Raw genomic sequence first — 138,928 nt, 5'->3', positions numbered from 1 at the left:
AAAGTGGAAGAATCATGAACAATGCTTGGAAAGAGGAAAAGAAGATGCAGGAAATCTCAGCGAATTCTTTAAGTAGATTAAACTCAAAAGTGAAGAGAGAGTGATAGAAAGTTCAGGGTTCAGGAGTCAGAAAGCAAACAGCCGTGCATGTGTATGTCCACACCCATCAGTAAAGCTCTCTGCAGACAGATGAAATATCACTGAGAGGGCTTGTCCATCTGAGCACTACAAAGAGATTCAGGCTTGGTCTTGAAGAAATTTATGCCTATAGTGATGTAAGGCTACCCTGTCACTCAGTGGCCCCCAGCACTGAATTAACGTAATTGGGTTTTTTCTAGGTGTGGAGCAATTGTTGCTTGAAGTGCTGTGTTTGATTTGAATCATTGCTGCTTATATGTGTGGGAAAAACAATATTCTGTGTCAAGTGAGAGAGCACATTTAAAGCAGAATGGAAGTGGGACTTCCCTTAATCTTATTCTCCCATCTGATATTCTGCCCAGAAGCTATGCTATAAGAGATACGGCATTTTCTTGAGTTGCTGAGCATCTTCACTCCTTCTTGGGACAGATCCATTCTCATTTAGACCAGTTTTCCACTGGTCCGACTTAACTGGCTTCAGCAGAGTTACACTATAATGACATTGTATAAGAGCAGAGAATTTAGCTCATTGACCTCAGTATCTGCTAAAATCATTCAGCTCCTTGTATGCTGAGTCCGTTATAAGGAAGAAATGCAGTATCAGGGGAGGGGTTTTTTTCCTGTTGAGACCAGTCCTCTGCCCCTGCCTTGGATGCAATTAATTTGTTCATCGCAATAAAATGTTACCTGTGAAATCTGATGACCTTCTGTTTTGCTGCTGATCGGTTAGATAAAATATGTAGCTACAGAAAAAACTGGAAATGGAGTTGGAGTACCATCTCTTTGTTTTCCAGACCTATCCCTGAATCCATTATGATTTGTGCAATTGTTTTTCTTACTCTGGTCTGCATACTAGGGAAGAAAATCCTGACCCCATAAAGCCCATGGCAGGACAGTCATTAATTTCAGCGCTGATGGCTTCTTTTGTTTCCAATTACTAGCCAAACACTTGATAGAAATCTTCCTTGTAATTCTTTCATTCTATCCCTTTAAATACACAGATAGTGTCTCATCCCTCATCACTTAACATAGTGCACAGTAGAAAAAGTCATGTAAACATGAACAGATATTTTTTGAGCTTATGGATAAACAAGATCAGTAAGCAGAAATGCATATATTAGTTCAGTTTTCCTTCCTGATCTTTACAGCAAAAAAAACAAAAAACAAACAAACAAAAAATCTAGGAGATACACTATGAATATGTTAACATTAAATAATAAAGGTGGAAGAGGGGCTTCTCCTTTGAGTTTCACGTGGATGATGGATGACGCTTTTACTATATTTCCAAGTTAATTCTAAAATATCTTCTGGTCTTTTAAATAGGAAACTACATCTATTGCTTGCACTTTCGATCATTAAAGGCTTATAATGTAGAATTTTATTCTTTCCTCTTGCCTGTAAAAGAGGTTTTCCAAATTAGACACTGAAGACTTCAACATATCTGGAAAGATATGGCAGCTTTTATGCCAAAAGAGGTATAAATCTTTCAACTCTGAGCACATTTGTTTATACCATGTCCAGTTGTAGCCATTTTGCTTCAAATTTATTGATACAACCTGCTAAGTTACTAATTTATTACCTTTGGCCATCAAAAACACAATAAAATCAATTTGTGAGGTCATCCATCTGTGATTCTCACTGTTGTAAATTTTTTGTTGGAATGTTGCCATTCTTCTACTGTCCGCTTCTGTTGTGATGGTAATTATAAACGAAAATTACATTATGCTTGGGCAAAGAATATAGAACAATAGGACTTCAGTCCATCACAGAGCTTATATACACCACAATATTCTAAATAATAGTTCCAGATTTGTTTATTTACTGACAAATGAGACTGTACAGCTACTTATGCCAGAATTCTGTAAGGCCTTCATAAAATCTGAACACCTGTAATATATATCTTAAAACTCAGCCTGAGTTTGAAGATGCTGATTATTGATCTAATTGCTATGTCTCATTACCTTCCATTCAACCTCTTCAATTTTTTCAACAAAGGAGAGGATACCTAAATGTGTTGAAAACAGGTCTGTCTTCTAGTAACCTTTTATAGGCACTTTAGTAGTCGTCCAGAAACCTCCAGAGGCCAGTGGGCAAGAGAATGAAATCCACTTGTCTAATCTAGCCTTTTCCAAACATCTGCAGTCTAAGATGCACATGCCTTCTAGACTGTGAGTAAGCTAGTTTAGTCTTGGGTGTAGATGATGATTAAATTGTTGACTTCCATAGAGCTACATATATTTTTATTTGTGGCAAAGATAATTTCATGCCTTTCATTGCATCTCTGTATATAAATGCAAAGTCTTTTAAATTACATGGTAGGTATATCAATCAGTTTGGCTTCGGCACAGACTACAAGGGCTCTTAAAGTGCCTTCAACAAGTATGCTCATAATCCAAAGAAAACTCTTCTAAAATCTCATACAAGATACAACCCTGAGCTGTAATAGCTTGAGGAAGGAGAAGAGTCTAATGAAGTGATTATACTTTGTCATCTCAGTTTAGTCATAAGGACACCTGCAAGTTCTGCACACACTTCTTAGTAGCTTCAAGCAGCCATTATGACTACATCTGAATCAGTCAATCAATGTTCTTGAGACAACAGCCACTGAACATGACCATACCACGGGCCTTCTAACAATTTAGCAGTAGCGCTAACAGACATCCAGTGCTGGGAACATACTCAGCAATGTTTACACATTTAGCAATACTTCATCTCTAAAAACTCACCCATGGGAAAACAACACAATTCCAATAGGATTTCAGTATTGTCCAGAGGTGCTACATTACTGAGTTCCAGTGTTGAGGTTCACTGGAGAGATGGAAGAGAGCTTTCTTTGCTTGCTGTCCACTTTCAGCCGTTATTAAATCTTCTTATGTTATTTAGTCTATTTATATCAATCCATACAAGCACAATTCCTATCCATAAAAAGCCCGTATATTATCTAAAACAATTTCAAACTGGAAAGCTTTAGTCTTCGTAATATTTGTTTGAAAGTATTACATAAACTGTGATTATTTTAGTATCTGATTTTTCTTAACATCCATTTAGTCATCTTACAGGGCTTCTTGCTTCAATTAATAGCAAGAGGTTTTTTTATTATTGATTAAGGTAGTTGTGAATTCATCAACAGAGGACAGACTGTACAGTTATGCCCTAAAGGAAAGCTTTAAAGTAGTGGGATTATATTATGCAAATAATTCAAAAATATTTTTAAACAGGCATTACTTCAGCATTTAGATATTGGCTAAAGCAGCTTTAATATGCAAGACAGGCTGTTAGGTGCTTAGCTGATCCAAATGCCAGTCTATAGATTTGAAAGACTAAAGATCACATCACTGGGAGGTTGACAGAAGTGACGCTTTGCAAAGTGCCAATGATTTATGCCAATGTCTTTCTTGATGATACTGTTATAGACAGCACTGTCATTACAAAGCCCCTAACGACTTCAGTCTACATTTATGGTGCACAAATTATAGGTGAGCCCAAAGATCGAAACCTTCCTGACTTTTAGATTTCAATGACCAAGTAATTCTCCCTAGGTTCGCTTCTTGTGTGTTCCCTGATACTTTACACTCACTTTTCTATTTCTATTTCAGCATTGTAATTAAATCACATCAACAAGGGCAAAATATACATTATATGTTACCAAGCCTTTTTTAGCAAACACCATGCAAAATACACTAAACTTTGTACTCCAGAACTGAGCAGTAACACAGCTCTGGCTTTTTCATCAACAGAAATGCTGCAGCCAGTTCTGCAAGGTACCAAGGGCCTCATGCAAGCTGCTTGGGTCCTCTGCTTCCCAGTTACGTTAGTGCTGGGGAAAAGGGATGCTCAAGATCAGGAAGGACTACACCTCCTTCTAAAGAGTGCCTCTTGGGCTGGACTCTACAGTAAGCTTTCCATGCTGTTAGAGACTGACAACCTATGATCCTGTGATGTGTATAACGTTCTGATTTTGTATATTTAAAACAGTATTCCCGTGCAACATTATTCGCCCCTTAGTCAGGCCTGAAATGGTTGTTGATACTAAAGCAAATTACAATGTTTGGGGTTTTTATTCTCTTCAGTAATTCTGTCACCTTAAGAAGACAGAAATAGAGGAATTAATTACATGAAGTATATCGAGGTTCCCAAGTAACATTGATAATATCAGAGGATATTAGTTTAAATCAGGAGAGAAATTAGTTTCCCATCACCATTTAAAATGAAGGAGTAAACGTTCCCGGGCTAGGACTTCTTTTGCTCTAGCACTGACAAAGCCAACCACAAAGGAAAAGAGGAACAGCTGGGACTCTTGATAGATCTAGAAATAGTGGGATGGTAGGACATGGAGGTAGGCTCCAGAAGCAAAGCTACAATTAGTTGAGCCATAAGATTCCACACCTCCCAAATAAAGTCGTCTCTGTTATTCCCAATCAGACATGTAATCTTCCTGAGGGAATAATCATTTAAAAACATTCAGTGAAATTCTGCAGGTTATTTTAAAGTCAGTCAGTCCTTTCAGTGTCCATCAAGCAACCTACTTCAGTGTCTAAGAGCTGCCTTAGAGCTGAACTGGAGCATGTATGTCCTACTGTAGAAGCCATTCAGTCTAAACATGCTAGAAAGCATCCAATTGCTTTGGTCTTGTGGTTTGCTTTGTAACCACAAATCCTCCAGAAAAATACAGCGTCATATTACACAATAGGATATATTCATGTCTGAGCTAGGACTTCCTTCAGTTTCCATCCCAGTCACTGCAATTCCCTGCTGGCTCTGAGGACGCAAGTGTAACACACAAAACCAGCCAAGCAAACATGCAAATGATGAATGTCTAGATAGAAACAATGTCCTTCTCAGTGAATTTTTGTGGTGCAGCTGGCAGTATTCTGCAAATTGTTCACTCAAACAACATGTCAACCCAAGGTCAGATTACAGCATAACCAGAAAGTTATGTGTCCAAAAACATGTTTTCTTGACTGCCCTGAATAAAGCTTGTGTGTGTCAAGCTTATTGCTATCCATAGCAATGTTAAATACAGGGTATGATAGGCCTGTTTAATCTGCAAGAGAAATGGATTCCCTAGGAAAAACAGTATAAAACCAAGTGCACTGGTGTCTTTAGATCCAATTCAGAAAAGGTAGATAAAAAAGTAGTCATTTAGTCAGGGAAAGAGGATCACTGATACCTAAAGGCTGCTCTGGCAGACCCTGAGAGACATATAACTTCATAAAAGCTTTGATTTGACAACCGTCCCTTATACAGAACTCCTCTTCTGTTCAGACTGGAGTCTCAAGCACTGTGTTGCAAGCATGCTGTGCTAATACAGTTAATAACATAATTTATATGAAAAGAAATATCAAAACCTGTTAATTAGCAATTCTTGCTATAGTAAATATATATCAGTTTAATGCTGCTATTCAGTCAGATGAATGAGTACTTACAGCATCTGTAATGTTTGTATTTTTTTTAATTTCTGAAACATATAAAGTTACTATTTGAAATTCTTTATTCTCATATTCTGGTAACTTCATAAAAGGAAGTTCTAGGCAGTTAAGTTAATCTTTGCAAGACTAAAAGCTTAAAAGAAGGCTGAAAAGACCATTGAAGGTCAGAATTTACATATTGATCAAACTGTAAGTTTATACTCTTGCAAACGTGTAATTAACTTTGCTGTTATTGAATTTTGGTTCACAACCAATTTTATTAGTCATAGTTTCACCAGTAATTCCACTGGCCTGAAGCATGAGTGACAGACGTCCGTAATAAGGTCGAGTGCATACTAAGGTGTTATGTTTAAAAATAGATATAAATCACCTGAAACATTTGTTATTTTGAAGAAAATGCCCTTCATAAAAACACAATGCTTGGCAATAAAATGAAACCATTTTCTGAGAATTATTGATGAGAAATTGAAATGAAGTCTTGTATAAAAGTTATGTTTCAAAGTTCCAAACCATGGGACCTTTCTCTATGCAATTTAATTTTGTAAGCTAATAATCATAAATTCAGTGATAAAACAGCTAACAGGTTCTTTTAACCCTTTCTTTTCTGATCACAGAATAGCTAGAAGCTGGTAAAAAAGTTATCTAGGAGGTTCAACCTCAAGTGTATTGAAGGGGTGGTTCCCGTCCAGGCAGCGAGCAAGAGCACATGGGTGAACACATGTTGCTACATTTCAGAATTGCTCTGTAACAGTTGATGAACCTGGGATCTGTCCTGGTTTGTGCATCAGCAGCAGAAATGGTCATTTATATTCCAGCTGGATGAGCAAATGCAAGATTTGCTCTGTGACACATGAAGAGAATACAGAGGAACCAACCATGTCATCTCAAAGGACTATTCCTTTGCATCCTATCCCCAAAACTGCACCACAGCCAGGGATATTACAGTCATGTAAATGATGACAAAGGTCTCACATTCTTAAAGTTAATCATAATGGATAGTAACAATGATCAATCATAAGTCACTGATCTCAGTGGTCCTTTCACCTTAGGATGAAGAAAGAGCAGAGGGCAAGGTTTGCTTTTCAGTGTCTTTCTGAACTGACAGCCTTCTGCACAATCAGGGTTTCTGTGTCGTGTTCCTGCTAGCAGACACATAATGAATCTGCATCCTTCTTATCAGATCTTATTTATCCTTCTTATCTGTGTATCCTGGGAGCTGCGTACCCAGAAGAAGCAGTATGTTCTCCCTTCTTGAAGACTAATGAAGCCTTTTAGATAATGGGAGAGCTGAGTTTGGACTTTGCTGCGGACTTGCATGCAGGGGACTCGCATGCAGGGGACTCACATGCAGGTGGACTGGCACTGCTAAGAACAGAAATCCCACACAGCCTGCAGCCAAATATAAAGATGACTGTGATGTCTTTTCCACTTATTTTGCCAAGTAAGAGGACCTGGATACAAGGAAGAACTTCAGGAGTCTGCACATGTGCTGTCACGTCTAAAAGAGGTATAAAACAAAGCTAGGTTCAGACCTGAACTCTTGAAATTATGATACCTTCCAACCAAGCGTGTCTTTGCTTGACAAAATAGTAAAAAAAATTAAGATTATATTAAGCATTTCAGAAATTACTATCACCAATCTCAGCAGGCTGCTGTGCCTTCAATACACATTACCCTCAGCCATCATCTCCATGTCAATACAGCTATCAGCAATGAAGGCTTCATTCTAAGAAGGGAATTCCTGACTTCACTTGTTATAGCAGGACCCAGAAGCACAATATCATACAACACTCTGGAAAAAAATGACAGGATCATTGACAGTATAAGCAGAGCAATGTTATGTCTAGTGGCAAAATGTAGCTGGTTGAAATATGGTTTATTTCTGTTGAAGACAGATAAATTTACACTGCAAGAGAGTGTGTTGCTGGATAAATGTCTACTGAAAGCAGAATAAAAACATAAAAGTGTTATGGCCTATCATTAGGCAGAGCTAACCAGAACTGGCAATATTGCTCAGCGTTCATCTGGCCACATGCTCTCTAGATGCAGAGAGGCAGTCTGTTTAGTTAGACTTCAGTTCCAAGATATGAGCTGTTTGCTTGTGGCTCCAGTGGTGGCAGCAGCAGTAGGCTTCTTGTTGTTTTAGCATTTGGTTTGAACAAATTACTGTGTCCACAAGCAGCTGTCAAAGAATCTCTCTTTTTTTTTTTTTTTTACTACAGAGAAAATATGGTATCAGGTTACATCAGCTACCATGTTCATCAACCATCACATCTGAAATCACTGCGTTTCATTACAGTCTCAGACTAGAACCTTTTATTTAAACTTCCCCTAACCTAAACACATGAAGCAAGCCAGCAAAATGAGAAGGTATGGTAGAGAGGACAGTCAAGGTTGCCTCTTTTCACCATGTCTGAGTTCCATCTCATCGTCTTTCAGAAGTTACTTGGTGTGATAGCTGTGAAAATTCAGTGACTGCCCCAGCTATTATTCTGAACAAACTCCTGGTAAAAACTAGGTTGCTGCTGCAGCATGTATGTACTCTCCCAAAGTGATCTACCAGCCTAGAGCTGTATCAAGCAGTTTTCTTAATTATGTGCTAGCTGTAAACATTTTATTAGTTATAACTATAAGGTGTTTAAAATTATTTAGTAGCTATTATACATTTCATAACTCATCCTATAACTTTAGAGTACCCAGAAATTGAAATTCAGAGCACAGTGTAAGATGACCTTTTGTATGCAAGCTAAATCAATTTTATACTCCTTAGAATTTGGCCCACTGAATATAAAAGAGTCCAAGCTGTCAAAAAGAGAAAGCTGTATTAAAAAAAAAGAAAATCAGGAGGGGTCATCTCAGCAGTGCCTTGTAAATAGGTAGTTCAAGAAGTGTCTGTGAGGTTATAGCATAGACCTTCCTGCCTTCCAGCAGTTCCCAGCCAGTACGTGGTGCCTGGCTCATGAAGTGAGAGCACTTTATGGGTGAAGAGCAGGACCCAGTCTAACAAGCTCTGCTGAACCTCTCTGGAGAGGGAAGGAAGGCAGTGGAGGTGACTGGTGGCAGGCTGGCAGCAGGGAAGGAGCGGGACCTAGTCCAGCAAAAAAACTTTTCTCAAGTGAGGCTTAGGTGTGGTAAATTAAGGAAAGACTGTTTTAACTCCCGTACTTCATGGTCACCCCAGTGGTTCACACTACTCCAGTGGGAACTGGTTTATATTGGGAATGTTGCGAAATGGCTCAATGAGCATCTGATGCTGTGGCATGCTTTCTGATGGCACAGCTCAGCTCCTGCAATTGAACCTCTGGCTGCTGGGGGAAAGCGGCTTTACATCTGCCACCCTAGAAGCCGTTTGTATCACTGAGGATGCTAGAAGGGATCAGGCCCTTCACTTGCCTGGCAGAGTGTGTGTAACGGGTAAAAAAAGCCCTGGAAGGAACTTGCCTTATGCTTATGCCCCTGGCACAAAAGCCAGATCCACAGGGTTGTGCTGTGTCTTTTAAGCTTCCTTTTCTCTTTTTAGTAGAATCAACAATAGATGGCAGGAGCCGGAGGGGATGGTTTTATTTAAAAGTTCTATGAAGTTGGAAGAGCTGCGATTTTTATCACTTCATTTTTACAGAATTCATGATTAAATTCTGCGTTTGGTAACAATCGGGTGACTTCAGAGGAGTCAGCAGGCATATCAGAGGGCTAAATCTGGTTCTTAATCATTAAAATATTATGTAAAGGAACATGAATAGAAACAAAGGCAAGAGAGTCTCCACTTCCATATCAATGTTCCAGATACTTTGCATTCATACAGAGCAGAGTTCATGAACTCTCTCTAACCATGTTAACAATCCTCTGGGTTTCTAAAGGAGCAGCAGGGGTTGGAATGAGAAGTCTCCCCATATACATCAATAACATCAGTCTTGACACACTGATGGGATTTCCAGGGGGTTCTTTGCTAACTGTGCCTGTTAAATCCTCTGCACCACTCGGCAGTGGTAGCTCAGTATGCCTCGCAGGGAGAAAAAAAGTCTGAAGTTTGTAGTTGAAAACAAAATGTGCATCTGCGGCATGTGGTTTCTTGTGCAAAACAAGTCAGAGCATAGACATTTTAAATGCATTTTTCTCAGTGACTGATGTCAGTTGGGGTGTCTTAAATGGATATTTTTACAGAAATTAAGTACAGCAGTGTTTTGCACCACAGTTTGTATTTCACAAGATATATGTAAATACAGTTAAGCATGGCTTCATTTGAAAATCAGAGAAGTACAGTAGTGTCTACTATATAAAGGAGAACTGTGTGACTGATAGCTGGCATGTTGTTAGTTTTGAGGAAGTAAAAAAAAAAAATCAGAGTGACAGAACTGTGCCAGACAATCCACGTAGCTCAGTCCAGTCTTGCTCAGTGTCTGGCACCTAATGACTGGAGAACATTATCAGAACATGACAAGCATATTTTTATTCAGTAAATCCTTTTAGTACCCAGCAATCCATAGTATAAGGACACCCTATGCACCTACATCTTTTTTATGGAATTGTTCTTGATGGCCTTTTCACCATGATTTTTTTCCAATTACTTTTGTAATGCATTTATACTTTCTGAGCTGGGAGATTGCATTCAAGATCAGACTGTCAGCTGCAGTTGGTGGCATGTTGGCATGCCAGTTTGTATCAAATAAGAAACCATCCTTTAGAAAAATCAACGTTAATATAACAACTGCTTCAGCTTCATAAACTCTTGAACTGACTCATCTTTCAATGTAAGCATTTTTTCCATAATGGAAACTGTGTGCTGAAATCTGGCATTTTGATAGAGTTTTCCACAGTGATTCAACAAATTTTTGCAAAAATAAATCTTCATCTTGAAGATAAATTTGAAGCTTTCTAATTCTGAATTTTAAAAAAAAACTTAACCAAATGGTAGGTTTTGTAGATCTATATATTGCAAATCTGACTGATACAAAGGAAAATGTTTCAAAATAGCAGTAGTACTCTATATGTTTTATATAGTGCTTTCAAACTACATATATGGAGTTTCTAATTCTGTATATATCTTAAAAAAAACCCAACTAGTATTACCAAAATCCAAAAGATAGTAACAAACTGACATTTGCTATAAGCACATCCATTAAAGTTTTCTTTGTGACATTTTCACAAAGCTGAAAGTGAAGTAAACTTCACTGTGCCTGTGATCAGGCATAAAATAAAACCCAATGCAGGTGGTGCTATTGTAGCTGATGTTTTTCTGTCTTCATCCCAGAGACATGAAGTTCCATGCTGGACCACCTAATACAAGAAAGACATCAATAAGCTAGAGCGAGCTCAGCAGAGGACCACTGTGGTGGTAAGAGCTGGAACACTTACCCAGTGAGAACTGGGTTTGTTCAGCCTGGGGAAGAGGTGGCTTTGGGAGGACATAAGGGCAGCCCCTCAGTACCTACAGGGAAGTTGTTGAGAAAATGGAGGCAGGATCTTCACAGAGGTGCATGGCAGCAGACGAGGAGCAATGGTTATGAATTGAAACAAGAGGTTCAAAATGGATATCAGAAAAAAACTTTTTCACAATGGGTACAGTTGAATATTGGAAGCCGCTGCCCAGAGAGTTTGTGCTATCACCATTCTGGGAGGTTTTCAAGACTCAGCTGGATAAAGCCTTGAGCCACCTGATCTGCTCTCATAGTTGACCTTGCTGTGAGCAGGAGGTTGGACTGGAGCCTACCTGTGGTCCCTTTCAGCCTCAGGTTTCCTGTAATTCTGTGATTCTGCATGTATCTGTGGTACCAATGGGATTTTACACAACATAGCTGCTCCATCAGCTTGCTCTACTAAGCACAGGCTGCCTCCCACACATACATGGCAGCATCATGGAGAGCGAGTGGGTTGAGCTGTGAGGGGAAGCTCCCTTGTTGTGTCTTCCACACCTTCAGTGGCAGTCCCCAAGAAAGTGGGACCACTGATTGCACCCACATGTCCAAGGTCTCCTGGCCCTTTTGGGGTGTAACAGTTGCATCAGGCCCACGTGTGCAGGCAGGAGGTGGCTTGCCCACCAGCACCTTCTCCACCCTCCATCCTTCCCCTGAAAAAGCTGGCTTCCATGCATCAGAGCCAAGCTGGAGGAGGCTGTGACATGGTTAGAGAGGACAAACAGAGGCCGCTGGGGTTCAACTATGGTCAGGAGCACAGTGGCGTGACAGTGCAGACACAGCTCGGCCTGCTGAGGGGGACGGACCTACAAAGGGGGACCTTGAAGCACTCCAGCATGTCAGCAGCTCTGCCCTTTCCTCCCAGGCTTTTCACAAGCTCTGGAGCTTCGAGTTTTGAGCCTGCAAGAAGCACCTTATTTGCTCAATTCCTGCAATCATAGGGACAGCTAAGGACATCGGGGTGGTCCTGGATAGCCCCCTAAGAGCTCACCTGCTTCAAAGTCTTTGCAAGATCACGGCTTAAGCACTGCTCTATTCTTTCACCTTCATTTTAATCATCCTCATTTCTCTAAGCATGCCAGTGATGGGGTAGAAATGCACCTCTGCAGTCTTCTCCTTGGCTTGCCGTGCAACTCTCTGAGCTACTTGCCGGAACCTGATCAAATGCCTGTACTTCCACTTTGCTTTGCCTTAAATGCTTATTTAAACAAACAAAAACAAACCTTAAGTAAAAAGTGAAGTAAGTCCTCAGGCTCTGGGTGACTACAGTGGATTGATTGTACATATGGGAAATGTTGTCATAACAAAACAGGTGTTATATGGTAATTGTGCTAAGTATCCTAACAAACAAGGTTCATCTGGCACAATTCACCCAAAGCCTTCAGGGAACTTACAAAATTTGTTTATAGGTGAGAGAGAAAAAATATTCTCCTTAAGCTAAGGCAGCCATACGCATATGCAGGGAAAAAGGGAAGCCAGCCATAGGCATCCTTCTTGTGATGGCAAGCAAGACTGTTTAAACAGAGGGTGATCCTCCTAGGCACTTCTGCAGAATGGCCTCCATTCCCTACCAGGTCTCCTGCCCACACAGCCTGGCTGGAAGCTAGTTCTCTTAAACTTAAACAACAGGGGAGGAGAGGAAGAAGTGGGAAAAAAATTATAAACCTAACGGGCAGATGTTGTGTTGTGTAGATTTGGGGCAACTCAGTAATGGGGTGTATGAAAGAGGTGATCAAGGGAAATGTTATGAAGCAACTTTGCAAGTAGGTATGGAATAAAACATTTGCAAGCAAAATATGTAAAAGGCAAAAGGAGGAATAAAGAAATTCACGATCTCAGGGGCAAAGGTCAGTGATGTAGATAGATGCATTCATATTTGTATGTTTTCTTATGGTTAAAACCCAAAATGTACTCAGCAGTATATCATCATAAATCCTGACTGGATCAGACAAGTGTTTTTCATTGTTCGATCACCCGTCCACCAAAGAGAGTGCTGACAGCTTTTGTAACAGGTGGCACTTGCTCTATTATGTGCTACTAAAGAGTGAAATGGTACGGGCTGTCATCCTATTCCCAAGTATCATGCCTTAAATGTGAAAGGGCTTTCAGCATCTGACTCAACTTAAACTGGCAGTGTGATCTTCCATCTTATATCATAAACCTACAAAGACTACAAAAATGTTTTGGACTAAGTTTAAGTAGGTGGATTTTTATAGATGATTTGTGGGTCTGTATGTCCAAGGTAAAATTCTAGCTCTGCTGAAATCAATCATAAAATTCATACCAACTGTAATAAAGCCAAGTTTTACTGAACTTTTATAAAACCAGGCATTTTTAAATGTCAGAAATAATGCATTCAGGAAACATTAGTGCATTTGCTCAGCTGAAAGTGGGAACCCCACTCACAAAAGGTTTGGCTGTTCTTCCAGCTTAGCTGGTTTCTGGACATGCTTTGCTGCCTCCTACACATCACACAGCAGTGTTGAAACTGGCAGAGAACAGGATCTGTCTTTCCCTCCTGAAAGCTTCGCATGCCAGTCCTCCTGGTGAGCCCAGGGTAACAGCTGGGATCTCAAAAAACACATTGCTGATGGTAGATTCAATCAGCAGCGCTCAGGTTGTTGGGCACTCAGAAACGGGTTGCTGGAGCATGGTTAGACTAGCATTGGATCTGTTCCTAGGTATGGGTTTGGATTTGCTCTCCCCGGGTAATGAACCTTTACCCTGTCATGCAAGAAATGCTGACGTTGCCAACAGTGTCTGTGGGTAAAATGCCATCTGAATTAGAGTCATTAAACCCAGACATATCTCTTTAGGGTCAAGGAGACAAGGAATTGCGATTCATGCTTATGGGTGAGTGAGCACATAAATTATAGCTATTTAACTAATTCCTTACTTTACAAAGATGAATTGGACAAGGCTTTCCCAGAAACCAGAGACATTTTGGACGTGTTTGTATATGGGAACACTTTCCCAGTCCTCACTCAAAATGCTACCACAAGGTCATTTCTCATTACCTAAAATTTCTGAACTATTTCAAACTGTTTAATGGACCCAGTATATCCAATGCCTCTCTCTATAGCAAGGATAGTACAACTCCCTGCAGTTGCCTCAGAGGTGCAGCAGGCTCTCAACAGCAAAGGCAACAGCTTTGTGGACTGGCATAGGAACAGTTAAGGAGCACATGCATGAACTCTGGTCTGACCTCCAGTAAGTGAAACTGGGTGTTCCCCATCCAGTCCAACCCTGGGGACAAACTGTGAGACACTGAGCCAGCTTTCTGTGGCTGTATTTCCCTAAAACATTTGTATTTTTCCAAACCTAGCGAATTACCATAAAAATAGGACCTGCCCCAGATGACAGGAGTCAGGAGCTTGTATTTTATTTTCACAGGAACAGAGCATCAGAAGTTATTTACTTTAAAAGGTGATGTGCCATAACGGGTATGAACCAGCACTACTTAGCCCCAGGAAGAAAGTATGAAGTCATAAGTTCTGCATTTAAAAGAAGAAAAAAAGCTACAGGAATCAAAGACTTTATTTGTGAACAGAGGACGCCTGCCAGAACCAGAAATAGTTCTGTTGCCTGACGCTTTCTTTACTCAGGCTCACAAACCCCAGAGGTGTCTTGGGGAGTGGGTGGAGCTGCAATGTTTTAATAAAGTACTCTGGAATTTTATTAATGTGAAGGGTTGCAAATGCCTGCAGTTCTGGTCATGTGAGCATCTACATTCAGCTGTCCTGGATTTTAATGAGGTGGTGAAGAACATTAGCTATGTAATTCATGTGACTGTTCTTTTGGCCTATAACAGGGTTTAGCAAGGTTAACGTTATGTTCACGTTCAGATTTTAGCATTTGGCTTCCCGGAAAGAAAAAATAAGCAAAAAAAAAATCCTATGCAGGATAAGGGGATCAGAAGGACACTTGGAAATGAAAGGAGTGGTTTGCAACTGTGGAGCTCATGGAGTGCAGAGGAAGGTTAGCCAGGAGAGACAAGGGACAGAGTGTTAGAGTTTCATACCCAGAGACTTCATTGCAGGTCTCAGACTCACAGAAAGCACGGAGTGTCCTACTTCATCCCCAGTTAGGAAGAGACAAAAGCTGAAGTGAGTTTTTAAAACCTTTTCCCTTTCAAAAGTAAATCAGGTCAATCATACTTCTTAGAAAGAACAAATGCTTACTGTCTGGGGGCTTCTTTATTAGGGCATATAGTTGGCTCTTGGTCCCAGTCCAGCTCTGACTGGAGCTCAGTCCTTACAAAAAGGCTGCCTGCACATTGCTGCCTCCCTTAGAGAAGCACTGTGTCAGCCCAGGAGCAGAGCACTGCTACAGAGGTACCACCTGCAGCCCAAACACAGCAGCTCCCTCCCAGGAAGCAAACTGAATTCCTCTGTGTGCCATTGTTCGGATTCCTGGCCGTAAATACTGGGCAGCTTTCTGAGCATGGACTGGTAGGTTGTCCCATATCCTGAACTTATATTTAGTGCTCCTTCAGCATGTGTAGAAGCGGGAAGAGAGCAATTCCATATGTGAATCCTACTCTGAACATCAGCTTCCTCTATCAAGGATCAAGTTACGTGGCTTTTCCACCCCAGTTTTCTTCCTCCCCCAAAACACTCCCTGGTCATTGGCTGTGGTATAGTGCTCCTTTCCTGCACCCAGAGGAGGACTTGATGTTCAAAAGGAAGTACACTGTGAAATCAATCAGCACACAAGCACCCATCCAATGTGTACAGCACTTTCTCTGGTCAGTTATCTGTTCTCAGTGTTCTGAGGTGGAGAGAGGGCCTAGCCCCAGCTCTGCCACTGCTTGCTGAAGAGTCATCACCTCTCTGGGCTTATCTTTCCCCTTCTCCTGATGGCAGTCTGAACAACTCAGTCACAACATATGACATTCTAGCAGACGTGCCAGGGACTCCCTCTCTGTGGCAAGACCATTAGAAGGGTTTGGTCAGACCTTCAAGATCAGGCAGGGGTCTTTGATGAATGCTCCTCAGAAACTGTCTTTCCAGCTCCTCCCCAGCTCCTCAGGAACTGGGGTGTCACAGCTGGGGAGAAAGATGAGGCATGCCAGGCTAGGGCTGTTGTGCAGTCCCTCTCCTGTAAATGCAAAGGCCAGCTTGCCTGTGAAGATATTTGAATAACATTTTTCCCCTGTGCCAGATTGCGAGCTGTATGTCATGCTGTCAAGGCTAGCAATCAGCCTGATTGTTGCAGACTTGACAAACATGCTTATTTTTAGAACTGCTAGATATTACACATTGCACTAGATCTCTCTTTCATGTTAAAGACTTTAATCTTCTGCTGGAGTTTCTTATTGGACATCTGCCCAGAATATAAAGACTGATCTTTCTTCCCCCCCCCCCCCCGGTCTTTGATAAAGTGTCAGAGCCTCACTGAAAGGTGTAGATGGCAGTCAAAGGATCTCAGCTGAAGTCATGCCTCTCCCACCTCTCATCCAAATTATATGTAGGGGTTATTGGCAGTATGTTGAAATAACTTTACCTTGGGATAATAGCCTTTTGCTTATCTCCCATCTATCTGTCACACTGTCTAACTTCTGTATTAACAGAGTCTACCTTTGGGCAGCTCACACAGTACAGTAGCTGTCATTCTGTCCTCACTCCTGGGTATTTAATGTAAACTGAACTAAAGTATGTTAAAGGTGTACCAGGAAAGACAGTCATTTTTCCATCTCTCTCCCCAGAAAAGTGAGAAGTAGCCAAAAGAGCGGCCCTGCAGCACTCCAGATGTGAAGTAGCACAGTACATATCATTAGAGAAGAAACATTTTCTGCCTCAGGGGTCTATTAGTAATTTTGACAGCAGAGGCACTCTAATCCCACGCAGAAGACAAGAAGGCTGAAATAAGCTGGGACCTAGTGAGTTCCCAAAATTAAGCCCCAACTGAGATACCCTGGCCCTGCCATCAGACCAGAGATTGCTGCAGACTATATTCCGGAGTGTAGGACTCAATATTGCCTGACTGTGATGGCTGGGAATAAAGTGACAGTTGAAAAGACAGGAAAGTTCAGTTCAAAGGCTCATTTCTTTCATCCCAAATGTAAGGCTAGGTGACAAATGGCCCACAAGGACAATGTACTCTGAGAAGCTGAGGCCACAGGAGGCATGTGAGCACCTCCTTGACCAGCACGCTTCCCCCTCACTGCAGGAGGTGCGATCCAAACACAACAATAAGAGGAGGCAGAAAGGAGCTGACACAACAAGAGGAGGCAGAAAGGAGCTGGCACAACAAGAGGAGGCAGAAAGGGGCTGGCACAACAACAAAACCTGACTGGAGCACAAAGATTAGCCATTTCTGAGAAGCAGGGATCCCAGCAGCTCAGCGTCCTCCTACACAGGCTCAGCTCTCCTTTGCACTGTGCCATGAGCTCGATCTTTGTCTTCCTTGAAAGTTAAGAAAAAGGTATCGAAAAAGAAGAAGTGGTTCACATAAGAATAAGTCAAGATGCTTATCATTAGCTTCCATAAATTACTTTTTCTCTATACTTTCCCCTATTATTTCTGTTCTATTTTTTGCTACATGCCCTCATTCGATGAGGGTGCAGGTGTAGACTTTTGATCCCTCTTTACTGAGGGATCCCATGTTCAAGGGAGTCTAAAAATCAAGGCAAAAACTGTCAAAACATGGCATAGCCTTTCCACAGGATAGAATATGTCCAGTTCTTCAAAGAGGAAATACTTGGAAATCTCCTTAAGGAGGAATCACTATACCTTTACAAGTTATATGATCTTTAGAGCTACAAAGCTAAAACCACCTAAGCCTTTGTGCATTTAATCGTATTCAAAACTCACCACAACTGTATCTGTCCCTCATAGCCTGCTGTCCAGCTGATCCAGCTCATGACATGAGTTGCTAAGGACATGCTTGGCAGCCAAGCTCCACACAGAATAAATATCAGTGCGTTGCCTCATGAGCAAGTGTGAGAAAAGGTAGGAGAGCCACAAACAACAGGGAACTGGCCTGAGGCAGTTCAGCTTGTTAGCAGAGAGTGGAGCAGCCCTGAAACAGATGTAACCAACACCCTTCATCTGTAATCACTGTACAGTTCTCATGTCAGGAGAGTCTGGGCAATATGAGAATCGCAATTGCTGTCAACGTCCAGTCCATGAGAAAACAGAAGATGTGGCAAACCTCCAAGCATAGCTTGGCTTGATGGTCCAGCAAGTTAGTGTTATACTGGAGAGACACTTGCTTTCCAGCTACTGATCTCAGTTCCGCTTTTTTTTTTTTTTTAGTGACAGATGGGGATTAGTGTAGCTAGCCAATATGCTTAACCTCTGGAGAGCAGGAAACATTTTATGCCACTCAACAGGAGGCTTTACGGATGCTAGAGGTCAAATTCACAATGACATCTGAAAACCTAAATCCTATAGGGTACTTGACTTCCCTCTGGCCTTGGTGGGAATTTAGCCACTGGAGAGTTAGACCTTAAATACCTTTGGGAAACTGAGCCTAGACAGCTGAAGTTTAAACTATTTCTTGGGGAGTTACTTCTTGAGCTGTTCCCAAGTTTCAAGGATCCCTACTTCAGTTATAAAGCTGGAGCGGGGGGTCACAGATTATAACAGCATTCACATAGTGAGTCAATAATCCTGCAAGTAGCAAGACAGCTATCTGCTGTAGAAAAAGTACTGGCAAGCTTATACTTTTAATCATAACATTGGCCTTTCCCCCTTAACTGCATAGCTGGGAAGCTGTTTAGTGAGTGATATACCTGCAGTCACAGACCCTGAGAGTCTAATACCCCATTCATTCTATTTAGCTGGAATCGTATTGGAGAAACTGAATTTTATATCAGACCTGTCAATAATTCCACAACACTGGCATTTTTCCACATTTATTAGTACAGTGCCTCTCATATACCACAGATATTACTTTAAAACGTGTGCTATGTCATCTCGCCTGCAGGAAAAAAATGAGCCCTGGATTTCTCTTTGAAATAAGGATGTCCAATATGTGTCAAAACATGTTGCCTCTTTTATTAATTCCTTCCCATAAACATTTCAACGACCATGGTTTAAAATTCAAGAGCGAAACAACTTAGAATAAGGTTTCACCAGTACCTGCAAGGACACTGTCCCTTTAAGGCCTTGCAGTCGGCCCCAATTAACATTCCAGTTTTATTGCACGTACCTGGTCTGAAGAGAGTCGGTAGCCACTGGGTATAGCATAAATTGTTGGCCTTCAGCAAAATGAACAGCTGAAATGCATGCAGTACCTGACCATGCTTGTTAGGCTATTTGCTCCTTTAATCACCCGCTGCACTCGTGAATGCCTGCCATTCAATTATCTTCAAAACCTTCATCATGTCGCTAGACAATAAAACGTGACAAGACAGGTATTACTGTGTTAAGGTCATCTGATATCTAGAAGTGTCTCATTATTCCCTTCAGTGATTAGCTACAATTACTGCTTTAACCAAAGTATTTAAGGCCATAACTAAGTGTTTCAAATATTCATCATAGGATACCTTATGAGCTGGAGAAGTGTTCTTAGAGGAAGGACCAGCAGTTCCCAGCTGACTGTCCCCAGAGCAGCAGCAACCCCAGAGAGGGTGCTTCCAAAAACATTTTGACCCCCAGTTTGCTTTTAAGACACAGCACTCGCTAGCCTAAGGGTAGGCAGCCTACATCTTGCCTCTGCTGATTGCAAGTGATATCAGACCTTTTAGTAGGGATCCATGTGCAAGACCGACCTTGAGTCATCTTTGTTGCCTTAAATCACTCCAGACAGGGCTGATGGGATATTTGGAGGCCAGAGATTAATCTGAAGCACTCAAAACATCTCCCGCAGGAGGTGCCACAGAAGCCACCAGAAGGTTGCACCTGTGTATGCAGGCTATGTTGGCCCCAAGGAAGTAATGTTACCCCTCTCTGATAATACAGGCACACCTGGCCCCAAAGTTACTGCAGTTTCTGTATTTCAATTGAGAAATTGTAATTAGATTTAAGATTAGGCCATCTTGTTTGTTAAGCCACCGCAGTCCTATCCTAACAAAACTCCTTCAAACCAATTTAGCACCAGGACAGGTTTTTGTTCCTGACACCTGAAAACAGCGAGTTGCGAGAGTTAGAACAAATAACAGATTATACAATCCCATGTTCCTTGGGTTTGGGTAAATTAGGTAACTCCCTGGATTCAAATTCTTTGTTTCCATCAGGCCACACCATTTATGCTGAGCAATGGGCAATGGAGAGTTCCCTCCAAGAAGGGAGAGTCCTACAGGCAAGCAGAGATGAAGGAGGCAGGGCTGGCCTTGGTGCAGTAGCAATGCAAGGAGAAGGCAGGACAGACCCAGGGTTTAACATTTCTCAATACATCTAAATTACATCCAGGATCAAACTAAGGCTGCCTCTCTCCCTTTCACCCTGCCCAACCTAAGTCAAACTCTGGTGAAGGGGAGAATTTATCCTGATCTTTGAGTTCAAAGGCAAGACACACATTTCACAGCGGTGCTGCGGGAGGTGGAAATAATACCTGCATAAAGTAGTAAACAAGAACAGCCAGCCTTTCACTGGGGGAAAGGCAGTTTTACAGGCACATTGCCAATTGAAACCTCTCTCCCACTGTGGCTCAGAGTGGCCCCAGTATTCGCTCTGCCTTCCACATTGCGTTCAACATGACAAACTAATAACCACAGCTGGCACTGCCGCTGGCAAAGTCAGCAGTTACCTCAAGCAGATGACTGGTAGGAATGGCAAAATAGCTTTTGCGTTACCTACCAGCAGAGCCTGGAAAGTCAAGTAAGGGGATGTGGCAGATGTCCCACCCCAGTGGCGCGGGAGTAGCAAGCCTGGCTCTCCAGGACTCGCCTCCATTCCAGCCCTTCCTTCGTCCTTCCCCATCCAGCAGCAGGATGAGCCCAGTCCTCCAACCTTAGGGCTGCAAAATTCAATCCTGCCAACACTGCTGAGAAGCTTTGAGCTGGCCCTGCAGACAATGTGTCTCATTGCAAGAGAATGAGTTGCCAATTTTGTTTCTTCTGGTACAATGAAACTTATTTAAATAAAATCCTGATTAAGAGAGGAAGCCATGGACTTGATTCACAGCAGGGAAAGCTGAAAACTGCTTGCTACATGCCGTCAAATTACCGATTTCTACCATTTTATTTTTAAAGCAGAGTGCTGTTTCTTTGAACTGGGAACAACACGGCATGCACATCATTTTGGATAATGTGTATGCAAGGTCACTTTGTTCATTTGATGTGATTGAGCCCAAAGTAAGAAACATGGGGAATTTTTTCCTCTCCAGTTGAGGAGTGTCTTTTGATAGGTGGAAGTCAATGACCCTATGGCAGCAGCAGATCTGTCCCCATGTGCAAATGGTAAAGCAAGGTGGTCCACCCCACCATAAGGATCATGCAGCTTTCACCAGTCATTGTCCTATGCCAGGGATGCATCAATGAGGTAGAACAAACTTTGTAGCTCTCTCCTCTATTCCTCTCATTTAAGTCATAACTGCTACAGGGCACAGTTAGTAGTTGCAGATCATTGCTTTCTGTCTCAGTTACAGAGGACCTGTTACACATACCAGGCACAGCTGGCAAAAGTTCAATTAGACACACATTAAGATAGCCTATAACAATGCACCAAAAATTTAATATAATGCTAACTGTGAATAATTTTGCTCATTTTGGCCATATGTCGTTCTAAATCTTATTCAGCTAATCACTTATGAACTTTTCCATTGCCTGGCTATGACTATTCTCATGTTAGTCCATGCAGCTTTGTTGTAGCTGATCATTTCGGATCATTTCCATTTCCTATTGGGATAAACATGTGAGCAATCCTGAAGCATACTTCATATGGATAGTTGTATCTAGAGACAGGAACACAAGAACTTCCATGGAAAATGGCTATAAATAGAGCCTGATCATGACAAAGAAAATGCAGTTTACTGGAATTCATATTTGTTCATCCTTTCAGGTCTTTTCCCAGATCTTCCTGAAAGAAACATTTTATCTCCCACCAGCTAGCCTAGCTGTGAGTTTGGGGCACTATATCAGCTTACACTACCTGAGAATCTGGTCCTTTTTGTGCTGTTTGTATTCAGCTATGGCAGAAAGTCACAGAAAACATGACCAATACTTAACTGCTTTGTGTTCATCTGCAGATCAGAGGAATCTGTCATATATATTAACCACCATAACTGTTGTGTTTGTTTTCAGTACCCAGACAGAGAATTAATGGCATTGATTTTTAGGTATCTACATTTTAGATGAGGGTGCACTGCACAACATAAATGAGTTTGCATCATTGTGAGAATGAGCACTCAGCCATTTTAGAGCATCCCTTTGAAACTAATCCCTGACCTTCTATAATGACAAAAGCTTATATATGTAGCTGTATCCTATAATAACAATTTTCAGTGAAAACAACTTCCTTCAGCAATGCCCTGTCTTAAGGGATCCAGCTATGTTAGCGACATTCCCTTCCTCTGCAGAGCTACGAGGGGGCAGTGATAGCCCACTGTCACTATCCAGCTAAAATTCCACTTTAGGCTGTGATGGAGAACAGTCAGCCCTGGCAGCTGCCGCCTGGATAAGCTTTCATGTTTGAATCATGTTAGATCTTTCAGCAGCTATACCCAGGGTGGCCTGAACAGCAGTGATAACATGCCAGAGAAATCTAAGGCAGGTAAATTAAGAAGCACTGTGCTGAAACTGTTCCCACTTACCAGGGGTTTTTTACTGGATTTTGGAGAGTATCTGTATATCCCTTCTCTGGTGCGTGGCATTGTTACCTGCCTGCCCCTCCAGCCCTTATCTCCAAGCAATCTTACATAGCTGTTAGTGCAAAATACCATTTATTCCACACCATGAGTGCTCAGGCAGCATGCAGCGATGTGTCCATCACTACCTAGAAGACCCTCTCTTCCTCACCAAAATGTCCCTCCTCGTGTGTGAGAGAAGCAGACAGATGGAGGGATGAGAACAAAAAGTTGATCTGGGAAAGCAGAGACGGTGAAGTAAAGACGACAGGTGAACGTGCCAATGCATTGGTCTATTAGCCCAGAGGCCAATAGCGCATCGCAAAGCCTCCAGGTCCTACTAGACACCTGGATGCAGCTCACTACTTAACGAGAAAAGTTGTTTTCAGCTGACTGCACTGTGGCTTCTTCTCTTCACCATAAGAATCAGTATAGTAGCAGCAGTAGATATGAGTGGATTATTTCAAGTTCAGTTATTTAGTTTATGTGGCCAGCTGTTTGGCCATGATGAAGCTTGTGCTTGCTGTACCTGGACTTTCTATATGGTCATCCGAGTCCCCTGGACAGGCTAGAGGCTGCTTATTTTCCAAAGCAGGCTACAGTCAAATTCATTCAACTCAATATGGGTAAGGCTTTCTGAATTCTTTATTATAGCAGTCCTTCAGTGGGACTCTGAAGCTCGAAGTGACTCCCAGCTATGGACTCTGCTTATATGCTGCTACTGAGACTTGTATTACAATAATAAGCCATTGAAGAGATTATTCATTATATATAATTAAGATGTTGGTTAACCATGACACCCAGAATGAGCGTTAGAGCAAAGACACTTTGCTAAATCTGTAGCAGTATTCCAAGCCATCAAGATATCAGTTTGATTGACAGATCAGATAATCTCTTTAGTAATCCTCTGAATTCTAAACACAGAAACCCGTAACTCATAATCAGATAAGAATATGCTGCGGTTATACTCTACAGTATTGGAGAACAGAGTTTCAATTGGCTGGGTTTATCCCCTGACTGTTTGCATAAGGTTCTTAGAGCACCACTGTTTCAAAATAAAGTTTATCTTTAACTTTACTAACATCAGGCATGTTCATTATTGTCAATGACACGTTCTTGCAGAGGTTCTGCTTTTTTTTTTTACAAGGCACTAATGATGTAATAAAGATTAATTAGTGTAAGTTATAGTGTCTAAGTGTATACCTTCAAGCTGTTAAATGTGTCAGTGGAGATCCATCATGACAACAACGGGCATATTATTCTCAATAGGGATTGCTCTATTTGGCAGTATGAGATGTGTGCTCTTTATTAAGACAAAACCAGTGAGAAGAGCCCAAATCTGAATGCAGCTGAAATAAGTGCCTTGCTATACACAGTGTGATAAGCCTTGATTTTGTAAACACTATTACTTTGCTTTCATTACATATTCCTGCTGATACTATTTCACGGCATCAGCTATTTTACAGGCTTTTATTGTCATCATACAAAATCAGGCCAACAGAACATGCTTAGCACTTCGCAGCTTAAAAAATAAATCAACTTGTTGATTTATGATGGATAAATACTTGAATTTCAAATAGAATCTGTGTATCCATATCAATATCTGCCCAGTTCTAGATGGCCCATCAGATGAAAAAGGTTAAAGCTCACCGAGTTTCTACAGCCAATAGCACACAAGGGAGTGTTATGGTTAACAGCACGTCTATATGCTTGGACATCCCATAGTCCAGTTAAGCAGGCATCTACTCACTACTGGATCGGAGAGGGGTGATTACCACTGCAAAGCCTAAATCCATCTGTGTCTATGGATCCTTATTGACAATTGAGATACTCCCACCACCTCTTCATTCAACCATCTCTTTAACTTGTTAGAAGATTTAAATCGATTTTAAGGCCATTATCGACATATTTTAAAATAAACATGAAATGCAACAGTAGGATATTTGCTGCAAACTTACTGTTTAAATGCTACAAACACCATCAGCAAGTGCGTTGCTTGGAATATTTTGAGTGCATAAGCCAGTTATTAAAATTCAGTGCTTGAACTGGTTTTCAAAAAGGCCGGTAGTTGCATGGGATGGGCAATTCCTCACTGTGCTGAGATGGGTACATCTGAAGGCATTTCCAAATCCCACACAGCAGCCTGGCCACAGTGTGGTATTCCAGCCAAATAGACAGCTCTTCACTTCCCAGGTTGTCACGCTAGAGAGTTTTCCTTTGTATTTCTCAAAAGAATATTTTTCCCATGCACACTTAGAAATTGTTTCTCAACACTCTGTTTTCCAAACTTGAGATTTTACCCAGGAGTCTTCTGTACATGGCATCCCTTGAATTTTGTGGGACTGCAGCTGGGCTAGGACATTGGCCTTTACAGAACATCCAGACATCAAAATTAGATATAATTTTCTCTGGGATATTTTTGTTCGTTTGTTTGTTTGCTTGCTTGCTTGCTTGTTTTTAGTCATAGCCTGTAAGAAGATTCATTGTCTCACTCTTCTGTGACTCAAAGTTGGATCAAAGAATTTTCTTCCAAATTTCAGTAGAAAAAAGGGTCTTTTATGAGCTGAGATCAAGCATGAAAGCTTTCAGCCCTGGAGAAGCTTGGGAGGGATTTACAAGTATTTGAAATTGAGGAAAAAAACCAAACATGCCAAGAGTACCTTCCCTGACACATGGGGAAATGAAGTTCCTGCCTCTCTTCCTGCCGTGGCCTCCGGTTAAATCAAACTTCAACTTTTTCAGAGCAACATGAATAGGGCTCAAGGCTAGATCTTCCACTCACTTTTTGCTGGCTTTCTGCTAGCTGCCTCATTCAGGTTCACCTTAATACAAGAGAAGGAAAGCGAGGAGGGAGACATAGAAAAAGGAAAAATCTCTCCTTCCTCTCCTAAATGTAAGTGAATGACTGTGCTGAACCTCCAACCCAGAAATGCTCTCCTCATGCACTCTGATGGACAGCTCATAGTCCAAGGGGACTTTTCAAGAAACTTGAGGGGTTCACAACACCCCATGCACACAGTCTCTGTCTGAAAACTTTTTCTCTTGCAGTTGTGCTGGCCTGGAGCTGAGCTCAGCTGCCACCTGAGGACTCAGCTGGCACTGAAGCAGCAGGATGACTGTTCATAGCTTTGCTCTGATCCTAGAAATCCAGAGTAATGCCTATGCTTAGCTTTATACATCTGGGACAGAATCACAAGTGCATGCAATGTCAGAGCCTAAGCAAATCAGTAATATTGGGTAGCACACCAAAAGCCGCTTCCCAGTGCTGTCAGGGATTAAAATATTAGTGGACTGTGCCTCAAGAGAGCCATGAAAACCCAAAACACTGTCCGTACATCACTGACTGTGATCTGCTTGTTTGATTAAGATCTCAAGATCAAAGCTGGATAAGGGAGAAAACCCTTTCCACAAAACCTTCACTTTCTCAGAAACAAAGAGATTATTCTGCCCAGTACGAAATGAAATCACAACTTCCTGAAATAACATAAAGTGCCAGAGCAACCCACCCTACAGGAGCACAGACAGCTACACTGAGAGAATGGGCAGCTTTTGTAGACAAGGTAAGGATTCACGTGAATCTGGCCAGTTCTGGGCCTTCAGTCACAGCTCCTGCTGACGACGCGTATACCACAGATCAGGAATACTAAGTGCCAGTGTCTGGTTTTACTTTCTGTAAATGAAAAACAATAACAATTATTACTGTGCTGTTGATCAGCATCCCATTTGTGGAAGCTGTTGAAAAAAGAACTAAAGAACCTTTGCTTTATAGATTGAATTCAGAAATAAGACTAAGCTATCATAAGGTTTCCTGCCTTGGAATCCAAAATCTGGAACTTAACACATCTAAACTACAGCTCATGTTACTTTCCACATGTTAGTCATTCCTAGAGTTCAAAATATGTTGATTTGCTTAATATGAATCCATTAATGTGCTGTATGAACATGTATTTACTGAAGATCACATCTGTGCTTTGGCATATTTATAATTAGATGCATGGTTTATCAAGCAGTTACAGAAGACGTGTATCTGGCTGTGACCCACTTAAGGATTCCAGCCATGTAACTTCCTTTTTTTGTGTGTGTGTGTAAACTAATCTACTATTATACCACTATTTGGAATGCTATATTAAAAATTATGTGTGTTTCACTATGAATGAACCTTTTTCTAATAATAGCATTGCACCTGAAGTAATTAAATAGCTGTAGAGCTTATAATCACAACAGAAATTGGATTCTCAGTTAGCATTTTCAAAGTCCTATTGATGAAGATTCTTACTGATTACGATTCCTATTGATTGAAAGTGATTTTAATCAGTTCAGTTGTTTTTTTAGAGGATTGACCACAAAATAAATACTCTTTTCCCGTATGAGAATATTTGCATTACTAGGACCCATACAGGGATGAAGCTTAAAATTCAGTGTTGGTTTACTTTGCCTAGCTGTCTTCCCTGAAAAGAGAAAAACAACTCTTATTTTAAGACACTCAGCACCATAATTCTAAATGCATGGGCATATCCATCTCCTATGGATAAGACATCAGAAAATTTTTTACATTCCATTTCTGAGACTGCCATACAGCTCAGCCTGTTCAAACATCTACTTGCTTGAGTTCTTAAGCACTGAGCAAGCATGGGAATCAACAGTAAAAAATGAAAGCTAATGATTTATCAAATGTAAAACCCAAATGCATAATTTCACTACATAACAAGTTAGCTTTCTAAAAGACTATTGATTTGTTTATATTATGCACCTGTAGTATTTTCCATTGTTCTTTTTTTCTGAGATGTATAAACCTTATACTTATGGCAAAATTAAGCAGTGGTGTGGAATAACTAATGAGCCATTCAGATTACTTCAGCCTTCACAGGGGTTGTGGTCCAGGATTTCTCAAACCTCGTATCAGTGACACCCTCAGCCAGATCAGCTGTCTCAATCCATGATTCCACCCCATAGTGGTTATTGGTATTTTACCACAGATTTTAGTGACCTAGAGGAGAATTTCAGTGGGGAGAGCATGAGCTAGTGGCTCTGAAGGCATTGCCATAGCATTGCACAAACCAAACAGCTGCCTGGATGGGGGCTGTGAGAAAACCCAGTGACTGGCTCCATTTCGGAGGCATGAATTTCACCCCAGGAGTGGAAGTTCTGCCACCAGTCTGCTTATTCAGGGATGCATGGCAATGAGCTTCATTCAAATCATTAAAGAACCAGCACTGACATCTCCATCCAAAAAAAAATTCAGTTGCAAGTCAGTCAGGTCTGGCCTATGGACTACAAGACCATAATACATGGTAACATATCTGAGTCAATATTGTCCTAAACCACAACACCTTCCTAATTTTTACATGATCCATAAAAGCATAGCCAAGTCAAAAATTCCATCACAGCAGGGAGTACTCACTTTCTCTCACTCTCATGCATGGTATAGACAGGCTTACAAAAAATGACTGTAACTGGAGCCCTGAACACCTAAACTTCAATAAAGGGCAATTGTCAAAATACTGTAGATTGTAGATCTAATATCTTAAATATCCTACTGTAGATCTAATATCCTAAATGGTTCCTTTGCACAGTAAAATATCTTTGTTTAGGCATTATAGTGCACAAGTCTTCCTAGAAGGATCTTGGTTAAGATGAGCTGATGTTCTTTCTTTTAATCTTTTAGCACCCTGACTCTGTATGTTGCTATTTACTGTCAACTCTAGAATCCTGCAATATTGTGACTTCATCTTAGCGTCTAATATCAGGTGGGGGATGTGCTTTGCTCCCCTGGCATTGTAATGCTATAGCTGAGGACAAAAGGTATAACATCTGCAAGTGTTTTGATAAATCAGATTGGCTAAAGATTTTTTTTATTAAAAAAAATCAAGTGAATTAAAACCATTTGGATAGTGTGATAGATAAATTATCAGAGAAACTGCAACATACAGAAAAGATTCAGGACTCAGAGTCTGGCAATTTCTTTAAAATTTCACACAAGTCGAGATGATAAACAGATGGCACAGTTAGGAAAATCTAGAAGGCAAAATATAGCCCCCATGTCACTTTAATGATGCCTCTGCTTATCACAGCCTATATTTTAGATCAACTTATAAAGTATTTTTCTAAATCATAAAACTCTCTTGAGCTCTATTTGCTAAAGACAAACTGGTCTGTAAAGATGCATCAGTCAAGCAGAAGATTAATTCCTGTTGTACCAAGTTGTTGTTTTTGGCACAGAAGTCAATATTTATAAGACAGAAAGCAGCTGTAGTACGCAAGTTAGCATAGTGCATAAATCTTTGCAGCAGGTTATAGCGAGATGATGATACTATCCACAGGTAACACGATGGAAGCACTGCCACAACAGAGCCTTCCTAATGGTGGTCATCCATTTACCAGTGTGAGCCACGCTAATGAGGTCACACTGATTCACTTTGTGTCATTTCCCCTTTGGAAGCAATCAGCCCAAATATAAACCAGTAATACATTAGAAGAGGTCACCCAGCGCAGTAGCTCTGTAAAGAGTGAGCTGTTTGTATAGGACTCCGAGCCAGATCCAAGCCTGCCTGGAGCAATAGGGCATGCAGCTACTGACAACAGGGCCTGGGAAGCAGATTAACCCCCTGTCCCCTCAAAAGCTGGCTGAGGTAAAGCGCTGCTCTTGGCTTTGCCTGTGGTGCAGTACTTCATCCCACCTCTCTCATCACCCCGGCACATCGGCCGTGGGGCCAGCAGGCAAAGCAGGGGGTTAACTCTCAATTTTCCTTCTGCTGATTGAAGATTTTGCCTCCCGCCTGGTGGTGCCAGACCCCATGGCAGCTTTGGGGCAGCAGAGGGATCGGGGCATGGCACTGCCAGGAGCTGTGGCAGATGTGGTCCTGCCTTCCTCACAGGGGGACAAGAGACTTGTCCTCTGACAAACATGCAGCCCCCCCTTCCCCATCTCTCCACCTCTCTCGCCTACTACACCAGCAGCTTAACTGCTGGAGGCTGGGGGGAGTGTTACTAACCACTCTTCCTTTCGTTTGTTTTTTTTTTCAGGTGACGAGACATGATGTGAAGCCCATTGAGGCCAACAGGACCATTCCCTTGCTTGCAACGGGTTTCTCACCATTGCCAGAGCTCCTGGGTCCAACCAAGGGGCTTGGTGGGGACCGTGCAGCACTGCACTCCCCCTCAGTGCTGCGCGTTGTCTCTGGGGCAATGGGACACCCATCCTCCCTTTCCTCACCATCAGAGACCTGGTGTGGTCAGCAGCAGGGTCAGGGCACAGTGGCTGGTGACTGACCAGCCAAGTGGCCCAGGCAAGCCCCTTCCTTCCCCAGCCTCAGCTTCCACGTCTTCAGCCTGGCAATCGTTCCCTTCCGTGGCATACGATGAGCTCTGCGGAGGAGAGGCTAGAGCTGATCTAATTTTGAATACCCAAGGTTGTAGAGATTATCTGTATCTTTATCAGCCTTTTTCCCTGTGCTGAAGTTGAGGATATCAGATCCCTTGGACAGTGTTATCCCTAAGACTAGATGGGAAGGAAGTTCAGCCTGGAAGGGTACCAAGGTATTTGCCTCCCTTCTTGAGAATCCTGTCATGCCAAATTTTGGTCTCCTGGTGCTGTTCACGTCAGTCAGTGCAGTTACTCACATACAAGGCCGTATGCAGTTTCAAGCCCATGGCTTTCTCTCTAACCACTGCTGCGCTCGTTCTGACATTTCCAGCCTCACTTGACCAAATTATATGTGGTTTTAGGCGAAGATGTTCGAAATTTAATGTTGAATAGATGCAGATTGAGCCCACATGGGAAGCAGGAAATACAATAGGAATGTGCAACTCCATTATATGAATTCATCAGTGTACATTCTGCATGCTTTATAAATTTCACTAGCATAATCATCTCTTTCATTCCTAGAAGAGAAAAAGCTAGCAAATATGAATTTCTTTAAATAGGCGGCAGAAAGAGATTGACTTGAAATAAACAAAATAGTTGAAATTAAATTTTCTTGGCAAGATTTGCTTGTGTTGTTCATCAAATAAATGTACATTATGTCTTGCACTGTTACTCAGCTGTGATCCTATAATGTGTTCTCTGCATCCTGTCAGACATATGATCCTTTGTCCCATAATAGACCCAACTATCTCACAACCAGCTGAGCTCAGGGTCATCCCAGGGTCAGGCTGGTTAAAGATGGCTGTCAGTTCACTGCCTGACTCACAGACGCACTTTAAATCACCTTTATCTTACTTGTGCTGATGCTTTCCAGCCATCACTGTAGCAGGAGCTGTAGCGTCTATGTACAATGTAGTGAAATGTCTTGTAGCATCCCTGAAAATTTCTCAGTGGATATGCAATGTGCAATGTACCCAATATAAAGAAAGTGCAGCTTGATGTATAATGTGAAATGAGAACTATTTCAAATACCTTTATGCAAGGTAGCTAAACAATACGGTTCTCATCCATCCTGCAAATGAAAACAAAAATTCAGAGGGTGAAATATCACCTTTCAGATCAGAAATATAATTACTACTTTGCCTGAAATTTCCAGCAAAAAGAGTATTTGCATAAGAAGGACAGATAATCTGGGAAATGCATCACCTGATGTTTTTATTGTGATAAATACCTCCCTTCAGCTCCTGATGCTATACAACTTCTTAATGTTTGTCACTAGTCTCCAAGGTATAGAAGAAAAGCAGGCCTTAATTGTAAATTTACACATGCTTTATTGCCAGTGCAATGGCATGAACACATTTAACAGGATTGTCATTCCAGTTAATTATGCTGATTCTGACATGTACCTATCACATCTAAAATTGATAGTGCCTTTCGACCAGTTAGTATCATCAAAATATGTTGTGTCTTTCTCTCTAAGGTTAAGCGTGTTAGGGGCCAGAGAATGGCAGGAGAAAAGAGTCCCTGCATACTAAGTAAGCGCCTCTAGCTCAACAGCCAAACCTCCTTTTAAGAGAACTGGAGGTAGCTCAACCCCAGCACATGTTCTGCATTTCTATGTGTGCTCCAGCCCCAGCCCACCTGCCCCAGGCAAAGACAACGATCTTCATTATGCCTAATAGTAAACAACACCATCCCAGCCCCTCGAAACTCTTGGCCTTGTTCACAATGTGTAATACCAGGCACCCAAGCAGATGGTAACACTTATTAAAGATATTAAAGCAGAAGAAAAGACGGCAGCAAAGGAGGCAACTATTAGAAAAAACTTTGTGGCAAGGGAAAAAATAATTTCCATGTTTTCCCTGCAGCAGAAGTCTGAGTCTGTGAATTCCAGACTGAAGAAATTGGGGGAAGACTTGAAATCAACAGCAAACCACAAATGATTATCAAATGAGAGTAAAACACCATCCTTACCCTCAGCAAGGATGATCAGATCAAAGCCTCAGTTTACAACTTCACACTGAAAAGGCAGATAAGAAATCTTGGGAAACCGTACATCCTCCTTTCCTTCCCACATACCCCAGTATAAATCTTGTGGGGCACTCCAGAAGGAAAATGGAGGTACATATATCTTACCGTCACACCTGGCTGACAAGGGTAATATTTTCAGATTGTCTAAATTAGAGGAAGGAAGGAAGAAAGGAAGGAAGGAAGGACAGACATGTTTGCTTTTGTAAAAAATTGATAAAAAAATTTTCAACTCATTCATTTTCTATCACGTGACCCACATATATTTTAAAGAAAAGCAAGCTTTTGTGCTACACCCAAAAGCACAAAACTGTGGGTGATAGGATCCAAGCTAGAGTAAACAGTGCAGAAACCTGGAAGAAAGAACCTAGAGGAATTAAAAAATACATCAAGGAACAGCAGCCCTGTTGGGTGGTCATATGAAGTGCAACTTGGAATACCTCTCCATGCATTATAGCGATTTCACATAGTGCCTGGGAAAGGAAGAGATACCACCACCAAAGCCTCTCTGCTCTATGCTGTCCCCCTGCTCCTGCTCAGCCTGGGCAGCAGTTTCTCCCTCCGACCACTCCACTGCCCTACGCCAATATCCTTGGGGACAGTAGCAACAATGGCCAGCAGAGCCCCTGCACGGTTGTCCCTCTTCTTTCTTCACATCAGCCTTGCCCTTTTGACCACCCTCATCCTAACCTGGATTAAAGCAATGGCAGTGCTGCACCAAGGGCTGGAGAACATTAGCTCATGAGGTCTGGAAAACTGGAAAGGCTTGGAGCAACAGTGAACAGATCTTGAAGAGCTTGTCTCATAGGTGTGGATAAGCACCTGGGAAACATCTAGATAAAGCTTTACTTTTAAAATTCTTTTAAATAAGAGAGTAAGCTCTCTTCCCTGTTTTCCTAATAAGAACTTTTGCAGCTCTTCACTTTTTGAGTGCACCCAGAATTCATTTTGCTGGTCAAGAAAAAGCAGTATATTCAGCAGTGGTGTTGTGGCTAAGCACACGTACTCCTACTCACAATTAAAGGGATGTTCACACGTGACAGCTCAAGGAATGTCCTTCAGATCGAGCTGACAGGAATTCTGGAGCAGACTGTGGTGCCTGCCTTCGGACAAATGCACATCAAGCAGGTATGTCTCAAGGCAAGGCTGCTGACAGACTTCATTCCTTTCTCCCTCTTCTCTTTGAGCTGAGATAGTGTTGACCACAACAACTTTCAGGGCTACTTCCACAGTCCTTTTTCTGATAAACTCGCCATTGAAACGGCTAGGCCGTTTTATATAGCACAAATATAGCAGGAGTTAACCTTTTGTGATGAAAGGGAATTTTCTATTTGATGCCTGCTGGCATTTTTTTACTTTAAACATTTTACTACAATAAAAAAAAGTCCTACCCTCTGAGATGTGAACCATAAATCTTAGATTATTTAATCTTCACTTAAATGCAGATTGCTTTTTTTCCAAAGGCTGATATATATTCCTTGCCCTGGAGTATACTTAGAGACAAACAAACCTAATTTTAAGGCTCAGGCTGGACTCCATCACCTTTAGTGCTGCTGCTCCGAACTGATATGGAATTGCACAAAACAAAAGACCTGCTTTAAGGATTAAAAGCATGAAAAAACGTGCCTTATTCTCATGAATCCTAAGGGACACACCCATGCACCCGTAGATCACTCTCTTCCTTCAACATGGACACTTCAGACATGTTAGCACGCAAGGCAGCTCTCAAAGGTGCTTCACCGAGGAAAACGGCTATTTGAATTTCCTCTGTGAAGCAAGAGCACCCTTCTCGCTCTGGGGTTATGCGCGGAGTGCAGGCACCAGGGGTGCGGGGGACCCTGTACAGCTGCGCGGCGACGACTGCCGTCCCCCATGGCTGAACACACACGCTGCCCTCAAGGAAGGGGCCGGGCTCCTTTCGTCTCCTCTCAGCCAACACACACCTGAATGCAGTTAATATTGCTCAGCTCTTCCGTTCATCTCCTGGCCAGTTTTTCAGTCTCTAAGAGGAAAGGAATTTTATGAAATAAAGATCTAAGGGTTGAAAATGTGTGTGCAGAGGAGGGGGGGAAGTGTGACAAACCTTGCAGCCCATGTGAAAGGTTGTTTTGCTTCTAGGCCAAAGGGGAGGAGGCCTGATCCTGCTCCCGTGCTAGATAAGCAGATATCCTGCAGGCAAGCAAAGCTGGCAACAGGCTGAAATCATGGTGAGAGTTGAAAAGCTTGTTTTTCTATATCCACAACAAACCAGAAATGTTGACAGAAAAGCAAAAGAACATCTGCTCGTGCTGATCTATGAACGCTTTCCCTGGCTCCATTAACCTCCCTTCTTTCTCTGTCTCTCTTTTTTTCCTAAACTGAAAATCATCATTTTAAATGTTCAAGGCTTTCATTTCTCTATTAATCAGATCAAATCTCCTTAGCCACAGTTAAAGTACTCTGTGAGGTGCTTCGACCAAAGATCATTTGCCTTGCAATTGGAACTCATTTTTAATACAACAGGGGGGAAATAGAGAACCACAGCTTTAGAATCAATATAACTATAAATTACATGGAAAAGGAAACGGTAGCATCCTAGCTTGAAACAACAGATTTATTATCAAAGAGGGTAGTATTGTATTGACAGAGTACATAAGTTTTATAAAGAAAGAGAGGAGACACACAGAGAGAAATCAATGTTAACATGGGCTCACTGTTGCTTTAAATGCTGCATTTGTAGTAACTAATTTTCACTTATTATTTTAAATTGTAAAATGTCACATTGAAAAATAGTTAGTGGCTCAAAAAATCCAGTCTGCAGTATTTTCTAAGGCAAAACTCCAGTGATTTTAATGAAAAAGGTCTGCAGAAGAGGGTCCCATTATGTGTTCTGTATTTAATCCTGGTTAAGACGAGTTACTAAAGGGTCTTCCCCATTCCTGTATTTTGAACAGGATCATAGTTGAGGTTGCAGCTAAGATCTGTATTTAAACCTCAGTGATTTGCATTTATTTTGATTCACACCTACTGGATAGGGTGAGCAAAATTGTTCATCATGATAGCAGCAAATATCTTAAATGCATCGTCTTCCCCCTCCACAAGCAGAATTGCCCTGTGGTTGTTCACATATACGATACAAAAAAACCTTGAACGTCTGACCAGATTTCTTGTTAGGTTTCCACTGCTTTCAGTGCACAGTCTGCCCTGCGTCTTCTCAGTGAAAAGGAGAGGGGAAATTTTTGCCCATTGTTGAATACGGAGTTTGCAGTTAGGGCCTGATCCAGAGCCCAGGGTAATGGGTGTGTCGTCTTCTGTTTCAGCTCCAGTGAAAGTGGGAGTCAACCTGTATGGTTGACTGGTCTCGAAACTCATCACCATGTTCAAAAAGGGGATTACATGGAGATTATCTGGATTTCTAGAGTCTCTCGTCTGATTTGCAATCAAACCGTTTTGTTAGAGGAGCCTCAGCAGAATTTTCAGTGGTTTTTGTCTATGTTCCTTAAATGCTTCATGATGCCATTGAAACCCTGGGGTGAGAAAAGTGTGATCTGAAGAGAGAAAAGTTATCTTTACTGGTGGATTACCAGGTTCAATGAGCCTAATCTTTTGATTTGCAGACCTGTGGGTCTCAGATCAGCTGAATCTCGCTGGGCAATGAGCCACAGCAAGTCCCACTCAAAGCCGATGTATGCATGGAGTCGGGTACAAGCTTCTCTGCTAACATTCAAATCTTTCAGTTTGTGAGCTGACTTGAAAGAAGCTCGGTGAATGCCTCTTTAAATGAATCTAAGCTCTCGGGGAACATACATGTTCTTATGGGTAAAGACATTGCATGTTTCCTGTGCAGTGTGAGCTGAGGTGTGTCACTGAGGCTAGGTCTTTTCAGACCCTTTTTGCTTCACCCTCTATTTTCATGATCATTGCCTTGCCTCCTAGCACTGTCAGAAATACAAAAAATAAAATGGGGGGGGGGGGGATGTAATAAACTGCAAAGCTCCATGGGGTCCTGCCTGGCTGCAATACCCACTTCCATGTCTAAACATATTGTTCATGCTAATACTGTTTGCTGGAAGGAGTGTTCCTACAAGATAGCATTTTTGTACAGTGAAATATGCGTGGCTTTTCAATGGCTCAGCTCAGATGGGATGACCTTTCAGTTTCTAGACAGTGTTATTTTTTTTTACTTTCTTTTTTTTTCCCAGCACAGCATGAGGAACACAACACTACCCCAACCAATGCATTTTGTTTTATGATCCATCTGTCATCAGAACCATGCATGGATGTTAAATCCACTAATACACAGAGCAGTGCTGCAGGGATTTTATTTCTTGCAAAATAGACTAGTCCGGTTAAAGTCTCCACCTTTGCTGGGTGCTAGCAGGAATATTTTACAACTACACTAAGAAAATAAATTGAGGCTTGGATGGCATTTCCACTGCAATGGATGTTTTGCACAGGAGTTAGTTGCGGTAGTAGACCTGTTGCAAAAGTCAAGAAAAAGCTTTGTTTTATTGGTACAGAAGAGTTTCAATTAAAAGTGTAGAAATCCCCACCCCTGTGGCTTAGCCCCTTCCATAACCTTCACCTTCTTATGAAGGCAGTGAGAAGTCTGGACAAGGGGTTATTCTCTGAGACTCCTCCGATGTGCTCCCCCCAGTCTGTCCCCAGATGGATTCTGTGATTTACAGATGTGCTTTGCACCTGAAGGCTCACTGGTGTGCAGTGGAGGAGAGATTCCCACTCCCCCCTGCCCCCCATTTCCACCGCCAGCCTCATCCTCACCCCCATCTCTTTTCATTACTTAATGAACCTGGTCTCCTGTGTTTTCTCTGCTCTTTATTCCATGTCACAGGGGCTGAGTGACTGCTGAAGATGAGAGGGGATGAGGAGTGTGAAGAGGGAAGCTTCTGCCTTTGGTCTGAGCCTGACGGGGAATGATGAAAACCACATGGGCTATGAAGAAGTCCAGTCCAACTTTCTGTTTACCGAACTCCCTAAAAACGTCAACATCTGTCACCAAGTTACCCCTAAAAGGGGCACCCCCTTGCTACAGGGCCCCGATGGCAGGTCCCATCCCTCTTCCCCCAGCACGGGCTGGAGGGGTGTTGACAGAGGGAAAGGGAGGTCATCCGGGATTTGGTGATGGCTGTATTAATAGACAAAGGAGATCAGAAGCCATACCCCCGGCTCAGCGCGGCGGCGATGCCACCCCAGGAGCGGCCAGCCGGCCCGCAGCCTCCCACCCAGCAGCCAGCCGGCAGGGACGGGACGGGACGGGACGGGACGGGGGCTGCCGGGGCACGCCTCGGCTGAGCTCGGTGTTTGCTCTCCCTGCAGCCGGGGGCCCTCAGGAGGGACCCGCGGAGCTGGGTGCGGGAGAGCGCGGCCGCCCGGCACGGCGACCCCCCCGCCCCCCCGCCGCCCCGGGCGAGGCGCGGAGTAGCGCGGAGAGGCGCGGAGCGGCCCGGCGGCCACGGCCCCGCTTCCTCGTTATTACAATGCACACAACGAATTTTCCTCGTATTAGTCATTTCCCGAAGATCAAACCCGAAGACAGCTGCGAATGCAATCGATCCCTAGAAAATGCGTTAGCGAACCGTTCAGTCAAAGTAGATATTTCCTTGGATTTATTTCTTTTTTATTTTTTAATACTCGATAGCGTATTGCTTTCTTTTTTATTTTTTTTCTTCCCTGGGGGCCCGCCGAATTAAAACCCGCGTAGGTTGGAATTAGAAAACGTATAAATACTTATGAGCAAAGCTAAGCGTATCGGATGGAAAGAGCAAGCGCTGCGCAGCGCCGGGAACCCGGGCGGGCACCGGGGCAGGCACCGGGGCAGGGCGGGCGAGTCCCCCGGCTCCCGACCGCTCGGACACTTCCTACAACTGTTGCGAGCGAAACGCTCCATGAGTCCCTGTACTTGTCCTAATCCCTCCGCTTCCCGCTGGCTACACCGCATCTTAGACCGGTGTGAACATCGGCAAAAGAGTCTGTGGTGAGATTGGCTTCCTGTCCTCTCGCCGTCCCTCGATTGGGCTTGTATTTGGTTTTATTTGATTTTTTTTCTTTTTGCTACTTCTCCTTTCTTGAACGGGGAGAATTTTTGCAATACGTTGAGTTTGTATTTATAAACTGAGCACCCGGAAAAGTCATGACCTGGCTATTGGGTTCATCGTAATCGAGGCTGATGATTCATTATTCGGCCACATTTTTATAAGAGTCAATAGTCCCGATTTAACTTTACGAGATACACGCTTTCAAGGAAAGTAGATCGGAAAAGCCAAAATAATTGTAAAAGTAATGGCTGAAACATTCCCCGTGTGGAACAGATGCTTGAAATATGTCACTGCCCTATAAAAAATAGCGCGGAAGCATTGTCGGGGCCAATTTCTGCTCGTATTACTGAAATGTGTAATCCTTTTGAAGTTATATGGCAAAAAGGACTCCTCCCATGATCAAAATCAACAAAGTTTGCCCCCAAATCCTTAGGCACAAGGGAAGACTTCTTTTCCCCAGAGGTCACATTGATTTCAATGGTCTTTCTGAGCTTGAAACAGGAGTAACTGTGACCTGTAATATTTTATGACACATAAACCATAAAAGAATAATGTTAACAGTGAAAGTCGGCCAAGTAGCGTGCCTGGGGGAGAAAAGGAATGTTTGCCTTGGAAAAGGAGAAAGGGAAAAGGGAGAGAGAAAGAGGGAGAGAAAGAGAGGACAAGTGAGAGAGGACGAAAGAAAGAGAAAAAGACAGAAAGAAGGAAAGAAGAAGGAAAGAAGAAGGAAAGGAAAGGAAAGGTGAAAGGAAAGGAAAGGAAAGGAAAGGAAAGGAAAGGAAAGGAAAGGAAAGGAAAGGAAAGGAAGGAAAGGAAAGGAAAGGAAAGGAAAGGAAAGGAAAGGAAAGGAAAGGAAAGGAAAGGAAAGGAAAGGAAAGGAAAGGAAAGGAAAGGAAAGGAAAGGAAAGGAAAGGAAAGGAAAGGAAAGGAAAGGAAAGGAAAGGAAAGGAGGAAAGATTTTTTTTTAAAGATACGATGTTGCTATTTATTCATTTAATTATTTATGTATTCCCTTTTTGTAGTTACCAGTTTACTGCGATCTCACAGAACTAATCACTAAGAGAAAACAAACAAGAGATCCTACTCCTAAGCTTACGCGGAAAAACATTCCGAAAGGATCCTTTTCCCCCCCAAAAATTACAGACACCCTCCCCGCCGCGTCCAGGGCCCCCCGCCGTGCCGCGGGCGGGGAGCGGCCTCCCCCGGGCGCCCTCCCCGTCGCGGCGCTGCCGCCCGGGCTCCCCGGCGGGCGGCCCGGGGGCCCGGCCGGGAGCTCATCGCCGTTCGTGCCCGGGCCCCCCGGCAATGCCTCGGTGGGAGGGGGGTAGCTCCTGAGAAGCAATTTGCCGGTGAAAACCCGCTCGAGTCTATAGCCCAAACGTGAGCTGCCATTAGAGAGGTACTAATAAATCCCTATTAAGCATGCATTTATGCAGTGATTACGTGAACTTTGGCCTCTGAAGAGTCCCTGCAATTAGCAGCGACGTCCATCGCGTTTCGCCAGATTTCTCTCTACTCTTTTCCCATAAAGGATGGAGAGGGGAGTACAGCCCCGCGGCTCCGCCAGCGCCTCCAGCTGCCGGGCGCGTCCTCCAGCCGCCCCCCGTCGCTGCCGGGGAGAAAGCCCCAAGCATCCCCCCCTCCCCTTTTACCCCCGGACCCCACCCCACCCCCCCGCTTGAAAATGCCGGATCCCTTGCGGGAGGGTTTATTTCCCGCACCCCCGGTACCTCTCGCCGGGGGTACCCGCCTTTACGCCAGCTGCAGCGCGGGGGAGATGCTGGGGGGTTGCTGTCCGCAAAAGAACGGAAAACGGTTAAGATTTAGTAAAACTGCGGGGCAAAAATGAGAGCAAAGTTGCCGCTGCCGAGGAGACAGCGAGAGGGAGAGAAGGAGAGGGGATGACTCTGTAATTGTTGCCCTTACCAAGGCTGTGAGATTAACCACTGGGACTTATTCTAAAGTGACCCATCACCGAATTCATTTCTGCTTGAACTTTCGGTGAACCTGAGATTAAAGCGGGGAGAGCAGCTAAGCAGTTTGTTGTTAGCTGCCTTTTCAACAGCCCTTTCAGACTGAGTAAATATTGATCGGTTTCAATCTGATTGCCCCAGAGGAAAACACCAAAGCATCTCAATAGCCTCCAAAAGTAAACTTTAAAGGTGAACAGCAGAAATGGCCTTAAGTATGATAGGAAGATGCTAAACTCCGTTTGACGTTTGGGATGCGGTTTTTTGACGGTGGGTTTGGTTTTCTTGTTTCCTTCATTTTTTTCCCCTGAGAGTCTAGGGAGAAAAATTAAAATAAATTTTAAAAGATGTAAAAACAAAAGAATTCCTATGACCTGAAGGGCAAATTAGTGTCTTCTCAGGCCAAAGCGCGCTGTGATTTTTTTAGCGATATTTCTGTGGTAGAAACTCTAAGCTAGAGATTTTCATTTCTCTTCCCCACGCCCCCTGACCCGAAAGGCTGATCGTATCGAAATAATAATAACGCTAACAAAATGAGCCAGGATCGGGAGTTTTGGGGTGTCTTTGCTTGAAATCGATCAGGTCTGGGGGGGGATAAAAAAAAAAAAGATAACCCGGGGTTTGGGCTTGGAAGGATATGGGATTCTTTGCCGATGAATCGCTCACCGCAGATTGACACACTGACAAGTGTCTTGTCTCTCGCATTTAGGCTATAATTTATGGCCGCTCTTTCTAACACATTAAGTCAACACCGGGGGAGCCGGGTTGCAGATCCGGATTCCAGCAACGTTTAGATCCAGATTTCGATATTGAAATGCCCTCATTGGCATGCAAATGCCACTTTAACACATCCAAGTCTCTGGAAAAAGGCCATCTGTTTTGCTTTGTGGCTTTACACTAATAAACAAAAGGTAAAGTATATGGCAGGCGGGGAAATGAAAGAAATAGAGGCATCGGCGGGAGCCTTTGGAGACAGCCCTGCTCCCTTGCAGATAGCTCGGCTCTTGATATGGCCGCCGCGCCTTGCAAATCAGGGCTTGTCTCTTTTGACACCGAAGTGAAGAAAGTTTCCCTGACTCTCTGCGGATCCCGCAAAGCAAAGCCTGCGTGGGCAGTCCGGCCCCAGGAGAAGCCCGGAAGCGCTCCCCCGCAGCTGGGCCAGGTGAAGGAGATGTTACGCGTGTTTGCTCTGAAATTCAAGAGGCATCAGTGACTTGAGACAGCCTCCGTCCCGCTGAGCATGTCTCTGCTCCGTCCTGCCACCCGGTTTCTCCCCACGCACGCCCCCCCTCCCCGCTCCCTCCCCGACCCGCTGTTCATTTGACACCTCTTGGAAATCTTACGATATTTACCTGTGAGGACTTGCTCTTTTTCCCGAAAATAAAAAAAAGGTGGTGGTGGTGGCGGGGAATGGGCTGGGGTTAATGGCAGAAGCACACTGTCGAGCACCTGGGAGCCATCTCCCACCTTGGCACCCATCAGCCACTGGGGATGGCAGCCTGGGGTGGGAGAAGGGGGGAGACAGAACCCGGACCAGCTTAGTGCCCGGGCTAATTAAATGTGCAGCCCTTGGCGAGGGGCCTGCGGCGTGAGGAAAGACTGGCTGAAGACGGTTTCTGCTTTTGAAGGGTGCTCTGTTTATGTAAGTGTCAGCATCCATCCCAAGGTGAAAAGGTTAGCACTTGACCCAGGAAGTTCTTGTGTTTGCGCTTCAGAAATAGATCGGGATCATAAATTCCTCCCAGTTATGGAGGAGGGAAGGGAGGGCCTTCTATTTTCTAAAAATAGTATTATTTGAGCAGAGGAAAGGAAGAAGCTTAGTGTTATGAGTCAGGCCGGGCAGCCAGAGCTCTGACCCCGGCAAAACAACGCATGAGGAGTAATGTTGGGAGACTCTTCCTCCCTTTCCCTCTTGGCAAGGCCCCAGCAGCAGAAAATAAGGGAAACCAAAGTGCTGAGCCCAGCCTGTGACTCAGCGCTGACGTCACACAGAGGTAGGCACACGAGGGCTACCTGAAAGTGGAATATATTTATTACAGACATTATAAGGACCCGTAAATCCTGCCCTGGCTTCCATCACCGGCGGAATCCCAGAGCCTTTCATGATTGTACAGAAAATCAGGAGGACATTTCGCTCACACACGACAACTGATAGAACTCAGTGTACCCGCAGTACAGCAAAGCACAGTGCGTCATGCAATGGTCCAGACACCAACCACAGAAATTATACATTCATTTGGCCATTCATCACATTCACGAGTAGGTTGAAAAGACATCGAGTCTAAAGGAAGGTTAATATGAAAATAGGAAGAGGTGAGGTCTTTTGGATGGTTATACCCTTCGGTTGAGTACAATCCAGCACAGCTTGGGGGGGAGGGGGGCAAGCACACGGGGTAAGGTTTACAAAACCTAGTGCAATTGAAGCCTTGTTTGTCACATTTAAAGAAATAGCGCTACTTTTTTGAGGTATCTGCTTGAGCTTAAGACGTTTACTTGACACGGTCATCGGCTTTACCAATATAAAAGTGGATCCAGTTTGGCGAATGCGCTCACCCTGCTTAACCTGATAATCGAAACGTCATTTCTAGAAAAATCTGTAAAAAGATAAATCTCTCGGACAAAGTATTTACAAGCAACAAACTCATAGACACGAACAAAGAATACATTAAATTAAGGGGATGAAAGTCCTAGAAGTCGTGTAAACACTTGCAATAGTGCATCTCTTCATGAGGTTATGTACCCTAGATAACCTGTCTTTCATGCAGGGAAACTCGGAGGAGCGTCCTTGCAGAGAAGGAGGGAGACCCTTACGCGTGTGCCAACACAGCTCCTCCAGCAGAAAGGGGGCGGGGGGGACGGGGGTGGACGAAAGAAGATCCCCTGGCACTAAGGCGCCGGGACCTGGCAGCTGGGAGGCGAGCGGGCGGCGGAGCCAGCACCCCCGGGGCCGGGCGGTGGCGGCGGGGGTGGGGGGGCTCCGGCGCGCCGGGACCTCTCGGGGAGACCGAGCGAGCGGGGGACCGAGCGAGGGACCGACATAACCGCGGTGAATGGACGGGAGCTGCGCTGGCCGTCGGGGTGCGACGGGTCTCAGTTGGAGGCAGCGAGCGTGTCCGAGGCGGAGGAGGCGGGCGAGGCGCTGCAGGGCGAGGAGCAGGACTTCTCCGAGGACTCCTCCGCCTTCTCCTCGCAGCCCGTGGGGGTGGCAGGGGAGATGGGCAGCAGCCCCTCTTTCTCCCGTTTCTTCTGCTTCATCCGCCTGTTCTGGAACCAGATCTTCACCTGTGTCTCGTTGAGCTGGAGGGAGGCGGCGATTTCCACCCGCCTGGCCCTGGTCAGGTACTTGTTGAAATGAAACTCCTTCTCCAGCTCGGTGAGCTGCTTGGTGGTGAAGTTAGTTCTGACGGTGTTGGGCTGCCCCACGAAGCCGTACTCGCCAGCCTTGCCTGCGAGGGGACACGCAGCGGTTAAGTAAGCGCAAATGATTTATAGGCGACGTAATCAATATGTCCACACCGGCCAAGCGATAGGGAGCAAGAACTTCTTAGGATAAGAGGGAAGCCCCGGCAGCGTGAGTGATGGAGTGCGAGGTGTTAAACCGGAGTCAGCCTCTAGTGTCGGAGGAAACTTGATAAGTGGTTTATGAATTACAAGAAATATGACCGCGGGAGAGGCGGAGAGGGGGGGTCAGGAATAAGCGGCGCTGGCTTTCAGCGCCGCGGGCAGATGGCTGCGGCTGCTCCCAGAGGTGCGGGCCGCCCTACCTGCCCAGCGCCCCGCGGGGCACCGCGCCGCTTCCCCCGCACCCACGACAGAGAGAGAGAGAGAGAGAGAGAGGAGCGGCCCCGGCCCTGCCCTCCCGCCGGCCACTGACCTGTTTTGGGTGGGTTTCTTTTCACTTTCATCCAGTCGAAGGTTTGCGCCGGCGGCGAGGTCTCGGCGGAGGGGGAGCGGGCGTTTTCCCGGTGGCCGGCGTGGAGGGGAGACAGGGCATGGTTGTAGGTGCCCAAGGGCAGGCTCTGCTGCTCCTGCCCGTAGGGGGGAGGCACGTACTGAGCGGGACCCCCCGCGTAGCCCTGGTGCGGGTGCTGCGCGGCGGCGGCGGCGGAGATGCTCCCCGAGTACACGGCGGGGGCGCAGGGGGGGAAGCCGCCGCCCAGCTCCGCGTCCTGCCCGAGGGGGTAGGGGCCGTACGCCGGTCCGAAGCCCTGCGCGCCGTAGGTCGGGCCGCAGCCGGGGTGCGCGTAGGACACCCCCAGGCCGCCGTGGTGCTGGTAGGCGGCGGGCTGGGCCGGGGGGTGGTGGTGGTGGCGGTGGGGGCTGATGGGCACCCCGCGGCCCGCGAGGAAGCGGTCCTCCCCGCTGCAGCTGCCGGCGCTGACGGCGCAGGGCTGGAAAGTTGTAATCCCGTGGTCGGGGTGGTAGGCGCGGGCGGCGCAGCCCCCCGCCTCGCCGCCGAGGACGGGGTACTCGAGGAAGGAGCTCATCCTCGCCGCGTCCCTCTGTCACGCCGCCACCGGGTCTTCAGCGTCCGGCGGGGCCGCGCCAACTTTCCCACTTCCTCCATGGGGCCGGCAGGAAAATGACACGAAGGTACAGGCAGCAGGCAGGCACGTGGGGGGCGGCAGCCAATGGCTGCGGCGCCTGCGGGACTTTCCCGGCTCCTGCCGCTGATAGATCGCCGCGTCGGGGGCATTTAAACGCCGAGCGCTCCGACGGCGCGGCACGGCGCGGCGCGGCGCGGCACCGCGGGGCAGGGCGGCGGCGGCGGCCCCCCGGGGGGGCGGGAAGGGGGGGGCCGGGCCGGGCCGGGCTGTCGCCCCGCCGCCGCTGCTGCCGCCGCCGCCGCCGCCGGCGGGGTCCCGCCTGCCGGCTGAGAGGGGAAGACAGGAGAGACCCGGCGGCTGCGCCCAGCCCGCGGAGCCCACCGGCCGTCCCCTCTAGGGTGAGTGCTGCCGCAGCGAGGGTGCCCCGGCACCTCCCCTGCTGTCGGCGCTGTCAGGCCGGCGCTGGGCACCTCCGCCGCCGGCCCCCCTCCCCCCATCCCCCGGCCGGGGCCGCGGGGGGGCGGGCTGGATCCGCGGTACGGGGCGGGGGCTGGGGGGGGAGGGCGGCGGGGGGCAGCGCTGAGGGCATCAGCCCTGGGAACGGGGATGAGGATGGGACCGTGAATGTGGTTGGGGACTGCTGTGGTTGGGGACGGGGATGGAGATAGGGACGGGGATGAGGGTAAGGCGCAGAATAGGGATGGGGCCGAGGGGATGGATGGGGATGGGCATGGGGATGGGGATGGGATGGGGATGGGGCCGAGGGATCTTGCTGCTCCTGCCCCGCCGCAGTCCCAGCGCGACGCGACGCCAAGAGTTAAAGGGGCTTGTCCAGCCGCATCACCAGGCGGCCGCGGACATTAGCATGGAAATGAGCCGCTTTTGGGACTGACGGCCATTGTGCGCTCTATGGCCCACCGGCCTCCCCCTGGTCCGCATCCCTGCTCCTCCCGCACCTCCGCCGGGCTCACCCGCGCCAGCCCGGGGCTGGGGTAGGGGAGGAGGACCCGGGGGCAGGGGGACGGGTGATTGGGCGGGGGCCCGCGGGCTCCGCAGCCCATCTGCTCGGTCCCCGCGGCGCCGCTACCGCCCGCCCGCCCTGGGACCGGGCGGGGGGAAGGCTGCCCGGGGTGCCGCGGGTCGCAGCCCGGCGGCCCGGGGCAGGGGCAGAGGAGCGGCGGGAGGCGCAGGGCCCGCCGCCCCGGCCCCTTTGTCCCTGTGCTCCGCCACCCGGGCCGGCAGTGGCGGGAGGTGGCAGATGGCCAGTGGCAGAGGCGGCCCCAGGACCCTTGGGAACCGCGCTGAGCATCGACTCAAACCTACCCCTCCCCACCCCCAACGGAAAAAAAGAAGGTCCGTGGATAGAGAAGGAGGGAGGGCGGTGGGATGTGGGTTGCGACCTCATACTCAGTTTACGTATGCGGAAAAGGAAAGGGGAGGCAAAGGCCGGGCATCCGTCCGTCCCGGGGCACCCAGCCGTCTGCAGGGAAAGGGGACGGCACCAACACCCTTCAAAGGGACGTCCTGCGAAACGTTGACCTCGGGATAGATGGATGGAAAGTCATGTCCCTGCCACCAGCCCCAGGAGGGGCTGCCCCCTCTATTTCTGCAGGTGCATTTCCAGCCGGCGCCTACGCCCCTCCGTTCTCACGCTCGGTTCTTGCTTGTTTTGAAATCCAAAAGGTTCTTCTACCCCGCCACCTCTCCCTGCTCGCAAACGCACACACACACAAACCCTCAAGCTCCTCCCTCCCACATGAACTACAACATCCTCTCCTAGGTGCAAAGCTCTCCTACTGCTATTAGGTCAGCCCTTATCCCATACCACCTCCATGGCCTCTCTAACAACCAAAACTGAAGGGCTGCTCTCTCTGCCACGCGTCTATCTGTATGCCCTCAGTACTTCTATTTGTTCTGATTTACTATGCAGGCACGGATGGTTAAGGCCCTCTGGAAAGGTTCAGTTTCTTAAACTCCAGGGGGGCGGGGTGGAGGACAAGAGCAACAACACTCCAGAGGCATTTATGGCATTAAACTGCACCAATTTTGGCTATGGTTACAGCTGTAAACACATTTATTTCATTCTTGTAAACCAGTTGTGATAAATACTGCATAAGATAGAGAAAAAAGGCAGGCCACTGGGACTGTTTACTAATAAAAGGGCTGGCATCTTTTCAGTGCTTTTTCAGCCAGCCAAGAAAAAACCCGTATGTTTTACTATAAATAGATCCGTTTTACCCGTAAATTCCTCCAAATCACAGCACCTCTCTTACAGCCTCCAGCATCCTGAAATCCTTTTTTCTCTCCCTTTTTCGTGCCATTGTCTCTTTTGTTGCATTGTCTCTCTGGCGGGGCTTTGGGGGTTTGCTGCCTGTACTGTGCGTGGGGGCAACATCATGAGAAGGGCCGGAGCAGAGGGGAACCCGCCCCCTCCGCGGCCCGGCGAGAGGGAGCTGCCGCCCCTTCCCTCTGCCCGCAGGCCGGCCCGGCCCCTCCGCGCCCCTCCGCGGCTCCGCTCCGCGTTTCCTGCCCCAGGACTGGGGCCGAGGGGGCGATCCCGGCGCTTTAGGCTTTTCCGTGGGAGTGTGCCCCCGCCGTGGCCCCAGGGCTCACCGGGAGGCCCGGAGGCCACTTCTGCTCGCTGAATCCCCGCATTTATTTAAATGGAGTTCGAAAGAAGTTTAAATCTTGTAGCATATTTTCCTTTCCTTTCTTTTTTTTTTTTTTAAGCGTTGCCAGCATCCAGAAATCAGGGCACAAAAGAAACCCCAGCCCATAGGTGCACGTTGCGGTCCAATTTAACCCAGTGGCAGAGGAGTTAAAATGCCAGTGAGGCTGCTCGCTTTCCGCGGGGACAGGGCTGGAGCGGAGGGAAGGAGAAGAAGCAGGGCCGAGGTTTCGTCGTGTCCGCAGCTCAGCCAAGCTGTTGTTTTAAAAGAGCAATAAAAATGAATTATGACTAAACGCCTTCTCACTTAATGGTTTTAGACGGGGATCCCCAGCCCCGGCAAATACGTAAGAGGATTTTTATTTGTGCATGTGTTCCTGCAATTGATCTCTTTGATGACATTCTCATTCATAGAAAGAGTTTGATTTATGACTTTCGGAAGAATTGCGTTCAGCCCTTCCAGCTATAACCCGCGCATCCCAGCTCCACAACGTGTTGCAGGGCTGGGAGACAACACTCCTCGCATGGACGGGCGGTAGCAGAGCCCCGTCCACAAACCCCCGCTCAAGACCTACTCGCCTGTGTACTGTAACCACACGCACTCACGCGCGTTCACACGCATTCACATGCACTCACACGCACAGAGGGAGCCGCGATCGCACCCGCCCGGGATCCCCTGGCCCGGAGCGGCAGAGCCCCGCTGGCATCTGTTGCTCGGTTTTAGCCCGAAGGACGGGGCTCACCCTCCTTCTCTTTGGCGCCCGGCAACGCCGCTAGCCGGGTGGCAGGCAATTTGGTGGAGATTTCCGAAAGCCCATCTTTACTGCCGCCAGCAGAGAGTGGGGAGCCCCGAGGAAATTGTAACTTGAAAGTCAGAGTTTCCCCTTTTCGTTATCAGTCCTTCGCCCCGCAAGAATGTTTAAACAGAAAAATATCTTCGGCTGTGCTCCCTGCACCGCCCCTCAAAAGGACCGAGCGGAGGGGCTGATTCCTCTCTGAATGCTTTTTTGTCCCCCTGCGTTTCTGCCACCCTTTTGATTTTACACGCACTAACTTCTCCATTTCCTCTCCTTCTAGGGCTGATTTCTTGGACGGCTCAGCACATGAGAAGTAACCAAGCGCATTCTCTGTGGGCTCTCATATTTTTTAAGATACGTTTCCTGAAACAGCTTGCTGGGTGCTAAGCACTACTTTCTAGAAAAACAGGATTATTTCCCAAAAAACGCCTTTCGTGTACGTAACAGGCTAGTTTCTGCAGGAGACACTTATCCTACTGAGCCTCTCTTACATTTTGCCTGTAGCAGAGAAAGTGCTCGTTCACGCTTTTGTTACAGCTCAGCATTTCCAAGCTTTGTATCCTCACAGAGATAAGATGCTACATTTATACATTCAAAGGAAGAGGTCTCCATCAAAGCTGTGAATGGTTTTAGTTTCTTTGGTTTGTTTTTTTTTTTTTTTTAACTTGTGAGAACCCTTGCAATAAAGAATTTGAACGTGTTTTTCCTCTCTAATAAATGTCCTAAATTGCCAAAAGGGGAGAGCTTGTAGTCAGAATGTTGGATTTGGATTATTAGTAAATTAAAAGTAGAAGGGAGGGGGAGAAATACCCGTCATGTTATCAGTCTTGAAAGGAGAGAGAGAGGGAGAAAGAGAAAGAAAAAAGAGAAAGCTCCTTGTAGCAAACAAGAATTTATTCTACCAAAAATACTTATGACAACGCATCCTAATGCAATACAAAAATAAAAAGAAAGTGAAGATACAATTCCTATATGATCACTTTCTTACAGACCTCATATATTGCTTTCATAGAAGGACCTAGAATGTGGCTAGATTAAAATTGAACACAACTAAAACTTCGTAAGAAACGGCAAAATGGCACAGCAGAGGGAGGGAATAAACAGAAAATACTGACCAGGAAAAGGGAGGGGGGAGAATAAAATTAATTCACGGGAAAAACAAAGAAGAAGAATAAGGAGGAGAAAGCAGGACCCTTGGGGAGGACGTCTTTAATTTCTCAGTAATTCAGATGCTGCAAGTCAATTGTAGTGAGTGTGTCTGTAAAAAAGTCAAAACTGTCAGCAGAAATATCTACGGGACTGTCCAGAGATCCTGGCAAACTGGGGGAAACTGCATCTGAAAGCTGTAGGCAGGAATCTGTGGAGAAAACGTTAAAGTCCTGTAAAGAAGGGACATCTAGGGCCTCAGGACTGTCATTGTTCAGGCCAGCTGCACAGTTCTGGGCCATTGTTGAGAGGCAGTTTTGAACAGTGGGTGACTGATGTTGAAAATGTTTCAGATTTTTCTCATTGCTCGTTAAAGGCGAAACGGGGAAAGTTTGGGACTCGCCATTGTGCGCATTCTGCGCCTGCTGCTGGGAGAGGGCATTCTGCTGGAAAGCGTAGCCTTCCCGCTCCAACAGAGCGCCGGAGACGTTGCTGAGGGCTTGCTCGAAGAGGGATTTCTCCTCCTCCTCCTCCTCCTCCGCTGCTTTCTCGGGGTCCTCTAGGCTCTTAAATTTCCCCTCGCTGTTTTGGTTCTCCTTGCACTGGGTCTGTCTCTTGTGCTTCATCCTTCTGTTCTGGAACCAGACTTTGACTTGTCTCTCAGTCAGATCCAACAAGGCTGCAATCTCAACCCTCCTTGGTCTACAGAGATACTTGTTGAAATGAAATTCTTTCTCTAGCTCCAGAAGCTGGGTGTTGGTGTAAGCCGTCCTCAGCCGCCTAGATCCACCGCTACCGCTATCGGGGATTTCAAGGGGGTCTGTTAAAAAAGAAAAAAAGAAAAAGAAAAACACCACCACCACACGCACACGCACCCCAAAGCACCACCGCCAGAAGAGCGAAAGCAAAAACACACGCACGCACACACAAAACAGATAAATGCACGGATTGAATTTCAGCACCCGAGCACACCGCATCCCGGGGGGGGGGGCAGTGCTCGCTCTGCACATATGTGTCTATATCTATATGTCCATATAGCATAAAATAGCAACTGCAACAAAATGGCCGCCTTTGGATGCAGTAAACCCATTGTGTTGCACTGCTGAGCGCCCGGTGCTGCGTGCCTCTCGGCCACCTTCGCAAAATTAGCGCCTCCAGCTCCCCAACCTCCCCACACCAGAGCAAACTTTATATTAGCCATACCGCAATTTATAATTAATGCATCAGCTGCTTAGCTGAGCGGGAGCAATCTATCACTCTTCATTACTGTCAAATATCCTAACTCTAGGACGGCGAGACAAGAGAGGTCAGCTCCAACTCAAATAAATCATCCCGCATTAAGCAAGTTCGGGGAAAGTTTGGGTTTCCAGAGAGCCCGGCCAGCTCCGTCCACCCCGCCCGCCCGCCCCTCCGCGTCGTCCCCCCGCGAAGCCGGGGGGATGCGGGGAGCCAAAAAAAGCGGGGCCGGCGGCAAATCTTTGGACTGACCTTTGTGGCTGAGGCAGGCAGGTCCAGCGGCTGAGGCGGAGGCCGAGGCGGGCGGCAGCGCGGATCGCTTGGACGCCTTTTTCTCTTTCATCCAGGGGTACTCCGGGGGCGGCGGGGCTCCGGCGGGGCCCGGGCTGCCGCTGCGGCCGCGGGGGCTCGCCTTGGGGCGACCGCCGCCGCTATGGCGAGGGTGGCTGCCGGGGTTCAGGCTGGGGATGGTCTGCTCGAAAGGAGGAGGAATCAGTGTCGAGTGTGAAAGCGTCGAGTTCTTGATTGATGAACTTTGAAATGTATCACCGACAGGGGGAAAAGATGTCAGGCACTCAGCAAGCGATGGCTGGCTATTGATAAAACCGATCTCTCGCTCAAATGCGAAATTCATGGCCTTCAACTGGCAGCCCCCGCGGAGAAAAAGTTCCCTCGAATTCAGGGGGCTCGGGGGGGGGAAGGCCCAGGAAAAAGGCGAGAGAGGAGAAAAAAATATAGCATAGAAGATCGCTGGTGGGGTGTTTTTTTTCTAATTCACTGATTACAGCCGTATGGGGACCGTGCTACTATTAAACTATTGAATTCATGGAGACAAGGTTGAAATTGGACCGAATTGGCTGTCACATGATTGCCTCTGCCCAATGACAATTTGGGCTTTAATCAAAAGAAGCCACTGTCTGTTTGATTGATCCAAAAAAGTCGGGAAGGAACGCCTCATTGGGGGCCAGAAAGGCTTTATTTACACTTTTTTTAAAGAGGGAAATGATATCTCGAGTATCTATCCCCTTGGCGTCCTAATCTGAAATGATCGGCGGTGGGGGGGGAGGGTGCGTGTGCGTGGATATGTTTGTGTGAGAGGCTGCGAGTGTGTGTGTGTGTGTGTGCGAGAGTGTGTGTGTGTGTGGCTGCTTGTCCTGCAGCCTGCTGCCTCCGTCGCCTCCACCCGCACACTCTCCTCTCATTGTTTGGGACTGTCAGGAAAACGCTTTGCACCTCACAAATCATTTAAGCACCTCAATCTGACGCCTTGAGTCATTAACAAAGTAATCCATTAATCTTCAAAGTTTTGACACCGCCAGGCCCCCGCATAAGAAGTTGCACCCAGGCAGGAGTCTGAAGCAGAGGGTCTTGATTTTTTCCTAGGGAATAACACTTCCTCCAAAACTACTTTCTCCTTCCCGACTCAGCCTCCATGGCTCCTTTTTCTTTCCCTTTTTTTTTTCTTGTTTGTTTCTTTTTTTTCTTTTCTTTTTTCCTTTTTTTTTCTCCCCCTTTTTTTTTTTCCTGGTGTACAGTACGGAGAACAATTGGCCGCCGGTGCCGAGCCATTGTTTAACAGGATCTTCCTCAGCAACCTTGCTTCTAGGGGAAGAGTCACATAGGCATCAGCCCTTGTGCTTCACGACTTCCCTCTCCAGTTGGCTTCCCGGGATTGGACCGTAAAACATAACCCTAGGAGTACCTCTCTGGGCGAGCCAAATCGTGAGGCTGCAAACGCTTCTGGCTGTTGCCTCTTTAAAAAAAAACCCAAATCCTGTGCCTTAGCTTGCAAACGATACTCCCGTCTGCTGGCATAATTTGCTTAATAACCGTAGTAGGCTGGGTCTGGTGAGTATTTTCGATTACCAGGAAATATATGGGCTGGTAGCGGGTTTGTTTTCACGGGGCCAGGCAGAGCGAAAATGCTGCGGGTTTATGACTTGAGAGACGGCACTCGCCTCCGACGCTTGGCTCTCGCCGCCGCCGCCTCCAGTCGCCTCTGCTAGGTCGAGGCAAGTCCCGAATTTGGATGCTTTGGGCACAATTTTCCAACCAGGCTGAGGCGAGAGGGAGAGCGATGACAATGATGGCCACAGTCACCAGCCTGATGAATCCTATGGTCGCAGCCGCCCCGGGCAGCCCGGACGGGGCTTGCCTTCCCGCGGAGCCCGGGGTGCCCGGCGGGGTGGGGTGCGCCGGGGGGCCGGGGGGAGGAAAGGCGCTTCCGAGCCTCTCTCCGCGTCCTCCAGGAGCCAGGGACCAGCGCCAGCGCGATGCGGTGCCCTCTCGCTTTATTTTCGGAGTTGCCAAAAGGAGGTCGGCAAGCGTCTTCGTAATTAAAAACAAAAAAAAAGAAGAAGAAGAAGAAAAAGAAGGGGGCGGGGGGGGGGGGAGAAAACAAGACCCCAAACACTCAGCGGATCAGTCTGCGTCCAGACTGCACGAAGTGCATTTTAAAAATCGGTTTTAAGTTAATGCACCCACAAGATGTAGCATATCTGCGAAGGCATTGGAGAGAGGGGGAGGGGAGGGGCCGGGAGGCTTTAAATGGGCTTTTTGGTGGTTGCTTGTTTAAATAAAATATAGAACGGGACTTGTCATTTAATCCCTCAAAAGGGATGCCTTACAAATATCGATGCTGTTGGAAAATGCAAGGGGTTTAATTTTCTTGCTTTTAGTCCAAACAAAGCTCTGGTGGTGTCTGCGCGCGATCAATCTTGGCCGCCAAAAGGTTTGACAGCTACTGGCCCTTAAGAACACATTTAAAGCTTCTTGCTCTTTCCAAGATCAAATGTGGCCGAGAAAAGAGGCAGAGCAAGAAACGCAAGTAAACAAGGAAAAAACTGCTTTTAAAATATGCTGGCAGAGGACTGGGCTGCTTGTGGGAAAAGTCGGTTTTTATTTTGCTTCTCAGTGCCTACCTTGGGGTCGGGCTTTTCTTTTTCTTTTCTTCAATTTTTTTTTTTTTCCCTCTCTGGAAAATATTGGGATTAACAGCAGGATGACAAATAATAAAGAGAGAGGTTTGGACTTTAACCAGGCTTTGTGAGTAAAACCTGTGTGGGTGTCTCTATTCTGCACATTTGTTTCTTGTGGTCAGTCTAATACAAAAACCACCTGGAACAAAACCTTTGGAGAGAGGACGCGAAATTCTTGGGCAAATCAATTACTTCTGCTTCCAGGGGGAACTTTTAATCGGGCGAATCTTAAATGCAAAAATACAAATTCTTATTTGCAACCTACAGGCTCCGAAGAAGGGGTTGAGTACGGTTTCTGGAAAGAAGGGGGCAAAATCGCCTGTATTTTTCTTTCTTCGGAGTGGGAGGGGGGTGAAACGCCAAATTCCTTCTCTTTGAACATTTTCCTAAATGTAATTCGTGGTGCTAAAGGAGCCACGCAGTAAGAACCACCGACTGTACCGTTACCTTTTGTTGTATCTAACCTAACTGCTTCGAGGAGTGGGGGGCTGTCTTGAATTTTATACGGGCGCTCATTTGAAACGAGCAATGTCTTGCAATGTTGCAAAAATGCTTCCTTCGCCTACAAAATAATAATCAGTCGTTGGTCCGTATTGGGTAATAATCAGGTTTCAATGAAAAATATCAGACTACATAACATTTCCTTCCACGGGTACATATCTATATATACAATAAATAGCACGGTGTAAATATATTTGCAATCCCTTTCTTTGACTGAACATGCTTTATCTATTTATGCAGAAAAGCTCTATATAGATTCATGGATGCATGACAATGTTTCAGCATCAGGCAAGGATGGTTCTGGGAACAAGATAAAGCCTAAAGATTAATAATATTTCAGCATGAGACCAAAATGGCGACATTTTTTTTTTTGTGCTCTAAAAGATACAGATGGTGAACAGCGTGCGTTATTATCTACACAGCATAGGAATATGTCTTTATAAACGTGCAGGGGTATATTTTACCCAGTTTATTAAGGTCCATTTTGATTTATCTTTCAAGTTTCAATCTAAAAATTACGGACATTTCACCTGAAAGGAAAAAAAATCGGATTTAAGCACACGCTTGTGGGTTTCTGCCTTCCACCTCGAGCCTATTCGGACTGGAGACCCCCGCGAGTGCCCGTTTGGGGCCGGGACAGTCACCCTTCTGCAGTACGGTGTGCCCCCCCCCCCCCCCAACAAACAAACACACACGCACACACGCACACACATCCACACCCCCGCGGGAAGAGAGGAACACACGGCTCCCCTCCCCCACAGCTTCGGGCTGCAGTGGGGAGGGAAGGCGGCTCAGCAAAAATGGAACAACAGCAAAAGAAAATAAAAAAAAATAATTAAAAAAAAAAAAAAGGTAAAATCCACTTCTTGAAGGCAAAAAACGGCGGCGGGGGTGGCGGGGGGAAGGAACCGTGCCCAGAGGCAGCAGTACTCGGCATCCACCCCCCAGCCGCGTTTGGGGTTTGGCCGGGGGCCCGCTCTACCAGCCTTGCTCCCAAGGGCCGGCGGGGCTCCACCGCCCGGCTCTCCCCAGCTTGCCCAGCGGGCGAGCCAGGGGACGAGGAGGCCCCTCCACGCCCACGCGTGCCTTTATCCTGAGCTCTGCTCCCATGTGCTCCACGCACACACTCGTACACACACTCCCCCACACACACACCCGGCTGGCCTGCCCGGGAGGCAGGGGACCCTCCCCGCGCTGCTCCGCGGCCGGTCCCCCAGCGGACCCCCGGGGCGGGGAGGGGGCGATCCGCGCCCGCCTGCCCTCGGCGCCGGGCGGCCACCGCGCAGCGGGCGCGGGAGGAGGCGGCCGCAGCCGCCGAGGGCCCTAAAACCCCGCTGGGGGAAAAGAAAAAGAAAAAAAAAAAAAAGTGAAAAATCCCTCTCCCTGCCTATGAAACGCTGAAAAGGCGTCGCGGGGCCCTCGGGTGGGCGAGTGGATCCTCGTGTGAGTTTACAGATGAGTTTCCCAACTCCCCACGTCATGAAGGGCTCTCCTTTCCCTTGTGCTGCGAAGAACATGTTCTTAACTCTTTATTATTCAGAATAAAAACTTTATTTTTTTCTTTTTTTTCAGAACGTGAGCAGCAAGGAATGTATAACTTTCAAAACAAATCTAGCCTTTTCAGCTTCACACGCTTTCTGCCTAGCTGGATGTTACAAGCATAAAGTATTCAAACCGTGATCTTTTTCCCAGATTTTATTGCATCGTCATCATCATCGTTATCACCATTTTTAATAAAAGGAGTTATAGTTTCCTTTCAAATGATATCTCCTATGCGTGCCAATGTGCCATCTAACATATGGCCAGGTAAATACTTCCTGAATATTCAGGGTACAGATTTTTTATATATATATAAATATGAACAAATGGGGATAAATAAAATTTTAAACACTTAGATTATTCAATGTTTGCAAAAAAAAATATAAATAAATCTGAATGTTCACCAGCATACACACATTGAAAGACTTACACGTATTAATAATTGTCCAGGGAGTCCCTGTCCAAGCGCTTTTGATGTCTTTCTCGCTATTTAAAAGAAGTGCAATAAAAAAAATTGCTTCCCCGTGGGATCAATCATGTACGAACAAATTCACATTTAAGAATTCCTTTTATAGAAAATTTGTTCATATACCCTGTTTTGATAAAAGTGTAGAAGGTAAAGTATAAAGCCTCTGCATACTCCCAAAGTGAGACACAAGGCTACAGTTCAAGAAGATAAATATCCACTAGTGAAACTATAGAGCAATTCAAGCAACAAATATTGCTACGTCACATAAACTAGAAAACGCTTTTACCAAAGGAAACAAAACAAACCAAAACAAACAAAAGAAATGAGAAGGGGAGGGGAGGGCATATGGTGGGGGGAGGAAAGAGAGAAGGGAAGGTATGAGTACTTTCCAAAAGCTGGGGGCTTGGTGTTCCACTTAGTGACTCCTGTCTCTTACAGATGGGTGAGTTTGGGCGCTTCCTGAATTCTTCCCTGAGAAGGATGGTGAGCGGTAAGGTCTGTGTATGTTGGGTGCGGATCGCAAGGTCCATGGTGGTGATTGTTGGCCATTGGCCCAGCCCCGCTGTAGTCCATGTTGGCAGAGGGAGGATGAGGGAGATGAGTTAGACCAAAGATGGAAGGCCCGGAATTGGTCATGGTCTCCACATAGTTGCCCCCTACATAGACGGGGCTTCCCTGTATATGTGGATTCCCATAACCGTTGCCTTGAAGAGGATGAGTATCATATTCAGGTGTCACAGCTGCCGTCCCCGTGTATCTCTTTTGAGGAGGTGGGCAATTATTAAGAGGAGCGGTATACGATGCAGGGATGCCATAGGTGTTTTGATGAGGCTTGTTAAATGGCGGAGGCGACTGGGGCTCGTAGGGGACACTGTTTACTAAAGAATGCATAGAGTTTAGATATCCCCCAGCAGCTGGAGGGACAGGGCTTCTGCTTGGGGACTGTCCTCCTGAAGAGGTCATCATGCCCTTGCCCTTTTGATCCTTTTTGTATTTCATTCTGCGGTTCTGAAACCAGATTTTGATCTGTCTTTCTGTGAGATTGAGCAAATTAGCCATCTCTACCCTTCGTGGCCTGCAAAGGTACCTATTGAAGTGGAACTCCTTTTCCAGTTCTACCAGCTGGGCACTTGTGTAAGCTGTACGGGCTCGCTTAGAGGAGGCTTGCCCTGGAGGGCTTTTATCACCAGCACAACTCTCACCTATGTAAATCACACAAAGAACACAATCAGCATGGCGAACCCAGACACGGCAACCAGAGACAACGGCCAACAACACCAGCACTTGGAGACTCCAGCTCTCGGACGCGAGATGGACGCCCACATGTGCAACGAGTACTCGCCCCTGGCATAAGCTCAGCCGTGCCAAGCTACAAGCCTCGATAGACTTCCTTCACCTCATTAGCGTCACTATAGGACTACACTTGCTTCCTTTAAGAATGACCGCATACAACATATCTTGAGCTTTGCATAAAGAAGGAAGAAACATTCAGGGAAACATGGTGTGGTTTAGAAACTCTGAAGGTGAACCTATGGCTCCGCTAACGTAGTGGGGTCAGGGTCTTCAAGAGCTAGCAGTTCTCCATTGCTGTAGAGACCTGCAGCCCTCTTTTTCTGAAAACCCTGATATAATACACATCAGCTAGAGATGCCTGAAAGTTAGGTATCTACAATAAAACATTATAACATATAAGCATAGAATTGACAGTATAGTGTTTCTGTCATGTCTAGCATATAGCATAAATATACGGTAGTGATTGGGAAGTATCATATACATAAGAAGAACATACGGTGGCTAGGCTTGCATATAGGCATACAGGCATATTTAAATGTTACTGCTTTTTAATAAAACAAATACACGTTATGGAAGACTGTAAACAGCAATGTTACCAGGGCTTTAAAAAGCAGACCGGTGAAGACATTTGCTAAAGTTTTGGACTCTATTTCCAAGGCACATTTAAAAGAAAAAGAGGAAGAGGTTAATATAAGCCCAAATCCTGGGCACTGGAGCTAGCACTGGTGTTATCGACTCAAGTTTCCTCAAGTAGTAAAAGCGTTAATATACACTTCCACCCCCCAAATAATATTTTATGGGCTGAAGTTTATGGCACTCCAGAATGATTTTTGTTTACTGGGCTTGTAACTTTGCCAATCAGCTTGTTAAAATAGGAAGAGGTTCTGCCTGCATGCAGGGCATTGATCCTGCCTGCACGTGATTATGAGCTATTTTATTCCTGTTACACTTCAGCAGAGATAGGTCACTGTCTTATTAATCTAACAGCACTGTGCCAACAAAGTACTCGGGACAGGCTTCTGGCTTAAGGCCTGGGCTGCTCCACACTGACATGATTTACTGGAGGGGGGATTACCTAGGAAATGTGACAGATGCAGGAGGGCACGAGTGGTTTAGCCACTAGGAAACAAAATCACTTCAGACGCATCCTGCAAGGCTGGGAAAGTTCTGCAGGGGGTGGTTCATTCACTGAGCTCCCCTTGTGAGTGGTGGCAACCCCTTTCCAAAAGCTCAAGGGGGTCAGCTGGGAGAGGAAAAAAAGCCCCCTTCCGCCCCTCCCTGAAGTGAAGGTGGGCAAGGCTGCCCTCCTCCCCGCCGGATGCGTGGCCAGCCCAGGGGTACCCAGGGAGAGAGGGGAGCATGTTTCATACCTGAACTGGAACTGCTGTTTTTCTGCTTTGTGTTTTGCCGAGATTCTTTCATCCACGGGAATATCTGTTTGGACATGGTGGGCGAGTTAAGAGCCGGGCTCTTGGTGGGATTGGCTGGGGCAGGGTTGCTGCTGGCATTTTGAGATGGTGACGCGGAGGACGGAGGTGGAGGTTGTGCCTGCTGGGCCGGAGGCGGCTGTGGCGGGGCCTGCGGGTCAGCGAGGCCAGGGGGCTGGAGAGGCTGGCTGGGGAGGGTCCTCATGCAACTCTCACTGATGTCATTGGCCTTGTGGTGGGACACGGAGCTGCCGGGGGACTGGAGGGAGCACGCGGGGCGGTGGTACTCAGTTTCCACAAGTGATGAAGATGGAGGATATTGCTGCTGACTCGCATTATAAGTGAAACCATTTGCTCCTTGGTAGGGGTAGGCACCATAGATTGCAGAGCTGTCGTAGTAGGTCGCTTTTTGCATTTCGTTGTTTCCCAATATTTATTTCGCAAACTGACAGGGTCTTGACACCCTTGGAGAATAACATTGGCACCCCTCTGTCACGTGGCGCTCTTCCTCCAATGGCCTCTCCGGGCAGACCTGGGGTGTGGGGAGAGCAGAGCAGGGTGAAGAAATGGTACAAATCCATCTTACTTTCAATAGCTAAGTGACATGAAAGCCATAAAAGAAAAAGTGGTCAGCAATATTTAGCAGCATGACTTGGCCTCAGGCGCAGAGCATTTCGATATAAAAGCTGCCTGGATTTACTGGCAGCTACAAATATGTGCTTTGCTGCACCGGGATAGGGGCTTTCTAGGTTTTTTTCTTTCTTTCTTCTTAAGAAACAGAGCAGGGCACCACATGGCGAGGGGGTTGATCGTTTATCACCGAGACGCTGTTTTAATACCAGTCTCTGAGATAAGGGTGATCGAGGAATCAGTAATGCGAAGGGGCTGGGCTGTTCCTTCATTCCAGCTCTAGGATCAAACCCTCTCCTGTAACTGGCGTTGTTTTATTTTTAGCTTTTCTCCCCAGGTTACAGCTCTCCATACAACTTCAAAGAAATACACGAGATTGTTCCTGCCTACGTGTGGCAGGGGGCAGGAGCGGGGTGGAAAGGTTTCCTAGTCAGGGATATTTACACACCCCGATCCCCAGTGACGGATTTTGGCTTGTCTATGAAATGCTCGATAGGAAAATAAACAAAGCCAGTGCCTTCTCTCCTCCGTGCTCGCACACCACCCCCAGCCACCCCAGTCACGCACCCCGGCAGCAGCCGTTTCTGCCCGGGCGAGCCCCGGCCGCCGCCCGCCGCGGCTCCCGCTCGGCCCCCGGAGCGGGGCTGGGGCCGCCCACGCAGCCCCCGCACCCGCCTCCCACCCGCGAGTGGGTCTGGAGCCTCAGCTGCCCCCGGCGCCGCGTGAAGCCCCGTCAGCGAGGCCAGGAGGGGCAAGCTGGGCGCTCTGGCCATTGTTGGTTTGGTTTTTCCAGCAGTTATTTTCAAGACACTAACTTTTCGTGGAATCAGCCAGATCCTACCTGTTAAAACATGATGGATTGGGGGAAAAAACCACACCAGCAACCTGAAAAACCAGCGTTCATCTCCATGACCACGGCTTGAACTTTCCTTCCAACTTAGCGATAATAGGTTCTGTCTTGGAAACTGCTATGTAATTTGATGTATGAGGGTCACTTGGCTGCGGAGAGGGTGGACACAAACCCAGAGAATGTTTCTCCTGCCCGGGCGAATCCCTTTCTCCCCTCCACCTTTTTGTCCCCCGTCCTTCTTTCTTTCTGGGATTTCCCCCCCCCCCCGCCCCAGATTAAAGTCTACTGGTCACCTGCCCGAAAATAACCAGTTAAGGAATTGTCCGCATTAACGAGAGGAGACCTGTGCGTGATCTCTGATCTGGGAGCTCTTTCCACACGCATTCACATTGTTCTCAGAAATTAAAGCGTGTTCCTCACCGTCCCCCTACCCCCTTGCTGACAAACAACCACGTCTTTTCGGATCAGAAGAGCTCTCGTTTCTTTTGCCTCTTTCCCTGTACTTAAGCAGCTGGATATTTTCCCCCAAAACATCTAATGAGGACAAATGCTTAGGGGCAAAAAGCCTTACACAACACATGCACCAAACGAGCTCATTCTACGCCTTTCAAGTTATACAAGTTCTTAGAAAACAGTATTCCCTTTGTTAGATCGTAACAAAATGAAGGTAACACACCTACAGCAGGGCGGCTACCCTGTTATTGCACTAATCAAGCTCTTTTGGATGTTATTAAGCTAATAAGCCGATGGAGATCTGAAGCGCGCACACAGTTTCCAGCTCCTCGCCTCTCCTTCCTGATGCTATCGAGGCCTGGTGTGATTTTTCTCAATTCCTTTGAAAGAGAGAATATAGACACCACTACCAGAGGAGAAAAAGGAAATAATGAGCCAGCGGTAATTTTACAAAGGCACCCGCCTTTCATGATCGCGACATCAAATATTTCGCCTTCCCCTGGCCGCTGGGAAGTTTGCTGGCGCAGGCAGGGCGGGCAGCGCCGAGCGGGGATGCGGACCGCGCTGCTCCCGCAGCCGACTGCCCGCAGACAATAGGCAACTTTAGTCGGAAGGCAAAATATTATTGAAGCTTCGGCCGCCTGCCAGCAAGGGAAGGAAAAAAAAAAAAATCAGCTCCCGCCTTTGGCTTCGCCAAGTTAATCACTTCCTACAAAGTTATAGAGACGCGGGGGTAACCTGAGGAGCGCCCGGCCATTCCTGGCGAAAGCGGGAATAGCGGGATTAAGAGCGACAACGATCACGATAATAACAGCTCCCTAACGAGAGAGGGGGGGAGAAAGTTTGCGACCCCAGCCGGTGCCTGGCATGGGAAGAGCTCTCCTCTCCCCCTCGGAGACAAAAGGCCAGGTCTCACAAACACAGATGGGCCCCCCATTTTTCCAGCGCCCATTTCATCGGCTCCATCTCCATTTGTGCAATACACCTCTCTGCCCTTTACCAACTTCTCTCCCCGCACCCAGACAGCCCGGAGACAGCAAATGAAAGCTGCTTGGGGGAGGCTAGTCCCCCCCGTTTCCCCCAGTCCCCACTTCAGCTCTCCCCTACCCTCTCCTTCCCTCCGCCTCCCCCCTTCCCAAGCACACCAGATCTTTGCCCCGCCGAGCCGCAAACTCTGACTCTAGGACGAAAGACCAGGCAGCCCCCCTGAAAGATTTCCTGAAAGATAAAGACAAAGTTGAGAGAAGGGGAGGGGGAGAGAGGAGAGAGAGCTGCCTGAACACGAAGTGTAAGGGTATCAGTCACTGCCTGGAAGGAAGCCCCAGCTTGTGAACTCTTCTTGAACCGACATTTAAGTCTACGGTCATAAATCACTGGGACATAAACTCCGCCATTCACGACTGATAGCAGCGTATTTGTGGCCTGCTTACCTTAACTTCTGACGACTGAGGCGGAAGCCAGCATGCTCGCGCTCTCTCTCTCTTTTTTTTTTTTTTTTTTTTTTTTGGAGGCGACACAACCCAGGGAGCAGGGGCTGTCTGCCCCAGCCCGGTCCCTGCGGCCGCGGGTGGGCACCGGCTCAGCTCCTCCGCACACGGCACCCCCCGGCCGGGAGAGGCGAGCCCTGCCCCGCACGGGATGGGGACGGTAGCTCCGGACACCCGCCTCCCCCGGTCCCCTCCCGCTTCAGGCTGCCCACCCTGTCCCGAGACGGTCCCCGGCGTGCCAGGCTCCCCCTGCGCGGGGCACGGAGGACGGGGATGTTTCCCAGGGCTGCTCTGGGAAGGGAAGGGAAGGAGAGAGAGGAGAAGAGAAAGGGGGTTGGGGGGAGTGGAGGGGGGGGGGAAGAAGGAAAAACGAAAAAAAAAAAGGAAGGAAGAAAGAAAGGCGGCCGCCTGGGGAAGCCTGGGGCAGGGTGGGGGCTGGGGAGGGAGCGGAGGAGCGCGGCAGTGAAGGAGTGCACCCCCCCCCCCCCGCACCCGGGCGTCACCAAAGTCCAGGAAAATTATGCTAATGAAGACAAACGGCGCTCACAAAGGGTCGCTCTCACCAGCCTCCGGGGATGCTGCTGGGGGGGGCTTGGGTTTGTCCCTCTTACCGGTGGGCTCGGGGGGCGGCTGCGGAATAGCCCCTCTGCTGCTCCCCGCCGCCGGGAGCCCCGCAAAGCCCCGGCTGAGTCCCGGGGAGGGGAGCAAAGCCCGGAGAGCCGGGGCTGGGTCCGGAGAGCCAGCCGAAGCCCACCAGGATCCCCGCTCTGGGCAATGCTTTCAGAGCCACGCTGGAAATCATTAGAGTTACTAATTATTAACTCATGCATGCGTGAGCGCACACACACACACAGATGTACACACAGACACCCCCGCCGGCCCCCAAATATCCCCAGCGCCCGGGACGGGCACAGAGGTTCTCACTCACACACACACAGACACATGTGCTACACAGGCGGGTCGGGGTGCCCGCCGCGCCCCGTGGGGACGCGTGGGCGGCAGTCCCGCGTGGACGGGGGCCCGCACAGCCCGCCTTCGCCTCCCGCTCCTCGGCAGCGCTGGGGAGGGCGCTCGCCTTTTTCTCCAGCGCCCCGGGTTTTGGGGTGGGGGTGTCCCCCCCCTTTCCCTGCAACAGAAACACGGCGGCGACCGTGCAAACGAGAACTTAAATAAAGTTGCAGCCCCTGCCCCTCTGGCAGACGGTAGCTGGACTATGGGCTCCGTGCATTAAGCGGAGGCTCCGAATAATGCCTAGGTGTAAATCTGACTTTACGTCATTAATTAAGGCATTAAAAATATAACTAGTCCGTTTAAAGCACGAGGGAGCCCAGCGTCATCTTAAAGCACAAACAAAGCGAGGGGGAAGCGAGAAATAAAAAGCACTATAAGGCTGGGGTGGCCTCTTACGCATACCAATGGTTTTTGTCATTTATGGCTATGCAAGATTTATGACTTCATGCACCAAAGCTGTAAACAGAGCACTAAAACAGAAAACACTTGCTCCTTATGGCATAAGTGAGAAGGCACCACATGAAAGGGGAAGCGGGCAGCGTAGGAGGAGAGGAGAAGCAAAAATCCCGCGTATGCGTTTTGCTTCAAACAATCCCTTGAATGTTGCATCGGAAGAAAAAAGTCTTTTTAGTCAATAATCAACCCCACACTTTCTTCTGAAACTGCTGATTCGCCCTCTTGCCCGACCAAATAGCGAGAGGCAGCGCTGCGCCCCGACGGAGCCCCCCGGACTGGAGAGGAGGATTTGGAAAGGGAGAGAGAGCTGGGGACTGCAGAAACCTGCGGACGCCGGGCAGCCTGCCGGTTTGGGGAGCCCTGCCGAAAGCCTGGGCGATCTTTTCCTAGGAGCGCGTTTAAACTTTGGAGCGATCTCCAGCGGGATATTCTGACTACATGTCTGTATTTAAGAGCGGGGACGGGGAGGGGGGAGGGGGTCTTTTTAAAACTGAAGGGATTTGCAAGGGACTTTAATCGTGAGAACCGAAGTGGGTCGTAGGAATACTGAAGTGTTTCCTCCATTCGTCTTACTGCCTGCAAAGAGTATTTTGCGAGATTTCGCCTATTAGTGCCGTTTCCCCACGCCCCCTCTCTCCCTAAAGAGGTCATTTTAAACATGAGAAGATGATTTTTTTTTTTATGTCTCTTATGATGTCGGGATAAGTGTCTCAACGCACAGATCCCCGCTGCTTTTATCTCTTTCCCTCCCAGAGGCCGAATATTTTCTTTCTGCTCCATTCCACGGAGAGCGATAGGGCTCAGCTCGGGGAGGGACCGGCAGCGTTTGGGGCTCATTCCCGGGTCAGAAATGAGCTGCCTTTTCTTCCCGAAGGGTCCCACTCTGCGGGACTCCCCCCCCCCCCCCCCCTTAATGGAATTACTCTTAGTTCCCGAATAAAATAATGCCTGTAAAGCACTTTGTCCTCGGATGCTCTGAAATGGAAGGAGGCAGCACCATAATTCAAGGCTGATTTGGGGAGATCTCATAGGGATGAAATAGCAAGGCGGGGAGTTGCTGGAGAAGGGGACCAGTTCTGGAAGTGGTGCCTGTCCAAGTCGGTAGAGAGTTAGGAGGGGACATTAGCTGCCTTAGGGAAGGACTGGACTACCGAAGCAAGCAGTGGTTAATCTGAATTACTGTTTATATTCTCTAACACTAAAGAAAGGCAACGGACTCTGCGTGCTATTTGCTCAGCAGACTGAGGTTATTTACACAACTCGCCGAAATGCCCCTCTCCTCCCAAACTCTTCTTGCTTTCTTTTGCTCTAGAGCAGGAATGTATTATTTATGAGTGTTTTAACTGGGTCAATATGCATCCGAACTGGGTCATAAATCAGAGGAAACGCTGCCAAGTAATGGAGCTGCAATTAAAGCTTGCACTTTATTTTTTTGAGGCGCGTTTTGGCCCGTTTCAAAATACGGCAAAGCCAACCTTGGCTTTTAGACATCCAGCTGGGAGCGAAACGGCTCTCCTCCCCTCGCCGAAGAGAGAGAGACGCCGGGTCTAAGAAAGGACCAACGTGCTTCAGTACGGCTAGAAGGGGAAATAGCATTTCTTTGGGTCAGTTCTGCTCTGAGAGCGGCTTAAAGAGCAGGAAAGCAAGAAACCAGACCCAGCACCTTTGCCCCGCAGGTCTCTGCAGAACGGCCGCGAATAGCTCCAAGTGGAAATAACCTTTGTTTTGTTTTGTTTTGTTTTCAGCGGAGTTTTTATCAGCGTTCCCTTTTCTTCCCCTCTCCCTCTCTTTCTGACCTCTTGGAAGATGAGTAATTACAAGCACCCGGTAACTGGGCACAAAATGGTGCAGCAGGAATAGGCGAGAGGCGCGGAGCGAACTGGAGGAAAGCGAGCCCCAGCGCTCCGACCTTTCCCAAAGCAGGGACACACCGGGGAAATGTCGTTTTATATCGCATTTTGCCCTCCTTGGGTAGCCAAGTAATCTTTCACGTTCGTCATTTAAACGGCGTTCTTTATATATAGCTACTCACACATATTTATAAGCATACGCAAAGACTTACATATTTATACGTACGTACATATCTATATTTATGTAAACGACGGTATGGATATGAATTTCGGAATAGTATATGTTCTCCTAGAAGATAATTTCCACTCGTCCCCTTTTTATTCTCGCTTTCCAGATTCCCATTCAGAGAGAGAGAGAAAAAAAACCCCACCACATTTCCAAGGCTGATTTATTGTTAGAAGCCATGGCTGGCTCTTGGTTCAGCTCCTTCTCACGGCGGAGAAATAAAGAAGAGCCCCTTGGCTCATTTGGGAAGGGGAAGCTTTGCCACAGAGCTGAGCGCCCATGCAGCCTTCCGCGCACGGTAAACAAAGTACCACTAAAGCATCATAAATAAAATGGCAGCACGATCGCATAGTCATCGATTTACGGAGCGGCAGCGGCCGAACAAACACCCATAAAACAACAACCGCCGCCACCGCCGCCGCACACTCGAGCACGACCCCGACCGAGGAGCATTTCCCCCCCCCCCCCCCGCCGCCGCCCCCGCACCGTTTTCTCCGACTTCCCCAAATACGTAAATAAATAAACACACAAACACACAAATAAAATAAAATAATAAAATAAAATTAAGGGGGAAAAATCCAAACGCGGCAATAAAAGAGGCTTCCCATCTCTAGCCGATCATAAATAATGATAAGATGGCAATCGAGGGGCTGGAGCTGAGGCAGCTGGCCATCAACAGCAGTGTGGGATCTCTATGGAGAAAAATAAATAAAGCAGCAAACTCTCCCTGCTCTGCTCGCTGCGAGAGGAGAGTTGAATATTTACCGCAGCAAATTGAAACAAAGGGGGAAGCAGCCTGGCTCCGGGTGCACACACACCCGCACGCACACACACGCACTCACTCCAGCCTCTGCTACTGACCTTTGCCTCGAACAGCAATAACTCACCACATAAATGAACAATCAACGGAAATACCTTAAAATAAAATCCATCCTTTCTAACGAAGCATTTCGTCCTCTCGGCTCGACAATAACCTTTCCATAAGGAACGAAAGCTGTCAGCGAAACGGCCAGCTCTTGCGGGGACGGTGATGGGGGCAGGAGGGAAAAAAAATAATAGAAAGCAGTGCTTGCTCTGAACAGAAACTGGAAAAGCGTAATCGCAGACGGAGCCAGACCGGGTCTCCACTCCAAATGCCACAATAATGCGCTGTATTATGTGCTCACGTGGTCATACGTCAACTTAAATCCTTTTATTTGAAATAGGGAATCATTGAAGGAACAGGGTTTCTTAGCGCGAGCCTTTGCTTTTCAAAGCCTTAACCCAATATGTTAAAGAAGAGTTTTAAGCGGGGGGGGGGAAATCCAAGAGATGCAGATGACTGGCGGCGGGGAGGGGGGGTTGGTTTGATTCTTTTTCCTCCCACACCAATATTTCTTTACACAAAGCCCATTGGAAAGTAGGAGGAATTCTTATAATATGGGATTACGCTGCACTTTGATACTTAGCCTAATTAAGCGGCATTTGCTCCCCAGGCCCGCCACCCTGCTCCACGTCGCATGTCTTCTGCAACCCCCGAAGAAAGCCCAAATCTTAATACTATTATCTCCAGCCCCCTTCTAAATGGGACGATTACCAGCCTTCCCCCCCACCCCCAGCCGCCTCTACCCTGCCATTGTACACGGCTTGCTCAACTCCCACACGCTACATCAGGGCTCCTGTAGAAACTAAAAAGACCTATAATTACCTGACAAAGGCAAAAAAGAGTCTCTTCTAAGAGGCTAGTTGATTTTTGTCCTTGTAATACACTATGAAGAATACACCTTCCTTCACTGGCGTGGCTCAGAATTTTGCAAAACCTTTTGGGACCTTGCTGTTAAACCTGTGCTTACGCATTTCCTATACAGCTAGTTTGAGTGATGCACAAAATTATAGGTTTCTAACGATGGAAAAAAAAAAATGGGGAGGGGGAGCTCTCTGCCTAAAGGGGAAAAAACAATTAAGACCAAAAAAAAAGGAGCAAAGTTGTATGCGGCCCCCGAGCCAGGCAGCTTCGCCTGTATTTGAACACACCACATCTTCCCTGTAAGATGGTTTGACTTGTGCTATTGACACAATAAGCTAAACAAACAAAAGAAACCCTCAACTCGCATAACTTTTCTGGAAGGAGTGAAAGAAAATCAGATAATTCACGCTTTTAACGTGTTCCTGGTCCAGTTCTGCGACTCCAGCATTTCACATCACGATGTATATACCCTTGCCTAAATCTTTCCACCATCTCCCATGAGCTCGAAGAAAACTTTCAGCTAGCTATGTATCCCCTCTTACTGTTTCACCTGCACTTCACTGAACAGAAAGGAAGGAGTTTTCTTTTGAAAGGTGATGTTTAGTGTTATGGGCAAGCCTTACATACTCTCACTTGGATTGTAAAAGTGGGCCACTGGAATTTAAACCCATCAGTAACAGTGCATAGTAGTGGACTTTGCAGCAAAGTCAGCGTGACCTTACAACAGAGGAAGAATTTGCAATTTTTCATATGGAAGTGACTAAGCTAGTAGCAGGGTATACATATATTATCCCTCACTAAGAACTGGAGTAAAAACTCTATACGTTTGAAAACGAGGGAGCCTTAGGCACACACGACATGCCCAAGTCTGTAACTATCAGCACGACTGGTAACTCCACAGCCCTCGTACCCAACGTAAACCGAGGCTGATATTTACTCTAGATGGATTCACGGCTCTTTTAAATGTGGTGCGTTTAGATCCCATAAAAGAAACAGACAAGAGAAGTTCTTCTGCAACAATGAAACTGGAATTAATGGGGAATGGAGCAGATGTTGAAAAAAGCAGAGCAAGTCTTTCTTGGGGCTGTTGTAAAAAGTTATCGACTGCTTTGCGTCAAAAGCAGAAAGATGGCTTTAGAAGTTACAGTCCTGAGCAAATAGAAACTACAAAAGCAATAAATCACAATCATAAGTCAGCTTAAATGCCTTAACGCTAGCTATGGCTATTGGCTTCAAAACCCTGTTTCTATGAACATCTTTATTAGTATTAATGGTCAAGTTAATCCTAAAACTACTGTTTAACAATTAACTTCGTGTATGTAGTGGGGAAACTAATTAATTCTTAAGAAAAGTAACTCCTTGACGTGTGAATACCTTCCACAGGGTGTGCTTTGGGAGGGCAGAAGGGGGAGTCTGCCTAACTTTATGCTGTCCTGGATCGCAGCTGAAAATTATTCCCTTCTGCCGATTTTGGAGAAAGCTTTCTTTGCTCTAGTATCGTGATTACGAGTTTTCAAATACAAATTCAAATGATCTTGCGAGTCGCAGACGCTAGATTTCCCCCGCCACCCCATATATTGCTTTGTTCCTGTTCCTGGACATTCAACATTGTGTTTTATTACCTCGGTGATTTGGAGACCTGAAACGCGGTTTCTAGCAGAAAAACGTGGAATTTATCAGTGCGTCTGCTACTGATTTTTCTGTGCTTTATACACATGGCTTCGAGCTGAGCTGAAATTCCAGGCTCAGTAACAACAAACAGATCTGAGTTCATAACGTGCCTTCATTAAGAGAGACCCTTTGTGCCAGCTCTGGCATTAATAGCCCCTCTTAGCATTAGTGCTATTTAAAGTTACCTTCAATATAATTAGATTTAGAATTTTTACTGTCTTTCAAGTTTACTTTTATGCCAGTTGTTAAGAGGTAAGCCTATCACTCCCATGTGGAGACGAAATGGGAATCACCGTACGATATAAGTATTTATTTCCTCGCTTCCTTGCAAGATTTGAAATCTGCTGGGACGCAGAGCTGTTTACCTACATCTGTGCGTCTGATAAAGTTGGCCTTTGATAATTTCCAAGCAGATAAAAAGAACAGAGCTATCGGCTGTGCCCTTGCAGGAGAAGTTCTGCTCAGAGTCAGCTGGGTCTGCGAGTGTTGGGTCCGTTAAGGAATCCCAAGCATCTCTGCACGCAATGCTGTGAGTACCTGCCACCGGAGGAAGGTTCCTTCGTACCGTATTTTCGCTTTTAATTTCCTAACACAAGCGTGAACAGACATTTGCAGCGCCTTTTTGTAGTTAAGATTTAAGCAGCCCATTAAGCCAACACAAAGAGCCCTTGTAGTCATGTAATTTATGGCCGCTTTTAAAAGGTAGTAAAATATACTAATTGTACATCAGCGTCCAAAAATAAGCAGGTAAATCTGGCAGGAATTTGAGCTAATTCTATGTAATCCTCCCCTCTCGGCGGCCGGCATAAGAAAACGGTCACTACGAAAAGCATTACGTTTCTCCTGCCAAAGGACCAAGCACATCAAGGGCTCCAGCAACTCTGAACCACCAAACACCGACCTCCGCCCGCTGCAAAGCAGGCCAGGACAGACAAACACCCGAAACTTATCCGCTATCCATTCTGGTGCATGCACTCAGAGAAATCAGGTTTTCTACCATCCTCACGCTCACTCCACGTTTGCAGGACTGGCTGGGGAACTCCTCGAGGAGGAGGCAAACAGACAAGCCGCGATAAGCCATTCAACACCGAAACGGCTCCAACCCGCTCTCCCTCGCCTCACGCCTTTGATTTGGGAAGGAGCTAAGAAAGGACAAAGAAATTCTCAGCCTCTTTCGCTCTTCAAATGACTTTGCATCCTTCCTGTCCCCAATGCCTTTATAAGGATGGCGATCACTCAGGTCCTGTACACTTCTTTGTCTTCCCAGACACGGGCATTCACTACCCACGGAAGATGAATAGAGCCACTCCAGAAAAAAATTCCAGCTAGGTTAAATATTTATCACAACAACAACAAAATCGCATTCCAGCAGGCTTGTTCTGCATGCAGGTACTAGGCAAATGGCTTTCTTACAGCTGCCACCGGCGCAAAAGCAGCGGCCGGCAGCCCGGCCGCTCCCCGGCTCTTACCTCCTCCAGCTGCGCGGAGTTGGGCTGAAGCGCTCCCAGCTTCCACCGCCCCAGCCGAGCGGCTTCTTTTCGGGGCTCCCTGTAAACAAGCGACAAACAGTGCCTTACCGGGGAGTGCGGGGGGAGGTATTTTGCTCCTTCAGAGGCAATACACGGGTTGCCGGGCGCGCTGGGAGAGCCCCGGAGTGGGGCGGGCAGGTATGGAGAGGGCGCGGGCTCCCGGCGTGGAGCGTGGGTTCCCACCCGGGTGAAGAGCACGGGGAGCTGAGAAATAAAAGCGTGCCGTTTGGGGTTTTTTTTCCTTTTTTTTTTTTTTTTTTTTCCCGTAGACAGCTATGCCTTCTGTCTCCAAGTGTTTGGAAATATTGTCATTCCAAACTCTTGTTACATGAATGTCTGCTTTATTTTCCTCTGGGAAACCTTTGTTTAGGATCATTTAATCAAGAACAGACATTAAACACAAGTCGTGGTGTTCATCTCTGCTGAATAAAACGTGGAAAGGGTTCCAGTTTAAATGCGGGGAGTATTGTGGTTGGGCTTTTATTCAAACGGTTAGCCGGGGCCCGATCCTGCCACCACTAGTGCAATAAGAGACTAACAACTGACCTCACTGAAGCGGGATCGGGCCCAAAACATTTTTTTTTTTAGACACACTGAAAGCCATTGAAGCAGGGAAAGGGGAAAAAAAAACTGGACGGCTTCTCTTCCCCTAAAATAAACACTATTGCACAATCCAAAAAGACAATAGTCAGATTATTCGCATGCCACTTACTGAATCACGTTTACATATGAATTTGTCAGATATAATAATGTACGCCCCGTATTCATTCTCGCTAATAAAAGCCATCTAACGCATCTTAAAATTGTCAGTAAATGTAAATGTTAATAATTAAATAACACAGTTCTTGCGGAAGGGTGTCATCTGAACCTTGGAAATATTAAGTCTGTCTTGGGAGAACTTTTCGAGCAGAGACTTTGCTTTGGTAATTTAGTAGTTCCATAATTACGCTAATAATTTTAAATTTGGTGTTGAACTCCAGCCTACATAAAATCATGCAATAATAGCCTACTAAGCTGTTTATTGCCGTCTCATAAATTTGAGAGCGCTGACTGTTAAAATCTACTGGCAAACACAAAAGAAAATGGAAAGTTCAATCTGCAATCCCAGAGCCCGGGCGCTGCTGCCTGGGGTTATTCTTAGCTCTACCTTTCCCTCCACTCGGCTCCAGCGCCGGGGGAACCCCCTGGCATTTTAGGCTCAAACTCATACCTTAGCGGTTTTGATCCCTAATCAATAGTCATGTTACAAACGGCAATAACCATCGATCAAGCGTGTCGTGACTGGGTTGCCCCACTCGCGTTAAATATGGAGCGTGTATCTGAAAATGGTGCCAGCGACTTTCTGTTATTTATTTTGGAGCTATTAAGTCACGCCACCATATTTTACGCTGCCACAGTCCTTTAAGCTATGCTGCTTCTTGAAAGAGTTGCTAAGTAGCAATAAAGCACTTTACAAACGCTATGACTTTTTTTTTTTAATTTGTTGTTATCTCAAACTCTAATATTCATTGCGGCACTTTAAGTTCGTACATAAATCGTTCAGACTAATGAGTCATAGAGAAATTCGCCCATGACTTTTCCTTTGCAATGCTCACTGCCTTTCCATTGCTTTTTTGGCCCTGCATTAGGAGCCGGTGATTTATTAACGCCAGGAAAATTGAACAAAGCAGGTCCTCCTGCACTGTGGCACCCAGCCTTCCACAGTGTGAATTAGAACATTATCAAATGTGTTTGCCTCGGTAACACTTAATCACTAAAAGCCGTAACGTGACCACAAGGCAGCTAAAACAAAGATTTAACATTTCTAAATATTAAACTTGTTAAGCAAATGCTCAGCAGACAAAGCAAGCACAAACAATTAAAGTCATCAAGCTAGAAATACACACTACCTACTTACCAACACAGACCCTACTGCTTGCTTAAGAAGTTTAGAATCTTTCAAGATAAATCAGGTGGGTTTTTTTTTTAAGGGAAAAAAAAAAGAAGAGAAAGAAAAACAAACTCCAGTAATAAGGAGTTGAGTTTCACTTCTGAGAGAATCACTCCTAGTGAGGACTGACGGCCACAGATCCATTCCTGACTATCTGCATTAATTATTTAATGAGTCACGTGACCCTAAAGATTAAAATTTCAATATCTCCCCCAGAACAGACCCAACACCTTTATCTGCGAGCGCAGGGATCCTCGTACTTGGGTCCCCTAATCTCTGTTGGCTTTGACAGCTCCTCAGTTTCTAGGGAGCGCGCTTGGGCATTAATGACATGGGTTTGTCCCGCTCCGTACAGCGAGATGGGGCAGCTTTACACCCCACCACCCCAAATTAGCCGGTTGAACCCCGATCCTCATTGCCTGCAGCGGGGGGGGGGGGGTCTGAGCGCTGCTGGCAGGGGGACGGGAGCATCAGGGGCGGCATGACCCGGGCTGCCCTCCGCCGGTCAGTACTGCCTGTCCGCCGGCCCGGGCGGAGCCAGGAGGGCTGCCCGGGGCCGGGGGGAGGCGGCCGCGGAGCTTCCCCGGCCCACGCCGGCAGCCCCGACCCCACCGGCACCCTGCGTGGGCCGGGCTTGGGCGCCCACGCAGGGCCGCGCCCGAGGGGACGGCCCCGGGGCGACCCCCCCCGCACGTCGCGGCCCGGCCAGGCCGTGAGGCTCCGGACCCGGCAAGAGCCTCCGCCTCCCCGGGGCAGCGACGTGCGGGGACCCCCAGGGCCCCGCCGCCCGGCCGGCTCCGGCGGAGGTGTGGGAACGGCGGGCGGGCCCGGGGCTGCCCGGATCGGGCCCCAGCGCCGGGGAAGGGGGGGAACCGGGGGGGGCTGGAGTTTCATGGCAAGCCTGTCGGGATCTCTGCCTGTGTGAGGGCTCCCCCCACCCCTTCCTCGTTTACAAACACTGGGCAAGAAGGCCACGGGACGGCAAGCACCCTGAAGGAAAAAAAAAAATTAAAAAAAAAAGAAAGAAAGAAAAAAAAAAAAAGAAGTCCCAGCATTGGGTAAGCCTCCAATGCAGGATGGCTCTAGTTACTAAATACCACAAGGCGCTTGTCACAGCTGAGTTCACTGTGTAATAAAACACCAGGTATAGCAAGAGCTTGCAGGAGAAATGAGGAGGGGGATCTTGGAAAAGGAGCGTTTTTCTTGGTGGGTGGAGGGGAGGTGGGTACCGGGGTTAACGGTGTGGCGTTCCCTGCGGCCAGCAAATTGACTCCGAGGTGATTTGGTCTTTCTTTGAAATATTGACAAACTTCCACTTCCAGCGTTTTGGGCCGCGCTCGCCTTTGTGGCCAGAGCAGATAAATCCGTGTGTGAGAGACACCGGGAGAGCGGGAGAGAGGGAGGGGGGGAAGAGACATTTAGGTCCAAGTGCCGGATTAAAAAGAATACTGTCTTTAAAGGTCAAGGGTTTGAAGGGTCAGTCTGCTCCTCTAAAAAAAACAATTAATGGGATAGAAAATTTGTCCTCTCGGTGAACTCCCGGTTGCCTTAGCAAAGGGAGCACAATGCGAGAATTTAAACTGGACGATGTAATTTTCGCAGTTATTGTAAAGACGGGCGGTATGGGACGGGGAGCAGAGGGCTCCCAGCCCGGGAGCAGCGTCCCACTCCCAGCACAGGGGGAAGGGGAGGAAAAAGGAAAATTTACCTTAAACGACGATAATCTGCCATGGGGGTATTTTGCAGTCCGCGGTTCAATCTCCAGCAAGAGAGTGTATATTTTTTTAGCAGACAGCCAAGATGCTGTGTCTTTACACATGACCACTTTTTTTTTTTTTTTTTTTCCGGGAAAATCCTTTGCGTCTTCACAGACTTTTCCAAGAGAATGCCTTTCAGAACCGCTGTTGAATTACAAAGAAGTATTTATTGTAGGAGGTGATTAATGATTCTCGCTAAAATTGCTATTTGCAGCGTGATTTCATTTCTCTTTACAATGGGAGCAAACCAGGTTTATAGACATAGGCTACACACTAAAGAATTCCTGCATCGCCAGTTAATACGTTTCAGCCGGAATTTTGTGCGGTTGTGCTAATTTTGCCTCGAAATATATTGAGGGATTCTCAAGCTTACATGCTTGCGGGTAGTAGCTACCTCACAGCTATATTTTTTTCCCTTTATAAGGAGGCAGCTGGCAATTCAGGATTTAGTAAACGGCAATATGTGAGTGGAAGTGCGCTTTTCAGGCCTGCTCCTTGGTCAGGATTGGAGACAGCAGTGTTTGCTGAGGGTATTTACAGCTGCCACCTCTCTGATGCTGAATGTGCTCTGCCAGTGGCATGTTAACATTTTTCTCCAGGATGATCCGTGTTCCATGGCCAGGCAGGGATGCTGGCAATATTGTTGGGGCCTGGTGCTACCTCACCCAGGGGGTGATGATGCACCCGGTCCTGGCAGCCTCACTCATGCAAAGAGAAGCACTGATTCCAAAAATCCCTCTTGGATGTATTTGGGTGAGTAAGTCTTGGCCTCCAGGCCTTCCCTGGAAGCTTTACTAGCACTTGAGCTCCTTTCTAAGCCTTTTCCTACCCAGCTCAGTGCTACTCTCTGTTGTGGAAGCCCTGAGCAAGGCTCCCCGTTAGCAGCTCCTCTTTGCCTGCCCTCCTCAGCTGCCTGGAAGCAGCGAGATGTGCAGCCTGAGCTGGAACCACTTGAACCCTATTTTGCCACAGTCGTTTCTACAATCTCGATCAAATAAACCTCTTGAATTGTACCCAAATTCATGTTTCTGCCGAGGCTTTCTCAACACATTTCGAAATAGTCTTAAAAAGAAAATAAAAGGAAACAGAAACAGAAAAGGCAGCTTAGAGTAACTTTAAGTTACCGCTCATGTATTCCCCTTCAAAAGTGCTAGCCAATTGAGAAATTATAATAGGGCGAAAATGAACGAATAAATCACGACTGGCTAAAGATTTAAAGTGTTATCATGGGGAGCATGTGTGACTTCTCCTCCAGCAAAACCCGTCATGGGAGCTTATTGGCTCCCAGCAGAAGCACAGTTTCTCTGTAACGCAGCTGAAAATAGTCGTACAGACAGCGATGGAGAGCGGGCTAATTCTGCCGTAAGTCCGCTGAAGAGAATACCACTCACCTATACAATGAAGCAAGACCTTTCCTCTTCCTACAGGGCTCTTTTTACCAGCCAGGCAGTTAGGAGTCAGGACGTTTTTCACTAAATTTAAAGCAACCATTACCTTATTGACAAGATGAATCCAAGTTAAAAAGAGACATTAAACCATTTTCCATTTCTGGTGCCAGCACCAGCCAAGCACAAGGTGGATGAAACAGCACTGAGTGGACTTGTGTTTCAAGCGTTTAATTCTTTTGTACAGAATAATCTTTATTACCAGCATTTGGCACTGTTATACATTACACCAAAAATCCACAAATTGTACATGGACCCAAACGATTTAGACGGTGCCAAATATGAAGACAGCAACAGCCTTTATAGCAATATTTCTTTAAATAAATGCAATAGGGAATGTGGAGAAAAACTAATAGATCACAGCTACTGCGGGGGCTACACTTAAAACCAGTTAAGTTACCTTTGATACATAAAACATTTTCCTTTAGACAGCGTGAGGCGACATTTTTCGTAAGTCTTTAACCTCCCGTGCACGTGTTCGTTGTCTCTCCCGTGTTGGTGTATGTGCACACGTGTGTGTGCACTCTCACACACACACACGGGAATCCACGAACACGCCACGAAACAGCGCTATTCAAGTCAATGCCTTATACAAGTGTCTCACGAGGTCTTTGCTTTGTTTTAACCGTCTTTTATTTTTAAAGTGTTCTCAAAAAAAAAAAAAAAAAAAAAGAGAAAAAAGAGTCCATCTTAGGTACAGCGAATTTGTCCGTGACAGCATCCAGCCCTCTCTTTACACCGAGGGCAAGAGAGCGTTTCCATAAATAGAAAAAAAATGATGGGCATGGAACCATTATCTATACACAATGTAGACAATCGTCCGGGTTTTGGTTTAAACATGTGCCCGTTCTTGGGCACGTCTCGTCTTCCTTTCCTGCTCCTATTTTGTTTTACACAGTTGTTTGGTCCAAACGGCCAGCCTCCACCACGGGGCAGCTGGAAAACCCCAATAGATAGGTAAATATATATATATATTAAAAAAAAAAAACAGTATTTATAGCGCGGCTGCATTGGGTGTAGCCCCATCGAGCGGATGGGGGTGGCCCTGTGTCTGTGCTTTGGACTGCTGGCTCAGTGTGGACTGGTTTGAGGAGCGCATCTTTGTGTTAGGCAGTTTATGATCTTTCTTCCACTTCATGCGCCTGTTCTGGAACCAGATCTTGACCTGGCGCTCGGAGAGGCAGAGGGTGTGCGCGATCTCGATGCGTCGCCTCCTGGTCAGGTAGCGGTTGAAGTGGAACTCCTTCTCCAGCTCCAGGACCTGCTGTCTGGTGTAGGCAGTGCGAGACCTCTTGGGCTCCCCTCCGTTGTAATTGGGATTGACTGAAACGTGCACACACACGCGCGCGCACACACACACACACACACACGCGGAGGGGAAAGAAAGGGGGGGGGAAGCGATGGGACATAATCATTATATAATAACTTGACACCAGGTTCACATAAGATACATAAACGGCAAGAAAAATTGTTTCACAGCCTATCGACAGTGGGGACAATCGAGGAGCAATAAAAAATGGTGATGGGCATTTGGGTTAGAAGAAAAGCTTCAAAGACACATGGCCCAGAGCCACTGCAGGGCAATTAAATTTATGGGGGCTATAATTACTGCCCTAACAGTTTGGCGTCTCGTAAATCTTTTGATAAAGGACCCCGGATACAAAAGGTTTCTCACTTTTTTTTTTTATTAGGAAACGCGGAGGGAGCAGGAGGGGGAAAAAAAAAAGCCACACACGCAACCACCCATCCCGGCCCCGGGAGCACCCTCCCCCCTTCCCTCCTCTGCAGGCGCATCCCCACCTCCCCCTGGCAAGGGCAACTCACCCGTGCTCACATGGATCTTCTTCATCCAGGGGTAGACCACCGGCTCCTTCCCCTTCAGCCCGGGCAGGCTCTTGTCGGGCAGCAGCGGGCAGCCAGGCCCGGTGCCGGCCCCGGCGGCGGGGGCCGCTTCGCAGCGGCGCTGCAGGGCATGGCCTGGGAGCAGGGGCTGGGGCGGGCCGGGGTGGCCCTTGGCGGGCGGCGGCGGCGGCGGCGGCGGCGGCGAGGCGCCCGGGGGCGGCTGCTCGGGGCCCGGGGCGGCGCTGCCGGCGCTGCTGTAGCTGTAGGGCGCCTGGGGGTAGGAGGGTGCCTGCGCGGGGTAGAGCGCCTCGGGAGGCGGCCCCGGCGGCGGCCCCGGCGGCGCCGCAGGAGCCTGGTAGCCCGGTTCCCGGCGCGGCCGCGGGAAGTACTCGGGCAGCGCCGGGCCCGGGTGCGCGGCGTGCAGGTGCGGCGGCGGCGGCGGCGGCGGCGGGGCGTGCGGGTGCGGGTGGTGCGGGTGGTAGCCGGCGGAGCTGCCGGCGCTGCCGCTGTGCTGCGTGTACTCCTCGCAGGGAGGGAATTTGGGCTCGATGTAGTTGGAGTTTATCAAAAACGAACTCATGGTCATTAATTTGTGAAGTGCAAAAATACTAATTTTTCTCGCGTTGTCGTTTTTCTGGGCTCGGCGAGGCCCCTCCCCTTCCCCCCCTCCCTCCCCTCCCTCCCTCCCCCCCTCCCGCTGCTGTCAAGTGCTCGCCGCTGCCAAAGTTTGGGCCTCCAGCTCCCCCCCCCCTTCCCCGCCGCACTCCCCTCCCTTCCTCTCTTCCCACCCCTGGAGCGCCTACAACACACACAACACACACCCGCGCACACACACACACCCCCGCACCCCCCGCCACCCCATCACCACCTGACCACCAGCGCCAATTACCGCGCGGGGCCGCGGACCCCGGATCAGGAAATGGAAGGAGGGCGAGCGGCCGCGGGGCAGCTCCGCGCCCGCGGACCTACCGCGGGGGCCGCTGGCGGGGGCCGCTGCCGCCGCGCCCCCTCTCCAGGCGGCGGCTGCCCGCCGAGGGAGCGGCCCGCCGGGGGCTGCCGGACCCCCGCGTCCGCTCCTCACCGGTACCCCCGGCTCCTCCCGCCCGCCGACCGGGGCCGCGTCCGGCACTCGCGGTGTCAAGCGAGATACAACTAATCCAGCTCTGAGAGTCTTCCCCAACCCCTCACCCCCACCCCCCACCCCAGCACTTTTTGTTCCTACGTTCCCCCGCGGGAGAGCGTAGGAAGCGGGGCGAGGAAGCGGAGCGCAGCCCAGCTGTGCGATCCAGAGGGAGGCAGGCATTGCACAAGGCGTTGCACAATCCTTTTAAACGAGCCCATCTCCACATGCCTGGAGTGGGGGCTGCGCGCAGGCAGAGGGCGGCAGCGGCTGCCGGGCACAGGCCACCGGCAGCCCTCCGGGCTCTGCCCCCCGCGCCCCGCCGGTGCGGACCGCGGGCGGCCGGGAGCTCCGGGGCTAGCCCTTTGCGCCTTTGAAGCCGTGCTAACTGGAGGAATGGAGGCAAAAGTTAGTATGAAGGTGGCGGGAAGGCCGAGGAGAGTCCTCGAGTGGCTTGCGGGGTGTGAGGGATCCAGCGAGCCTGAAAATAACGGGGAGGAGAGGGGGAAGGGAGAGAGGGGAAGGCGGACACGACGGTATCAAATACTTCCTACCGGCGACCGCAGGGCTCACCGCGAGCATCCCTCCCCGCGGAGGAGCGGTTTCCAAACTACGAATTTAAGTCCGTCGGTTTGGTATGCCTCGTCTTGGGTTTATTTCTTGATTTTCTGTTCCACGGGAAATCGCTAGCGCCTTCGCAGAAGTAACTCGCAAACCCTAGCGTAGGAGGGAGAGGGCACTCGGGCACTTCTGCGTTGCTAAAACTGAGACTGTTAACGATATTTGCAGCTCAGAGGGAAAAGAGGCAACCGCCCTGACCTTAGGTAATTGAAATTTGATGGTTAAACTAATTACGCTCTTATTCTAAGGGGGGAAAAAAATGCTTATTGAACGTCAGCTAGTCTGGTACATTCGGAGTCAGAAGCGAACTTTTCGGATTTTTTTCCCCTCCTTTTTAGGAAAGCATATAAACACGTAGAAATGTTTACCGCACCCTTCGAGAATATAATTGCTGAGTGGGTAATCTCATCTGCTGGTGTGGGAAAATACAGCTAATATATCAAGCGTAAATACGGTACGGTTTAGATCTTGCCCCCCTAAAGATATTACATTAACAGTTACCCTGGTTTAAATTCAGATTATTGTCTTTCGCAGTTTTATAGATAATGGATACATGCAATAAAATTCTATTTGAATATATATTCTATCTAACGAGACACACATCGTATCGATTTATATTTTATACACACACACGCACGCACATTGCAGACGGCTTGTAATATGTTAGAACATTGCCAGCACTTGGGTATACTGGGGTACTTATCTAAACAATCACTCATTTCCTCCTCCTAGCGAATGTCTAATTTGTAAAGAGAGTTAAAACACATTTACTTACTCATTTCCAACAGCACATCTATGGAACTCTTTAACTGGGGTAATAGATAAGTTTTTCTATTTACTCTGCGTGAAGAGGAAATGCGGTTACACACACGCACACAGAGACAGCCGCAACTGTTCAACAGCACGCATTTGACAGGAAAGAGGAGATTGTTTTATTTATCTTTAAAAAAAAAACCACAACAGAAAAAAAAACCCAGAAAACACCAGCAACCCGTGTTGTAAAAGAATAAAGCTCCCACCTACATGACTGTAAAAAATAAAAGATTGCCAAAGTCCACCACGAGCAGAGAGTGTTTTCCCGGCGTAAAGAGGTACACGCACACATACAGACACATATGTACAAATACCTGCCGGACAGCACCAGATGAATTACACTGGCTTATGGTAAATATTATCCTCGGCATAAGTCCTGAGACACTACGGCCAGGGCAGTACAGCAGGCTGCCGTGCTCCCGAGCCACGGTGAAACACAACGAAAAGTGGTGTCTCGGTTTGTAAGCTCAGCGCTACATTGGGCGAGCTGACCGGGCTCTGTTTCGTATTATTTACTGTGATTAGATCTCAAAGTATACTTGTTTCACTGCGCCTCGTTCTACCGTGGGGCTCTGGCGCTCGGTTACAGTGAGAAGGATGCAATTTTGTGTACGACTGTAAATCTGCAAGGTGACCTGAGCTGCTCAGCTGAAGTCTGTTTTTTTCCTGTGGTTCTATTAGTCTGCGAAGATGTGCTGAGGCAGGACCTCCAAAAGGCCTGTTCCATGTCTTTGTGGTTTTGTTATCATAAACAAGAACCCAGCCAAGACCACCAAGTGTTATCTTGCACACGGCCATTTCGACATTTTACTGCAAGATTTATGGCTGTAATAAACAATCTCAGAAACCCTTTTTTTCCCCGGTACTTCCCTTTAACAAACTTGTAGCATCACCCTAAGCTTCTCAAAGAAAGGAGAGGAGAGGAGAGGAAAAAAATAGGCCAGCTCCCTTATTTTTTCTAAAAGGACTAAAGGCTCGCTTTCACTGGCGAAGGAGACTTTAATCAGTTAATAAAGGAGCGAGAGTTTCCTGGCCAAGGCTGGCCGAGGAGGAGATGGGGACCCTACCGGAATTAAGTTGAGAGGGAGAGAGTCAATTTTCATGCACCAAGAAGAGGCAACCTCATACATACCCAAAGAGGGCGGAAAGGGGGATCCCCCCTTTTTCTTGTGAAACAGGCAAGCACTCCTGTCACCCTCCACACGCGCGGCTAAAACGTAATTACCCCGAAAGAGAAAAATCATAATAACAGCAAGAATAGTAATAGCAATAATAATAATTCAAGTCAACCTTTTGCTGCGCCCGGGCATCCTCTACCGCGAGCGGTAGGAGGAGGAAGAATCGCACTAGCAGCCTGGTTTGAATTTGATTTGAACCATTTTGAATATATTTAGCCCCAGCTTTCCCCTCTTGAATGCGAGGCTGTCCCAAGTTTCAAAGTGACCGAAAAGTGACACCGTGTGCATTTTGTTTCTTATTAATCTTACACATTGACAGTCTTTGTTAAATAACAAGGCGTGCCCTTCACCAGGCGACATTTTCATATTTGTTAGACGCAGTGACCTGAAGTTCACCTCGGCCTTGGACTTAGTTTTTCTAAAAGGTCTATAACAGTGTCTTTTAGATAGCGGGGTGCTTTGCCCAGGTCACTACTTCTAAGGGGAAATGAAGAAAAAATCGCGGGAAAATGTAAACGTTATGGAATGTATCGACTGTATTCGCTCCTTTGTTCCTGGGAATGATACAGCCCCCGAGGCTGCTCCTGCCTCCGCGGGCGGGAGCGCTCCTTTCCTACGCTCGCTGCCGGGGCAATGCTCGCAGTTTTGCCCCAAGTTCAGCATTTGGTAAAAGCGGTGACTCCTCGGGCACCGGGGCCCTTCGTAACAACGGGATGGTTGGCGGGATTTGCTCGCTCTGTCCTGGCGCAGTTAAATAAACACACGTAAAATGTGACTTGTGCCCGGATTTTAAATGAATGGTCTTTTCAGCAGACCTTCCACGCCAGAGCGCGGTGTGCTGAATGCAGAGAGTGAAGGGACAGAAAGAGTTCGTCTCAGATTCTTAACTGTTCCGCTCCAGGTTGTTGCCTTTTTTTTTTTTTTTTTTTAAGGAATAACTTCAACAAGAATTCAGAAGAGTCAATATTTATTGAAGTCGCTCTTTCAACTTCTTTGAAGACATTCTTATTGATATTTTTAGTCTAAGCCAGATTGAAAATATGGAATTTGAGCCACTAATTGTTTTGTTGAGGAAGCAAATGGATTTCAGTCACCTACTCTTGAGTAAGCCAGTTATAGTAACAGCTTTCGTTCTGGGTATATCAAAGACGCATTGTTATTCTTGGAAACAATCCGCCTGCTATTCTCTAACAAAATAGATATTTGGCTACGGTTTTTAGCTTGTTATCAGGCTTCGCTCTTACACCAAATAAATACTCTGGATGTGAAAGGTTGTAGACTATCTCCAGAGAGGGCAGGCTCCCCAAACGTGCAATGCCAGGGCTCGCTACAAGCGAGCAACAGCAGCAACTTGGGAACTACGTCCACACGCCGAGCAAACACTTGCATTATATACTTTCCAGGCTTCAGCAGGAACTTTAGGCAAAATCTCCAATAATCACTTTGGCTAATCTGAAATGTAACCTCTCGCATATTTGTTCCCAAGAAATAGCGCTCGCCTGCCACGATCCAGCTGTGTCTCTGGCAAATAATTCACACGTACCAGCTACACAGAGGCCGGTGTAGGCTCCTGCCTTGGGGGTGGAAAGGCAGCAATGCATGGATGGGTGGAGGTGCGCTCTTTCTCGGACTCCCTCGTGGCCCTGTCCCCTCCTCCACACCTTTCATATCTGCTTCTTCCATCCACCCCTCATTCTCATTATTCCAGGGTGAATCCGGTTTGCAGTGATCTCCCCCAGAATGAAATTCCCTGTGCAATATTGGCCAGTTGTCCCTACAGACACGCCTAACCGAGGAGCTAAAGCTTCAACACCGAGGCAGCACTGGGAACAAAAAAAAAAAATATCCCAGCGTTGTGGGAATAACTCTCTGCGCAAAGAAATTCCACTAAACTTTTCCTTGGGGGGAGGGGGAGGCGGGTGGCTGGAGGGAGGGAAAACAAGCCTCCCTGCTCCCCACTTCGCTGGGATCTGCTGCCTCGGGTAATTCCAGAAGGCTGTGAGGACCCTCCAAATCACGGAGCAACGCGGGGCGCACAACACATCGGTAGCACAACACAGCCCCACCGCTCCGCATTTTAAAGGAGCTCCTTCGGACCAAACGTATAGCCCGTATTATCTCCAGCATGTTCTGTTTAAGCACAGTTTAGCGGTCGCTACAGAAATGAGAGCAAAAACAAAGACGCGGCTGGGATCGATACACGCGTTAATAGCTTCGCCCCTATCTTATCTCCCTGCCATTTTGCAAAGTGAGAAGGCTTAACGTTAAAGCTCTTAAAGCAGGTTATTATATAATAAACAAGGGTGAAACATTTTGCTACCTAGCTCTTGGAGGAGGCAGCATCGGCGGCTGCTGTGGGCGTAACACGCGTGTTTACCTGCCGCGGCTGAACCCGAGATATTCAGACACAAATGTGGCCGATAATTCAAGATGAAATACAACGTGTATTACTCTTGAAAAGAGGAATTTTCTATCCTTTCCTCGGTAATTGAGGTCATTCAGCCAGTAGGGTTCACCTGGAGTCCATACTGTGATACACACGTAACTCAAAGCTATTTTATCTTTTGTGCTGATAGTCAAGATCTCGGCTATAACATTGACATCAAACTCCGTCTGGGCGAATGACTAAGAGTGGTGCAAAACGTAAACTTTTGACCCTCAACTTTTTGACCTGCAGTTGTAACGCCCTTAACCACAAAGATATACAAAAGCTATGCAGCTTCTTTTAGGAGTAAGACACTCGCACTGTTTGTTTCAATAGTTCTGCCGTTTCCCCCAGCTTTCTAAGGGCTTTTTTTTTTCTTTTTCCTTCTTCTTGCTGTTGAGAAATCGGATACTTTTGCATTTTTAATTATTGCTTTTTGTTGTTGTTGTTCCCCTTTTCTTTTCTTTAATCTCGCAGCTTTGTAGAGTGCTGTTAGATCAGTTTGCACAGCCTTTCGGCAGCGTTGGAGGGAAGCCTGTTACTCAAAGGCGCTATATGGTTACAATTGCAGGTGAAATGCTGGGTAAGTTCTGGGCGTGAGGTTGGAAGGAATGTAGCGACGAGCGTTGGGGGGAAAGCTGCAGCTCTCTGCTGCGATGGTCTTAGCAATTTCTCCTTGATTTTAACATAAAGAAACAACTCTAATTGTTTGCGAAGCCTTGTCTAGGCAAACGAGTTGACTGTGAACTTGGTCTAAAGCGAGCTCTGCTGGTGATTCCTAGGGTGTGCAGATTTATCTTTTCTGCATTTACTTAACCTGGCAGTGAACTGCACGGGCTGCCATTTGTTATCCAGAGACAGACTTCACCTCAAGCAAGGACTGTTCCACAAAATTGCAATAATTACCCAATAACCTTCATAGCAAATATTATTATTGAAAAGACATTTTTGGGGGGAGGGGATATAGGAAAGATTCCTTATGCGTGCTATAAGGCAAAATCCTTGCAAATTTTACACGCTCGCTATGTCAGATTTGATATTGTTTGTCGTATAGCTACAGGAACATGTGACTGTGATGGTCCATGAGTATTTGCCTTCCAGAGAGACATTAGTGAGGATGCTTTAATTTGAAAGGGCTAATATTTTCAGAGATGAGCAGGCGGCTGTGGGAGCTGTGTTTCTGCACTCTGGCTAGCAACTCTTGCAACAAATCGGAGAGATTTTAAGGGCAGGAAAGAGAAAGAGCTAAAAAAGCAAAGCGATGCCTTAACTTGGTCAGGAGATTTACTTATGTCTGCATTTAATACGTTAAATCTGTATTTGCGGGGAGGGAAAAGGCATTGCTGCAGTATCCAGAGTTTGAAATCGAAACCTCCTGATCCGCCTCTCATGATCTGTTCCATTCAATTTCCCATGGAGCAGATTGCAAACCACTCTATTGTCACCCTTCCACAGATACACACTTATTAAATGTAAGGAAATGGCAGAATAATAATTTCCCCGTAATGTTCTGCAATTAGGGCGTTTGCAGGGTTTAGACAAGGCTGCAGAGCTGTAATTTACGGATGACTTTCCATCGGATTGTTACACTTCTGGTTTAGAGAAAGTTATGCCTTGCAAAGTCACTGCTTACACACATTAAGAGAGTTGCCTGATCTTTAATTGGCCTGACGCTTAGACGTGACACACTACACTCAAGTATTCCTTTCAAACGATTAGGTAAACTGTATTTCAATGCGCAGAACGCCACTTGCCATGCCTAAAGTAAAACAAACTCGCACGCATTAATCCCCCAAACACAGCAGAAAAAATAATGTGCGCAGATAAGACCTCTATCCTGATTCCCAGCGATTATTCTCCATGACATTTTCCCTCGGAAAACAATTAGGACCTGGGAATATTTTGGTAGAGTTCGGCAGTCTGGGGTTGTTTGAATTTCAAATTTCAAAGCGGATTAGAAAATCTTAATGCATTTCTGGATTTGAATGGCTTCAACTGTCCTGCTTAGGACAGGGCAGGGCCAGAAATATGGAGAAGTTGTCATTTCTAGCTAACTTTCTTTTGTTGTTAGAGAGTTTCTTGCAGTACGGGTGGGTTTATACGCTTGTGGGTTGGGGGATGTTTTTCTTTTCCGTAGTTCTTGGATCTCTGTGCACTGCTTTACGTGGAAAATGCTCCAGAAGCCACATTAAAAAATGTGAAAATATGTAGTAGCAAACCTTTTCGCTCTAGACAATGAAAAATTACAATCCGCGATGATATCCAGGTTCCTAAAATATTAGTCGAATGGGTGTGCATGTTTGTATATTCACCAGATAATTCAAATAACGCAGTGTTGTTGAATATTGAGTAATTGTGAATGGTTTGTGTCTAGTATCATTCCCGTTTACAAGAGAAGGATTTTCCTTGGAAAAGGACCTGTATATAAATGAAGCCCAAACTTTTAAAGGGTTTTCATGCCTTTGCCTCAAACTATAAAATTTTATGGCATATAATATAATATAATACACGCCTATCATATATAACTTTCTGCTATTCCTGTTGACGAAAATGTGACAGCTAGTGTACTATAAAATCTCCAGCTGTTTATTACGGAAATGATTTTCAAATGTGCGTTTGGATATGCACTTTTAAAGCCTTTCCCTTTTTTTTAATATAAAGTACAGGCATATGTGTTTGTTTAGTGTTCATAGGAAGGATACAGAGACACAAAGGCTTCGGACTCCATTTATCTTACACAGGGGGTTGACTCTAAATGTTAAATATTTGTAAAACTGTGAGATCTTCGAGCTGAGTCAACCTTACGTACTACTGTTTCTTTAACATTAAAGGCAAATGAATTAAAAATAGGGATCAGTTGGCAATGTGCAGACCTTGCAGAGCTACACAACAACCTTACCCTCCTGTACTCCTGTGCCTTTCTCTCATTTTTGCTCACAGTAACAGATACAGCCTAAACCACAATATTCAAACGGGATAGCACTAGCGAAATAAAACAAAGCCCATCTCCCAGCTCGCATCAAACCACCCCATTCTTTTGCAAACCCGACTTTATGACACATGAAGGAAAACAATGCAGTCTGCTGTATCCCTACTACTCCAAACCTGAGCAAAGAAAGAGATACTCACAGCTGGTTTGGAGATTTTATATATGTGTGTGTGTGTGTGTGTGTGTGTGTATTTTTTTTGGAGGCAATTCTCAAATCTCTTCCCTAGCCCCCAACTAGTCCGTCTGCACCCCCCAAGATCACTCGCCTAAGTAACAGCTCTGAGGGTAAGGATCAGGCCTTAATGCTACCAAGAGAAAGACAGAGTTCCTTTCACCCTTTCATTCAAGTCCTGGAAATTCAAAGACTAAAGTGAAATCCGGCCATAAAGTTTATTGCTGAGTAATCACACTCTAGTGAGAACAGTCCACTTAAATAAAAAGAATGTTGAAGTAAACACGCAGCTGGGGCCTACCCCACAATGGCAGCCAGCAATATAAGGCAGAGAGGGAGAGAGCAGAGCTAGGGGGATATTTACAATCTTCAATAAACCAAGCCCGTATTTCATAATTTGCAGCACTCTAATGACCTGTAGTCTCCTGTATTAATGCTACAAGTTACAGTCAATTGGTTCGCTTTAAAAAAAAAAAAGTCACAGGAACATATATATCTATACACACGTACACACCCTTTGTATACATAAATACACCAATATTAGACACACATATGCATGTGCACGGCTTTATGCAGGCATATACATCGATTTGTACATGCATGCACACACGCACATAATTTAAATATATTTATGCAGTTACATATACGATCTGGAAAAAGTTACAGCAATGTTATAAATGCACATCCCCGAAACACACTATGCGCTCGCAGATGGACCTATATACATAGCTAAAGCTTTCTGCACAACCCGATGCAGAATATAGGAATCTTAAGCGCTGCAGTACAATCTGTGCCATTTTACTACTAGCTCTGATGTGCAACATATTTCACCAATCCAAAGATTATTACCATATCAGCACGCCTCCAACTCTATCATGCCTACATAAGACACTGCCCAGATAATATCAAGCCCTATCTATTTTGTTTCTCCTTTTTTTAATTGCCTGCAGTAACTACTCTTTGCTAAACAAAACCTCTCCAAACTTGAAGAGTCTATTGGAGCAAAGGAAGTAATTATCTTCTGCGGTAGTCAAAGTGATTAAAGCTAGGCCCCAAAATCCATCTCTGCCAAAGTCGCTTATTGTGGTTTACTTTGATTTGATCGTTAAAATAGAGAGCTAGCTGCTACGAGTGAAGGGATGGGGGGGATTTGCAGCGCAACCTGGATCATTAGGGGTTGATCCTGCCTCTTGGGCTCGGTGGGACCGTCCTGAAAAGCTCCAGGCGGAGAGGAAGGGAAAGAGAAAGAGAAAGAAAGAGAGAGGCGAGAGCCAGCGAGAGCGAGCGGGAGCCTCAGCTTCCCCACTGTACAAATAAACTTTAAGGAACTTGTGCACAAAACTTACCTTTGACTTGCAAGGAGCCATTTTTCATACAGTATTGAGAACTTGTGGTTTGGATACTTCTGTCCCTAAACCTGACAATTTGAATGGCCAGGAGGCACACGTAGCCTGCAAAAGAGTCAAATGAAGTCCAGCGTCAGTGAGATTATATGTTATGTGGTATATAATGTTGGATGTCAACTCCCCAAAACCATAAAACTTACTTTAATGGCACCACGTGACTTTTTATAGCCAGTGAGCCTATCTGTCTGTGCTATGGATGATTTTACGATCTAATTCATAGACAAAACCCTATTCATTTGGCACCCAAATGTCATATAGCCGGAACTGGGGCTTATAAAGTTTACTGTTTTATAACTTTTAAGGGAAGGCATCAATGTAACCAGTGAGTAAATGTGCAAATCTTTAGTTGCTCTTAGAAGCTCAGAAGAGTTAACCATTCAAGCTCTGATGGGGTAAGTAACATTACGTTTATAGCAAACTAATTGTAGCGAAGAAACCCAAAAATCTTTAAAGGCTGAAAAGTGGGAATGTGGCTAGCGAGGGTTACTAATAGACACAGAGGGCTCGGACGTGGCTGTCCTGCAAATATACTTAATGAAACCACAGGAGAAATTCTAGAGTGATGCAAACACGTCTTGGAGTTAGCAGCGTGTTTTAACAAAGCACTTCTTTTTTTTTTTTTTTTCCCTTCCCAACTATCAGCAAACAACTAACAGTTGATTCACCCACAAAGGGTGTTGATTGTGGTCCTGCGATGCAGCTTTGCACCTAGCGAGAAACCAGTAAGGAGGAACTTACGGTCAAACTTTCAATTAAAAATACTGGTAGCGGACAATCGCAGCATCTACCATTTGCAACGTGCAGCAGGAGCCAGGTAAAATATTATTAAAAACTCTGCACGGGTTAATATTTTTTTCAGAGGCAAATCAGGAAGCACAACTTCTTGCTTTGCACAAACCAGGTCACGAAAACTTTACAATAGAAAGTTTATTTTTTTTTGTTGATTTCCAGTCAGTTTTTTTTAAAAACAAATACAAAAAAAAAAAAGCTGATCACAGTTTGCTCAAACAGCCAGACTTTGACTATATTTGTAACTTTGTTCACAAAAAACATACATCACAGAAGCTGCGCTTAATAAGAGCCACTTCTAAGAGTTCGTGCAAAGAGTCATATACAAAGGCACAGCAAGGACATACTGCTTGGAATCACAGTTTTCGTCACAGATTCACTATTCACTACACGTAGGACAAGTTCAGTTGATTTCATCATTTCACCTCTACAACAGCATTAATTACACAGGAATTATATAGGTAGTTTGAATAAAAATATTTTTAACAGCTTGGAGCTATACAGACATTAACACTTGACCACACATGCACAGTTAAGCAGGTTGAGTGCAACACATAACATTTGTACTAAACCGGGGGAGGGTTTCTTTCTCTCTCTCCTTTTTTTTTTTACCTTCTTTTTTTTTGTCCTTTTTTGTTCAGTTTTGTTTTGTTTTAACAGTTACTTCAAGTAACACAGCTCGCTTCATATAAATAAGTTAAAACATCTATTATTTTTTCAAGACAAAGCCATTCAAGACAAAGAAATGTACGATAAAAGCAGATCTACTTATACACGCGAGAGAATGGTAATAAACAGGCTCATGATTAAAAGATGAATAAGGGCGACAAGAACAGGGTTTCTTCACAGAAGTAACACAAGGAAGTTTTAGAAAGTCAACTTAGTACTGACATGAGACGCAGGGTCAGCTAATACTGCTCAGTACTTTTAATTGATCAAACGCTTAGGGACGGAATGCCCCTCCTGCAGCTGCCATGCTCATACTTTTCAGCTTATTATCCTTTTTCCATTTCATTCTCCTGTTTTGGAACCAGATCTTTATTTGTCTCTCTGAGAGGCAAAGAGCATGTGCTATTTCAATCCTTCTTCTGCGGGTCAGGTATCTATTGAAGTGAAATTCCTTTTCCAGCTCCAAGGTCTGATAGCGGGTGTAAGCAGTCCGAGCCCTTTTCCCTTCTGGTCCCCCTATGTTGTCTGGAAGAGAAAAGTACATGATTTAGATTCTCAGCAGCCACTCGGAGCCTTCGTGTCTTATTGCAGCTACCAGCGACCAGGACCGTTATTCTCAGTCCTGCTTGGTTTTGTTTCTGGTTTGGATAAACGCTCAACAAGTTTCTCCCTCCAGCCCCTTTTAGGAAAGGCTTGGGGGAGGGGGATTTGGTGATCTCGGTAAGTTTTCGCTTGGATTTGGGGTTCGATTTTTTTAAATTGAATTTTTTTTTTTTTTTTGGAAGGCTGATTCCCCCCCCGCCTCCCCCAGAGAAGCTGGTCTGGAGGATGCCTCTGCTGTTAGCTGGGTTTTGAGCGCTGGGAGAGCAAAGCTGAAGCGTGCAGCCCTTTCCCACGGCTGAGCTGGGGAAGGCTCTGGGAGGCAGCGAGCCCCCGGCTGCTCCCCCAGCAGCGAGGGCAGGGCAGGTACCGGGGGCTGAAAGTTGCTCCGCTTCCCCGCGCCCCTCAAGCCCTCTCCCCGGAGTTTGGGGCGACTCGCCCCCCCCCCCGCCTCCCCCCCGGCTTCCCAGCAGTGAAAACTGCCCTCCTCGCCCTCTCCTATTCTCTTTTTAATACGGCTCGGCAAAATAAATGGGCTCAGACGCGCCGTTCCCACTGGAGGATCCCCCTCGCAGAGGAAAGCCGGGAGCAGCCTCTGCTCCCGATCCCCCTTCGGGAAGGCGCTTTCTGTTCCCCCGCTGCCCGCCGGGGCCGGCGCTGGGAGCCGGGCGGGCTGTGTTTTTGGGGCCGGGCGGTTTTTGCTTTCGGGGCGGACTCTCCCGGAGAAGGGAGCGTGCTTCCCTGCGAGCAGAGTTGCGCTGTGCGCGGAGGCTGCCCGCTCTCACGCCCTCCTCTCCCCCTCTCCCCGACCTTGCTCGGCGCAGCCACCCGGTTTACATTAAATCCTCCTTTTCCTCCAGAGAAATAAAAGAAAGAAGAGGGTATTTGCTTTACCATGACTTATGTGCAGTTTTCGCATCCAGGGGTAGATCTGGGGCTGTGAAGGCTGGGCTGTGCTTTGGTCGGTCGGGGCACTTGCCTGCTCGCTGCTTGCTGGAGTGTCTTCCTCAGTCCCAGACGAGGTGCCAACCCCGTCCCTGCTGATGTGCGTGTTGCTGCTGGAATTGGACGAAGTGCTGGTGGAGTTGGCGAGGGAGTTTTTCACCCCGTGGTGACTCTCGCTGACAGGCGAACCGGCCACGGCGGTGCAGGGCAGAGGGTCAGGGGGAGGCGAGTGGGAAGACGTCGCGGGCTGGTTGTACCTGGGCTCTGTCGAGGCAGAGGTGGTGTTGGCCGGGTAACTGCGGGGTCTCTCATTGGCACCAAAGTGGGTGGAAGCAGAGCGCCCGACGCTGAGGTCCATGCCATTGTAGCCGTATCCGTACCTGCCGGAGTGCATGCTGGCGGAGTCCCTGTATTGCTCGCTCACCGAGCTGTGATCTCCATAATTATGTAACTGGTAGTCCGGGCCATTTGGATAGCGACCGCAAAATGAGTTTACAAAATAAGAGCTCATTTGTTTTTTGATATGTGTGCTTGATTTGTGGCTCTTGGTCGTTTTGTGCGTCTATAGCACCCTTGCACAATTTATGATGAATTATGGAAATGACTGGGACATGTACTTGGTTCCCTCCTACGTAGGCACCCAAATATGGGGTACGGCTTCACATCACGTGCTTTTGTTGTCCAGTCGTAAATCCTGCCTGATGACCTCTAGAGGTAAACTCGTGCACTGGTGGGGGAGCTGGGAGGGCGCGGGCGGCCCGGGGCGCGCCGCCGCCGCGCGCCGCCGCCGCCGCCGCCCGCCCGTCCGCCGGCCTCCAGCGCCACCCGCTGGCGGCGCGGGGGATGGCGGCGGCTCCGCGGGGTCGGCCCGGGGTGACGGCCCCCGACGGCGGCGCGGAGCGGCGCGGAGAGGCGCGGCGCGGAGCGGGCGCGCCGCCGCCGCGCCCGCCGCCGCCGGCGGCCCCGGGAGCGAGCGGCCAGGCCGCCGGGCCGGCGGGGCTTGCTCCCCCGCCGCGGCCGCCGGGCAGCCTTGCGTGCAGCGAGCGCTCCGCTTTGTGCCCGCTTTCTCCTCCGAGCGAGGCTTATTCACGCCAGGTCACAGATCCTGCGTGACCCATCCTCGCACGCCGGCCACGCTTGTGCCCCTTCTACGTGTATACATATGCATATATATGTATATGCACATGTAATTTCCCCACCACCACCACCTTTTTCCCGTGCCGGAGGTTTCGAGAGGCACCCGGGTCCTGCCGATGTGAAATGGCAGGTACCTAGGAAAGATAAATATCGTGCAGCGTTTGCCCAACTAGGGGGTCAAATTCCAGGCGGCTTCACGGCCGCCGTTATTCTTCCGCCTCTCGGACAAAAACCCAAAACAACAAAACTCTAAATGCGGCGGTAGCCATTTTGCATTAGTATTTTCCAGATTTGGCTTTTAAAATCTCTAGCGCGGTAGCCCAAAATGCGCTGCCTTCCAAACAAAAGAGCCTGGATGCGTATACAAGTGTATTTGTACACAGCTTCACATGCACACTCACGCACACACAATATAATACAGAGAGACAGAACGTATATATTAATATTTTCGCTGCGCTTATTTTACTTATACAGAACTCGAAGTGGAAGCATTTTTTGGCAGCTACTTTCCTTTAGAGTATCTATTTATTTTTTTTGCAGTGCTAAGAAATGCGAATGTGAATTAAGATACCACAAAAGCGGGGAAGAAGATCCCCGAGTTAATGTGACAGACACTGTTCTTTTAATATTAAAAAAAAAAAAAAAAGAAAGAAAAAATAAAAGGAAAGGAAAGGGAAAAAAAAAAAGAAAGAAAGATCGACCCAAGCCCCAAGAAATGTAGTCCATAATTCAAAGCCCCTTCAGTGTAGAGCTGAGCTCACTGAAACCTCAGTGTAAGCTCAACGGGAACCACAGAAATTCACCCGCTCCAAAACCTCTTCCCTCGCTTCCCCTGAAGTTTAACGCCGAGTTTTTTCTTTAATACTAGTAGTGCAGATTAAGCAGTTCAGCGGCATTTAAAAAATCTCCCTGCAATTCATCTTCGTTTTAACTGCAAGTTTATACCCGGGGTTTTATACAACGATTTTTTTAAAGGATTTTTCCTCTTTTTGCTATTTAAATATCTTATACATGCGTAAAACTTTTTTTTCTCCCCTGCAGACTGTAAGCTCTCAAACACAGCATAATGAGACGGCCCGACGTAGCGGGAGTTAGCAAAAACATAAACCCAGGATTTTCTAAAATCTCTCGTATTTCTACAATATGAACCTTCCTAATTAAAAAAAAAAAAAAATCACTCGCTTATCTCTTCTCACACAGGCACGCCAGGGACACTCACCCACACACAGATGCTCACCTCAAATATTTAAAAATCTGGGCCATTTCTCTAACACTTTAAGCAACGCCATCTATGCTTTGGAAAGGTGGTTATATACATACATGCCTGTAGCTCGAAAGCTAGGACTTCCACATATATTAAAGCAAGCCACAGATGATTGCAAATGTACATCTTTTAACCAAGCCTTTTGGGAATTAATAGACTGTGACAAACCTATAGGATTCTTATAGCAGAAGGAACACAAGGTAAATAATAATAGTAATAGTAAGCGCTAAGGAAAGGCCTGGTAGCGTTTATTAAACGTGGTTCTACTCCCCTGACTTTTCCTCTGTTTCTTCGCTGCTGGGCTGTGTGGAATTTATGAATTTGTTTTCCTTTTTCCATTTCATCCGCCTGTTTTGAAACCATATTTTAATCTGGCGTTCAGTAAGGCAGAGAGCGTTTGCAATCTCAATACGTCGTCTTCGGGTTAAGTATCTGTTAAAATGAAATTCCTTCTCTAACTCTAGCGTTTGGTATCTGGTGTAAGTTTGCCTCCCTCGTCTCCCATGAGTTCCATATACTGTACCTGTAGAAGTAAAGACAAAACGATCGCATTGGACAGGGCCCAGTGATTTCAGACCAGAAAGAGCGGTTAGTATATTCTGCCTCTTTTTGCAGGCACAATCACGGGATGGGGGGGGGGGGGGAAGGGGCGGCGGGGGGGAGCCTGCTCTGGTTTCCTGGAGGCTTTTTTTTTTTGTGTGTGTGTGTGTGTCCCTCTTTTCCTTTTCTCCTGCCTGACCAGCTGTAAATGCGGATGTGCAGCGTGCTTACGGTAGTGGGGTAACTGGGGTACGAAGAGGCTTTAAGGTGGACCTAGGGAAAGCGGAGTAGGTAGCACCCGTGTGAATCGCTGAGCAGTGTCTGCCCTCGGCGTGCTGAGAGCCTCTGCGCGCACACACACACACACACGCGCGCGCACACACACACGCTCACACACACGGTCACACACACACACACACGTGTGCGATCCGGGGAGCTGCACGCGTGTGTGTGTGCGTGTGTGTGTGCACGCATATGCGGGTGTGTTGACACAAACACGTTCTATTGCCATGGCTGTGACTACAGAGGGTCTGTAATTTAACTATAATTATAGACATCAGCTAAAGATCATAGAATAGCCTTTGCCATTTGCTCCGGAATTTATTGCCTTCGAATGCCAAGCAGCATCAGAATGGTCTTGCTAAAAGTTTAACTTTCCGAAAAAGAAATGCGACCCACAGTCCAGCAAACATAAACTCGGGAGGAGTGGAGAGGAGAGGAGTCGTTAGCAAACATTGGAAGTAAACGTCTTAATATGGGATTATTAAAAAGAAGTGCCACCCCAACACAACCCTCCCCCCCCCCAGCACCACTCCTGGACAGAATAGTTCAATTACGTGAAGTTCACTCGTAAGTCAGCGAAAATCCCCGATGCCATGGAAGTGCGCCCACGGCCCCAGAAACGTGCTCTCAATATCCAATACTCACAGGCTAATGAGCTGGGGGAGGGGGGCGAGGAGGAATGTGCCACAAATGCATTGGATCCCCCGTACAGAGGGCATATTCCCTGCATCGTTCTGTGACAATGAAGAAGCAGAGCAGAGGCTTTGGGGTGGCTTTAGGAGAGTGGGAAAACTGCTCTGCTGGGTTTTTTCTCCTTTTTTCTTTCTTTTTTTTTTTTTTTTTGCCTGCTTCTCAAGGATTCCCCGGTAACTTTCGCTAGTGAACCCACAAGCTGGGCTCTCGGCCACTGTTCCCAGGGTGCCAACGTGCCAGGTCTAAAATAACCTGGGAAGGTTTCGTGTTACGCACTGCCCTGCAGGAACCGCATCTCTCCGGCAGTCTGGACTTTATCTAAGAACTAAAAAAAAAAAAAAAAAAAAATCCTGGGGAAAGAAACTTTTCCTTCCTTGCCCACCCCCCCACCCCCCGATTGCATCGAAATGCCTTACCAGCGCAGGAGTTCATCCGCTGCATCCAGGGGTAAACAGGGCTCGTGTACTTCCGGTCGGTGCCTTCGTCATTTACAATTTTGGCTTGCACGCCGCTGGATTTGTACTGTTGATCGGGAGAAAAGTGCAGGTAGTCCCCGGGCCCCCTCTGTTTGCCGCTGCCGGAGGGAGAGGCGCTACTAATTTCCTTGTCCGAATAAAAACAAGAGGCTCCGTACTCATAGGAAGCCCGATTGCAAGCAATGACGGTGTTGGACTGTTGGTAGAAACAAGGTGAGGTGTAAGTCTTGTCCTGCAGGCTGCTTGCCCCGTACGAAGCCGGAAAATGCCTGAGAGCATCATAGCCCGCCGGGTAAAGGGGGATCTGCCCGAGGAAGGAGTCCTGGCCCCCGGGCAGGCTCCCCGGGAAAGTGGGATTCACGAAATAGGAACTCATTTGCTCTCCCCCTCTCCCGGACCGTGATTTGTTGTGTATTAGTACATCTGGCGATAACTATTAGGAGTCATCGAAGTGGTTTGTTTCTGGATGGCCGAGCGCCAAAAGCGACAGCAGAAAATAGGAGCAGCTGACGGCGGGGCGGCCAATGGGAGCGCGCGCGGCGCCCGCTCCCCCGGGGCCGCCGCCACCGCGCCGCCAACTTACCGGCAGCCCCGGCCCCGCCGCGCCGCCCCGCGCAGCCCCGCGCAACGCCGCGCCGCGCAACGCAACGCCGCGGGGACCGGCCGCGCCCCCGGGGCGGCGCCGCCCCTCCGGAGGAAAAAATATCCCAATAATAACAGTAATAGTAATAATTCCCGGCAGGAGCGGGCGGCGCGACAGCGGCGGACGAGAGGACACCCCCCGCACCGCCCCCCCCGCGGCTGCAGGGGGGACGGGGGGGGGCGCCTTTAAAAGTTGGCAGCCCCACAACAGGCGCGTCGCCCCCGAGGGAGCTGCGCAGCCCCGCGGGCGGGGTGGACCAGCAGCCCCCGGCTCGGCCGCGGAGCAGGAGGGAGGTGGTGGTCGTGGTGGCGGCGGTGGGTGCTGCGGGGAGGAAAGTTTGGAGCGGAGGGAGCACGTGAAAGGGGAGAGCGGAGGGCCGCGCAGCGCCGGGAGGGGGGGCGCGGCCCGGCCTCTCTCCGTTTTCCCACTGCGATGCCACAACCGCATCCAGGGGTATTTAGGCGATTTTGTTTGGGGTTTTTTTGTTGGGGTTTGGTTTTGTTGGGGTTTTTGGAGGTTGGTTTTTTTTTTTTTTTAAATCGCCCCTCCACTGAGGCTTCCCTTCGGAGCTCGGGGAGCCGGCCTCGGCGCCGAACCCGGCTTTTGTGAGAGAGGCTAATGCGTCCTGCGTGGAAGAGGTCTCGTATCTTAATGAACACCCCCCTAATTAAGGCGGAGGTTGTGGCTGGGGGAGGAAACGGTGGCCTTCTGGGGACGGGGGATTTCGGCTTGCACCAAGTGCCCGAGAAGGCCCCGGGCAGGGCTGGGCGGGCTCCCGGCGCCCCCCGAGCAGCCCAGAGAAAGTTCCACGTGTCTCTTCTCCCCGGGTCCCCCCTGCCAGAGTCGAGCCGAGGGAATCAAACATTCAAATTCAAAAACGAGCCAGTAGGACTATTCCTAATTAATACAGCCCCGCTAATGAGCCAGCAGAAGCCAATCGGTTTCGTTGTTGCTCCGAATAATTTGATTGAACGCGGATGTGTGTCTTTAAGAGGGGAAAAAAATAATACACGAAACAAACATTTCCACCTTCATTTTTCAACATGGCAGTTACCCTATAGCGGAAATATAATTCTTGGCCCAGGGCAGGGACAGTAACAGTGCTGATGAAATTCGCTGAGGCGCTTTTAATTCAGCCGTAACCCTGCAGTTCCTGGAGATAACATGAGGTTGTTCATTCCGAGCTGTGTTTACTCGTAATCCGTGCGCATTACAACAGATTGAATAGCCTAATTTTAAACGCGCTCTGACGGAAAGTGACATGCGTACGAGCCCCGTTTCCTAAAGTAGCTTTCAAAGGAGAGTTTTGTTGTTGTTGGGAGACTATTTGTCTCATTTCCGGGGGCAGATTACGATACCTATAAAACAGTAGTGAGTTAAAACATCGCTCCACAATAGTTGGTATTGTTCACAGTCTCAGCTGGACTTTCACATTCAGATGTTGATTGCCTCCAATTTTCCCCCCCCCCCAACTTCCTTAACCGCTTCAGCCCGGCTAATCCATAAACACACCTGGCAGAATTACAGCTCGCTAGCTGCATGCTTTGGGAGGTCATTTCAGAAGCGTGTATTTCTTGAAAGCCAGCCTTCTCCAGAAAAAAGGTTTTTTTTACTCAGTGCGAATAGAGTTAAAAAAGGAGGGAACGCCAGCAAACAAGCACACAGCACGCTAAATACAAAGAGGTTTTGAAAAGAACAGATTTTCGCCAACATAGGTCAGAACGAAAACGCACCGTGAAAAATGAATACTCGGGGCAAGCGAAACCCACCGGCCTTACTTTAAAAAGTTATGGCCAGACGGTCTTTTGTTTGAATCCATCACCCAGAGACCAAAATAAAAACATCGCACCAGGCTTAGTTATATTTACATTTTATAGCATCGGTTACAGACTGATTTCTTTTTTCCTCTCTTTTTGTTTCTTTCCTCTTTTTCAAGTTATTGTTCGCGTCCAAACCGAACTGTCGAAAGCCCGACCGCAGGCAGCGAAAACATTTCTTCGTTGATCCCACGCTATTAAAAGGAATGAAACATGCACGTCTGCCTGGCTGGGTCGTGTTAGAGTAGTTACAGTGACAGCTAAACAATCTGCACTGCAATCTCCGCTTCAGTCACATTCAGGCGTCCTCTCCGCTCCTCCCCCTAACCCCAGAAAACCCCGAATTACAATAATCTGTTACCCCCCAGCTCTGTCGGGGAAATGCCCTGCCCGGACACATTTCGCAGCAGTTTCCCTTCACCATTCCCTCCCTCCCTCCCCCCTGCCCCGGAAAGCAGAAAGCCAACCGCTGCATTTTGCCACCGCAACAAGGTCACACTTTGCGATACCCGGGTATTTCATCCGCCTTTTATTTGTTTTCGGAATTCTCCGCATCCTCAGCACCTCCTCCACCAAACACTTCGCCTTCCTCCTCCCGCCAAACACCCGGTCGGCAACCCCAGCCACCCTCGGATGCAGGTGCGGGGGCAGTTCCCCTCTTAATCTTAAAAGCCTCCTTCTCCTCCTATATAAAACCACTTACAAATCCTTCTCGTGCTCGGCAGCGTCACCAAAACCAGCCTTTAACTAATAGCTCCTAATCCAAACAGTTTGGGCAAGGCGAACCGTTGTTTAGACTGGCGGGGTATGGGGAGCCTGGCCGGGGGGCGCGGGCGGGTCCTCCCCAGCCAGCTCCCACTGTGATATTTTACAGTTGACACACACCGAGGTACAAGCGGAGGGGAAGGGGAGGGGGCAGAGCCCGTCCTGCCGGAATATCTTGCCCGGGGGCGAGCTCGGATGCTCCCGTAGAAAAAGGTAGGCAGGATTTATTTTCTTCGTCTTTTTTTTTTTTTTTCCCCTTTTTGTGTGTGTGTGTGTGTGTGTCTTTTTTGGGGGGTTGCCCCGAGCAGCGCAGGCTCCCAGCACTGCCCTTCCCGGGGGCTGCGGGGGCCGCTCCGCGCCCGCCTCCTCCGTTCCGCCACGCCGTGGCAGCACTGAGCACCCGCCGCCCCGCAATAAATAATCCGGCGCTCGCTGCAGCTCCAGTCCGGCGGATACCGCAATGCAATGCAAATGCAATGCTTTATCAGCCCGGCTGCACAACCAGAGCCGGGGCCAACTCTTAACGCGCTCCGAGCCGCTCATTCGCAATGAGGAGGCGGGAGCGAAGCCGGGTGGCGGCGGGGGGTCTCGGGGGCACCGTCCCCGGGGCCCCGCTCCCCCCCCATCACCCCCACCCCCCACACCACCACCACCCCCTCCCCGCCTCGCCGGCACACACCGCGGGGCACCGGCCCGCCAGCCGCCGCTCCCCCCGCCCCAGCGCCGCACCGTAACAGTCACAACGAGAAGAGAAAGGGTGGAAAAAAGCTCCGTCTCCGGCGCTGAAACCGGTTTCGCCGCCGCCAAGCCCACCCCGCGCAGCCGGGGCGCGCAAGCTACCCACGCCGGAAAGCGCCGGGAACAACGCTGTTCCGAGGGACCCACGGCGCGGGGCATGGGGATTTTGCAGGCAGCGCTTGATCTGATAAAGAAAATCAAAGCCACATTCGCGCTGTTTCCCCCCCGGCTAGAAATAACCTTCCTCCTGGACATGCCAGGGGAGCCAGGAGACGTTGTGCTGACTGGTGGTTTTTGGTTTGGGTTGTTTTTTTTTTTTTCTGAAATAGTAAAAAATAAACTACATCTGCATTTCAGCGGCCGCAAATGAACTTTAAGTTAATGCTGCGAAATAAATTCATGTTGGGGGTTTTAAATTTTTTTTTTCCCCTCGCGCTGGAAAAAAAAAATCCCCTCGGATTGATACTGTAAACCTCAATTCTTAGAAAATAACCTGAATGTCACAGCAACCCCCTGGCAAATGCAAACAGAAATAAACTTCGTGAAAAAAAAAAAATCCACGGCTTCCTTGCTAAATAGTAGAAAGTAGACATTTTATTTAGGCATATTATTGCATGCACTGGTTAAGTCGAAATCAGCTGAGCTGCAGCCACCTCTATTTTTGGCCGGTAACATTTCCATTTGGTTTAATTGCACATGTCTAATATTTAAACGTATTAAGCCATGTTTCCCTGCTTACGGTAGTGTCATATACATTTCTCACCTTTTAGGTTCTGGCTCACAGGAGCCCCTGCGACTTTGACAGCTGTCGCTTTGGCTGCACAGGAGACGAATCGCCCTCCTTTTGGTGCCAGAAGAAGCAGGAAATTAGCCAGGTTGCAAGTTGAAAATCTGCCACGCCAGTGCTTTGAATCCAATATGCCACACCTTCCAGCGGGGGAACTGGAAATTGCCATCCCGGATCTGTGTTCTAGGCGGCTGCTTATGCCGAACCTCCGCACACTTTGTTCACTATTGCCTTACAAAGAACAAATGAAATGGGGATTGAAAGCCAGAGAGATCCGAAGCAGGACAGAGCTCAGCAAAAGAATGCGGCTCTATTCTCGCAAGGGAAATTATAAAAAAGTTCATGTTCACGGTTACCATCCACATGACCGACAACGACCAATGGAAAAACCGAACAACTCATAAAGTTGTATTGCAAAGTTGTAAATTTTCATAAACAACAACGGATTTATGGCCTTTTCCTCATCACTAAGAAGAGGCAGGTCTTAGAGAGGCGCCATCTTACCACAGAGGCAGCCCTGGAGTTTTTTAAAAGACCTGGAGTTTGTACTAATTTTATTAAAATTACAATTAGTACGTTGACCAGGAACGGAGTGTAGTAGAAAAAGGGAACTTCTGCGCAAATGATGCTCTGGTTCTACCTGTATTTACTCGGCCGAATAAAGGGACATTTCGGGGGAGGTTTTTGGTTTTGAGGTGGGTTTTTTTTTGTGCTTTGTGGGTTTTGTTTTTTTTTTTTTTAATTTTTAAAAAAGCTCGAAAATATTAGATCTCCTTGACATTACGTGGTACCTGGCAAAAATGATACATTTTTCTAAAGCGGGGCGACTTTTCCTCTTTTTAATGCCACTCCGATGCCCCCCGCCCCCCGAAAGCCGCACGCACAAACTACACACGTACCCGACCAGATCATTTACACTTGGAAGTTTCGCATGGCACTTTATATTCATTACAAAATATTATTTCACTGCATGCGATTTCGGCTTGATCGCTAGCCGCCTGGACTGGGGTTATGATTGCAAGAGGACACGGGAACACGGTGGAAGGAAGCCCTCCCATAAAGATGGCTTTCTGCTTTATTAATCAACTGCGCTAAGGAAAAAAAAAATCACAAAGTGGAGATAGAGAAATTGACTGATTCCTATCAATTCATCACCTTGGAATTTTTTTCCCTTCTGATTACGGAAAAAGAAAAAAAAGATTTATGTGGTCTAATTTCTTTATTTGTCTGTGTAAATTATTTTTTGATGCTTCCTTCGAACCGTTTCCCTAATAAAGAAACACAATTCATTGTCAACAAGCATATTTATTTTCTGTGTAACATAAAACACATTTATCGTGGGAGATACTTGTACACGGTATCACTTCCAAAGAGATTTCACAGACATTTTTTTTTTCCACTTCCAATACCTACACGGCATATCCAAATGTTCACAACGAACACATCGAAACACATTGTAACATACAATTTTTGAATAAACTTTAGCCAAACCTTCAAGACGGATTTATACAGAGTTCTTAACAGTACATCATGCTACAAAGTTTCCAAATTAATTACATACTTCCCAATTTATGACATGATCTTACAAATGAGCTCCAAGACGAATATAAATGACAAAAAAAAAATCGTTCAAATATACAGTATCTGTTATTGTAGGAAAAGTCACGGTATTACATATTAACACGTTCGGATAATCAGGACAAACAAGGATTTTTTAAAGGTGGTTACATGGTCATTTAAATTCACTTTTCAAAGAACACTTTCCGCTATATTAAGTAAGATCAGCCTAGAATAAGAAAACGGCCTTTAGCAGAGGCAGACGAAGGTAGAAGCCAACGGGAGATATTAAACCGCTTTGTACAATATTGGCGTGTGTTTGCTTCCTCACTCGGAATAGTAAAGAATCAAGAACAAAGATACATTGCAGCATATGGTTTTCATTTATAATTGCTTTGGAATAAATATATTATTTTAAATTTAAATATATTCAGCCTTTTCGGTACCAAATTCTATACCAAAGCTATTGATGCGTGCTTTTCGAACGACTACACTTACATTTCTAAAAGCATTTAGCGATTCACATTAGTAATGTTATCTTCTTTTGACTACTAAAATACAGTATACTTTCGAAGATAGGTAGGCGGAGCAAGATATATAGGTAGTCTGGAAAATAGGTAGTACAAATCATTGCTGTAGATTGTAGTGGTTTGTGGAAGATCTTTTTTTTTTTTCCCTTACTTGCTGTTTAACCTTTTGTTAGTGTAGCTGTTAGTTATGATACTTTTCTAACAATAATAAAAAAAAAAAGAAAAAAAAGAGAAGTGCAGAGCTACTTATTCAAAATTAGGTAGTTTTTCTTAATATGAGCCTAATGCACTTTCCCCTTTACACATGATTGGGACTATTGAGTCAGGTAGTTACTTCGGAAGGTCACGGTTTACTATCTGTGCAAGCAGCATTTCTCCCACTGAAATGTCCCCTGGACAAACCCACCCAGGTTTGGGTAAACGAAAAAACAAATGATTGTAGGATGCTCTTAGGAGATACCACCGAAAGGTTCGGCACAGGGCGGGTTTGGGGAGTACGAGAGAGTGGAGAGAAGGCTGGAAAACCACCCCAAGAAACGTTTTCATGTTTGCAAACACTCGCTTGCAAGATGATTATTAAAGGGAACTGATTTTTTTTTTTAAATAAAAACAGTGAGTCTCTCTCTTTTTTTTTTTTCCTTTAAAGGGAGCTTTTCCAACTGTCATGTGCATACATTATACTAAGAGATCGCTTCCTCGAGTGGGACTCCTTAGTCCTCCTCCTCCTCGTCTTCTTCCACTTTCTCGACAGAGGCTGCTGCTGATGTGGGCTCGTTGGGAGCCGGGGTGCTGGAGCTCTCCTCCTTGTGCTCCTTCTTCCACTTCATCCTCCGGTTTTGGAACCAGATTTTGATCTGCCTCTCCGTCAGGCAGAGGGCATGGGCGATCTCTATCCTCCGCCGCCGAGTCAGATAACGATTGAAGTGGAATTCCTTCTCCAGCTCCAGGGTCTGGTAGCGGGTGTAGGTCTGGCGCCCTCGCTTCCTATCTGGACCTGAAAGCAGGCACACACGGCCAGGAGTTAGGCAAGAAGAGAGGTGGAAAGTTTTCTCAGTTTAGTTTTGGGTTTTTTTAAATAATAATTATTATTATTTTTAAATAAACGAACAAACAAACAAAAAGCGGCCGAGCGAGAGTGAATGATCCCCTTCTCTCACTTCCACCCGCCCCCCCGCTTTGCCCTAACAAAGACATTTCAGCCACACGTCCTGCCCTGCTCAGGCAAGGCAAAAATTAAGTTGCTCGAGACCTAGAAAAAGTGGAGAGAAAGCATTCAGGAGAGGAGGTGGGGGAGGAAATTGCTTTTGGGAGGAGGAACTTTCCCCCCAGGCCATGTATTTCCCTAAAACCTTCCAGACTTTCGCCTTTCGCAAGGGGAATAAAAAGCTGGAAGGCTGGGCCGTATTTATTTTATTTTTCATGTCGGGGGCTCCCTCCACCCCTCCACCCCACCCCGCCCGGATCGTAAACAATACATCGTACTTAGCTCCAGAAGAGAGCTCTCCTTTTTCACACACTCTCGCCCCCAGCGCCCCCCCCCCGAGCCTCCCCCCCCCCCCCGCCACGTTTTCCTGTTTAGAACATTTCTATAGATCCTTATCTCCGTGGAAAGGGCAGGGGGGGGGACGAGAGTGGCACGTCTCGGCAACGTGGGCTGGCAAAGTCCTCAGCAGTCCGTCCCCCGCTCCTGAACGCCCCTCTCCCCTCCGCCTTCCCCAGCGAGCGGGATTTTTTTTTTTTTTTTTTTTTTTTTTTTGCCCAACTTCGGCAGAGGGCAGGGGAGACGCTTACCCGTGGGGGCTCTGGGAGCCCGCAGCCAACTCTCCACATTTCTATAGCAAACAGCGCAAATCAGCTCAACGCTAAAATTCCATAGCAAATGGAGTTAAATAAATTTACGAGGCTAGAACCCATTAATTGGGCAATAAAAAGTTTTATGATACTCATTTACATACAATGCCACGGGCTTTCTACGCAATGGCGCCTCGGCTATAATTAAAACCATAAAGGCTGTGCTGACAGTAATTCTGGCGACACGCTTTGCCTGGCTGCCACAGCTCCGAGCCCTCTCCGCTCGCCCCTACCTGAAGACCTCATCCAGGGGTATATCCGGAAATTAGGCTCAGCCTGGTTGTGCAGGTTGCTTTCCTCCGCTTTCTCACAGCTGGGTTTGGTTAGCTCATTGCAGAGGACGGGAATGTTCTGATCAAAAGAGGAACAATGCAGGTTGTAGGCATCAGAGCCCAGGCTGTATCCGGAAGAGAACGGGCTTTGATATATGGTACTGTTCACATTGTACAAGCCGGGCATGGAGGAGGCGAAGGCACCCGCGCCTGGTCCATAGCCGCTTCTCTGGGAGTTGCTTGCAAAGGAGCAAGAAGTAGGCTCTGCATTTTGGAAAAGAGAAGCCCCCGCCGTATATTTGCTAAAAAGCGCATTCACATAATACGAAGAGCTCATAATTTTGACCTGTGATTTGTTGTCCGGCAGGCTTCAGTGTCGGTTTTACGAGGTAGCGTGATATATGATAACATTACACCCCCAGATTTACACCAAACCCCATTTTCTTTTGGACTGAGCTGCCTCGAGCACGTGACCGGTCATATGACGCCGCCCGCCAATCCCCGCCCGCCTCACAGGTGGTGCCGGCCGCGGCCCGCCGGTGCCCGGCCATGGACGGGCCGGGGACGCCGCCGCCGCCGCCGCGCCCGGCAGCGCCCTCCAGCCGCCACCGCCCCCTCGCCCCCCGACGGCGCCGCCGCAGGGAGTGGGGACACACACACACACACGCACGCACGCACACACACACACACACACCCCCCCCCCCATGGGGTCCTTTAGACGGAGCCGGGGGGGGCTGCGAAAAATGAAGGAAAATAAAAAATGAACTTTAAAGGAGGCTGCTGGTCACCCTTGCGTTGCTTTTCCGCAAGGAAAATAAGCGCGGGGGGGGGGTAAACCCCGGCCGCCGGGCCCCGCCACGCCCGGCCCCCGCCGGCCCTGCAAGGCTGCCCGAGCCTTGAAAATGAAAGCGCCCCCCGGAGTGAGACCCGCCGGTGTCCGTCCGTCGTGTCCCCCGCCCCCCCCCAGGAAAAAAAAACCACGGTCACTCTCCCTGGGGGGGGGACGACACCAAAAATGAGGAAAAAAAAAAGCAAGGACCCAACTTTCTGAGCGCCTCCGAAAGAAAAAAAAAAAAAAACAAAATAAACCCACCCACCCCCCCCGGCTTGAAGAAATCGCCCGCAAATGGCTTCAAATCTCAGCCGCCCGTTTAATGCCCCTTTCACCTTTCCGTCCTACCTACCTTACCGTCCTAAGCGTGAGGCGGCAGCGGTGCGCTCGGATGACGGGGAGCGTTGCTGCTTTTCTAAACACTGTGCTCCCCAACAATGCGAATGGCTCTCCATTGAGGATGCTGCACCGTGCCCTTCCTTTAAACGGATCGTAAAATGAGTTTCCTTCCCTCAGACAGGGAGTCCTGGTAAAGACAGCTTTTACTGCCTGCCTGTATTGCACATCATAAACTGGAAGGACCACAATGGAATTGCCCCGGAAATTCTCCTTTCAATTATAGTTTGGTGCCCCGTGTACAAAGACTTTCTCACCAGTTAAAATTGTTCTTGGCGATATTTCGCACGGACCCTAAACTTTACGTTTTGTAAACGTGGGACACCCTCTCCCCCCCCGCCCCGCACACCTCCAACACACACACACACACACACGCGCGCGCGCGCACCCTTTGGGACTCTTTATGCGCAGTTATTGCAGCCCCATGAATATAGGTTACTGACAGAAGCAAGTAAATTCTCTAAAGCCAGATCCCTGAGATATTGGTGCTTCAGAGCACGCAAATGTGGCCGCTGTATGTAGATATTTGCCAAGCGTTAAGTAAGCAAAAACGCAGTCGTTATTCGCAGGCGTAAGGGAGAAGCTGGCGAAAGAGCCCCCTTCGGTTATTTCTTCCAATTCGCCAATATTAGACAATATCCCTGCGGTCGCAATCGCGATGTGGGAACACGCCGGCAGAAGAGGCTGCTGGAAAGAAATAAAGGCCCAAGAAGTTAAACGAATGCGATGAAAACAAGACGACGACCAAGAAGATCAAAGAGGCTGAAGTAGATGACATTAGACCAATAAATTACTCCTCTGGTGACAACATACCAAGATGCAAGAAGAAAGAAACAGCAAATATAACCAATGTCTAGACTTAAATATGGATAGTGTAGGACCGAAAAGATTAGCTGGGTGGTTGTATTTCGAGCTCTCTCATTCTGTACAATTTGCACGTTTATGTATTTTCCTTTGCGTGTGTGTTTACTGCCGCCACCTTTTTTTTTAATTTTATATTTTGCTTTCTGCTTTTTTCCCTGCCAACCCTTAAGGTTTCTCAAAAAGTCTTCACTGAATTAATCTTAAAAGGACCCCCAGACATGGGTCCCGGCCACCTTATTTATTTCCCCCATCCTCTGCGTGTTAGGCATAACGCTGCCTCTGAAACAGCCTCTGAAATCTCTCGTTTTGTCGCGCACAAAACCGGGCTGCATCCCCGCGCCTGAAAACGCACTTTTCATTTGAATGTATTTTTTTCCAGTCGAGGAACCGGCGAACGGGCGCAGATTGCAAGGTTTCGGTCACCGCAATATTGTCACACGCTTTAAAAATAATCCTCTAGGCGGGATTCACTGTATTTATTTTTTTCGTGTGAGCTCTGGACTACCTCTCTTTGCCTTCTGAGCTTTTCCGGGAAGTAAAAGGTAGTGATAAAACGGTGCTCATAAGTTATAAGCGACCTGGGAGCACTACATGATTATGGCTTGTGTATTAAGCAGTATCTTGATGTGGTTCATACTAGAGAAGATTTTCTTGTTTTGGAAACTGTTCGCGCCGTAATTTATCCACGATTATAATGGAGCGTACTGTGCCAAGTTATTACTTAGGATGACGACGCATAAACACTTTTTAATTTCAATATAATTTTACTGCCCAAGGAAAAAAAATAATTAATCATCATAAGTTTAGCAATGCCATTGTAGACAAACATTTGATAGGAAGGCTCTTGTTAGAAAGCGGGGAGTGGCTGTTACTCTTTATCCCTAGAAAGAATTGAATCTTTGAAACAGTGCGTGGAAAAAATAGCTCAGCGCTGACATTCCTTCCCGATGCTGAATTTCGATAGAGAGAGACTGGCTTTGATTTAAGGAAATGTAAATAAAACGCAGAGAAAGTAGTTCTGTTACGGAGTACTATGCAGCGATTTGTTTACTTGTCTGGCTTAAACTTGAAAAATACACCGTTCATACTTCAGCCCACATTTTATGCTTCCTTTCGTCCTGCCTTTATTTCCTTCCAATTACTTTTCCCCCCTCTCTTTTGGCAAGTGCCATCTGAAAACACTCCACAATTCCCCTCTAAGCCTCATTCTCGAGACGCGAAAGCCAACAAAAGCAAAACGAAAAAAAACCACGCAAACGACTCGAGGAAATCAAAATAGAAGGCGAGAAGAAGTTAAGAATGACTTTGAGAGACACGTCAAGTTTGCAGACCATCAGCCTGCTCGCATCTGTATCATATAATTACAATGGGTGCCACAGAGCCGAAATTGCTGGGGACGCGAGCAGGGCTTTTTATTTGTACCAAAGACAGCTGTTGAGGAATTTCACTCGCCGGTAAATAATTTTCAAACGAGAGATTTGCGGCGCTGCCGTTCCCCCGCCCGGCTGCGTCTCCAGCTACGCGGGGCGGAGAAGGGCACTGGAAAATCCCCCGCTTCGCCCCCCACTCTTCGGGTGAAGCTCTTCGGGGGCTCTCCTGCCGGGCCGATCCGGAGAGAGCCTCTTCCATCCTGTCCGGAGCCTGCAATTCCCCCCTTTCCTCCAAATATTTCATTTCTCACCAGCCCTTCGGGAGATGAGGACACCCCGCTCGCAGGCTCAGAGCCTCGCCAGGGAAGGGCGAAGATTTGGGGCAAGGGAAAGAGGAGCGGGCAGTTCAGTGCCCGGGCCCCATCCGTCTCTATTAGCTGCTAGGAAATGACTCGGTGTTTTGAGAATAATAAATGCAGGGTACGTCGTCGGTGCAGAGCGAGCTCTACTTTTGCCACGGGAGCACCGAGCGCGGCCAGGCGGTAAACGCCACCCTAACGGCGCCCGGTGGCAGCGGGGCATCCCTCGCCGTACCACCGGGATAAGGGGGCAAAAACCCGCCTCAAACCTACGGGCCTTTGTTAAAACCAGCGGTTCAAGCCCCACTTATGCTCCCATAAAGTCGACATTTTAGGAGCTTTCGGGGAGGTGGCCGAGCGCTTGATGGCGGGCGGGCGCGCGCTCTTTCGCGGGCTCACAGCGCCACCTGCCGGCGCCCGGCCGCCACCGCCGCCGCCGCCGCCGCCCCGCCGCGCCGGCCCCGCGGAGCCAGCGCCTCTGCCCGCCAGCGCACGGGAAGATAAATGTCCACCTCCCAGCCTGGATTTAAGCAGGGGAAGGCCAATAAAAGGTTGTTATTTCCGCTCGCCCGCTTTATCTAAAACAGCCAGACAAAACAAATGAAAAGGCTTTTGTAGAAAATCTTAATTGTGGCTGGACAGTTGTAAACTCATTAAGAGCCGAATTCCAGACAGTTTGCAGACCCGTCATTTATTACACACTCTTAATGCTGATTCTTTGAAGTTGCCTCTGTCTGCAACAACAGAGGGCGTCCCAGCATCCCCAAATACTGGCTCAGGGATCAATTAGGGGCTTTTTGTGTGTGTGCACACCAGAACGAGCTCCCTTTTGCTAATTAGAACTCATCAAATCTTACCCCGGATTTCTTCTTCTTCTTTTTTTTTTTTTTTAAGGTGAAGCCGAAAGCTTTTTTTTTTCTTCTTTTTTTCTCCCGCAGTTCTGCACATCTGTAAACTTCTTGCCGGCTCCCTAAGTTTTGTCTTTAGCCCTGCAGCGTTTTACACCCCATAAACGGTTACAGCAGTCATTTTCTTTTATTGCACTGTATGGCTCTGAATTTTCCTAACAACAACTTCTGCCAAGACCATAAGTGTGTTCTGTCTTATTTTGCTTTAAATACATATATATGTGTAAGTGTACCTCCGTAAAACAAGGAGGCTTTTATTATTATTCGACATGCTTGCAAACAAGGGTCGGTGTGGCACAGAAGTGTGCGGCGGCTCATATTATGGAGGATATCTACTCTGAGCAGTAAGATGTCCGCCCAAAACAAGGGTAAATTTCAGCAAGCTCACAGACTTCGCTATTTTCTTTTGTTGCTGAGCTTGGTTTGGCTTGGGGCGGCGGGGGAGGGGTGGGTGCAATGGGGGTGTGTGTGTGGAAATCTTCCACTCCAAAGAAACCTTCTTTCTGATTTTTAAAAACAAATCCTATTTTATCTTCTCCGCTCTAGCCTGCTGCCAGCCCACCTCTTTCCTTCGGCTAAATCAGCGAGTAAAATTGACACCATAAATTCTACCATAATTGTCAGTAAAATTTTATCTGTATCTATATCTATCTATACATACATCTATAATCTGAGGCGCTAATAAAATGCAACGGGTTGTTTTTATTTGCCACGGGACATTTAAAAGGGAAAAAAAAAATCCCAAACGTGCAGGCAAGGGAAGGAAAAAAATGGGTGACGTTTGAAATAACATATTTTGCATGCGCAATTATCTCCAGAAGGGAATTTAAAATGAACGCGCTGGTAAGGCGAGCCTTCTCACAGAGCTTGTTGAAGCACACTTAGTGCTGGACATTTTCTGGTACAGGCTAATTAACCATCTCAGCCTAAATGTCGCTGTCTGAGCTGATTTACATTATTGTCCGCACTAAAGAACGTCGGACATTTTGGTTTGGTCCTCAATCCCCCCCGCCCCGCCAGGCGAATTTATTAAAACCGCGTGAACTCGGGCGTGTGCCCCCGCTGCCATCCGAAGGGGCTCCCTCCTCGCACTGCTAAGCGCCAGCTTTCCAAATTATGTCCGGGAGAGGGGAGCCGTCCCTCCTCTCAGCGAAGCAATGGCATTTGGGACCTGAATCTGCCCATTTCGGAGGAAAATAAGCCCAAATTTTCATCACCTGGGGGCTGCTTTTGCAGAACCGTGGGTTTGCCTTGGCTCGGAGATACTACTGCTACTCGCCTCGCCTCCGCAGCTGCCCTAGCCCTGCCACGTCTGCTAGTGAGATTCGGTGTGCCGTGGAAGAACCCCTCCTTAATAATCTTAAAACATCACAAAACATAAAAGAATCAATATATTTTATTTGGCAAAAAGTTAAATATCATTTCAACACAACGATTTGGTCAGTAGGCCATGAGGTAACTATTTCAAAATAGACAGTGTACGTTCTGCATCAACATAACTTCCCAGATTTATTTTTTTAAATCGATACAAATTTACAATAACCAAATGTAGGTTTTTATAGTGTATAATTTATTATCAATAAAATTAACCTTCATTACAATAACCATCAAATCATTCGATTAAAATTAAAACGTAAACCATAGGTAGTTACCCTTTTCACATATATGTATAGCTCCGAAATCTGATAACTGCTCACTGGTGCAAAAACAATATTTAAGCTAGTCTGTTTATTTACTTTTTTTTTTAATATATAGATTATATATACAACCGACAAAGACAGTACTATATATATATCAACTGTGCATACTAAAATGACTTGCTTCAATATTTCGAGAACCGTAATTCCCAGACATCCCGGACGAACTTTTTTTCTACTTTTTTTTTTTTTTTTTTTGCGGTGGGATATATATAATATATATTTTACAATCAAAGGTTAACTGTCTAATTATACAGAAAAGACTTAATACACTACAGAGCTATACTCTATGCAATTTTTATAATAAACAACCTGAGTTCAAATTGAATTCTAGCTTACACCATTACATCCGGTACAGCACCCAAGCACATAAATTGAGTCACAAACATAATTACCACAATAAAACACAGTGTTCAAGTATTAAGGCAGAGATCTCTCTGCCGCGCAAAGAGCGAATAAAATTAACTACGTAGACTAAACTATACAGTCCGTAAATAGTTGTGCATTATGAAAAGGTAGTTTTTTTCTTTTTTTTTTTCTTTTTTCTTTCCTTAAGTGAAGAAACAGGTAGATTTATACAAGCCAGCTAAACAGCCTTTTCGTGCTAATGCCCCCTTTTTCTTTCCTGTTAGAAAATTAAAAGTCTTACTGTACCTCTCCTGGCAAACTGGCCACTGTGACAATCAAGGTACAATCATAATCAGAATTTGCCATGGGAAAAAAATGAGGCCTGGACCCAGACGCATTGCATGGCAGGGCTCGAGGGGAGGGTTTTTTTGTTTGTTTTTAACGTTTTTCTTTTTTTTTCTTTCTTTTTTTTTCACTTTATGCATTTTCAATTTAACCTGCGCATCGCCATCATTCGTCCTTCGCTCGATCTTTGTTGATTTTCTTCATTTTCATCCTCCTGTTCTGAAACCAGATTTTCACTTGTCTCTCAGTTAAATTGAGGAGTCTGGCCACCTCATATCTACGGTCCCTAGTGAGATACATATTGAACAGAAACTCCTTCTCCAGTTCCAGCGTCTGATGCTTGGTGTAAGGGCATCGCTTTTTCCTGGTGGACCTTGCGTGGAGCCAGTTTGCAGCTGGGTTATCTACAACGAAAACAACAGGAGAAGTTCAGGCTCGGGGCGGGGGGGGGGGGGGGGGGGCTGAGGAGGGGTATCCACGCAGTACCAGCCGCGTAGGGGTCCCGATATTAGGGTTTAGGACGTGCCTCTCATTCCCCCAGGCACGGAGGATTGTGAGGCACAATGGACTCCAAAATACAGACACATGGAGAGGTCACACGCAACCACACGCGGCAAAGCCCCGCCGCCCCCGCCTCCCCTCGCCTTTTTTATTGTTTGTAGGATGCAATTTTAAAATACTTCCTCCTCCTCCTCTCTCTCTCTCTCTGCTAGCTCCCTCCCTCCTTCCTGGCCTCCCCACATCCCACCTCCCCCCCCAGACTGCCAGCCCGGGGAGCGACCAGCCAGACCAACATGTCATCGAAATTGTTTCACTTTTTAATTTCGACCTTCTCCCGTGTCATCGCTGGCAAGACCCAGAGAGCTGGCGAGTCAGTCTACAGCTGGCATAATTAAAACCTCGCCCGTTTAGGACCCTTATTCGCACGGCATTAATCGCGATAGCAATCCCGAGGAGCTCTGCCACCAGTCCTGCAGCCCTGGGAGCATCCAGCCCGGGGTTTTCCACCGAGGAGACGAAGGGGGAGGAGGGGGGGACCAAGTCAACGGCGAGGTTTCTGCTCTCAGCCCCGCAACAGCCGCCCCGGCCTGCGAGCCGTCTCAAAAAGATCAGATTCACATCCAATGCTTTCTAGGCACCCTCTCCCTCCCCGGCGTTGGCCCACGCGGGGGAGCGCGGCGGGGCAGGAGGATGCGAGCACGTCCTGCGCAGTGTGCTGGGGTGGCGGGGGCGGGCGTCTTTTGCCTCCTTTTTTTTTTTTGGGGGGGGGGGGTGTTTTGCTTAAGTTGCGGTTGTAGGGTGGGTTTTTGTTTTCTTTTCAGCCTGGAAAGCCCGAGCCATCCTAGATGCCGCTCGAGCCTGCGAGAGGCAGCCGCTGGCTTTTGCAGATCGCAGACCCCGGCGAGCTGGAGCGGCGGCGGCGGCGGCAGCAGCCGGTGCTCGGCCGCGTAATTAGCCCCAGCGCCTCGACACCTCCCCGCGGCCGGCGCAGCGCCCTGAAGTCCATTACCCTCGCAGTCCCACTTACTTGGATCGATCTGCGGTTTCTCTCCGTTTGCCTCACTTTCTCCATTGCTTTCAGAGAATGCGCCTTCGTGGCTTTGCTTATCCCTATCAACTGGAGGAGAACCACAAGCATAATCAGAGAGAGACAAAGTGTGAGTGTCAAACGTGGTACAGTCAGCCCTTCTGGCCGCCAGCGGTTCAGGTTTAATGCCGTAATGCCTGCCGGTAGGTAACCCGGGGAAAGACAAGGAGCCCGGCACAGGCTCAAGCCACGAACGCATGTACCTGCCGTCGGGCGGTGCCACGGGCGCCTGGTGGTGCGCGTAGGGGTGGTAGACGGCGGGGACGCCGCTGGCGCCGGCGGGGTGCGCGGGGCTCCAGGGGGGGCCGAAGACGGGCGCCTTGGGCTGGAAGCTGCAGGGGGCCAGCTCGGGGTGCTCGGCCAGCGCCGCCGGCCGCGGCGGCGGCGGCGGCGGCCCCAGCGGGGCGGGGGCGTAGCGGGGCGCCGCCAGCTCGTCCCCCTCCGGCACCAGAAAGGAGTCCACGTAGTAATTGCTGAGGGTCCCGGGAGCCGACATGGCGGGCGCGGGCGGCGGACCCGCCGCGGTTCGGGGCTGCGGGTTTCACGTAACAACTTGGTGCTGGCGGAGAAGTAGAGTCAGTAATAAGTTGAGGGCAGCCCGGGCGCCCATTGGCTGCCCCGGTCACGTGGCGAGGGAGCAGAACAATAAAGTATAAATCAGTCCGCGGGCTATTAATGGGTCAGTGTTTTCCAGCCATAATTTTTATAGCGAGGCCATATGTTTTTATGCAAAGGGATATTTGAGTTATACGGCGGGGTTTGTTTTAATTGCGGCCAACTGAGATTAAAAGATCAGATTCCGTATTACGGCCCCCCCTTCCCTCTTTCTCTCTCTCTCTCGCTCCTCTTTTTTTTTTCCCCTCGTTTAAGCGGACTATTTTATATCATAATTAATCATCCCATCAGTGGGTCGTGATCCCCGCGAAAAAAAAAAAAACACAACCCATCACCCTTGTGATCGGAGACCTTCACATAAAATTAGACAATAATTGAAGCAATAAAAAAAAGGCAAAATAGCAGTTGCGGTATACTGTATTTAAATATATATTTATTATATTTCATAAGGAGTTATTGTTTCGGGAGCCACGGGGTTGTTATTAAGTCAGTAACTATGAGCGCGCTCATTTGCATCGCTGTGTTTCACAGCAGTAAAAATTTACGAGTGCTTGGAAAGGTTAAATTATACTATTGTGTTTAGTTTGGGAGCTCACTGTAAATAATACCGTTCCGTTCGGCTCCGAGCTGGCAGCGGAAAGTCAAATTCAACGCATCCCCTTTCCGAGCCCTCGCCGCCGAGCCGGCCGGAGGAGGACCGGGGCAGGCGCCGGCTCTCGGTCTTTAGGCTGGCCCTCACCAAAGTGCACTTCACCACCCCACCCCGCCGGGCAGAGCGCGGCAGTGACCGAAACACCCTCCTCGTCCTCCCCGCCGCGCCCGCCCGCCCCTGCCCTTGGACGGGGCCGCGGCGGCCGGGGACCCCCTCGCCGGGCCGGGGAGAGGAGCCGGGGCTGGGCGGCGGCGGCGGCCGGAGGGGAGAGGAGGGGGGCCGCCGTCCGGGCCGGGAGGGAAGGAGAGCGGGCAGAGCCGGGCGGCGGTATTTGTCACGACGATTAATTCTTTAACTATGCAGGGAAGTCAGCGGGGGGAAAGGGGAGAAAAAGCCCCGTCGCCCCGCTGCCGAAAGGCACCCTGCTTCTCAGGGCGGCTATCAAAGGGGCGCTCGCAGTCGGCCGTCCCGCATTCCGGTGAATCGAATTTATGTGCAAATATAGTTATTTATTTGCTGGCACCTCCTTTGACTGCAGGACACACGCTAGCGGCGTCGGAAACCGAGCGGAGGGTTACAGTCCTCCGCACAAGGAGGGGAGGGTGCGCGGGGGGAAAGTAAGAGGCGGCCAGATCCAAGTCCAGTGTTAGGAATTAAAGTCGTGGCTGAGCGCTTTGCAAATATGCCTGTGACCCCCCGATTTTTCTCCGGCGGACGCTCACGCTGCTCATCCCCTTGGTTGGCGAAGGAGCGCCGTCAATGGGATGCAGGGGGCACAAAAAATCTCCGCGAGAGGCTCGATTTACTCGAAATATCTTTTATTGAAAAGAGAGCCCAGCAAATGATAGGGACGGCCTGAGGAATAATTAAAATCACGTGTAAATATTGTGCATGCGAAAGTGTGGTTCTAATTAGTTCTACATCGCTATGTGGGCTCTCTCTCCCCCTCTCTCTGCCCCTCTTTCCTTCTCTCTTTCTTTTTCTTTTCATGTCTTCCCAACAGTTTAATCCGAAATCTTACAGAGATCCTATTTTAACAACGCGCTCTCCCCCTATTCAGGATTACAAAGGCCCATAATGAAACTATTATCCCCCATTAGAGTTCGAAAATTACGGAACAGTCGCAGGATCTCCACAAACAAGGAGCCCGTTATTTTCTAACAATTTAAAAAATGCAAATAAAGCTCTCCTCTGCTATTTTTTGTGGCCATTGTATAGACACGCCGAAATAGAAAAAAATAATTGTATTTCTTTCCTGGAAAGACGGAACTCGACGTCATTTGTATTTATTATTAAGAGTCAGCTGTGGTGAAATGTGATTGTAGAACTTCCTTTTTCCATTCAGAAAAAATAATCTTAGCTGCAGGAGTCCTGGATGTTTATATTCGAATTTGGGTTCTCAACTTGCAGCGGGTTTCATTTTTTTGGTTCTTCACCAAAAATAATAGCAAATGAATAACAATAACAATAACGTTTAAAAGAACGTGCCTGCATTTTTATTTCCCTGTAAAATTCTGCATTTGCTCACTGCTGGCATCCAAGCGGCAGGAGAGGGTGTACAGAAAGCAAGAGATAAAATATAGCAAATAATTACAGACATTTTTCACGCGGTCACGTTGCTGATCATAACGCTGGAGCATTCGCCTCTCTTTTTCGGCCTTTTAGACCCATTTTTCCCCAAAGTACATTTTGCAGCCGAGCCACGAAGGCTACTGGGGGCAGCGTGGGCTTCGTACGGTTGGCGTTGTGAATTACTTAAGGTTTTGGTGGCTTACACCCTCGGAGGCAGAAGACCCCAGGCAGGGCAGAAACAGACGTTCACACCAAACTGCGATATGAAATCGGAATTCCCAGGAAGGAAGCACCACTGGAGCGATCGTGCCTGAATAAGAATCCTCCCTGCCCTCCATCCCGATAGAACCAGATTAGCAGGGCTCCCATTCCGCGAGCTCTTACTCCCGGCTGCAAGGGGAAGGACCCCGTCGGTTTTTAAGCGAGGGGCATCCGCAAGCCCCGCTGCATCAGCCACGCACCGCGGAGGCGCGGAGTGTACGCGGGCGCAGGGCAGGAATCCGCGGGAGTTAGCGATCTTTCCTGAACGGGAAGTTCAGGATCGCCTTTCCCCAGGGCTTCCTGCCCCTGCAAACCTCTCTCACGGAATCGCCAGTGCTAAGAATGCACGGAGGTGTTTTGGCAGAGCGGAGAGAAAAAATGATTCAGAATTTGGGGGAAGCGGTCCAAAATCAGGATGATGCGATTCAAGTGGGAAATAAAGGGCAGAGGCAAACCTATGTACAAACGCCGTACAGGCACGCACAGACATATAAGCTGTAAATACACTCCCCGTATGTACACGGACGCAGCAGATAGCCCTTCAGGCACACAGTGTGTGTAGAGGCAGACACAAGCACTTAAATTTGTCTGCAACGTAGAGCTCGGCTCCTGCCCCAGCCGAGGACGTCTCCCTCTCTGAGGAACCGGCTAGGACGGGTCTGGCTAAAACCCGCTATCCGAATTCCTCTGAGTTCCTGCAGCCCAGCCTGGAGTTTCGAAAAAGTTTGTAGGTGGCTTTTTAAAAATTATTATCCTTAATTTTTAGGCAAAAATGACCACGGTCACTAAAAAAAAATAAATAGAACCAAAGCCCCGACGAGTGCGTTTGCTGCCCTTTCCCCTGCCTGCCTTTCCGCTGCCGAGGCAGCCCCGCTCCACTGCCGTGCCGGCGCTGGCTGCCGGGCGGAGGGCCCGGCGGGAGGCCGCCCCTGCCCGCGGTCGCGCTGCGGACACAAAAGGCGGCGGCGGCGGCGGCGGCGGGCCCGGAGAGGTCGCTGTTGCCCGTTCCGCCGCCGCGGAGAGCGGCCGCGCCCGCGCCGCAATCGTGATCGTAACCGAGGCCTTGCGGGCCGCGGGGCACCCGGCAGCTCCGGGCAGCCCCGGGGGAGAGGGCCCGACGGGCGGCGGCGCGGGGCCGGCGGAGCCCTGCGACAGGCCCCGGCGGGCACCAGCCAGGAGGTGGGGGGGGGCTCCCCCGGGGGGCGAGAGCCGCCGGTGGGGCCGGGCACCCCCGCCGCGAGTGGGGTCCGCCCGGCCGCGGGCGCTGCCCTGCGGGGCCTTGTTTGTGACGGTGCGCGGAGCGGGGCCGGCAGACTTGATCTCTCCCCACCCCCTCCCCCGGGCAGGCTTTTGGGTCTCTGTTTTTTAACAAATCCAGACAGAAAAATAAAAACAGCCCCCCTCGCGCACACCCACCCCCCTCCACCGCCCCCCGAGCTCGACCGAGCTCGACCCCGAGCAGAATGCAAAAACGCACCTGACCTTGAATGCAGCCTACGAGATATATTAAAATCCCGCAAGCAGGCAGGGACTCGCTTAGGAGCTAGCTAACCTTGAAGAACTTGTCAAGCTTCCCCCCTCGGCTGCCGTGTTTATCTGAGGAATCAAAGGAGGCTCCGTTGCAGATGGGGAACAATGGCATTGGGACTTGACGCCTACAGATCACTTCAGCGCTAAGATTTCTTCGGGCAGAAAGGACCCTCGCACCAAGCATACCTGGTGATGATATCAACTGAAGTAATTAAGGCAGTTTCGTGCTGTAGAGAGAAAGGTGGAGCCCCAACAACATGAAACTACCTAAACCACAGAGCAGTTCTCAGGCGCTAATTATTACTTTCCCCATTGCCGTGGTCCTTAACGCAAGGATCCCGCTACGAAAATAAAACCAGAAACGTGACTAAAACATCCCTCTCGCCCGCCCGCCCGCCCGCCCCGCCGGCGCCCCTCCGCGCCCCCCGGCCAGCCTCGGGTAGGTTAATGAAAACAAGAGAAAAATATAATAACAATCCCCCCCCCCGCCCCCGAGCCGGGCAGCTTTCGCCTCTCCATGCAGATGCAATCGGGAAGAAAAAGGCCGTGCACGACAAGGTTACATCATGAAAAGCTAACGGCTCCCAAGAAGCCCGGGTTCAAAGTCTGTCCCCCCTCCTCCCGGCACACATATACCCTGCACGGAAGCATTAGCTGTCGCTCCTCTCCCAGCCCTCCTTTTGCCCTTCCCTTTGTGCAAGACCCCATTAGCTAAACATGCAGCAAAGAAGGGAGGATGCAAAGAAGCAGCTTGGGTGAAATAAGCTCTTCCGCATGCAGCCAGGTAGGGAATAGCCTTGTCTGGAGGGGCCCGCTGGCAGGGAGGCGAGGCTGGGGGTCCCCCCCTCCCCATGCGCTCACCTTTACGATTTCTTCTCAGCCCTGAGATAAAGCTACAATTTTGGCACCGTCCTCTGGAGTTAAAGATCTCTGCACACTTGTAGGTGTTTGATAAAAAAAAAAAAAAAAGAAATCGTTTCCCTACCCTCCAGAAATAGTAATTTGCTTCCTCAGTCTATGCAGCTCCTCAGTCAACTGAAACCACTCGTTCAAGACAGCAACAATCCAGATATACTAGCAAGTCATAAAACTGAACAAAAGCCGACAAACCTTAGAGCACCATCGCTATATGGCCCAGACAAATTACGACCGTCTAGGTAATATTTAAATAGATTCCTAAAGTAATTGCAGGGGGTTTAGGCAACTATTCCTGTTGTAAAAGTTCTCGAAGACATAAAGTAGAACCTGAGGATAAACAGTCACAAAAAGAGGTAAAATTAAAAGGATTCATTCCACGGTTTTTTATTCTTCTATGAGAACATAAACATCGTTTTTCTCACGCACAGCAGCATTACAATATTAATTTATTCCGATTTAAGGTAAGAACTAGATATAGCTAGAACTAACATTTATAATAACGATAGAATGCATTTGCTTAAAACAGTATCGGCATTTTAATAATAATAGACATTTATACATATCTGTATTTATAGTTTTTCCCCTTCTCTCTTTTTTTTCTCTTTTTAAATTTTTTTTCACCTAAATGTTTGACCCTTTAATGCATGTAACTTCACAGTATAAAGGAAGACGAACATATTCTCCCTCGCGATCTCAGACTCTGGCTCAGAATGTCCTTCTGATGTTCAGGATATATACTTTTCAGTGAAATTAGTGAGGAAAAAGTGACTACTTTCTTCTCAAGGGGGAATTTCTGTGTGCTTGTCATGCGTTACCAACGGTAACGCTATTTATAGACAAAAAAATCACTAATTCCACATATTTAAGCAAAACTACATTAAGTAAATATCTACAACCAGAAAGAGCGAGAGAAATTCAGAGGTAAGTGTCATAATTTAGTCCATGAGCAACACGAACTCTTTTATACCTTTAAAGAGAAGAGATTTCATTTTCCTGGCCAATTTTAAAGCTGTAATATTGACTTTTAAGGTAAAGCAAAAAAAGAATCGCCCTTAACACCCGTTCCCATGAAGCCCTTTTAAAGGATGCCTGCATTTCATTATTGTAAGTCCTGGTTTTCGAAGGAAAAAGGGGGGAGGGAGGAGAAAAGGAAAACAGAAGGGGGGAAAGATCCCAATATATAGAAATTTGGCAAGGCTTAAATTCTTCATTCTGCAGCTACATACAGTCCAAGTTACACCGCTTACAATTTAAAAGAATGCGCCTTTAACCAAGCTTTTTTACTTTTCAGAGAGAGAGATGGGGGGAAAGATATTTGCAGCTCCTGAAATGGTATTTCTGTGTCTCAAAGCTTAAAGGGACAAATCGGCCCCGGGGAAGGCTGAAGGAAGCGGGGAGGTTCACGCACGGCATTTGTGCATTAGCGTGGCTTTAGTCCGCCCCCCCAGCCCACCCCACCCCACCCCACCCCAAAGTAGCTCTTAAGAGGTTAAGGACATACTGAGAACGTCTAAAATCGTTAATCCATACAGGTGCGGATGACTACAGCCTAGGAAAATGATACTGGCTCTTTAAACCATAAAGATGTGTTTATAGGTTCATCAAGAGAAATTAAAGTTGGCTGTGAGCTCCCGAATCCTATTCTCTCTGTTCATTTTCTTCAGTTTCATTCTGCGGTTCTGAAACCAGATTTTAACTTGTCTGTCTGTGAGGTGGACTGTGCGGCTGATCTCTAGGCGACGCTCACGAGTCAGGTACATATTGAATAGAAACTCCTTTTCCAGCTCGAGAGTTTGATGCTTGGTATAGGGGCACCGTTTCTTTCTGCCACTTTTTGCCGTGAGCCAGTTTGCTGCATTTTCTCCTTTTGAATTGCCTAGTTTTGAGAAAGTAAAAAAGGGACGTTACCAGCGGGTAGGAGGCAAAGAGCTGGGGGGGGACAGGGTAGAAGGAGCATCCGGGTGTGTGCGCGTGCGGGGCGTTGGAATGTGGGGTGTCCTTGTGGGAACCGAGAGCTTCAAAGCGGTTTCCCAAAGGTCCTGGATCCGCCCGCAAAAATCTGCCTCTGCTCACAAAGCTCCGGGCAGCCTCCGGCGGGGCAGCGTGCCCCGCTGGGTGGTTCATCTCCGACCCCCCAAAACAGGCTTTTACCCGCTCCCCCTCGGCCGCTCCGAGCCCACCGTTGCTGGGGGGCGACTTGGTGAATGGCCTGGAGTCTTATTTCCCTCCCCCCCGAGCCCCGGCACCTGCTTCCAAAAACCAAACCCCAGACCCCAAAGCCTGCGGATCTGAACTTTGTAAGTGTGCTCTGGAGGTGGAAAACAAGGTGAGCTGGGGAGCCGGAGCCTCCCCGCCTCCAGCCCCTGCCTTCCCGGGGAGCTTCGCCCCGGCCCTCTCTTTTCCAACCATTTCGGGGAAGGAAAAGAAAAAAAAAAAAATCCCCCGTTGCAGGGTGTTTATTTCTATCAGTGGAACCGGCTGGAAAAGAGGTTAACACCGATCCCTCGATGGCTCGGAGTGGTTCGTGGTTTGGGGTTGGCTCTCTAGTAGTTTTCCGCTTTCGTTTTTTGTTTTGATCTTATTATTTTCCAACGGGGCGCCTGAAGGAATAACAGGGCGTCTGAAATGCGGCCGGAGAGAAGAGCCTGAAAAGTCTGCCGCCCAGGGAAGGGGAGTTATTTTTTTGCCACGGGGACCCGAAAGGGAAATAAATAAGCGAATGAATAAATAACAACCCTATTATCTAGTGTAGACGCTGAAGGATATTCGCGGTGCATTCATCAGTCTAATTTGATAGCAGTTCATAGATGGCACATTTCAGCGCGGCTGTTATTCCGAAAAGCATTCTGGATCGTAAAATATAACTTACCGCGTTAATAGGTTTATTTATTGGCACTGCCTATTGCTTATTTTGGATGCTTTACAAACATCTCTGTTATCTGGTAGGCACCTTCACATCACAGGGGAAAGATTGATCTTGTTTTTCTATACGTTTAAGCAGCATGCAGGCTAAAGTTGCCCAGAGCGGAGGCTCTAAGGGTTTTAAACTATAGGACGGACATTAATTTTTACGGCAACCCCATGCCCGAATATTACAAAGTTCAGAAGGTCAGTCTGAGCAGCGCTTCTTGGCAGCCCCGCGGGGCAGCTGGGATCCTCCTTTCGCATCGCGATGCCACTATGATCCTCAACCGCTTTTTTTTTTTTTTTTTCCTCTCCTTTTTCCAATCCTCACCACCACCATCACCATCACCATTCGCTTACCTACGGGCTCTTTCTCGGGAGAGGCTTTGCTGCTCTCTGACGGAGCTGGAGAGAGCTCCTCCGCGGTGGAAGACGAAGCCTGAGTCTCGTCCTCCCTCTGGGAGACGCACGCCAAGGGGCTGGGGGAGCGCTCCTCGTCCTCCTTCCTCCCCGCGTCCGGGCCGGGAGGCAAAGATGGAGGCGTCTGGAAGCGGCCGGGGGGCTGCGGAGCGAAGGGGGCAGCCCCGGCCGGCCCCGCGCCGTAGCTCTTGGAGGTGCCATAAGCCTGGGAGAGGCGGAAGTAGCCCGGGACGGGGACCCCGCCGCCGCCGCCGGCCGGGCTGACCTCGGCGCTCAGCCGGGGGAAGGGAGCGAGGTCTGTGGCGGCCGAGCCCTTGGGGCATTTCTCTGAGTCATAGAGGCAGTAGGAGCTCTCCTCCTTAATGCTGGGAGCGAAGGAGCACGAGGTGGCCTGCTGGCTCTCCGGCTCTTCCATGCGACAGGACCGGGGGGGGTCTAGCCACACTTCCATCCCTGACACGTAGGGGTGCGAGCCGGGGACCATGCTTTGAGAAGTACCTTCATTGCGTTTGCCCAAAACGGGGAAAAGTCCGCAGCTTTGCAGCCCGTAGGACAGATCGGACGCTTGTGGCAGGTAGATCCCACTGTTGGGATAGTAGCCGCCTCCGCCTCCGCCTCCGCCTCCTGCTCCCGCCGCTTCCCCTCTGCCCGAGCTGATCAGGGAGTCTACCAAAAAAGAGTTTGCAGCCGGGCTCTCGGAGCATGACATTGTTGTGGAATAATTTGGCGAAGGGAGCAGATAGCCCTTTCTGGCTGACATTTCTTGTGCAAAACATGCTGAATATGATTAGAGATACCCCCGCACCACGGCAGACGCTTGCAGCCAATGGAAGCCCGGGCCTCCCCAGCAACCCCTCCCCGTCTGGTTTCGTATGCACCGAGCTGCTCTCAGGTCGACCTCTGAATTTGGGAGATAGATGTATATTAATGTGTAATATGGATTTCCATACACACAGGCGCGCACGCTTCGCCCACATGGGCGAGTGCCTGCGCCTGGGCGGGAGCTGCGCTCCCGGGAAGGGGAAGGAGCGGGCTTCGCTGGTACTCACTCCAAGTTTCGCTCCCCTCTTATCACACGCACCGCTATAAAATAGCCCGGCGGTCCTGATGTTTATTATACCTAGGCTGAAGCGGTGTCCAGATGAAGCTTTTACTGTCGCTCCTCTCTCCCCGCGGTTGGGCTTTCCGGCAGCAATGCCTGCTCATCTCCCTGCGCAGCCTGTGTGCCTCACGAAATTAATAAAGCCACGGCTCGCCCGGTGTTTTATGCTCAGGCTCTGCTCATTTTATTTGATTGTCTCGTTTTTTAAGAAATAAAAGACGTGTTATTGTTTATCACGGATCATTGGAAACCGTAAAGGGGCCTGGTGCCTCTCGCGTTAAACTACCGAGGAAGGGGGCTGCTTCCAGCCTAACATCACCGCCACGACGCCAGGCTGGGCTTAAATTTCCTGGAGATAAAATGCTCGCTGCCACGCTGAAGAATCTCTCAGGGAGCAATGCCACTCCGGGAGGATTGATTGTGCGGTTGCAGCTCCTAATGCTTTAGTTAACGCTGGATTCTTCCTGAGGTCTGATTACCATTTAAAATATAAAGCCAGGCATATGCCACAGAAAGAATCCAGACGCGAGCAGTTCAAATAGATCCTCGCAGGATGCTGCGCACCCTGTTTATTGATGTGTTTATATTTGGCGATCATTTTTATATCTCCCCCCCCACACCTCCTCCATTTGGGTCCTTAGCTTTTCGCCTCTTCAAAAGCACCGTCTCTTTCACAAGCGATGTACTAAATAATAGAAGGAAGAGTGAGTAGATGAATCCTGAGATACTAGACAGCCCTCTCCAGTCAATATGCAATTGTGGCGGAGGTAGCAGACAGATAGCAGACAGACAGGGACGCAGAGAGACAGATAGATTTTCTAATGAATCGCTTAATGATGGCTTGCTTTCACTTCCACCATCTCTCGCTCATGCCATTTTGAAGTCGCCGCACCGCCTGGCCCGCGGAGCTAAGGGCTCTTTAGTCCAAGGGGAGCCTGGGGCTGCCCAGCACTGGCTGCCCATCTCTGCGGAGCAGGGATCGCTCCCCTCTCCCGCACGCTGCCCGGGGCAGCAGCGGCCGACCGGGCTCCGCTTCCAGCAGGCCGGGCGGGGGAGAGCGGCTGCCGGCCGGCCCTCAGCGCCGTCCCCGGCCGGAGCCGCTGCCTGGCACCCGGCTGCCGTGCCCGGGAGAGCGCTGGCGGCGGCGGCGGGGCCGCTGCCTTGCCGGGCGGGCTGGCGGCGGGGCGGGCGCGGCGCCCCGCATCCCCCGGAGCCCCGCATCCCCCGGCGCCTACCCTTGGCGTTCAAACCGCCCCGGGGAGCAGCGCGGAGCAGGGGCTGGGGAGGCCCTTTCCCCCCCCGCCCCACGGATCTGTCAAGCCCCACGTGGCCTCGTCCCGCAGCCCTTGCCTGCCCCGAGGAAATGCTTTTTCCGCGGCGTGACATTCCCCCGGAGGGGTCCCTCCTTGCGGCGGGAGGCGAGTGTCCCTTCCCGCGGGCGAGCCGAGCCGGCGGGGCCCTCCCCGGCCTCCCTCCGCGCCCGCTGGAAGCGCCGGGGCAGGCAGAGAGGCTGCTACAACTTTGCAATACCCATAAAAACTGTACGGAAAGGCGTCTGACTTTTTCCGGTGTGATGGGGCGAGCATCCCAGCGCGGCTTCCTTCTGACCGGTCCGTGGGATGCGGTGACAGGGGTAGATCCCACAGCCTATAGAAACCCTTCGAGTTTTTTTGTTTCCCCCCTCGTTTCCTCCTGTAATATTGTTTGTATTTCCCCAACCCGGCTAACCCGGCGATGTGTTAATGGGCGATGGACAAACCCTTATCAGATTCCTGTGAGGGCCATATCACTGCTAACAAAATTAATACCGTATAAGGCACCGGTTTATTGGCTGGTGTACAGGAAGGCTATTATCAATAGGCTTAGCCTTATAAATACAGATCTAAATAAAATGAAACGTGAGCCCCAACGCCGCCTTCCAAATACATTTCACTACACAAGTCAGGTATAAAAATTACTCCGGGGAAGTCCGCTCTTGCGGTATGTTTATTTTGCATTTGCCAAATTAAATAGAAATGGATTGCAAACCTAAAAGCCATACGGAACCAAGGAGCAACACTTGAAATCCTTCCAAAGCTGTTTTTAAAATAAGCAGCTCCCTTTTAAAAATTGGATTAAACGGGGGGGGGGAGGCCTATAAAAGTATGTTGCAGTCCTCGCCAGCCGGACTAAAACGACTAGAAATGCATCGGAAGGAACAGGAGTTGGCTTCTTCTCCCTCTCTGCAAGCTAAGGCAGGGAAATCAGACAAAAGGCGCCGAGGCCAGGGACGATTTGGAAGGTTTTAAGTTCTCTTTAGCCTCCCCTCGTAGGTTTTGCGGCAGAGACCTGGGGTTTGCCCCCCGGTGTCAGGTCCTGCGGGAGCTGCCGTCGGCGAGGCCGTGTGCGGTTGTGTGGATTGCAGTGAACGGTGCCGGTGTGATGGTCAAGGCACTGACTCCGTCTAGATCATGAACTCAGCTCGGCGTTGCCTTATCTCCGCTTTCTTTAATCGCTAACAAGGCCAAGGCAAATAGTAACCAGCATCATCAAACCCAGTGAAGTAAAACTAATAATGTTCACTTGATTCGTAACTATAAAAGATAATGGTCAATTCTGACTAAAGTGAGCTAATTTGGCATGCGCTGGGTGTAGCTACTGCATTTCCAGCGCTTAACAATGTGTCCCTTGGAGCTTAACCCCTATTTAAAAGAAATTTTAAAGAATATTGTGGACGCCAGGGGACGAGAAATACTTTCTTTTTAATTCTACTTCTGTAAGTAAAGCTATCCGAGGGTCTATAAAACCGAGCAAATAAAATTCTGATAAATATCAAAACCGGCGAGAAGGTGCTTTCGCGGAGAATCTAAATTCACGGCGTACATAGACAACACTATCAAAATAAAACTTTATTGATCTAAGAAAAATATAATAGATGCATTAATAGCGTCGTTAAGCCGTTTTATTGGTTGGACTAAAATTAAAAACAAAAAGGGAATAAATAAAAAACGACAGCTCAGCCTAAGCAAACTCTGACTGGAAATCTCAAAATGTACCGTGTTAAACCGTGATTTATCTTTTTATTATTGGCCCGTATAACCCAAAAGATCAGCGCTGTTAATCCAGAGACGCATTTTGCGAGCTAATTAAAATATGCTTTTATTTGTAGACACGGGCAAACTGCAATTTGTGAAAACGTAAATGGCCTTGCAGGCTGTTACAGGAGTGCATGCGCCGCCTGTCTGAGGATACAGCCGTGGATTACATTTTATACAGCTCCAAAAATTAATGCAATCAGGGTATAGTTATTTAATATTGGAACTGTCAGTTGTCAGGAACGTGCGTGTGTGCCAGATTCCTCTTTTCCTTTTTTTCTTTTTATTTTCTTTTTTTTTTTTTTTTCTTCTGGATTTGCTCCAAAGAAGGCGGATTTCAAACAGGAGGTTTAGGAACTGCGTCTGTGCCAAGTTAGGTGACAAATGACGGCCCCACTAATTTTATCTTTACTAGAAATTCTTTCACTCTGGTGGTGGGGGTGTGTGTGGGGGGGTTGGCTTGTTTTGGCGGATTATCCTGTTAAAAATTAGGCTGACATTTAATTTTATTCCAGCCATCCGGAGGCTTGTTCTCCTAGCTATGTTTTATAATATATGTGTATCGTTTTACTCATTTGGATTAGGAACATATTTTGCAAGTAATTCTGACGAGCTCCGAATTCTAGCGTGCGGCAAGACAAAATACACCCAAACCAATTCATTAGGGATTTATCTCACCGCCATTCCTCCGGCACTGGCGAGAACAACGGGGCTTTCTATTGTCCGGAGAGCCCCAAACACCGTGCAGAAGCAACAACGGTATCGGGTTATCTATGTGTCGGGAAAATCTTACATACTCAAGTCCGTCTTTTAAGTGTACCCCTTCCATTGCTAGAGATGGGCCGCACAGCTGTATTAAGCATTTGAAACTGTATCCCTTCTCCCCTTTTTGTAGCTGTCTTTCCTTTAAATAAGATCTGGATGCATATACAAATATCTTTTTTGGTTGCGGTATAACTTGGCTCTCAGACACACACGTTGGCCTGAAGTTTCGATTTCAGAGCATTTAATGAAAAGATTGTGACAAAAAAAAAAAAACCCAAACAACCAACAAAACACAAACCCAAAGAGCTTATGAAAAAGCCTCCCAGGGGTTTGGATGTGGTATGTGAGCTGAAGTTGAGTACACGATTAATTAAACACAGTGTAGACACTAAGTTGGCTTCGCATCTTCCCTCCAAAACATGCAAACCCCAATCATGTGAAATAATAAACAGTTATTGTAAGAAACAAGCTTGTTTTTTTTAAATATTATCCTATGACCGCGGACGTCAGTAAACAATTCGTAACCAGAGGGCGCTTTAACTGCTGCTGGGGTCCCTTTGATTTATTCAGCCGGGTATTGAATGGGGCAGGGAAACAACAAGGGGAAAAATAAATATTTGATCAAATATGCTGAGTTTAACTTGACTGGTGTAAAATGAAATGTTGCAAAGGGACCCTCATATCGCCCTGCTCCTTCCCGAGACGTGGCTTCTCACGTCCTGACGTTGCCGAGGGGAGGTCAAAAGAGATCAACGTCTCCGAGCTTTTAATGGAGCATCTTTGATGAAATCGATAGGTTCCGATAATCATCTAAAAACTGCTCGCTGCCGACTGAGCATGTGCTTTTAACTACACTTACAACAGTTCCCCGGAAGCACAATTTTAAAGGGCGCTTTCTTAAAAAATACTGCAGGCAAGTTGCATTACTTTACATACGAGAGCAAGGAAAAAATGATCTTTTTTTTTTGTTTTTTTCCCCCGGACAGATATTTAAAAATTGTATACGGTCTCCTAAGAAACCTGTGCATTAAAATATGTAGCCAAACCAGTATCTCCCCCATATAATACCACCTTTCCTCCCGCCCTTCTCAAATGGAGACATAACAAAAACATGTGAAACTTTTATGGGCAAGAAAAGTAACCTGGAGTTAGGGATACTCGTACCGAGGATAGAGTTTCAAAGCTACAACCCAGACCAGCCCTGAGCACATGAGAATGTGTGACTATTGTTTGTTTACAGCCCATGTGCTGCTTTAGAAAGATAGATAGATAGATAGATAGATAGATAGAGGAAATCCAAATCTGGTCTTGCACGAACATTGACTTAATATGCAATCACATGAATAGTTTTTAGCATAAGTGTGTCAAAACTTGTTTACCACAATCTGTGTCCAGCTGCAAAGAAGACTACCCTTTAAAGTTACCAAACGACCCCAACTAAACTATAGTTCAAGTCCAATAAGACCGTCAGAATTGTCTGTCATTTGCAGTCTGCGTTGCCATAGATCTATTTGATTGAAGACACCTACTGTTCCACACATAAATGTCAAGTTTCATAATATTTCCAGTGCTACAATTTTTTTATAACTGGAAGAAAGCTACAAGTTACTCTGAAAAAATATTTCCAGATAACGTGGATTTTCCACGCGGCTGGCCAAAACTTTACGAAGAGAAAATAAAAGGTCAGCTGCAACTTAGAAAGTCCCTTCTATATTATTTCACATCATAATCACCAACTTTTTGCATCGCTTCCCCTCCCTACGGTTCTTTTTCCGCCGTGCTCAGTGGTCGGGGCAGGGGCCACCCCAGCTCGCTAGGTACCACTCCGTTCGCCCCACGCTTCTCGCCCTTCTCCACGCAGGGTAGACGTATAAAACACTTACCTTCGCGCATTTCCTAATTTTTAGGAAATTTTAACTCCACCGACAAGCCCCAGCGGCTCCCCCCCCGGCATCCCGAGCGCCTTTTTGTAACGCGGAGCCCGGTTAAGTGCAATAATTACCCGTGCGGCTCCAGGGATGCAAAATGAACAAAGGCCAAGATTTTTTTTTTTTTTTTCCTTTGCAGGGCTGTTCCCCTCGCCCCGGGCGGCTTTGACATTGATCTGAAGATCGCCATCTTGTGGCAAAGCAACCCCAAAACCACCGCCACCGCCGTCCGCCCGCCCGCCCGCCCGCCGTCCTGCCGCGGGGCCCCGCGGCAGGACGGCGGGCGGGCGGGCGGGCGGGCGGGCGGACGGCGGCGGCGGGAGAGCAGTGTCCGTTCACCTTCCCGGTGTAGAAACCTCCTGGCGAAGCTCCGTTGCCTTTATAGGGATGCATTTCAGTACAGGCGAGCGGACGAGTCACGGACACTTTTTTATGGCCACATTGTCACAGCAACACAGAGGATGCGATTTTATTGGGCTAGGAAATCAAAACCCCGAGCGGAGAAACTCCATGGTTTAACTGTCTCTGGGATTGGCTATGAATGCCAGTTAATTTTTAACCAGGAAAGGAAGCTTGCTGGCTTAACTTTCATTGCCATCCAGCTCTCCATCCGTCCCTCTGTCCCGCTCCCACAGCCCATCCATCTGTCTGTCTTCTTTTAACTGGCATTCCCCCTTGTATACTAGACAAACAAACAAACAAACAAACAAACTCGCCTCTCCCCCGCCCCCACTTTTTAACATTTCCTTTGGGTAGCCGTTGTCTGGCCGGGTGGCGGTTGTCAACAAAGGCCCAAAGTCACCAAGTCCTTCATCTCAAGGTTATGGGTGATGTCCAAGCAATACAGAAGTTCAAAGCCAGTAAACAACACGAAAACAGAATGTACTTTCTTCTCCCAATTAGGATTAGGGTCAACATTAAAGATTCAAACACTCTTCCCAAAGCACATTCCTATCTCAGCTATTGTTTGGGGTTTGGGGTTTCCCCCCCACCCCAGCTTTCTCCCTCCAGTCCTCCTCCCCTTCGCCCCCCCGCCCACCTCAGTCCACCCCCTCCCTGCCTTGGAGATCAAGGACAATTTCAAACAGTCCATTTCCACCACACCGCCATGCGGATTTTTTTTTTTTTCATTTTTTTTCAAAGACAACCATTTTCTTAGGGCTCTCACGCTTCTGGCCACATCCATCGGCTGGCTTGGACCTTCCCTTTGGTGCCGGGCTTATAAAATCTGCCCCAAATGCTACCGACACCACAAACATTTCCCGAGCAGTTCTCCTGGACACATGTGGCGGGGAGCAAACAGCAATGTCACATCAAACCCTCGAGCATAGGACCTTGTCCTGCCGGCATTGGCAGGATAAGGAAAAGGCCTAACACACAGTGAGCTATGAACATGCTTAATTTTCCTTTTCCTGTGATCCACTGAAACGATGCTTGAACAAGCCTAGGTTCACTTGTTAACTCCAGAGTAGAAGATCTAACCGCGAAGTTCACAAAAGATGAATAATTCACCCCAAATGACTGAACAAGGTCATGAGGAATTTTGGGTCCCAGAGTTACATCGGATAAAAGAACATGCAGTAACGTAACACCAGAGTAAAAATATAAAGTTTCCATTTTTTTATTTTCCTTGTGCGCTGCTCCACTGTATACATGCAACCAAATACTTTCGCATATTAAAAGAAAACTGTATATACATATAGATGATACATATTGAAAACAGTGATGTCATATAAAGATATTGCATTTTGTGAACTATGTCAAAGAAATTACATCCATTTGGAAAATTTATTAATCAAAAAACATTCTTATCACCACTTTGTTGCACATGTAAAGAAATCCCACACCCTTTAGCCCCAAAGGAACAAAAAAAAAACAAAACCAGGAGAAAAAAAAAAGGCATTCGAACAAAATAGGTCATGGGTTCTTTTTTTTATTATTTACAAGTCTTGTAAAACACCGTTCCTGTATGAAATATACATTCAGATATTCTCAACAGCAAATTACCTTAACGATAGAACACCGTATCCTTTGTAAACTGATATAGAATTTTAAATATTTTCCTTTTTTTCTCTTTTCTTTTTTTTTAAATTGCTTTTTTTTTCACGCTTTGGTTCCTGCAGGGAAATATATATATTTATAGATATTTAAAATAACTCCGAACAACTCTCCATTCTTTGCATATGTCGACTGTTCGACAAAGTAGAGCTCGTGACATTTAAAGTAGACAACAACAAAATTACCATATTTACATTGTTTGGCTTCTGTTTAAACTCCTCACTAGTCACCTTTAAACGAACATGCGATCGAGTTATTTTAATGATCCAATGTTAGTGCATTGCACAACTCCAAGTTTCAATTAAGTGTTGTGTGGTATTTGCTAAACTGTCGTTCTCCACAGGTATTTCCTGAAGAAAGTTTGCGAGCCAGAAGCCAGAAGGTTAGTTTCCTTTATGGAGTTGTTTCTTTTAAAACGCTGAAATTCACACTTTTTTTGCCGTTTTATATTTAGTATTTAAATATGATTTGTCTCAGAAAAGATGGCAACGCTTAGTCAGTTGTCATAAATAAAACGAGAGCTAATTAAAATTTGCTAAATCTTTTTTTTTTTCAGTGATTGTTTCTTTACGATATATGGCGAATTTATACCTGATTTTTTAAAGTAAATAATTAAGTCTTTCATTTAGTTCTCTTTCTTCCCCCTCCCCCCTCCCTCCCCACACCCCCAAAGGAAACACTATTGTAACCATCACTACATCCATATTACAACTGCTCGCGGTTGGCCTCGGGAAGGTGTAGGCATGTCATACCCCCCCAACACTCCCTTTAATTCTGCGTGTGTGTCCCCCTCCCTTAAATTCTCCTTTCCAACCCATGGGCAATGCAGCACTGCCTCTAACCTAGACATTTCCCCCTAAGGAAGGACAAAAGATTATTTCTCAGAGTTTATATTCTGCAGTGGTCCTGGTTGGGTGAGCTCGACCTGGCAGTCTCCAGCCAGCTGTTCCGCAGCAGCACAGGGGCGAGGGAGGGCCGGGGGTGGGCGAGTCCGGGGACGGAGAGGTGCCGTCCCCGCCTGTGCCTGCCGAAAGCAGTAGCAGGGTGAGCCGCAGTGCCTGGAAAGGTAAGAGGTATGGATTTTGCACTCAGAGGTGACGTGCACGTTTAGAAATGGATGCCATGTGTGTCAAAATCAAATCGCTTCCAGTTGATATGTAAATATATATATATGCGTGTATATATATATATATATAAAAACCCATCATTGAAGTTCCAGAGGAGATTTACATGTATGTAAAACCTTGGATTCTTCTAGTCCCGTCAGATACACACCTCCTTCCTCCACGTAACCCCGTGGCTTGACCTTGTCAAGGGCGAAATCTGAATTTAATCTCGTCTTGAAAAAACGCTGTGAGTTTTAAAGTAGTGGATTAGCTGAGTAATATTGTAATCGGTCCCTGTTAATTTTTTTTTCTTTCATTCTTCTGTTCTGAAACCATATTTTCACTTGGCGGTCGGTCAGATTGAGCATTCGGGAGAGCTGGAGGCGTTTCTCTTTGTTTATGTAGACACTGAAGAAGAATTCCCTTTCTAACTCTCTAATCTGATATTTGGTGTACGGGCATCTCTTTTTACGGGTACGTTGTCCACCTGTGGAGCGAAAAAAGGCAGAAGCGTTTGAGACCCGGCGGTGGCCGGCGGCGGGGGCTGGCGAGGGGCGGGGGGGGGGGCACTCAGGCAAAACACCTTAATGTGAAAAAGACGCGTTTTGCCCGCGCCGGGGCCGACGTTGGCAGGTCCGAGGCTGGGCTCCAGCCCTCCGCCTTGGCGGGTACGGGCAGCCTGGGACCGGGACCCCCCGGGACCGGCCGGGACCCGCCGGCTCCCGCAGCGCGGCGGCCCCGGGCAGCGGGCAGGGCGAAACCCCCGCCGAGGCGCGGGGATCCGGCCTCACCGCCTCCGCGGGGAGGGCGGCCGGAGGAAGGGGTGGTGGCGAGGGGGGGGTTCCTGCGGATTTCACGAGCTGGAGGAAAGCCTTTGTAGGCTGCTCCGCCGGGCGCCACGCACACGGAGCTGCCCAGGGAGCGGCCGTCACCTGGCTGCCTGCAGCAGGCAGCGCGGCATGGGGCAGGGGGACCCAGCGCCCGGCCCTCCCCGAGCCCCTGCCCGCTCGGATCGCGCCCTCGTTCCCTAGACTAACCCGGCTCTACGTCCCCAGCGGAGGAAAAGCCCCTGAGCCCAGGGCTGAGGCGCCTCATCCTCCCCCCGCCGGCTTTTTTTAAAGCACGCTCTGCACCGCATCGAGGTATTCTCCTCTCGATTAGCTCTTACGGTTTTAAAGTTCATTAAGCAGAATATAAAAGGTTTCAGGGTTCAGGAGCTCTTTACACGAAACGTAGCTGCTATCCCTTTAAAAACTTCCTTTTCTGGTACAGTTCATTGTCGAGGTATTTTTTTCCCCGAACCGTGTACGAGCTTTGCCTTTTAAAAAGTCCACATAAAAAAATCAGACTTTGACAGATTGAATAACAATTGTAAGTAACAAACTGTTGGACAGAAGGCAACACGTAATTGCCACAGTGCCTTAGTAAAATGGCTTCCTTTAGACAAAAAGGCCAGCTTTAGGTTAATTTGTTTCTTTTAATATATTGCTACAGTTCAGGCGGCTACTTTATCTGTTAAACGCTATTCTAGTGCAATCGTTAAAACGGCGAAGGCTTTGAATTCAGCTTCTAACTAGACTTCTGGTGCAACACATGGCTTTTATAAAATCACTGGATTACATTGATATCAAAGGAGTCGGGATCTCCTTTTTTTGCCGAATTTACAGGCACCGAACGTACGTTATTATATTTTCGAGAGTTGACCACAGAGCTCTTTTTTATTATTATTAAAAAAAAAAAAAAAAAGAAGAAGGAGAGGAAGGAGAAAGAAAAAAATTTTTTAAGGCATCCATTGCCCGGTGGGTATTTCACGGCCAATTTCAGCACTAAACACGTGATCTCGCCTTTTATAACAAAGTTTTGTTGGGGGAAATCTAAAGGCCCTTCATAAACCTTATATGCTTATAAAACAGCATATAAAAATTTAACAGCGGCGGTGCGCTAGATTTCAAGCTGCCTTTCCTAAAAGCGCTCGGGCGCTGCCTTTATACGTACTGGAGCTGCCGGATTTCTCCTCATTGTTGCCGGAAGATGACTCGGGGCTGCTGCTGCTCTCCGGCCGCCTCCGCCTCTCCTTCTCCGCCGCCGCCGCCGCCGCCGCCGCCCTGCTGCAGCCGCCCTCCGAACTTGAAGTTGCCGCCGCCGCCGCCGCCGCCGCCCCGGCGGCCGCGGGCGCCTTCTCGCCACTCTTGTCTACCGGGTAGTCCGCCGAGGCCAGGTTTTCCGCCGTGCCATAAGCCGTCTCGAAAAACTGGTCGAAAGCCTGGGGTAGGACCCCGTTCCTGCCCACCGTGCTATAGAAATTGGAGGAGACGTTGGTGCTGGGGTGGTAGACGTTAGCTGTGTTTTTGCCGAACATCTCGCCCATGCTAGCAGTGTTGGTGGCAGGCAAGCAGTCTCTGTGCATGATCTCCTCTGCGGAGTAGCAGTGGGGCAGATTGTTCCTGGGGTGCCATTTACTGGAGGGATCAATGGCATATTCCCTGAAGGTAACTTCTCTCACAGGTTGGACCTGGGGTAGGTTGGAGGAGTAGGAGTATGTCATAGGGCGAGAAGACGGGGTCTGGGGCAAAAAAGAAGGGAGGCTGGAAAAATCAGGACCCGAGACGTAGTAAGTACAACTTGGCAAATACATGTTAGAGGAACAAGGAACACGCTCATCAAAATCCATCATTAGGGCTACCTCGGCTTCTCCGCATTAGCTGAGCTTAACATGATTCTCTAACGCAGCTGCCTCTTTGAAGCAGATCCGTGAAGTAAGAGATGGGGAGACGTAAGCTGACGTGGAAAGCTCTCCCCGGCGGCGGCAGGGAGGTGCGGTCACGTGGCCCGACGTTGACATTGACGAGCGGCGGGTCCGGGCCCCGCTCCCTTTGTGGCCATCGCGGGGGGAAGCAACAGCTCGTCGCCAGCGCCTAAGGGCGAGCCGAGCGCAGGTCGGCCGGGGGGGTAGCCTGGGGGGCCACAAAGCCGCCTTGCCACTGCCCCACACTTAGCCGCCCGGCCCGTGGCACCCACTGGCTCTGGAGTAGAGAGGCTTAGCAATCCCCCCCCAGGGTTAGGTGAGACCTTTCTGTTTGTTTGTGGGCTTGCTGGGGCGTTCGGCGGCTCGCTGGCAGGCTCCGAGAAGGAGGGCACAGGAGAGATGCGGGCACGGCTTCTTCTGGGAAGCTGCTTCCGAGCAGGAAACGCTCCTGAAGAAAGCGGCTGCGTTTGGGGTTTTTGGGGGAGTTTTTCTTTTTTGGGGGTTTTGTTGGGTTTTGGTGTATTGGGGGTTTTCTTGGTTTTGGGGTTTTTTTTTTTTTAGTTTGTTTTGGTGCGGCTTGGGCTTCCCCCCTCCCCTCGCAAAAAAAAGGGGGGGGGGGGAAAGCCCTCGCCCCGCAGGGTTTTTCTGGAAACGTTACTAGGAAGAGTGTGCCAGGGTCAAGTCTGTACTGATTTTCATGGTGAATAGATTACATGCTTGCATTCATGTTCACTTCCGAAGCGCTTAGTGTCTTCCTTCCCTTACTTACATATTAACCTCAAATACCCCGCGCGGCTTCAGCCAAGCTTTACTGGAGGTAGTTAACAATGTCGGGTTCCCAGGACGCAGGTTCTCTCTCCTCACCCCCTGCAAACCGTCCCTTACCTCACTCGCAACGCCAGAAAGCCCTTTAAATTGCAGACCGCGGAGCTAAGGAGTGTTTGCCGATCTCTCCGCCTCACCGCTGCCGCTAAATGCTTGGAAAACCAGTGGATGTTGGGCTACCCCGGCTTGACAAATACTCCGAGTTTAATTGCCAGAAGCCTAGTTAAAATTATTTGACATACTGTTAACCTCTAGGAACAAACTTGCCGTACCGAGATACTTTCCTTTTTGCTTTATACCGTCGCTGAAGGCTGAGACCCAGGGAGACCTATTTCAAAAACGTGGTTAAACTTTTACTATTGTTGCATGAAAGGGATGATATAGAAAGCGGATTGTACAGGGCAGAGCCTAAAAAGTACTTCTCTGCCAATAAAAATGCACACCCCACCGAATGAGCAGAGCCAAAGAAAACAGAGAAATACGCCAAAGAATACAGCACCTTTTGAGGCACGGACATCCCTAGGCTCTCGGAAAAAATATTTTTTTGCTATTCTGATGCTCGATTTCAGAAAAGAAATATTTGGGTTCCGGCTGGATTTCATCAAAATAGAAAAACAGAACGGCAAAAGGCTATTGTGAAGTCGGTGCTCTTAGGAAATTAGACGTAGTTCAAGATCCATGCCCCCGTGGACTTTGGAGGCTAAAGGAAGGGAAACGAAAACGTTAGGGAAAGAATATTTGGATTTTCCCCCCTCTTCCTCTGCAATGCTGTGGAAGTATTTATATATCCGGAGAAAGTTCTCTAGTAAATTCTGGAGATCTTCGGTATTTAAATGTCAACATCGATTTGTTTATTTATTGCTTAGCTTATCGTAACTGACTCAATAACAAATCTAATCATGTTGTGCACAGAGAAAATATTCTCATTATGTATTTTCCTTACATTATAGTTAACTATTGCGTTTGAATTCAAGCTGTAAATTCAATATTATCAAGTAATTACTTTGTAGTGGAGTAAACTAATTTATTAGCATTAATGTTTATATGCCTTTTTCTTATTTTACAAGGGTTACCGTTCACAAATCAAATGCTCTGGACGTATCCCTGTAATGAACTCTTTATTTTGGTTTGCTGCAAGAACTTCTTACGCTTACTGCATGTCTGCGAGCTGAACTTGAAATTAATGAATTAATCTTCCAGCTTGACATATTTGCTAGAAAGTGGATGGAAAGAGATTGCATGTCGTCAAAACCACTAGCAGAAGACTGCAGCGTCGTTTAGGGATTGTAAAAGAGTTTGGGGGTTTTCCCTCTCTCTCCCTCTCTTTTTTTTTTTTTTTTAATCTTAGGGGGGGTGGGGAGGTGTGTGCAAGAGCTCTGGTTGCTTTTTTCCTTAACGCTATACTTTTGCTCGCATTTACTTTCCCCTCTAGCTTTTGCGGGGGGTGTGTGTGTGTGAGGTGGGGTTGAGGGGTCGGAAGCTCTCTTTTGGTATCCGAGCACTGTTTATTTTCCCTGTGTGTGTCCCCCCCCTTCAATTCCGTCGATGAAAAACCTCTCCCCACACCCTGCACACACGCAGACACCCCTCCCTTCAAACAAAAAGGAATGTATAAGGATTTCAGTGACTTTGAGATAACAAAGGCGCCACCATTGCAGAGCCTCGCCCCGCCTCTGTGTGATGGCAAACAAATTCTTGCACTTGTATTAGGGCTTTTAAGGCTATAATTGAACACGGCGCGTCTAGGAGAACCGAAAACAGTTCTAGACTGACCTGCGGTTTTATAGCACTTTGGCAGTCAACTTCAGCTTGTGTCAGAGCAGACATGACAGAGCTGCCCAACGCTTAATCGCGGGACGCCACCTCCTCGGACTCACTGCAGCCCCCCCCCCCCCCTTACATTTCAATAAATTTCAAACCTTGGGGCTAGAAATGGGGAGCAGAGCTGGCACAGGTTTGCATGGGGCTTTCCCCGCTCCTCTCTGCAGCCGGGGCTGGGGCGCCGTGCGAGGCTCCGCCGTGCCAGAGGTCGGGGCTGCCTCTGGGAAACAAAGGGAAATTAAGGCAAGAAGGGTGAGGAGGCGACTGGCAGTAGGCGTGTGTGTGCCTGTGCGTGGGTGTGCGTGTGGCTGGGCATATGTGTGCTTGCACAGCACGCACACGTGCAGCCCCGATGCCTGCTTTCGAACGGCTCGAGCTGTGCCCCCCCCCCCCCCACCAAGCAACCTATTTCTTCCAGCATGTTTGCAACGCAAGGGGACCCCAAAATGCCTCCCGGTCCCGCCTGCAGAGCAAGTGGGGAGGGTGATGGGGAAGGCTGCGAGGGGCGCAGCTCGTCTGGGAGCGAGTAGACACCCAAGGCACAAGCTGTTCTCTGCTTTATTTGCTGTTAAGTGAAACAGAGATAATGTACGCTTAAAGCCCCGGAATGTGTGGGTAATTGCAGGGAGCCTGCTGTTAAGTTGCTGTGTTCAGCACAATTATCAATGTTGATTATTTGGTCTAATGTTGAATTGCTCTTTTAATACAGTAATTGGGACTTCCGCGTTGAGGAAGGGGGAAAATCGAGCCTTCCCCTCGCTAACCTCTCTGAAAACAACATAAACAAAGGCAGGCATTTCGTTTGGAGAAGCAAAATGCATTCGTTACGCCTTCCCATGTATTTCGGCCGGATTTAGAGAGGGTAAAACCGCTCTGAATTTGGGAGCTCTGCTGCAGGACGTTTTTGCAAAGGACAAGCGTGGCCAAGAGGTGGGGAGACTGTGAGCACATTTACCCATAGCTAAGCTAAACAAAGCGAGGGAAAAAAGCTACATCTCTTCTTTGGAGGAGTATAAACAGAGCTGGGACGCCTCGATAGCCTAGCTTTTATATATACAGATGGCGTGCAAAAGGAACTGTTTAACTTACTACCGCTCGTCTCCAAAAGGTCAAGTTCTATAGAGTCTAAATTGTTGTCTTTTTGTACCGGGTTTTGCTTGAAAAAATTTGAAGCCGACCATTTACCTTGCCAGTAGGGTGGGTGCCTGTAATTAACAGGAGAAACGTGTGCTAGAAAGAATTTGCGTCGAGAGGAGCTAATTAAAATATTACAC

The 138,928-nt window shown here is 47.7% G+C and overlaps 11 protein-coding genes and 1 long non-coding RNA gene across 14 annotated transcripts; 2 read left to right on the top strand and 10 right to left on the bottom strand.

Moving 5' to 3' along the window:
- Positions 1-43,027: 43,027 nt before the first annotated feature.
- Positions 43,028-44,923, bottom strand: HOXA1 (homeobox A1). Its single transcript, XM_052799536.1, has 2 exons — positions 43,982-44,923; positions 43,028-43,553 (listed from the first exon to the last, which is right to left on the bottom strand). The coding sequence occupies exons 1-2, from the start codon at positions 44,592-44,594 to the stop codon at positions 43,198-43,200; spliced, it is 969 nt and encodes a 322-aa protein (XP_052655496.1). The 5' UTR covers positions 44,595-44,923; the 3' UTR covers positions 43,028-43,197.
- Positions 44,924-44,934: 11 nt separating this feature from the next.
- Positions 44,935-48,819, top strand: LOC128147177 (uncharacterized). Its single transcript, XR_008236953.1, has 2 exons — positions 44,935-45,052; positions 47,385-48,819. It is a non-coding gene; the product is annotated as an uncharacterized LOC128147177 (long non-coding RNA).
- Positions 48,820-49,047: 228 nt separating this feature from the next.
- HOXA2 (homeobox A2) lies at positions 49,048-51,964 on the bottom strand. Its single transcript, XM_052799522.1, has 2 exons — positions 50,754-51,964; positions 49,048-50,085 (listed from the first exon to the last, which is right to left on the bottom strand). Exons 1-2 carry the CDS (start codon positions 51,133-51,135, stop codon positions 49,337-49,339), a joined length of 1,131 nt encoding a protein of 376 aa, XP_052655482.1. The 5' UTR covers positions 51,136-51,964; the 3' UTR covers positions 49,048-49,336.
- Positions 51,965-55,524: 3,560 nt separating this feature from the next.
- Positions 55,525-100,625, bottom strand: HOXA3 (homeobox A3). Of its 3 annotated transcripts, XM_052799436.1 has the most exons (6): positions 100,417-100,625; positions 88,236-88,340; positions 74,236-74,428; positions 70,538-70,616; positions 58,652-59,240; positions 55,525-57,190 (listed from the first exon to the last, which is right to left on the bottom strand). In XM_052799436.1, exons 5-6 carry the CDS (start codon positions 59,121-59,123, stop codon positions 56,421-56,423), a joined length of 1,242 nt encoding a protein of 413 aa, XP_052655396.1. In that variant the 5' UTR covers positions 59,124-59,240; positions 70,538-70,616; positions 74,236-74,428; positions 88,236-88,340; positions 100,417-100,625; the 3' UTR covers positions 55,525-56,420. The 3 variants fall into 3 exon arrangements, with proteins under 3 accessions (XP_052655396.1, XP_052655408.1, XP_052655419.1); XM_052799448.1 differs by lacking the exons at positions 70,538-70,616; positions 74,236-74,428; positions 88,236-88,340; positions 100,417-100,625 and adding an exon at positions 67,359-67,756; XM_052799459.1 differs by lacking the exons at positions 70,538-70,616; positions 74,236-74,428; positions 88,236-88,340; positions 100,417-100,625 and adding an exon at positions 66,587-66,786.
- Positions 76,712-78,222, bottom strand: HOXA4 (homeobox A4). The gene is made up of 2 exons (XM_052799473.1): positions 77,554-78,222; positions 76,712-77,052 (listed from the first exon to the last, which is right to left on the bottom strand). The coding sequence occupies exons 1-2, from the start codon at positions 78,155-78,157 to the stop codon at positions 76,724-76,726; spliced, it is 933 nt and encodes a 310-aa protein (XP_052655433.1). The 5' UTR covers positions 78,158-78,222; the 3' UTR covers positions 76,712-76,723.
- Positions 89,222-91,986, bottom strand: HOXA5 (homeobox A5). Its single transcript, XM_052799486.1, has 2 exons — positions 91,248-91,986; positions 89,222-90,278 (listed from the first exon to the last, which is right to left on the bottom strand). Exons 1-2 carry the CDS (start codon positions 91,807-91,809, stop codon positions 90,028-90,030), a joined length of 813 nt encoding a protein of 270 aa, XP_052655446.1. The 5' UTR covers positions 91,810-91,986; the 3' UTR covers positions 89,222-90,027.
- On the bottom strand, positions 93,920-96,261 carry HOXA6 (homeobox A6). Its single transcript, XM_052799509.1, has 2 exons — positions 95,631-96,261; positions 93,920-94,222 (listed from the first exon to the last, which is right to left on the bottom strand). The coding sequence occupies exons 1-2, from the start codon at positions 96,064-96,066 to the stop codon at positions 93,963-93,965; spliced, it is 696 nt and encodes a 231-aa protein (XP_052655469.1). The 5' UTR covers positions 96,067-96,261; the 3' UTR covers positions 93,920-93,962.
- On the top strand, positions 96,876-101,134 carry LOC128147155 (uncharacterized). The gene is made up of 3 exons (XM_052799496.1): positions 96,876-98,789; positions 99,025-99,128; positions 100,424-101,134. The coding sequence occupies exons 1-3, from the start codon at positions 98,532-98,534 to the stop codon at positions 100,842-100,844; spliced, it is 783 nt and encodes a 260-aa protein (XP_052655456.1). The 5' UTR covers positions 96,876-98,531; the 3' UTR covers positions 100,845-101,134.
- A 591-nt stretch (positions 101,135-101,725) lies between these two features.
- On the bottom strand, positions 101,726-105,091 carry HOXA7 (homeobox A7). Its single transcript, XM_052799428.1, has 2 exons — positions 104,612-105,091; positions 101,726-103,521 (listed from the first exon to the last, which is right to left on the bottom strand). The coding sequence occupies exons 1-2, from the start codon at positions 104,985-104,987 to the stop codon at positions 103,238-103,240; spliced, it is 660 nt and encodes a 219-aa protein (XP_052655388.1). The 5' UTR covers positions 104,988-105,091; the 3' UTR covers positions 101,726-103,237.
- A 5,666-nt stretch (positions 105,092-110,757) lies between these two features.
- Positions 110,758-113,907, bottom strand: HOXA9 (homeobox A9). Its single transcript, XM_052799414.1, has 2 exons — positions 113,298-113,907; positions 110,758-112,173 (listed from the first exon to the last, which is right to left on the bottom strand). The coding sequence occupies exons 1-2, from the start codon at positions 113,851-113,853 to the stop codon at positions 111,935-111,937; spliced, it is 795 nt and encodes a 264-aa protein (XP_052655374.1). The 5' UTR covers positions 113,854-113,907; the 3' UTR covers positions 110,758-111,934.
- Positions 113,908-119,273: 5,366 nt separating this feature from the next.
- On the bottom strand, positions 119,274-122,989 carry HOXA10 (homeobox A10). Its single transcript, XM_052799387.1, has 2 exons — positions 122,170-122,989; positions 119,274-120,781 (listed from the first exon to the last, which is right to left on the bottom strand). The coding sequence occupies exons 1-2, from the start codon at positions 122,987-122,989 to the stop codon at positions 120,507-120,509; spliced, it is 1,095 nt and encodes a 364-aa protein (XP_052655347.1). The 3' UTR covers positions 119,274-120,506.
- An 8,926-nt stretch (positions 122,990-131,915) lies between these two features.
- On the bottom strand, positions 131,916-135,045 carry HOXA11 (homeobox A11). The gene is made up of 2 exons (XM_052799398.1): positions 134,258-135,045; positions 131,916-132,749 (listed from the first exon to the last, which is right to left on the bottom strand). Exons 1-2 carry the CDS (start codon positions 134,934-134,936, stop codon positions 132,517-132,519), a joined length of 912 nt encoding a protein of 303 aa, XP_052655358.1. The 5' UTR covers positions 134,937-135,045; the 3' UTR covers positions 131,916-132,516.
- Between the last annotated feature and the right edge of the window lie 3,883 nt (positions 135,046-138,928).

Source organism: Harpia harpyja, chromosome 1 (assembly GCF_026419915.1).
Source record: "Harpia harpyja isolate bHarHar1 chromosome 1, bHarHar1 primary haplotype, whole genome shotgun sequence".
Lineage (NCBI taxonomy): Eukaryota > Metazoa > Chordata > Aves > Accipitriformes > Accipitridae > Harpia > Harpia harpyja.
Note: the sequence above shows the minus strand (reverse complement) of the source record. Positions and strands in the feature narration are given on the sequence as shown.

Coding starts and splice junctions, on each gene's coding strand:
- HOXA1 (XM_052799536.1), bottom strand. CDS start 44,594: ATGAGCTCCTTCCTCGAGTACCCCGTCCTCGGCGGCGAGGCGGGGGGC. Junction 43,554..43,981: donor AAGAAACCCACCCAAAACAG/GTCAGTGGCCGG, acceptor GTCCCCTCGCAG/GCAAGGCTGGCGAGTACGGC.
- HOXA2 (XM_052799522.1), bottom strand. CDS start 51,135: ATGAATTTCGCATTTGAGCGAGAGATCGGTTTTATCAATAGCCAGCCA. Junction 50,086..50,753: donor TGCCTGCCTCAGCCACAAAG/GTCAGTCCAAAG, acceptor CTTTTTTAACAG/ACCCCCTTGAAATCCCCGAT.
- HOXA3 (XM_052799436.1), bottom strand. CDS start 59,123: ATGCAAAAAGCGACCTACTACGACAGCTCTGCAATCTATGGTGCCTAC. Junction 57,191..58,651: donor AAACAGCAGTTCCAGTTCAG/GTATGAAACATG, acceptor TGATTTACATAG/GTGAGAGTTGTGCTGGTGAT.
- HOXA4 (XM_052799473.1), bottom strand. CDS start 78,157: ATGACCATGAGTTCGTTTTTGATAAACTCCAACTACATCGAGCCCAAA. Junction 77,053..77,553: donor GAAGATCCATGTGAGCACGG/GTGAGTTGCCCT, acceptor TGCACGTTTCAG/TCAATCCCAATTACAACGGA.
- HOXA5 (XM_052799486.1), bottom strand. CDS start 91,809: ATGAGCTCTTATTTTGTAAACTCATTTTGCGGTCGCTATCCAAATGGC. Junction 90,279..91,247: donor AAAACTGCACATAAGTCATG/GTAAAGCAAATA, acceptor TTTCTCTTCCAG/ACAACATAGGGGGACCAGAA.
- HOXA6 (XM_052799509.1), bottom strand. CDS start 96,066: ATGAGTTCCTATTTCGTGAATCCCACTTTCCCGGGGAGCCTGCCCGGG. Junction 94,223..95,630: donor GCGGATGAACTCCTGCGCTG/GTAAGGCATTTC, acceptor TTACTTCTACAG/GTACAGTATATGGAACTCAT.
- LOC128147155 (XM_052799496.1), top strand. CDS start 98,532: ATGCCCTGCCCGGACACATTTCGCAGCAGTTTCCCTTCACCATTCCCT. Junction 98,790..99,024: donor CCAGCCACCCTCGGATGCAG/GTGCGGGGGCAG, acceptor GATATTTTACAG/TTGACACACACCGAGGTACA. Junction 99,129..100,423: donor GGATGCTCCCGTAGAAAAAG/GTAGGCAGGATT, acceptor CTCACCTTTTAG/GTTCTGGCTCACAGGAGCCC.
- HOXA7 (XM_052799428.1), bottom strand. CDS start 104,987: ATGAGCTCTTCGTATTATGTGAATGCGCTTTTTAGCAAATATACGGCG. Junction 103,522..104,611: donor CCCCTGGATGAGGTCTTCAG/GTAGGGGCGAGC, acceptor GCCTGCTTTCAG/GTCCAGATAGGAAGCGAGGG.
- HOXA9 (XM_052799414.1), bottom strand. CDS start 113,853: ATGTCGGCTCCCGGGACCCTCAGCAATTACTACGTGGACTCCTTTCTG. Junction 112,174..113,297: donor GAAACCGCAGATCGATCCAA/GTAAGTGGGACT, acceptor TTTTCGTTGTAG/ATAACCCAGCTGCAAACTGG.
- HOXA10 (XM_052799387.1), bottom strand. CDS start 122,989: ATGTCAGCCAGAAAGGGCTATCTGCTCCCTTCGCCAAATTATTCCACA. Junction 120,782..122,169: donor TCCCGAGAAAGAGCCCGTAG/GTAAGCGAATGG, acceptor TCTCAAAACTAG/GCAATTCAAAAGGAGAAAAT.
- HOXA11 (XM_052799398.1), bottom strand. CDS start 134,936: ATGATGGATTTTGATGAGCGTGTTCCTTGTTCCTCTAACATGTATTTG. Junction 132,750..134,257: donor GGAGAAATCCGGCAGCTCCA/GTACGTATAAAG, acceptor TTCGCTCCACAG/GTGGACAACGTACCCGTAAA.